Source organism: Stenella coeruleoalba (assembly GCF_951394435.1).
Source record: "Stenella coeruleoalba genome assembly, chromosome: 7".
NCBI lineage: Eukaryota > Metazoa > Chordata > Mammalia > Artiodactyla > Delphinidae > Stenella > Stenella coeruleoalba.
Genome location: NC_137153.1, coordinates 86,635,280 through 86,758,041, shown reverse-complemented (window position 1 = coordinate 86,758,041; position 122,762 = coordinate 86,635,280). Strand labels below are relative to the sequence as shown.

Here is a 122,762-nt window from a genome sequence, read left to right as displayed (position 1 = left end):
TACACAAGTTTTTATTAAGCACCAGCTTAGGCCAGGCAGCTTCAGAATCAGGAGGTCTTAATGTTTTAGTTTTCTGTGACTGCCGTAACAAATTTCCACAAATTTGGTGACTTAGAACAAATTGAATCTCTCAGCTTTTGGGCCAGAAATTCAAAATCGGTGTTGGCAGCCTTGTTTTACCCTGGAGGCTCCGAGTGAGAATCTTCCGTGCTTCTTTCTCCTTGGAGTTCTTCGGCCTGTAGGCACGAAACTCCAGTCTCTGCCTGTCTATACATGGGTCTTCACGTCTCCCCTGCATCTCTGTGTGTCTTCAACTGAATGGAAGTCCCCACACCTCTACATAGAAGTCAGCTATAGGGGTACCTCCAAGGGAAAGCCAGGTTTGTCCAATCTCAGTAAATTTTTTGAATCTGTTTCAATGAACTCAAAATTCCAGAATTTCTTTTTTTTTTTTTACAATTTATTATTTTATTTTTGGCTGTATTGGGTCTTCGTTGCTGCGCACGGGCTTTCTCTAGTTGCGGTAGGCAGGGACTACTCTTCGTTGGTGGTGCGTGGGCTTCTCACTGTGGTGGCTTCTCTTGTTGCAGAGCACGGGCTCTAGGCGCGTGGGCTTCAATAGTTGTGGCAGGTGGGCTCAGTAGTTGTGGCTCGAGGGCTCTAGAGCACAGGCTCAGTAGTTGTGGTGCACGGGCTTAGTTGCTCCGCGGCATGTGGGATTTTCCCAGACCAGGGCTCGAACCTGTGTCCCCTGCATTGGCAGGCGGATTCTTAACCACTGCACCACAAGGGAAGTCCCCCAGAATTTCTTGTAAAGCATGACCAAAATAATTTTGACTTGGAAAGTGTTGAAGGGGCTCCTTCCTTTATCTTCAGTTCATTCTTGCAGCCAAAGATAAACCTCAGTCATGCTCTCACAGATTGATTCAGAGTAGCACAGCTTCCTAGTATATCCATGAAATTGACTGTGAGAGTTCAATATGAAATGTACCGTCAGGTAAGTGAACAATTAGCAATTTTTTTTAAAGGGGGAGTGAATAAATAGGAACAAGCCTGCATTCTATGTCCCAGGTGTACGATTTGATCCATGAGGGTTCCTTTGTTGAATCAAAATCTGTTGAACCTTGAAAACATTATGGTAAGTGAAAGAAGCCAGATGAAAGGCCACATATGGTATGATTCCATTTATGTGAAATGTTAAAGGCAGATCTGTAGACACAGAAAGTAGATTAGCAGTTGACTAGGCTGACTTAGGAGGGCTGGGGGTGACAGCCAAGGAGTATGGGTTCCTTCTTGGGGTAATGAAAGTATTCTGAAATTGTGATGGGTGCACAATTCTGTGAATATATTGAAAGCCATTGAATTGTACACTTTAAATGGGTGAACTGTATGTGAATTATATCTCAATAAAGCTGTTTTTCAAAAACACAACACAATACCCACCAGAATGTCTATAATTAAGAAGATTAACAATACCATGTGTTGGTGAGGGCATGAAGCAAAGGGAATTCTCATACACTGTTGATGAGAATATAAGTTGGGACAACCGAGTTAGAAAACTGCTTGATAGTATCTACTAAAGCTAAGCATATCCTATAACCCAGTAATTTCTCTCCTAGGTATACGCCAAACAGAAATGCATACACAAAAAGTACGTACAAGAATGTTCACAGCAGACTCTAATAGCCCCAAACTGGAAACAACCCAAATTTTTACCAACTACTGAATTGATAAATTATGGTTGATTTTTGCAGTGGTTTTTAAAACAGCAGAGAGAATAAAGTACAAATACACAGAGCAACATGGATGAATCTCAACGAATATATTGAATAAGACACAAAAGAATACATACTGATCATTCCAATTATTGAAATTTCAAAGTCAAGCAAAATGGGTCTATGCCATGAGAAGGCCTGACAGTGGTTATCCTTGGCAGCAGTGGTAGTGACTGAAAGGAGCAGAGGGCACAAGGGGCATCTGGGCTGTTAGGAATTTTCTGTTTGTTAATCTATGTGCTTCTTTGCACAGTGGTTCTATTTGAGAAATTAATTGTAATCTGTGCTTACGATTTGTTCAGTTTTCTGTATATATCATTTTATGAACTTTATTTTAAAAATAAATGGTAGGTCCCACTCTGTGACCCTTTGGTAGAAGCACAGGTATACAATGCACGTGGACAAATGAATTTTTATCTTTTTTTTTTTTTTTTTTTTTTTTTGCCACATGGCTTGCAGGATCTTAGTTCCTCGACCAGGGATTGAACCAGGGCCCACCTAACTGCTGGACCACCGCCAGGGAACTCCAAATTTTTGTCATATTAAATGAACCATACCAGGTACATCAATACCCCCAATGTTGCATCACATAAAACTTAAGCTCCCCAAATTAAACACTTCCCCATCCCAAAACATCTGTGTTTTGAATTTGCTTTTTAAGTTAAACAGAAAGTGTGAGAGCAGCAACAATATTTCCAGAATATTGCCTCCATGCTAATAAAAGGTAAGTATTTAAGCATGACATCTACACCAGGGGGCACTGTTGTACAAAACCAGGTTCCAAATAAAAGCCTTTTAATGTACAGGTCAGGACTGATGTGGTTATAAACATCCAAAATCTGTTTTAATGTTGCTTTTATTTACAGAAAGCATACATTAAAAAAATCTGTTTCCCCGAATAGTACAGGATCACTACAGCTAAAAGACTCCTTTCTTCAAGTGCCTTTGGCTGTTACAGTCCTCTTCTCACTCCCATCTTCCCGTTTCTCTCTTGAGTTTCTTCTCTCTCCTGTCTCTCTGAGTTTCTTTGGCCTGCAGCTTTAATATCAGGGCTCCCTAGGACACGTCCCTCACCCTCTGGTTTTCTCATTCCGCACCCTTTCTCTTGAGTGACCGCATCCTGTCCTACTGATTCAACTGATCAGTCCTCATGACCCAGAGATTCACATCTCCGGTCCCAGCTTCTCTCCAGAGTTTCTGCCTACTGAACATTCCCTCCTGAACTTCCGCCTCCCCGTTCCGAACAGCCCACAGGCACTCAAACTCAGTGCATCCAAATGTGAACTTATCAGATTTCCCCCAAACTTGTTTCTCCTCCTGCATTCTCTGTTTCCATTGCTGACCCCACCACCCACCCAAATAACGCAGCCAGAAACAGGGAAGTCGTCCCTGACTCATCCATCTTGTGCCTCTGTGATATCTAATCAGTCTCCCCTTTGTCTCCTCCCCTTCCTCCACATCCCCCTAGTTCAGGTTCCATCATCTGCCTTTACAAGCTCTTGCTTCCAGCTATGCACCCCACCCCCTCATATTCAGACCTCTCCACAGCCTCCAAAACGAGTCCTTCAAAGTATTAATCTGGCTCCCTTCACCCCCATCCCCACCCATAGCCTCAAACCCTTAAAAGGCTCTCATTGCCTGCAGGACACAGTCCAAGCTTACAGCAGGAGCCCCTCTCCAACAAAAGCCCCATTTCGGTCTGCTGCTGACTGTGGTCCCAGCCTCAATGCTCAAGACCCCTTTGCCTTGTAACTTACCCTCTAACAGTATCAGTCTGCTGAAGGTTCCCCAGACACGTCGTATTCTTTCTTTCTTTATATTTTCTCAAGCATACCCCTCTGCCCGGAAGGCCTCTTCCTCCCTTGCTCTCTACTCGAATGACTCAACTCAGGTATCACCAGAAGAACTTTCCTGGTACTGTAAGTCAGGTCAGGTGCTTTAACTCCTTCTGTAACAGCCTGGGATGAGCCATTTCTCTTCCCCAGGGTGTTGTCAGCACTTGTGGGGTTTGTTCGCTAGCCTCTGAGCATCTTGAGTCTGCACTGAGGCATGTCTTTACCTCTAGGGCCTAGCACAGAATCTGGCGCAGGGTAAAGGTTCAAGAAATGTTTCCTGAGTGAAGGAATGGAGAATGGCTCCCCAGCTTGAATGGTTAGGTAGGTGGCTGGTGGGAACAATCACCCAAGGGATGAATCTGCACGAGGAGCAGTTGTGACAAAAGTGAGGACGGGAGACGAGAGCGTGAAGGATGGGGGCCTGGCCTTTTAGACTCCCGGTGAAGTGCACACGCAAGGGCAGATGTCCAATGGGCAACTGGATGACCAGGTTTGGAGCTCTGGAGAGAAGCCTGGGCCATTGGGTTTTGGAAGCGTTCAATTGTGTCAGCTAAGAAGACAAGGCTGACTTCAGAGGCCTCAGGAGGGAGTCTCCTCAGGGCTGGCCGAGAGGTGGGGGGCCAACCCTCCCTTCCTCATGAGCTAGAGCATGCTGACCTGGGCCAGGCTCCTGGTGGCTCTGAATAGTGGAAGATAAACAGACACTCCTTTACTCAAACATGCTAGGGAGAGGCTGCCCCAGCTGTCAGTGACTCTCCCAGTTCTGAGAGAACTGCACTTCCTGGATTCGCATGTGGGGTGAATTGGTTCAGGTCAACATTGACTCAGGCAGGTGAGAGCCTCGCCCCTCATACTGGCCTCACTCACTAGTAGACCCCGATCAGGAGCAAGCCCTGGCCTGGGCACCGAACACAGATGCCATCGGTTCTTTGACCACCTAGGGTCCAGCAGGGCCGATTCTCCAGAGAGGGCCTTGCTTGCCCCCCAGGGGATGGAGTGTTATGATCCTTCCCGGGAATCCACCACCCAATCTCAACCTGGATCCAAAGGCCATGCTGGAGGAAATGCCCCAGAATTTCTTCACGACACAACGTGGCAGAGAACTCTGAGGTCCCAAGTGACTATTTCATCACGGGCTCTCATCCACTTTGTGAATTGCATAATAAACAGCCACAGGGGCTGCTTGGACCAAATGCCCACAGAGTGAAAAAGTAGGCAACCAGCAGAAGTTGTGGGTTCCAAGCTCCTTTCTCAGCAACCCGCTAGCCGAAAGGTGTGATCCCTTTTGCTGGTCTGCAGAGAAAATACTGCTTCTGGGGTATCTGCTCAGGTCACCATGGCCTTACTTAGCTGACACCCATCCAAAGGGAGGCCAGGGGAGCGGCCATTTCGGATAACGTCATTCACCCCCTGTGTCGGGGTGTGCCTTCCCAGGATTTGGGGAGGAAGAAAAGGACAGTGACTTACTGGCCTCTTCTCCTGCCTCAAGGCCTGGAGAAGCAGAGAACAGGTCTGCCGGAGGAGAGAAGAATGAAGCAGAAACACAGAAATGAGCGGAGACAAAAGAGAGTCTTGATGGCTTTTCAGTCCCTGGTTCTTTTCCCACCTGTGTCTCAGCCCTCAGGCTCCACGAGATAACCCTTGCATCCTTACGACAAATGTCCAGGGTTTTGACTCGGCTAAGTCCACTCCAACTCACTGAGAATCCTAATCAGTCCTGGAAATGTGCCACTAATTAGCTCTGTGCCCATGGGTAATTTGCTTAACCTCTTTGGGCATCATTTCCTCGTCTGTCAACCGAGGATAATAAGGTTCTTCACAGGATCAAAGGAACTAAATCAGATAATGTAGTGCAAGGGAAAGTGCTGACGATAGTACCACCCACACAGCAGGCTCATGACTGATGACTTTCCCATCGACTCCTTCCCTAAGAGATCAAAGGCCCCACAAAGATCTGGAGAGAAGACTCCAGAGTCATTCACATATTGGTGATGGGTGGTTGAAACCCAGAATTGGATAAAAAATCAGTTCTTTTTCCCCCTAAAAGAGGACTAGAGCATTGAGTGTCTTCTGAAACTGAAGAGGCAGCATCTTTCTCTGTACTATGTTCTTAGGATGGCAGATCTAGATGCTTGCCTAAAGGATATTTTTCATTACCTACCATTCCCTCATTTTTCCTTAAAGTCTCCACCAACCTCCCCATGCAGCACGTTCTCAGGAGGAAATGGACTTCAGTCCTGGCTCCAGGTGGGCCCTGGGTAGTTAAAGCCAGTGAGGACATTCCATTCCTCTGGGCACAGTCAGGGCTTTGAGGGGCAAGTTATGGTGAATCTCCAGCTCTTCTTTGGAATGTTGGTTCAGAAATGCCCTCTGTCCCCCTGGATGTAAACATGGATGTATGTGTCCCTTCTGGCTACCCAGAGTCATCCTACAGGGATTAGCCTCAGGATGAAGCTGACCCCGTGAAGGCAAAGGAGATTTGTAAAGAAATGGGACCAAAGTTCACTTTCATCTGACTTCTGGCCATGTGAGCCAGCAAAGCCCCTGTTCAATTTGGCTTTTCTGTAACTGGCAAAATAGGATCATAACTGATAGAACCGTGAAAACATCTTCTGGGGTTCATGATTTCAAAAAGATAACCATAAACAGTGCCAGTGTTTAAACAGAAGCAGCACTAGTATTTGAGATGAAGGACAATTTATGCAAATTTCTCCCCAAACATCAGAGTTCTCAACCAAAGTTTTTACCCCAAGGAAATTCCTCTAATCACCTGGATTTAGCTATTACTCATATGTCAATAATGATCAGATTTGTGTCTCTCCTGAGCCTCAGATTGGATGTCCCCTTGGCAGCTCAGAAAGAAGAGAGGTGCTGAAGTTGAAAGGCCTGGGCTGTTGATCAGGTCATCCTTCCAGAAGTTAGCCCTCTCAAATTGCAGTTGTCAGCAGCAGTAATCCTGAATTTCTGACCTTGTGTTAAGACCACATAGGGGTACAGAAATAGTTGCATATGGAGGCCCATGCCTGCCACGGTTACTTCAGCATAAATATTTAATAAGCAGAAAGGCTAAGCGTGAGAGAGGTCAAGAGAAAGACAACCTGTAGTCAAGCTGTTTTATAAAAGAAACTGTGTTACAAGGCAGAGCATTAGTTTTTTGCTGCATAACAAAATATTCCAAAACTTAACAGGTTAAAATAATAAACATGTATTATGTCACACAGTTTCTGAGGCTCAGGAATCTAGCAGCGGCTTAGCTGGTTCTGGCTCAAGGTGTGATTTAAGTGATTCACACTTCAAGGTGTGAATGAAGATGTGATTAATCTGTCAGCAGGGGCTGCAGTCTCTGGAGACTCGACTGGGGCTGAAAGGTCTGCATCCAAGCTCATTTATGTGGTTGTTGGCAGCCCTCAGTCCCTCACTTATGGCCTCTCCATAGGGCTGCTTCACATGGTAGCTTGCTTCCCACAAAGCAAATGATCCAAGAAAGAGAACTCAGGTCTTTCATAACCTGGTAAGCTTATAACCTCATCTTGGAAGTGACATGACATCTCTTTTGCCATATTCTGTTGGTCACACAGACCAGCCCTGGCACAGTGTGGGAGGGGACTACTCAAAGGTGTGGCTACTGGGAGGCAGGGATCAGCAGGGGCCTTCTTGGAGGCAGCACATTTCAAGATGTCCCGAGAGGCATAGGAGAACATCTCTAGGGGCACAGGAGAATAATTGTGCATCTCCTGGAGGTCTGGCACCAAAGCCCTAAGCAGCTAACTGCAAAGGAGAAATGTTCTTGATGTCTCCCAATTTATCCCTCTTGAATTAAATACTGAATAATTATGTTACATCACCTTTTCCACCAAAACTTTTACATAAATGAGATGCTCTCATAAACCCCGTGGCATACATTGGGTATGTCCAGTGCTAAGCTTCTCCCAGTTTGAGAAGCAGGGCAGGGGGACCTCTTCCAGGGCTGGTGGGATGGTCTGGGGAAGCCAAAATGACAACTGTTTAGAAGAATCAGCAGCTAAATTAAAAGCCTGCCTGTGGTAGCTCGTAAGCATATGTACACATACACACACATACCCTCTTTCCGTCTCTGTTTCAGCTGAGACCCCAAAGGCTGAGAGTACATGATAGAGGCTTAATTCTCCTGCATCCCAAGAGAGGAGCCAGACCACATATGCAGGACATGCTAAGATGTCCTGAAACCAGCCTTGCTGACATTAATGCTCACCCCATCCAGCCCACAAGGGACAGAGGGCTGGAGAGTTACTGGAGTGCTGAGGCTTCCTGTCCCCTCTCCCCACACTCCCCACAGGGAGGGAGAGATGCTTCCCCTTTACCTAAAGTAATGTGAGAGGAACCTTCAGGGAACAACTAGAGGGCTTACATGTGCCCTCTGGACTTTGGGGGACAGAGGGGACAGGGTCTGATGCCTGGCTGAGAAGTGTAGCAGGGCTGCGTGGAGAGGCTGGGCAGGGCTGCACTGGCAGGAGCTGCCTTACCACTGACAGTGCTGGACAGCAAGCTTGAGAGTGAGCTCCCTGCATTTGAATTTCTAGAAGGATAGAACCCTGAACATTAGCAGCGACTCTCTCTGCAGAGCGGAGTGGAATTAGGGGTCAAAAGGTGTGGAAAGAAACTCTGATGTTTTAATCCAAATACTTCTACATTGCCCAAAATAAACATGTTTATATGTTACCATAAAAGGAGAAAATAAAGGAATTTTTAAAAAGTACATACAGGGCTTCCCTGGTGGCGCAGTGGTTGAGAATCTGCCTGCCAATGCAGGGAACACGGGTTCGAGCCCTGGTCTGGGAAGATCCCACATGCCGCGGAGCAACTGGGCCCGTGGGCCACGACTACTGAGCCTGCGCGGCTGGAGCCTGTGCTCTGCAACAAGAGAGGCCGCGACAGTGAGAGGCCCGCGCACCGCGATGAAGAGTGGCCCCCACTTGCCGCAACTAGAGAAAGCCCTCACACAGAAACAAAGACCCAACACAGCCATAAATTAATTAATTAATTTTTTTAAAAAAGTGACTGATTCACTTAGGATTAGACCAAAAAAAGTACATACAATGAACACATAACAATAAATGGTTTGCTCAAGGGGTAGTACTGAGAAACATTATTTCCAGTGATTTCAGATTTTCATTATGTTGAATTGTTTTACAATAAACACGTTTTATTTTTAGAAGCAGAAAAATATCCAGAGATAGCACTGAATGAATGAATGAAAGCTACCAGAAAGACCAGCTTTGCATCCCTCTTCTCTCTCATTTAAATGCAGAACTCTGACTAGTTGAGTAGGACGGCAGCTGGCCAGTCCCGATCTCTGCTGTGGGGCAGCAGGTGTCAGGCCCAGAGAACTCCTCTTTTCTCTGGCTGCCCACACCGAGGAGGGGGCTTTCAGCCAGCACTGGGAACGGGTCTGTGCTCCTGACCAGCCACCGTGGGGACACCAGCACCTTGAGAGTCCTGGCTGTCTCTGGCTGGGACTCTGCCACCTGCCAGACCTCGCTGCTCCCTCAGTTCTCCCCGTGTGAGCCTGGCTCCCCAGAACCGCACCCACCTGCCCCCTTGCCCCTCCTCCCTCTTCCTCTTCCACTGATCTTCAACCATGGTTAACCTTCTGACAGGGAAGCCGAGGCACCCTGGGACGAGAGTCACCCAAGGTTCAAGCAGGGAGTGAGAGGCAGGGCTGCCAGCTGCCAGCAGAGCCTCTCCATCTGGTCCGCATCCCTCCCTGTTGGCTCATGGCCACACCCTTCCCTCCTCCAGGACTGACTTGGGTTAATGGGGTGGCCCCAGAGTCAACGTGTCCTTGACAAATGGCCAGACTCCTCAATAGCCTTCTTAATGAAACGTGGAAGCTGCAAAGTTCAAGTGGGTGTTTAGTATTGAGCTTTGGCTCATACACTCAGTGATCAAATAGCAATAGACTCATCGAACAAAGACCATAAAGTTCATCTCAGCCTTCTTAAGGAAAAGATGTTTGGAGTCTGGAAGTTTTTCAGTAGGCTGGGCAGGTGTTAGAAGCAGCCTGGGAGTTTTGAGCAGACAGCTGCTGAGTCTGTGAGGGGTACCCAAAGGCTATGGGCTCTGAGCCTCTGCTGGTTCAGCTCTAACTTATGAGCTTGGATTCGGCTATACAGCGTGTTGGGGGACGGCAGCGGGGAGTATGGGCCATGATCTTCCCTTTCTGCATGTCTCCGGGGACCTCCACCCATTCTGCTCCCGACATCTCCATCCTGTTCTCAGGCCTTCAATCAACTTTTGAGGGCAAAAGACATGAGCAGCAAAGGGCTTTGTGTCTTCTGAAAAGGATGTTGAAACGGAACTCAACATATATCTTGTGTTTTCAGAACCTCCCTTTGCTGGCTGCTGTTCTGAGCTCTTGACCTTTCCGTGTGCTCTGACTCACCCCTCTGGCAGGCCGGCGAAGCCTATGGACCTCGTCTCACATTGCTGATTCTAATGTAAAATAACCACAAAGGGCTATAGAGGGAACCGAGCATATGAGAATATAGTTATTAGAATATAAACAAATTTGTGATGTGGAAAAAATGCTAGTTTACTAATGCATTAAATGACACGATCTAGCAATAGGTCTAATTACGGCTGTGCTTTTGAAAAAGTGATGGATGTAAGTGATATTTCAGGGTCTCTGGGACAACCAGAGTATGATGATGAAAGCATCTGTGATTCTAGTTGTGACAAAGTCACAGGTTCTCTGAAGCATGTGGTTTGTTACCCACATGCTTAACTGAAGGGCAATGTAAATTGCAGTTAGAAGTTAATGAAAATCAGGGTGTAATTTTTTCCTTGCTAAGGAAAAACAGACCCTCTCGGTTCTATCTGTGGGCATCTGACTGTGAGCCCCTGAGTCAAGGCTTGTGCAGTGGGCTCTTTGCCTGGTAGTGCTGGCCTGGGTCTTGCAGCCTGGCTCCCCCTTTATTTTCACCTCTCTCTCTCTCTCTCTCTCTCTCTCTCTCTCACCCTCTCACCTCCTTTGGCCTCTTCTAAGTGCTATTCATGCAGGGCTAAATGTTACATTTTCCGATTAAGATTGACTTGGCAAGAGGCAGGAATTATGTGTAACTTCCCCGAGCTTTCCATGAGTGTCAGACTCCAAACCCAGGTCTGTCAGTGTCCAAAATAATGTTCTTCCCACTAGGCCTGGGGCTCTTCCCCCCAGAAGAGCAATGCCTGTCCCTGCCTCCCTCTGGCTGTAGAAAGTGTTCATCTAAACAAAGAGTGGGGCCTGTGATAGGGGGATTTTCAAGCTGCCAGTGCACCTTGGGCAGCCGAGCGCTCCCTTGGCCTTGCCTGTCTGTTCTTCAAGCGCTCTGGCCTGGCACACCCCAACATGTGCGGGTTTCAAAATGTCATTTGGCAAAGATTTAAAAATAATGCTCCCCCCATCGTCGGCACTGCCAAAACTGGAGAAAAGGATCCAACCCCAAACCTCTCCCTCCAGAGGCCAGACTTGCCTATGTTTATTGTCTCCGTGTACTGCAAACATTAATCAGACAGCCTCTTTGACCAGACACAGGGAAAATAAAGGTCACACTATCTCCTGCACACAGAGCTCTGAGGCTGAACAAAGGCAGACCCACAAAGGCAGACGTCTGCTTCTGCTCTCTTTGCCTCAGATTTAAAAACCTGTTCATTAGACCTCTTTCTGGATGGTTCACCTGGCCCCCATCAACACCCTTGTCACCCTGCTCTAGTCCACTGAGGGATCCAGACGGCCACCTCAGGTCCATTCGTGCATCTATTCACCCATTCACCAAATGCTCCTTGAATATGAAGGTATGTGTGTATCCTGGCACTATGGGGATGAAACCAATCTCAGCTCACAATCATTGGATTAAATTCTCTTTTAAGAAGGTCTTAAAGCCATGTTCTTGTGGTGCATTTTTATTTTTTCTAGAAACACTTTTAAAAGGAAGGTAGCTTGTATCAGAAAGCAATTTATACATAACCTATACATTATGGGTGATTGTTATTTTATTTTTTTTTAACTTATTTTATTTATTTTTATTTTTGGCTGCATTGGGTCTTTGTTGCTGCGCGCGAGCTTTCTCTAGTTGTGGTGAGTGGGGGCTACTCTTCGTTGCAGGGCGCGGGCTTCTCATTGCGGTGGCTTCTCTTGTTTCGGGGGCTCTAGGCGTGCGGGCTTCAGTAGTTGTGGCACACGGTCTCAGTAGTTGTGGCTCACGGGCTCTAGAGCGCAGGCTCAGTAGTTGTGGCACACAGGCTTTGTTGCTCCGTGGCATGAGGGATCTTCCCAGACCAGGGCTCAAACCCGTGTTCCCTGCATTGGCAGGCGGATTCTTAACCACGGCGCCACCAGGGAAGCCCTGGCTGGTTGTTATAAATACAAAACAGACAGAGCTTTAGTTCTGATCTGAAGGACTAGAGGGTAGAAATCTGGCCTCCCTCCCCTGGCAGCCAGTGCTCTCTAGGCCACCACAGGGACAGTCCCATGTAAACCCTTGGCTCCAGGAGTTTGTGTCTGGCTTAGCCTTATACCACCACCCTCACAGGAAGCATGCCCCTGCTTCAGCCATCCTTTGAGGCCCAGTGGAGCCTTTCCTGTCCACACTGAAGTGATGCCCTCTCCTCTGCATGGACATACTGTTGCCTATGCTTTTTATTGGATGATGGTCTTGTGATTTTTATGACATTTCTTGCATTCTTGCCTTGCATGCATTTAACGTTGCTAAGTTATTTAATTCAGCTGTGCCTAGGTCTTCTCTCCAGGTTCTGAAGGTGCTTCTTTATAATATTTTTTACATCTGAACCCTTTTTTCAGTTAGCCCAAGCCCTTGTCACTTCATCCCTGAGTATAACCATTTATTTAGCATCAAGTGCCTACTTGATGCCAGGCCTTGTTCTTTTTTCTCTGCTTTATTGAGGTATTATTAACAAATAAAATTGTAAGGTATTTAAAATGTGCACATGATGATTTGTATATGTCTACATTGTGAAAGTACTCCTACCATTGAACTAATAAACACATCCATCACCTCATGTATTTACCAGTTTGTTTGTTTTTCTTGGTGAGAACACAAGTTCTTACTGTTTCAGCAAATTGCAGTTATACGAAACAGTATTATCAGTATAGTCCCCACGTCACATATTAGATCCTCAGGGCTTATTCATCTTATCTCTGACAGTTTGTATACCAGCCTCCATACTGTTTTCCATAATGGATGTAACAATTTTCATTCCCACTAATAGTGCAAAAGGGTTCCCTTTTCTACACATCCTCACCAGCATTTATTTCTTGTCATTTTCATAAGAGCCATTCCAACAGGTGTGAGGTGATATCTCACTGTGGTTTTGATTTGCATTTCCCTGATGATTAGTGATGTTGTGCACCTTCTCATATATTTGTTGGCCATTTGTATGTCTTCTTTGGAGAAATGTCTATTCAAGTCCTTTGCCCATTTAAAAAAAAATATTTATTTATTTGGCTGCGCTGGGTCTTAGCTGCGTCATGCAGGATCTTCGTTGCCGTACACGGGATCTTTAGTTGCAGCATGCGAACTCTTAGTTGTGGCATGTGGGATCTAACTCCCTGATCGGGGATCGAACCCAGGCCCCCTGCACTGGGAGCGTGGAGTCTTAGCTACTGGAGCACCAGGGAAGTCCCCCCTTTTGCCCATTTTTAAATGGGGTTATTTGGGAGTTTTTTGCTATTGAATTGTATAACTTTCTTGTATATTTGAGGTATTACCACAGATATGTGGTTTGCAAATATTTTCTCTCATTCCATAGGTTGCCTTTTCATTTTGTTTTTTTAACTTTTTTTTTTTTAATTTATTATTTTTTGGCTGCGTTTGGTCTTCATTGCTGTGCGCGAGCTTTCTCTAGTTGCGATGAGCGGGGGCTACTCTTTGTTGCAGTGTGTGGGCTTCTCATTGTGGTGGCTTCTCTTTGTTGTGGAGCACAGGCTCCAGGCACATGGGCTGCAGTAGTTGTGGCCCGTGGACTCAGTAGTTGTGGCTTGCGGGCTCTAGAGTGCAGGCTCAGTAGTTGTGGCGCACAGGCTTAGTGGGGACACAGGGCTCGAACCTGTGTCCCCTGCACTGGCAGGCAGATTCTTTTTTTGTTGTTTTTTGTTTTGCGGTACGCGGGCCTCTCACTGTTGTGTCCTCTCCTGTTGCGGAGCACAGGCTCCGAACATGCAGGCTCAGCAGCCATGGCTCACGGGCCCAGCCGCTCTGCGGCATGTGGGATCCTCCTGGACTGGGGCACGAACCCATGTCCCCTGCATCGGCAGGCAGACTCTCAACCACTGTGCCACCAGGGAACCCCTGGCAGGCAGATTCTTAACCACTGCACCACCAGGGAAGTCCCTACCTTTTCATTTTGTTGATGGTTTCCTTTCCTTTGCAGAAGCTTCTCAGCTTGATGTAGTGCTGCTTGTTTATTTTTGCTTTTGTTGCCTTTTCTTTTGGTGTCAACTCCCAAAAATATCATCTCAAGACCAGTGTTAAGGAGCTTAGTCCCTATGTTTTCTTCCAGAGGTTTTACAGTTTCAGGTCAAGTCTTTAACCCATTTTGAGTTATTTTTTGTGTATTTTGTAAGACAGTGGTCCAATTTCATTCTTTTGCATGTGGCAGGCTAGTTTTCCCAACACCCTTTATTGAAGAAACTATCCTTTCCCCATTATATGTTCTTGGCTCCTTTGTCAAAAAGTAATTGACCATATATGCATGGGTTTATTTCTGGCCTCTCTAGTTTGTTCCATTGGTCTATGTCCATTTTCATGTCAATACCATACTGTTTTGATTACTATAGCTTTGTAATATAGTTTGAAATCAGGGTGCAGGATGCCTCCAGCTTTGTTCTTCCTCAAGATTGCTTTGGTTATTTGGAGTCTTTTCTTGTTCCATACAAATTTTAGAATTTTTTTTTCTGTGAAAATTCCATTGGAATCTCTAGAGGGATTACATTGAACCTATAGATAGTTTGGGGTAGCCCACTTAAAAACTGCTTCTTTGGGCTTCCCTGGTGGCACAGTGGTTAAGAGTCCACCTGCCGATGCAGGGGACATGGGTTCGTGCCCCGGTCTGGGAAGATCCCACATGCCGCGGAGCGGCTGGGCCTGTGAGCCATGGCCACTGAGCCTGCGGGTCCGGAGCCTGTGCTCCGCAATGGGAGAGGCCACCACAGTGAGAGGCCTGTGTACCACAAAAAAAAAAAACAAAAAAACAAAAAAACCTGCTTCTTTGTTTGCTATTGTCCTGGGGGCCTCGTGGATGCAAGCCCTCTTGGCTCTCAGAGCTGGGTGATCTGGGGGACTGTCCTTCGGGTGGCAGCCCTAAAAATTGGGGTGTGGACAAACTCCTTCTAGGGAGGTACTGATGACAATGTTATTGTTGGAGCAACTGGTTGGAGAAGGCAGGGGAAGCGCCCACCAGCTTTCCTAAACTCCAGACTCTGGACTCTAGGAAGGATCGTAGCCAGCCCCTCGTTGTGGGCTAAATTAGAACCCAGACCCTCAGGCAGCAGCTTGTAAAGTAAGCAATCAAACCTCTTTCATGGAAAGCCTAGGAGGTGGGCGTTTTTTTGAGCTCCCTCTGTGCTGAGCCCTGTGCAGGGATAGCTGCGGGGAACGCTCAGGCACGGATAAGGAATGGTTCGTTTGTTTGCTATAGTACTGTGGGTCTTGTGGACACCGGCCCCATTGTCTTTCAGAGCTAGGTGTTTTGCGGGCCTGTCCCTCAGGTGGGAGTCTTAAAAGTTGGGGGGCTAGACACCTTGTTTTTAACCCAGTGAGACCCATTTTGGACTTCTGACTTCCAGAACTCTGAAGTATGTGAGTTAAATAATAAGTATGTGTTGTTTTAAGCCACTAAGTTGGTGGTAATTTGTTGCAGCAGCCATAGGAAAATAACATAGAGAAGTGAAGGGGTGTCATGGAGACAACTTGGAGTGGTGGCATGGTGACAGTCTGGAGAGTGCCTACCCAACTCACAACTCCTGTTCAGTGCCAGCCAATATTTCTTAGAGGGAATAAAGGTTCAGAGTTGTCAAATTTTTCAATTTTCCAAATAAGGTGAAAATACAGATTTCTATGTGGAAAAAAAAAGTTGGGCGGCTAGATGTGTGGTGCAAACCATTCACTCCTCATAAGCAGTGAAATCACCTCCTTTCAAAACTAAGGAAATAGAAAGGTTGTGGAAGTGAATTGCTCAAGGTAACAAAACTTGCCATCAGTAATATTCCTTCCTTCCAACCTAGGGCTTGCAATAGGAAAAAATTAACTATATGTGTGAATTTTATAAGGCGAGACAAATTGACTGTCAAGTTACTACTCTGAATTACACCCAGAAAACAAATATGCCCAGTATGGTTTATGCCGGAAAGATCCTGGTGCTGTAGGAGGTGTCACATCTATGCAAACATTACACTTCAGAGCAAACAGAGGCCTGAAATTGCAAAAAAGAAGCTCAAAAGTTTTGGTGGTTTAAAAGAAAAGTCCCACATACCATGAGGAAAAAATCTGCTTTTTGATGAGGAGTTATTTACTGAAAGCCAGGGCAGGATTTAACCATTCATTTATTCTTTAATTTGTTCATTCATTCAGCAAATGTTCCCTAAACATCCCTTGAGGAGCTTACTTCAGCCATGGGTCAGAAGAGTAACCAGTAAATAAAATCTATGTGAGACAGAATGAACTAACTGGACGAGGCTCCAGTATAGAATTAGGAGAGCATCCAAAAGGAATAATAATAACTAATCTTCCTGGGCACTGACTACGTTCCAGGCGTCTTCTTATTTTCTTTTTTTTTTAAATTGTAAATCGTATTTTTAAAATTTATTTATTTACTTAATTTATTTTTGGCTGCGTCAGGTCTTAGTTGAGGCATGCTGGATCTTCGTTGAGGCATGTGGGATCTTTTGTTGCGACGTGTAGGCTCTTCGTTGTGGTGTGCGGGCTTATCTCTAGTTGTGGCGTGCAGGTTTTCTCTTCTCTAGTTGTGGCGCGCAGGCTCCAGAGTGTGTGGCCTCTGTAGTTTGCAGCACGCAGCCTCTCTAGTTGAGGCACGCAAGCTCAGTATTTGTGGTGTGCGGGCTTATTTGTCCCGCGACATGTGGGATCTTAATTCCCTGACAAGGGATCGAACCTGCGTCCCCTGCATTGTAAGGTGGATCCTTTACCACTGGACCACAAGGGAAGTCCCCAGGTGTCTTCTAAGTGTATTCGTTTATTTAATCTTCACAAAAACCCTGAGGTGAGCAGTAGTATTCTCCCCAAATTTACCTTAGAAAATTCAAGCACAGAATAGTTTTGTCACTCACCAAAGGTCACAAAACTAAGTGGATTCAGGCCACCTGGCTCCACAGCTTTCATCGTTCATGGTCTCACTCCAGCTGCTGAGAGGACAAGGCAAGTGATGAGGTCACATCTAGGGGATCAGGGAAGGCTTCGTGGAAGAGACGGTATTTTAGTTAAGCCCTGAAGGTGAAGGGAAAGAGCATTCCAGGTTGAGAGAGGAGATACAGAGATGCTAAAAAAAAAAAAAAAGAAATGTATTGGGAGTAAGCATCCGGCTGGCAGGAGTAGGTAGACAACGTGGATGGGGAAGGTAAGGTCTCTGATAAGTTTGCATGTTATTCTGAAGGCGCTGGGAAGTCAGAGTTTTTCTGAGCAGGGAAGTTCTCTATTCTAACACCTTCTGTCTATCCCTTCAATCAATATTTGTTTAACATCTAATTAAACACCTGTTTGGACACCTAATATTGGGTGCTGGTAGAGGGGGATCGTTTCTGCTATCAAATAAGTATACCTTAATTGATGACAGAAGAAATCACTTTTAAAAATTGTATACAAAGCTGGGACGAAGTGAGAGAGTTGCATTGACATATATACACTACCAAATGGAAAATAGCTAGTGGGAAGCAGCCGCATAGCACAGGGAGGTCAGCTCGGTGCTTTGTGACCACCTAGAGGGGTGGGATAGGGAGGGTGGGAGGGAGACGCAAGAGGGAAGAGATATGGGGATGTATGTATATGTATAGCTGACTCACTTTGTTATACAGCAGAAACTAACACACCATTTTAAAGCAATTATACTCCAATAAAGATGTTAAAAAAAATTGTAGACAAGTTAAAAAATATGACACAAAAGGTGTTCCAAGGCAGTACATGCTGAATTGTTCAACAAACCATTTTGTGAAATTTGGCAAATTTCAGGGTCTGTTATTTTGTGTGTGTGTGTGTTTTTGAGAAGCATTTCTTCCTTTTTTTTAGTATTTATTTATTTACTTGGCTGCATTGGGTCTTAGTTGTGGCACATGGAATCTTTCGTTGCAGCACGCAGGCTTCTCTTTAGTTGTGGCACGCAGGGTCTAGAATTTACAGGCTCAGTAGTTGCCACACATAGGCGCTCTCGTCGTGGCGCGCACGGGCTCTAGAGTGCATGGGCTCCAGAGCTTGTGGGCTCAGTAGTTGTGGCGCTCAGGCTCAGTTGCCCCATGGCCTGTGGGATCTTAGTTCCCTGACCTGGGATTGAACCCGTGTCCCCTGCATTGGAGGGCAGATGCTTTTTTTAAAATTTTATTTATGTATTTTAATTTTGGCTGCGTTGGGTCTTCGTTGCATGCAGGCTTTCTCTAGTTCTGGTGAGCGGGGGCTACCTTCATTGCGGTGCGCAGGCTTCTCATTGCAGTGGCTTCTCTTGTTGCTGAGCACGGGCTCTAGACATGTGGGCTTCAGTAGTTGTGGTGTGTGGGCTCAGTAGTTGTGGCTCACAGGCTCTAGAGCACAGGCTCAGTAGTTGTGGCGCACTGGCTTAGTTGCTCCGCGGCATGTGGGATCTTCCCAGACCAGGGCTCGAACCCGTGTCCCCTGCATTGGCAGGTGGATTCTTAACCACTGAGCCACCAGGGAAGTCCCTCAGGGTCTGTTAATTATCTCTCGGGCTTGGGTTGAGGGTTTGCAAGGGTAAAGTTGGAGAGCAGTCTGGGAAGCCAGTTGGAGCAGTTTGTGGTGCTACATATATAGCTAGCCCTTGAGCTACAGAACACAGGAACAAAATGGTTAATGTCGGAACCGGCTGCCTCAGCACCCTCACCCTAATCCACATCATGGCTCAGGGAGAGGAGAATTCCTGTAATCAGAGACTGAGAGGGAGGCACTGGCTGTAACAGGGGCCTGGTCCCACGATTCAGGGTGAGAAAATTCCAAAGCCTCCCTCCTAGATCAGTCTAATTGTACAGGTATCACTGGGGAAAACTGTCCAAGATTTGGAAATGGACAAGAGAGATTACTAGGTTTCCTTTCAGTGGAATGCTTATTGTTGCCTGCTGGAATCTCTTGTCATTTTCTGATTCTACAGGTTTATGCAAATTGATTTCTTATTGGCCAGGCTATTTTCCATCTCTGGAGGAGTTGAAGTAAATTTGTAAAAAAGTTTATAGTAATGCAAAAGGTTCTTGTCCTTAGCAATGCAAGTGAATTTTGTCTGGTGAAGATACAATTGATTTCTCCTCTGTAGAAAAGGTAACCCCAAACATATTTTATTGCATGAGAATATTAACCAGTTTTGCGTGTATTAGCAAAACCATTTTATCTTTTGTCATTGCCTCTCTGTTTCTCAAATTCTCCTTTGAAACAGTCTTAACATCTTACTGGTGTCTTCATTAATTAATGGGTACCAGTGTGATACCCACTAACTAATCTTTGACTCATTCATTTTATAACTGTGTAACCGTTATATTTTTACATTTTAAAAAATCATACTTTAACACTGTTAACTCCTGCAGGTTTTCCAGCATCTAGGTTAATCAGAAGAAAGGAATTGCCACAATTTCCATTACTGAGCCAAAAGTAGTTTCCAGAAATTCTAACTGTGGTGCTCGTTGGCAATTCTTTGAGAATCCTAAATGGAGTTCTCAAACAGATACTTTATGAGAATTTAGAAAGAAAAAGGAAAAAAACACATTTACTATTATATTGCCAGTTACTGTGCTAGGTGATTTACATATATTATCTCAACCCTTGGGAAATTTTTGAAATAGGTATTATTGTCCTAATTTTTTTTTTTTTTTTTTTTGTGGTACGCGAGCCTCTCACTGTTGTGGCCTCTCCCGTCGCAGAGCACAGGCTCTGGACGCGCAGGCTCAGCGGCCATGGCTCACGGGCCTAGCCGCTCTGCGGCATGTGGGATCTTCCCGGACCAGGGCACGAACCCGTGTCCCCTGTATCAGCAGGCGGACTCTCAACCACTGTGCCACCAGGGAAGCCCTATTGTCCTAATTTTGCAGGTGAGTAAACAGGAAATATTTGATTAAGTATGGTAGCACCCATCTGCAGATCAAGTCACGTAAGTGGAAAATTACAGTAATGGTTCATGAACCCTGGCAGTTAAAAGGGCACATGGTAAATAAGGGTATAAAATTCAATAAAGATGTGAGTGAAAGGATAACCAGCAAGACTAAAGTCCTAAACAAGAAAAACTGGTGCCAGTGCTTGGGCCGGAGCTCTTAATTACATGGGTACAGCTTGAAGCCTTCTTCAGATATCCTGTTTCTTTAGACCTCATTTAACAACAGACCTGCCCACACACCCACCCTCTGCCATCTGCCCTCCTTCCTGAGAAGAGAGAGTGAATTTAGGGACCACTTCAGCTCCTGCCTTCCTACATCACTCTCAAAGGGATGTGTTGTCCACTCCCACAAGGCAGCCCCACTGACCATGGGGCTGATGGCAATGAAGCAGCTTCTTAGAAAGATTGGATCCACAGATCCACTGCGTCTGTGATACTTTCTCTCTGAATAAGATCTGATGCAAAATGGCATAATGCTAAAATTTTAAACCTGGGTTGTTATATTCTTCTCTAATTGCCTCTTATATTTCATACAAAATAAGTTTATCATTAAGAAGAAAAGGAGAATCTGGAGGGAAAGAGGTTTAACTTATTTGTTTTGATTTTGAGCCATGCTCTAACAGCAGAAACAGAGGCAGAGGGAGAGCAGGGACGGTGCCAGGTGCGCTTAACAAGCCCTGGGGATCTGGTGCTGCCCCCGCTGCTCCCAGACCACTGGCTCTTCTCATCCGTGTCTGGCCTGCTGGTCAACAGCCCTTTTTGTCTTCTACTTGACAGATGCCTCCTGCTTTTGGACACCGTCTCTTAGGAAGTACAGGACAGCTCCTGGAGATCCTTCAAGAATAAGATCTGCTGCTTTAGGCCACAAGAGTCTCTTCAGGCCTCATCTCCTCCTCTGGCTCTCGGGTCCTGACTGCAGGTCTCCCTCCACTCTACCATCCGTCTCTTCTATTCCTCCCCTCTGTGTCTGCATGCTTTATTTTATATTCTCATAAATGTGTCCCCCATCTCACACACACAGACACACACACACGCACAGATACACAGCCCAGACCAGTGTGTTAGGGGTTCTGCAACTTATTTACAAGTATTTGTTGGTAAAAACCACAGCCTGGGGCTTCCTGCCCAGTTATGCCTGGTGCTAACTCATCCCCTCTGCCTCTGGAAGCTGCTGCTGTAATCGTAAACGGGTAGGTGGGAGCCACCTGTTTCTACTTCCTCATCACATTCCGGTGCGTCTGCCCAAGGAGTTTGAATGAGCTTGGGCTTCTCCAGCAGCACTTGAGCGCAGTTCTGGGAAAGCAGCCTTCGTTCCTGCCCGGGGCGCCTATTTCCTGAACAGTGGAGAGCTCTCTGCCGGCTGCATTCAGAACCCGCTGATGTTTAAAACAGGTATCGCCATTGCCTGATAAAAGGAGCATCTATCTGTAAGGGCCTCCAGGTCTGTGCAGCGTGGGTGGTTGAGGGAGCCTGAAGCAGCAGCAGGGAGGGGGCCCTGCTCACCCGCCGTCCCTGGAGCACTTCCCGGGGCCTCTATTTTCCCGTCACCATTACCGGAGGAGGCTTAGGTCACCCTGACACAGTGTGGTGCCTCAGGAGCCCTGCTTCTCCCTGGGCTCCATCCACAGGTGTTAAAGGTGAGAGGTTGACTTCACCCTCACCTGGCGCCCATGTTGCCTTCTCGTCCATAGTCTATGATGATAAGCTGTGACTGATGCCCCTCTGACCCAGGCGCCCAGGTCTGCACTCGGCCCTGGCAACTCACCAGTTGGCTCCCTGTTAACAGAGGGCAGGACGGCAGGCCTGTCGTGCCCCGTTCTTTAGGAATCTCCTCGTTCTTCTGGGCCTCCTGACTCCCGGGCTCACGTCACGCTTCCTTTCTGAAACCCTGAGCTGTTCCCACCGGACTTCCCAGAAGCCTGGTCATGAGGCTTTGGCCATTTCTATTTTTAGTTCTGGGCTCCAAGAAGGAAGGAGGACAGCCAAGCACGGCAGCCTTTCTCTCGTGGAGGCCGAGGGCCTGACGCAGGGCAGAAGGGCAGGGGGCACAGACGGGGCTGCTGCAGGGGAGGACGAGGGTGGGGAGACAGGAGGGCCCTTATCCTGTGGGGAGGAGGAGATGGGTCCGGGAGCCTTGAGATGAGGCAGCACGTGCTGGCGGCCAGGGAGGGTCCACGTGCCCCAGCCTGCTGGGGTCCATGAGGAGCCTGGGAAGGTCACTGCCAACTCTTAGGAGAGCCATTTCAGGAGGGTGGTGGGGCCTGAGGACAGACCGGGGAAAGTCAGGAACGAGCAGGTGGCTGGCAGACAGAGACCCTAAGTGTACCCCCTTCTCCCAGCATGCTGTCGTGAGGAAGGAGAGGCACAGCACTGACATGCGAGGGGCACATAACAGGGAGAACTGGTCTGCACGGGTTGTGTTTGGTTTTGCCATAGAGAAACATTCTGGTACTCAGAGAGGAAGCCCTTGGAGAAAGGTACAGACTGAAAAGGTATTGGCAAAGCCGAGTCCCCAGATCACGCTGGAGGTGGGAGCCACTGTGAGAGGGCAGGCAGCGTGTGGAACCCTGGGTGCGTCTCTGATGGGCACAGGTAAAGCTGGGCTGGGGCTCTTGGCTCAGCCGAAAGGTGGCCTCTCCTACGCTATCCCCAAATCTGAGTCTTGCCATCTTAAGGGGGCCTGGTCCTGCAGCCCAGGGCAGCCTTGTGAGAAGAATGTGGACCCCTGAGGAAAAGGAAGAGAGGGAGTGTGGCTGGCTGGCCAGTCACTGTGAGGTCCTGAGCCCATTTACTCATGCAGCTGCCCTGAAAGGGGAAACAAAGGGAGAGAAAACACACACACACACACACACACACACACACACACACACACGATGGACAAACCCACAGAGCAGGCATGAGTCAGTTTTTCTTTCAGTCACCTATAAGGAAGAATCAGATGGAAGGCAAGAAGACACCCAGGGTCTAAAATAGATCCACCGCCCTTTCTTACCTCCCTCCCATTGCATGGGGGCAAATGCAGAACAGAAGAAAGCCTCTGACTCGAGGCCTGGGATTTAGTACACCCCAACTAGGTACCTTGGTAAACGCTTGACAGAGCGCACTGACAGACAGTGCGACTGACCCTCTCAGCCCTGGGAATGAGTGGCGTCTGGAGTCAACTGCCTTGCCTGGGTGCTCAGAGCCTAGAGCTGTGCCAGGCTGTTGGCACAAAAAAAGACGCTCTAATACCTGCTGAATGAATGACTACCTGAACGTATTCATCTATTGCATATTAGAAGAAAGATTTATAACTAGCCTGTTAACCCTACTGAGATCATAAAAGGCACTCTTGAATGAGTGACTAAGTGTATTTACTGTGCCTTGGAAAAAATATATATAGGGCTTCCCTGGTGGCGCAGGGGTTAAGCATCCGCCTGCCAATGCAGGGGACACGGGTTCAAGCCCTGGTCCAGGAAGATCCCACATGCCGCAGAGCAACTAAGCCCGTGCACCACAACTACTGAAGCCCGTGCACCTAGTGCTCGTGCTCTGCAACAAGAGAAGCCACTGCAATGAGAAGCCCACACACCACAATGAAGAGTAGCCCCTGCTTACCGCAACTAGAGAAAGCCCACGCACAGCAACAAAGACCCAACACAGCCAAAAATAAATAAATTAATTAATTAATTAATTTAAAAAATATATATATAATTAGCAAGTTAAACCCATGATTTCACAAGTGTCTAGGACAAGGCTAATTAAAAAAAAGAATTGATTTAATTTCAGGATAAAATATAAGTAAAATAACATTACAAGCAGATAGGGCAGTCATCAGACCAAGATGCACTGTTTCCCTCATTGCCTGCATTGCTCATGAGGGCCTTGTCACCATTCTGTCCTGGTTGGGGGAAAGGAAAGAAATTCACTGAGTGTCAGGTACTGGGTATACATTTGCATCAGTGTCTCCTTCAACCTGGTACCAGCCCTCTGAGTATTATCTCTTCAAAAGTACTGTCAGCCTTAGAAAAGTTAAGTAACTTGTCCAAGATCAATCAACTGTAAATGGCAGAGCAGAATTCAAGCACAGCTCTGGCTGACTTCACAGCCCTGCTCCTTTCATTATCTGCCAAGCAGGGAGAAGGGTGAGTCAGTCTATAGCAAATGTTCAGCTTAGGGTAGGAAGCAGGAGGGAGTTTCCTTGGAAGGTTCACTGTCTCCATGAAGTCAGTGGTGAGTCCATCTGCTGAGCCACTGTGCGGAATTTGATAAGAAATCACCCTGACTTATAGAAAATTAAAAGAACTGGGAAAGGAAGACACTTAGAGAGTGTGTAACACCCATGGCACCCCACGTCAGGGACTAATAATGGATTTGTCCACTGCAAGATACCTTTACACTTATCCCCACATTCAAGGGAAGTCTCAAGTTTTCACAAATCCTCCCCTCCCCTTGGGTAGATGCTCGTGTAGTGGGTTGAATGGTGGTCCGCTGTGTTAGTTAGGGTTCACCAGAGAAACGGAACCAATAGGATGTAAATATATATAGAGAGAAAGAGGTTTATTTTAAGGAATCGGATCACATGATTATGGGGGCTTGGCAAGTCCAAAATCTGATGGGGGAGGCAGCAGGCTGGAGACTCAGGAAAGAGTTGTAGTTTGAGTCGAAAGGCAGTTAGGCTGGAGACCCAGGAAGAACAAATATTGCAGATGACGTCCAAAGGCTGTCTGCTGGCAGAATTCCCTCGTGCTCTGGGGAGGTCAGCCTTTGTTTTATTCAGGCCTTCAACTGATTGGGTGAGGCCCACCCTCAATATGGAGGACAATCCGTGAATAATGTTTGAGCACATATCTGGGCACCATGGCCCAGCAAAACTGACACATAAAATTCACCATCATATCCCCCTGTCAAATTCCTGGGACCAGTGAATGTTACCTTATCTGGAAAAAGAGTTTCTGGAATTAGGTATCTTGAGATGGAGAGATCATCCTGGATCATCCAGGTAAGCCCTTAATCCAATGACAAGCGTCCTTACAAGAGACACACAGAGGGGAGATGCACAGGACGGAGAAAGGCCACGTGGAGACAGACAGGAGACGAGAGTGATGTAGCCACAGCCAAATAAGCCACTAGGAGTGAGAAGAGGCAAAAAAACGATCCTTCCCTAGAGCCTCCAGAGGGGTTGCAACCCTGCCACCACCTAGATTTTGGACTTCGGGCCTCTAGACTGTGAGGGGAAACATTCCTGTTGTTTGAAGCCACCCAGCTTGCAGTGACTTGTTACGGCTGCCATGGGAAACTAATTCAGCTGGACAATGGTGAGAGGCTCCTCTCCCTCACTTCTGTGCTGTGGTTCCTCACCCTTGCACCTGCACACACAAGAAGGAGTTTCTAGCAATTGCCACCAGTTTCTAGCAATCTGCTTAGTGCCTGCCCCTCCTCTACTTTCTGGGTGCAAGGGTCCCATTGTGCGGGATATTAGAACCAGAATTTAACTGTGGACCCTCTTAAAAATGTACACGGTGTCATTTTTTGGTCTTTGCTGTGGAAGAAGCCATAGGCCAAATGGAAGTAAGGCAGAGGCTGAATTTGACACATGGAGTTACCAGTCATTATTTCATCAAAGCCATGGACCCAATGCTTAGTTGTGTTTGTATAAGAAAAGATGAGGAACAGGGCTTCCCTGGTGGCACAGTGGTTGAGAGTCCGCCTGCCGATGCAGGGGATGCGGGTTTGTGCCCCGGTCCGGGAGGATCCCACATGCCGCAGAACGGCTGGGCCCGTGAGCCATGGCCGCTGAACCTGCGTGTCTGGAGCCTGTGCTCCGCAACGGGAGAGGCCACAATAGTGAGAGGCCCGCGTACCGCAAAAAAAAAAAAAAAGACTGAGCTGACCTTCAGCACCAAAGAGACCATTCTGCCTTTCTCAGGTTTCTTCAGCCTTCTCATAAATACCTCATCCCAACCCATTTTAATTTAATTCACATATTGAGTGCCTACTATGTGCTTGGCACTATGCAAGATTCTGGAAATACAAAGATGAACAAAATAGCTGTGGTGACCCTAATGGAGTTTACAGTGTACTCCCAGTGCCAGCCTGTTGAACTGTCGTGCACTGGAGCAGCGGTTCTCAAAGTGTGGTCTGGGGTCCGCCGGGAAGGGAGGAGGGGTCCCTGAGATGGGCTGTGTGTGAAGCCCAAACATACTGCTGTGTTCATCATAATACAGCCTATTCTCATTTTTTTGCAGTACGTAGGGTCTCTACGGTTGCTGTGAAATGGCGAGTTAGTGAATACCGAACTGTTTATCACCCCTAAGAGAAACATGAACTTAGGTTCCTGTGAGCCCCTGGTCACAACATTTTTGTCCACTGGTCAATATATAACCTTGTTTGGTGTGTGTTTCTGTTTAAAAGACACCTTAACGTGAGAGAATGGGAGACTTGTAACCCGTCTCCCACCTACCTCCCTACCTTCCCCGGGAGGATATCATGGCATGATTTCTTAGGCCCTCCAGGTTCTGAGGAGGAAGGGGCTTCCTGCTCCAATCCCCTCAAAATAGGGCTGCAGAATGTGAAACTCCTTGCTGTAGCCTAGAATAGGCTCCACAGCAATGGGGTGTCCCACATCTCACACTGCAGTCAATGGGCCCTTTTCGTCTCTGTGTTGTCCTGTTTGGTGTGTGTGACAAGGCCCAAGGGAGTTGGCACCATAAAAGTGGCTTGTTGTATCTTTACTCTTCATCTGGTCAGGCCCCGTCTTCGGCCTGCTGTGTGCTTGACAACTATGAGCAACCAATGGGCAGCTGTCACCTGGGTGCCCTGCACAGGGACTCTGCTCATGGCTGAGCCGTCCGGCCCCCAGATACCCAGAACATTCTCCGAGTCAGCCCTCAGAGCTGAGCTTTAGTGACAGAGACTAGAAAAGGAGGGAGAGTGCTTTTTAAAATAGAGTTTTTAGTTAAGTGAGGAAAAGCAAACTGGATGTGAGGAAATGGATGGGAATGAAGAGTGGACAGTTAACAAAAAAAATGGTGCTGAGGGTTATGTATACCCTTCATCGTATTTGGGAAATGTAAGAAAAATTTTGAGTTATTTAAAAATTACTCTTTTGTGGCCCAGCTGATTTCTCCAATTGCAACACTGCTACAAGTTCAGACCATGGCTTGCTTCATAGTCTGTAAATATATAATGACTAACTAGGAATTTCTGTGCCTGGAGGGAGATCCACGATGCCTAACCCTCTTGAACTTCCCAACCAAACTGCAGAAGACAATTCTATTATTTTTTATGGAACTGCAAATTCCTTAAGCTTTCTACATATGGTGAAAGGAGAGTGGGCATAATACTTTAGCAGAATTCTCAGTGGAAATATTCCTGCCATTTGGGGCAGAATTTTTTAGTGTGCAGGACAGTTTCTGGCATTGCAAGAAAGTTCTTTTTACCCAGTGAAACCAAAAGCACCTGTTCTTCATTGTGACGGCTAAAGATTACCTGCCCCCGTACACATTTTGGAATATACCCCTTTTGTGTATGGAATTGCCTCCCTTGAGAATGACTGCCATCCAGGAGAAGATGGAGAATATCTGGGAAATTCAGCCCAAGCCTCCCTCTGCCTAACCTTATACTGTTTACTTCACTCCTGCAGCCACCCCATGTTGATGGGGCCTGGTGAAGGGGGCCCATACTGAGAGGCAATGTTATGAACTAAACGTTTGTGTCCCCCCCAAATTCATATGTTGGAAACCCCCCCCCAAATATGATGTATTAGGAAGTGGGACCTTCAGGACATAACTAGGATTGGTTGAGACCGTGAGAGTGGAGCCCCTCATGAATGGAACTAGTGCCCCTATAACAGTGAGGGGAGGACTTCCCTGGTGGCGCAGTGGTTGAGAATCCGCCTGCCAATGCAGGGGACACAGGTTCAATCCCTGGTCCGGGAAGATCCTACATGCTGCGGAGCAGCTAAACCCGTGTGCCACAACTACTGAGCCTGCGCTCTAGAGCCCGCGAGCCACAACTGAGCCCATGCACAACTACTGGAGCTCGTGTGCCGCAAGTACTGAGCCCACGTGCTGCAACTACTGAAGCCCGCACACTCTAGGGCCCAAGTGTCACAACTGCTGAGCCCCCGTGCTGCAACTACGGAAGCCCACGCACATAGAGCCTGTGCTCTGCAACAAGAGAAGCCACCACAGTGAGATGCCCGCGCACCGCAACAAAGAGCAGCCCCTGCTCGCCACAACTAGAGAAAGCCTGAGAGCAACAACGAAGACCCAATACAGCCAAAAAAAAAAAAAAAGTGAGCGGAGCACTGGCTTTCCTTCTGCTCTCCGCCACGTGAAGGTACCACAAGAAGTGGAGATGTCCATAGTCTGCACCTCGAAAGAGAGCCCTCATCAGGTCTTCAGCACGCTGCCACCCTGATCTTGGACATTCAGTCTCCAGAACTGTGAGAAATAAATTTCTGTTGTTTATGAACCACTATGTGTTATGGTAGTGCTCTGGTAGTTTGTTACAGCAGCTCAAACAGACTAAGGCATCCCAGGTCCCAAATGGCAAGTTGGGTCAAATCTCCTCTATTTTTGTCATCCCTTTTAACCTGTCAACACCCCAGAGCACATTCCAGATTTCAGCCTAGAGAGGGGGAATGCAAGTCAGGCTCCCCTGAACACTGTCTCCCCGCCCCACTCCCACCTTCCTCCCGCCATCCAATGGGGCTGCAAGAAGTGGACTTTTCCTCTCTCGCATGAATTTCCCCTGCCTCATCTCCTTGCTGTGGTGGCGTTTGACCTCTCCCCATCCCTGGGGTCACAATGGCAGATGCAGTGGAGGAAGACAGGAGAGAGTGAGTCTGGAGGCATTTAAAATTTTTATTTTAGGTGTTGTTGCATTCTACCTTTCGAAAATCTTGGTATCACACTTTGGCAGTGGCCAGGGGCTCCCAGTTTGGGAGGGAGGCTGGGGTGGTGGTAAGGTTCTTCCCCTTGCCCAGAGGTATTTCTACCCACTTCCCCAGTGGACCTCCCTGAATTTGCCTGGCAACCTGAGCCTGGAGGTCCTGCAAAACCCAGTGAGCAGCTTCTATGGAGGAGGGAGGAAGCAGTGCTTGGAAAGGGGCTTCGGGATGCTGCTAACAGTCCATTTTCACCTGGGCAATGGTGACACAGTGTGTTCACCTTGTAACGATTCATGAGCTGTACACCTTATGATTTCTGCCCCTTTTTTGTATATGTGTTCTACTCCAAGTGAAAAAAAAAAGTTTAAAATTTTCCTTTGGTCCACTAACAAAACTCCAGCCTTAACTAGAATACAGTAACTCAACCTAATCACCTGAACTTATCAAATTAGCACTTCCCTCTCATACTATCCCAGAAACTTTAAATATTGTGATATTTTCTTTTGTTAATCATTTTAAATTATGTCTATTATTCTATTGTAAAAGTACTGTATGCTAATTATAGAAAATTTAGAAAAGTATAAATAAGAAAATTACAATCTGCAATTTTACCACCCAACCAGTGTTATTTTCTATTTCCTTCTTAGTTTTTTTAATGCATACATAAACTTTATGTATAGTATATATAAACAGATAGATCTTTTTTTACAATATTAGGATCATTTTATTTAAAAATTTTTGAAGCCTACTTTTTTCACTTAATACATTGTGAACATTTTCCCATAATTTACTATAGTTTGAAAATAAAATTTTTTAAAACAATGCATGCGCATACCTTCTTTTTAAAAAAAATTTTAATTTTTAAAATTTTTGGCTGCCGTGGGTCTTCGTTGCTGCACGCGGGCTTTCTCTAGCTGTGGCGAGCGGGGGCTACTCTTCGTTGTGGTGCGTGGGCTTATTATGGTGGCTTGTCTTGTTGCAGAGCACTGGCTCTAGGTGCGTGGGCTTCAGTAGTTGGGGCACGTGGTCTCAGTAGTTGTGGCTCACAGGCTCTAGAGCACAGGCTCAGTAGTTGTGGTTCACGGTCTTAGTTGCTCCGTGGCATGTGGGATCTTCCCGGACCAGGGCTCGAACCCGTGTCGCCTGCATTGGCAGGAGGATTCTTAACCACTGCGCCACCAGTGGTGGGAAGCCCCAAAATAAAATTTTAACGCCTATAAAACATTTTATACTATCATTATGCTATTGTAGGTCATTTATTCATTCATCCAACCATTCTAGAATGAGTTTATTGAGTACTTACTATCCTCTAGGCACTGGCTAGGTGCTGTGAACACAGTAAGAACAAGACAGGTGTGGTCTCTTGTCATCAAGCAGTTTTCAGTCTACAGGGACAGAGAAATTTTAAAAATTAATTAAACCAATAAAAATCCCAAATGGAGTTTCTCATGGAACTTGGCAAGTTGATCCTAAAATTTATATGGAAAAGCAAAGAATAGAGAGAATACTAAAGGGTGTCATAATAGTAAAATAGTTAAAATAGTAAAGACTATATATCTGAATTCTCTAAGTTTTTAAGAGGCATAAATGAAGATTGGAAATCCTGTTTGAATTGTGCTTTTTTGAATGTTGAATTGCTTTAGGAATAAAACATGTGGTTTAATGACTACAATATGGTTAGTTACATATCCATACTTGTCTATAAAATGCATAGAATATAGATTAGATAATTTTTTACATACGTGGGATCACACTTCATATAGCTTTTTAAAAGATTTATTTATTATTTATTTATTTATTTATTTATTTATTTTTGGCTTCATCGGGTCTTGGCTGTGGCACACGGGATCTTTGTTGAGGCATGCGGGATCTTTCGTTGTGGCGTGCGGGCTCTTCGTTGTGGTGCGCAGGCTTCTCTCTAGTTGTGGGGCGTGTTTTCTCTTCTCTAGTTGTGGTGCACAGGCTCCAGGGTGCGTGGGCTCTGTAGTTGTGGTGCACAGGCTCCAGGGCGTGTGGGCTCTGTAGTTTGCAGCATGCGGGCTCTGTAGTTGAGGCGTGGGCTCAGTATTTGTGGCACTTGGGCTTAGTTGCCCTGCGGCATGTGGGATCTTAGTTCACTGACCAGGGGTCGAACCCACGTCTCCTGCATTGCAAGGTGGATTCTTTACCACTGGAGCATCAGGGAAGTCCCTTCACATCGTTTTTTGTTTTTTTTTTTACGGTACGCAGGCCTCTCACTGTTGTGGCCTCTCCCGTTGCGGAGCACAGGCTCCGGACGCGCAGGCTCAGCGGCCATGGCTCACGGGCCCAGCCGCTCCGCGGCATGTGGGATCTCTCCGGACCGGGTCACGAACTCGTGTCCCCTGCATCGGCAGGCGGACTCTCAACCACTGTGCCACGAGGGAAGCCCATTCATATAGTTTTGATGCTGCTTTTTCATTTAGTAATATGCCTTAGGAAGTATTCCATACTGATACATTCCATACTGATAAAAAGGAATACTTAGGTATTCCTTTTAACAAGTACATGGTATTTTACAGTATGGATATTCTATATTTATTTAACCAGTCTCCTAGTGAGAGTTATTTAGGTTATCTCCAATTTTTTAAAGGTGCAATGATCGTAATCGTATATATATCTTTGTACACAGGTGTACATGTATGATAGATGACTTGAAGTGGAAGTGAGTCAAAGAGTATGTACATTACAAATTCTGATAGATGTTGCCAAATTGTTCCTCCAACCATTTATACTCTCATCAACAGAGTATGAAAGTTTTCTTCCCCAACACCATCACCATTATTATACATTATCAGTCCTTTTAGCTTTGTAAGGTTTGATGGACAAAAAATAATTCCTCTTTGTTTGTTTTCATGTATATTTCCCTAAGTGCTAGTGAGGTTGAGCATCTTTTCAAATATTTATAGAAATATTTCTATTTCCTCTTCTAAGAATTATGTTTTTCTCCCCTGCCTTTTTTCTCCATTAGCTTGCTTATGTTTTGTCACATCTCTGTAGGAATTCTAGATATATATTACAGTTATTAAGCATTTGTCTGTGGTATATGTTGCAAATATTTTTCCCAGTCTTTTGCTCTGAGGAGTTTTAAATTTCTGTTTAATAAAATTTGTCTGGTTTTTCTTGACGACTGAGTCTTTCCCACCCCATGATTATAAACGTATTGTCTGGTGTTTTCTTCTATACTTTTGTAAATGCAGATCTTGAGTCAATCTGGATTTTTTTCTGAGTATGGGATGAGGAAGTGATTCACTTTATTTTTTTTTCCTTATGGCTCCCACTGTCCTAGTACTATTTTTAGAGTAATCTTTCATTTTCCCACTGTTTGGAAATTCCACCTTTATCATACACTAAATTCCTTTGAATACATGGGTCAATTTCTGGACTCTATTCTCTTTCATTAATCCATATGTTTATTTGTTCTCTGACACTCCGTTGTTTTAATTACTGTAGTTTTATAGATTGTTTTCATATCTGGTAGGGCAAATTCTCCACCTCATTTTTTTCCTCAATTTCTGTTTTTTGGTTATTTTTGTTTATTTTCTATTCTAGAAGAACTTGATAAGCAGCTTTTCATGTTCAATTAAAAATCTTGTGAAAATTTTCATTGGGCTCCCCACTGAATGTGTAGATTATTGGGGAAGAATCAACATTCTTTCTGTAAGTTTTCCTCATATAAGTCTTGCACAATTTTTATTAGGTTAGTTCCAAGTACTCAGTTGTCTTTGTGGTCCTCGTGAATGGGATTTCTTTTTCCAGTTACATTTTCTTATTCGTTATTACTAGGGATTTTGTATCTAGTCACCTCAGTAACCTCTCATTCATTATAAGAGTTATTTTATTTGATCCTCTTGGGATAGCTAGGTAGACAACCACATAATCTACAAATAATAATAGCTTTAATTCTTACTTTCCAATATTTATATGTCATATTTTTCTTGTTGCACTGGTTACAACCTTCAATGCAATGTGAATAGTGGTGGCAATAGCATGAGAGGTTTTTGTTTCACCATCACATGTGAGGCTTGCTACAGATTTTGGTAGTTGTACTTTAATGAGTTAAGGAAGTTTCCAGATATCCTACATGACAAAAAGAGCTTTTGTCTTGTTTTTTTTTTCAATTAGAAATGGGTGAAGCAAACTCTTTTTCAAAGTCTAATTTATTTAGTTTTTCTTTTTTGTTAATATAACATATTATATCAAAAGACTTCTAAAGCTGGATCATCCTCACAGTCCAGAGACAAACATTATTAGGTCATTTAGGTATTATTCTTTTCATACATAGTTAGATTTTATTTACTAATATTTTATTTAGGATTCTTTAAGTCAATTTCATATTTTGGTTTGTGCCAGCCTGTGCTAGTTCAGTAAATGTGTTAGGCTGTGCTAGGCTATATGCTCCCCATTCTGTTCATTAGTTTTTAAAAACGGCAGTATAGCATGTTCTCTTCCTAAAAATGGGTAACTTTTTTTTTTTTTTTTTTTTGTCCAAGAGGCTTGTGGGATCTAAGTTCCCCCATCAGGGATTGAACCCCAGCCCCCGCAGTGAAAGCACCGAGTCCTAACAACTGGACCACCAGGGAATTCCCAAAAATGGATTACTCTTATTTTTTTAACTTTTTTTTTATATTGGGGTATACTTGATTAACAATGTTGTGACAGTTTCAGGTATACAGCAAAGTGATTCAGTTATACACATTACATGTATCTATTCTTTTTCAAATTCTTTTCCCATTTAGGTTGTTACATAATATTGAGCAGAGTTCCCTGTGCTATACAGTAGAAAATGGATCACTTTTAATTTTAGCTTTCCTTAAGTAGAATGTAACGTTATGTGGTAGAAAAGGCTAGGATGGTGATGTGTTCAAATGAACATATATCAATGAAATCAAAATAAGCAGATTATCAGCTATATCCCTTGCCACCAGTCTGGCTGTGGGGTCCCTGAGCACCAAAAGTATAAGGTTCCTCCTTTATAAAATGTAGCAACAGTTTTCTATCCTAATGTAGCTTAGATAAAGTGCAACAATATTGATTATTCCTTCAATCTCAAGAAACTAAGGGTTCTAAGTATGTTGAGGCCTGTGACTATTAAAGAACCTTAAATCCTCTAGTTTAATCTCTTTTAGTTCTTTCCTCTAAGTAGCATATCAATAAATGTTTTAAATGAACCTGTGTGAAAACAACGTGAAAAGGACTATTGAGATTTTGATTGTAGATTTTTGTTTCTACCTTCAAGAAACTCGGAAGAAAATAATTTTTCTGGTGGAAAATAAAATTATCAGGTAGAATTGTGTATCAAAGACCGGAAAGTAACACTCAGACACTGACTGTCCTACTTTCAAGCTACTGTCCAGAAATACAGGAAGAGTTTAGAGTCATTTTTTTTTTTTCTTCCTTTTCAGAGAGCCAGGGCTGAAGATTTAGTCTGGAAATCAGATGCCTATTTATCACTGCTCTGTGGCAATTAAACCAAGAGAACAAATAGCTGCCCTCCTCATTGATTCGAACAACACGAGGTACGGAGCTTGTGCCACAGGATGGAAATCAATGTGTCTCCTCACCGAGTATTGTGCTTTCCAGGCCCTCATGTAAGTAACTTAGCAATCAATAGACCTTTATCATTGAAATTGCAATCAGGAAAAAAGGAGAAAATGACAAGGAGTAAGAGGAAAGCTTTGGTTTTAAATCTGTCACATCTGCCATTTTTTTCTAATGTCATTTTTTTTACTGCTAACTACTGGTAGTCACTCTCTGGGTGCTATTTGTTTCTCAGTGATGCTTTCACCACATAAAGAGGGTTAGCTTTTACTTTTTGAATCTTCTGCTTCATAAATGTAGTTTATTTCCAGAAATGCAGTGTTTACTGTGACTGTTTTTATTTTTTCCTTTGCTTCTGAAACATACAGAGCTGCCTGGCTTGGAGTACTTTTTCTCCCAGCTATTTACCTATTGACTTACTACATTGGTGAGGGGAGTGCATTTATTTTGAGTTAATTAGTATCTAAGCCAAATTAACTGGAAATTACCATGTTTATCAATATATAAATATGTCATATAGTGTATTATATTATAAGAGTTTATTTAGCCTAAAATTTTTATTGAGGCATATGGAAATCCAGATGTTTTAGGAAATCATCATTACATTTCAATTTGGTGAGTTTTTAAAAATTTATTTATTTTATGTATTTATTTTTGGCTGCATTGGGTCTTCGTTGCTGCGCATGGGCTTTCTCTAGTTGCGGTGAGCAGGGGCTACTCTTCGTTGCAGTGTGCAGGCTTCTCATTGCGGTGGCTTCTCTTGTTGTTGAGCTCGGGCTCTAGGCACACAGGCTTCAGTAATTGTGGCATGTAGGCTCAGTAGTTGTGGCTCGCCAGCTCTAGAGCACAGGATCAGGAGTTGTGGCGCACGGGCTTAGTTGCTCCGTGGCATGTGGGATCTTCCTGGACAAGGGCTCGAACCCGTGTCCCCTGCACTGGCAGGTGGATTCTTAACCACTGCGCCATCAAGGAAGCCTGGTGATTTTTTTAAAAGATGTCTATATGTATTCGATTTTAAAATTATTTACAGTTAAGGAATTGGCTTATAAGCACTTTTCAATCAAATGATGTCATTCTTGCACTTATTTTCAACACAGTCTACTTCTAGTTATATCACTAATGAGTAATTTCAATTTGTCTTCTTCAAAGAGAACTTATTATTTTTATTTTTTAGTAGCACTTGTACTTCATTTAAATTCAGGGTCAGATTTTCTGAGCTTCTAGTTGTAACTTCTTTGGGTTTTTTTCCTCATGTCGTCAATGAAGTGTAAGAAATGGTTGTCTCCCAGTTACAAAGGTAATAGTTGCTCTGACTCCCTTTTTTCAAGTGACTGACTTTTTAAAAAATGCACCTTGAAATTACCATTTCATCCATCTGCCTAATGTTTGGTGGTTCTCCAACCACATCAACTCTGAAATATTCTGTGCGGCCTTACTGTTACCTTCCAAGGTACTCTCCCACTTAATAATCCAACCATTTTCCCCAATGTTTCTCAACAAAACTTCTCCCACGTGGCTAGTCTCACTCCCTTTTTGTTATCTTCAACCACACTGTGTTCTCATCTAGGAAAATGCTCATTTAAAATGTAAAATAGGCAGATTTCCTGGCAGACTGAGTTTGAAAGAGAAAGGAGGAGAAGTCAGGGATGGCTCACAGGTTACTGGGAGGGTGACAATACCATCACCGATACAGAAGAGGAAGAAGAGGAAAATTCACTGTGGCAAGTTGATTTGAAATGTCTGTGGAACACATCCGAATAAAGGTGTCCTAAAAAGAGCTGGATATTTGGGTTTGGACTGAGAAGACTGGGCTAGACATTCAGATTTAGAAATAATATTAGTGGTTGTTTGTTAAGCCATGCAAGTGGATGAGGTCACACTAAGTGTGTACTAAAATGAGATGAAGGGAAGGCTTAATAGGGAATCCTAGGAAACATTAACTTTTAAGTGGGCATTTGGGGAAGTATAGCAGCCAGAGAGGTTGGAGGTAGGCGGGAAATCGGGAGATGTCATGAAGCCCGGGAAAAAGAAAGTTTTGGGCTTCCCTGGTGGCGCAGTGGTTAAGAATCCTCCTGCCAATGCAGGGGACACGGGTTCGAGCCCTGGTCCAGGACGATCCCACATGCCGCGGAGCAGCTAAGCCCATGCGCCACAACTACTGAAGCCTGCACACCTAGAGCCCGTGCTCTGCAACAAGAGAAGCCACCGCAATGAGAAGCCCGCGCACCGCAGCAGAGTAGCCCCCGCTCACTGCAACTAGAGAAAGCCTGCGCATGGCAATGAAGACCCAACGCAGCAAAAAATAAATTAATTAATTAAAAAGAAAGTTTTAAGAATAAAGCAGTGGCCAAAAGTGTAAAGAAGGGGTTGAGAGCATAGAAGCTGGAGGGCAGAAAAGATTATGTGCATGAGCAGTTGGATGAAGTGAGCTGGAAAAGGGGGAACATGGCCAGGAAACACCATGGAGTGTTTAACATAAAGTGCAGTAAACTGAAGTCCCTGAGCTTCCACAGAACTTCACTCTCTATGAAATTAAATTAAGTGATGTCTAAGAGTCCGATTGTCTAAGACTTAGATAACTACTATACGTAAAATATTATAAAAAGAGTTCTGAACTGGCCAAGAGTAAAAGTATAACAAACTGGGAGCCAGGAACATTATAAAAATCTGGTGAAACAGGTAGGACAAGAAGTGTAGTTGGATGCCTCGGGCTAAGAGTGAGCAGGGTATTTCAAGACAGATATACATTTTATTGAGTGAGTTGTGCCTATCACAAGTCCGTCTCTCCAACCCATAACTCCATGTCCCCAATCTCATGCAAATGTCCTTTAGAGGCTACAAATTCAACATATGCAAATCAGGTCTCACTGTCTTCTCACCTACTCCAGCCCCTCCCCAACCTGCTTCTCCTCTATTTCAGGGAATAGCACTGGAGCCACGCTGTAGACTGAAGTGGAAACCTCTGTCACTCATTCTCTTCCATCGTTATCCCTCCGGTCTCATCTCTGTCATCAAGTTCTGTCCATTCTTTCTCCACCTTCTTTTGATTCCATCCTCTTGCTTTTCATTCCCACCACCACAGCTGCCACTGTATCCAGGTCCTGAAATAGGATTCCTAACTGGCCTACCTTCTTCTAGTCTCTCCTCCTCTTCCCAGTCCACCTCCACAACTCTAAGAAAGCAAATCTGCTCACGTCCCTCCACTGGTTAAAAAAATCTCCCAATTCCAGTGAGGAGAAAGAAGGTCTGACCTCCTTAGCATGACATCATGCGAGGCCCCTGCCAACCTGGCCTTGCCCCCTCACCTTCGCTGCATCGCAGTGACCTTCTGCCTCCACACATCTGTCTTAGAACACCGCGAAGTTTCTCCTTGTTCTTCAACCCACCCACTCCTTGACGCTTGATTCACTCTAAAGCCTGAGCAAGTCTTGTGCTACTACGATCATAAGCTTGGGTGCTGGAGGAGGGCAGACGGGAGAAGTTGAATATAAGTGATTTGGACCAGCCATAGAGAAAAGAATAGGGGTAGCGGTGCCTCTCTGATGAGAGGTGTGATCCCCCCATTGAACTCAGTGCTTAGTAGACTATATTTCTTTTTTTTTTTCTTTTTTTGTGGTACCTGGGCCTCTCACTGTCGTGGCCTCTCCCGTTGCGGTGCACAGCCTCCGGACGCACAGGCTCAGCGGCCATGGCTCACGGGCCCAGCCGCTCCGCAGCATGTGGGATCCTCCCGGACTGGGGCACGAACCCGTGTACCCTGCATCAGTAGGCGGACTCTCACCACTGCGCCACCAGGGAAGCCCTATATTTCTTAAATAAATCACAATTCAAGGGAGACAAGTATACCTAATAGAGCTAACTGCAAGGAATTTATGATCTGATGAGAGAAATAAGACATATAGAATGTGAACTAATGTGATTGACTTTTTCCCATTCATTATAAAACATCGGATTCATTGCTTTACACTCATAAACATATACAGACATTCAAAGATACCAGATAATTAATAATAAGTGTGAAATAAGTAGTCAAGACAAGTCCTACAGGAATTTAGAGGAGGAAGAGATTACTTCGGGATGGGGTGTTCAGATAACGTTTCACAACAGACATAGGACTTGAAGCCTGAGTAGGGTGTACGTAGCAGGAGGAATAGCCTTCTAATTGTGGGGAATGACACAAACAGAGGCAGAGGAGGATGTGTTCACGGCAGAAAGATCTGGGTAGGGAAATAATGTTGGTAAGGACAGGAAGACATCAGGGTGTGATTGTGGTGTCCCTTCGATGCCCAGCTTGATTCCCTAGGCATACTTGCATACTTTACCTATCAGGGAATGGGAACCACTGAAGTTGTTTGTTCTTGTTTTTGTTTTTGCTGCATCGCACGTCATGCGGGATCTTAGTTCTCCACCAGGGATGAACCCGTGCCCTTGCAGCGGAAGCGTGGAGTCTTAACCACTGGACACAATGAATGCAGTCTTTTAAGGAGATTAATCAGGCAATAGTGTGCAGGACAGATTAGAAAAGCAAGGGAATGCAGGCCAGAAGAACAAGTAGAAGCAGTTATCTGGGTCTGAGATGCCATAGATTTTGATTCTAAGACTATTGACATGATAGATTTTTTTTTTGAAGATTTTGGGGGTAGGAGTTTATTAATTAATTAATTTATTTTTGCTGTGTTGGGTCTTCGTTTCTGTGCGAGGGCTTTCTCTAGTTGTGGCAAGCTGGGTTCACTCTTCATCGCGGTGCGCAGGCCTCTCACTATCGCGGCCTCTCTTGTTGCGGAGCACAGGCTCCAGACGCGCAGGCTCAGTAGTTGTGGCTCATGGGCCTAGTTGCTCCGCGGCATGTGGGATCCTCCCAGACCAAGGCTCGAACCCGTGTCCCCTGCATTAGCAGGCAGATTCTCAACCACTGCGCCACGAGGGAAGCCCAACATGATAGATTTTTGTAATAAAAAACTCACATTAAACGTATACACTGATTATAAAACAAATCTTTATTTTTAAGTATGTAAAATTACAAAAATGTAGGCATCTTAGAATTAAGGAAATAAGATGAAGATCTGAACTAAGGTGGTGATGGTGGGAATGAGAAGGGAAGAGTAGATGCAACAAGAAAAAACAAATCTTGAAGAATTTGAGAATTTGGATGTTAAAAGTCAGAGAGAGAAGATTAAAATATGACTCCATGGTTTTGAGTCTGAATGAAAGTGCCAAGTTGGTACCATTAAAAGAAATGGGGAAGTCAAGAGGTAAAAGAACCAAACTAAATTTTATGTATTGAGTTGGAGGTGAGGAAATATCTAATAGACAGTTGAAGATATGGCCTTAGAACTAGGAAGAAAGATCAGGCTAGATCTTTCTAGATAATAGATCTTGGATCTATTATCCAAGGAATTAGCTACACACAAGTCGGAATGGAAGGTCTGAGAGTGAATGACATTCTGAAAGGTCAAGCACGTAGAGAACCGGGGCAGAGGTGTAATCGCAAGGGAGTACCCACGTTTCGGGACAGGAAGCAGGGTAAGGAAGAAAAACAGAAATGTTCTGAAAGGTTGAATTAGATTCACTCCATAGTAGGGGCATGAAAGCCACGAGAAGAGGGAGGTTGAAGCCTTATATTCATGCTTAGGATTTACGGGTGCTCATCACGTGCATTTGGGTGTGCCTTAAGCCTTCACACTGGTGTGAAGAAGCCCACTGCAGTATTCCAAAGCAATGCTCGCTTGGGCCCCCACCTTCAGCCTTAGGTGGATGCTGACTACTAACTGTGGGCTATTCCTCAGCTCCAGGAGTTCTGGACGAGTACCTTGGCTGGTTCCTCAGCCTTTGTCGAGCAATCATAAAATTTCTCCAAAGGCTTGTTGCTAGTATCATGTGCAGTTAATCTTAGCCAGATCCTATAAAGTCCCAAAGAACGTACTTCCCACCTAGCTCTTTAATGAGCAGTTATTTAAGAATGTAGTTTTGTTGACCCAACTGGTTTTTGTTTTTGTTTTTGTTTTTGTTTTTTTTTGCGGTACGCAGGCCTCTCACTGTTGTGGCCTCTCCCGTTGCGGAGCACAGGCTCCGGACACGCAGGTTCAGCGGCCATGGCTCACGGGCCCAGCCACTCCACGGCATGTGGGATCTTCCCGGACCGGGGCAAGAACCTATGTCCCCTGCATCGGCAGGCAGACTCTCAACCACTGCGCCACCAGGGAAGCCCCGACCCAACTTTTTATAACAGAGTCAAAGTTAAAGGCAAACTAGTTTTTAGCACTTTACCAGTTCAGCTGGAATAGCTGTGCCAGTTAAACTTTCTGAACCCCTATTAGTCAGGGATGACTTAGTTCTCTCTGTCTTACCTTATTTCCCTAGCAGACAGATAAGAAATAAAATTATTTATTGGTTTAAAATGTGATTCTTTCATAGCCCATAAAAATACATTTAAAAATTGTCCAATGAAGGGCAGTATTTCACAGAAAAAAACACATAGTCATTGAATTTTTTTGTAGTTTTCTTCTATAATTGGGAGAGCTAGCACAGGCATGTCTCACCATCACAGGAGCTCTAAAAAGCTGATTGGCTGACATGATTAGTAATTGGGAATATGAATTGTGATATATGATCCCGAAATACAAATTTCAAAAAGGCTTCTCTTCTTGTCATGAGTATCTTAATCAGGACGTTTGTAAGCATATCTTTCAATCTCATGCTCTTACAAACCTGAAGTTGACCCATACAGTTTAGATTGTTACTGAATTATTTTCACTTAGTGTAAACTTAATCCTCACATGCCTTTCCCAAGAGGAACAGAAGTGCTTTCCCCTCTGTGTAGTGAAGCCTCATCAGTTTAACAGGAGCAATTCTCTCTCTTGTGGGGAAGTGCCCATATGACTTGGCTAGGCTGTAAAACGTCTGGCTTATGCAGTCATATCTGGTGTGTAAGATGTGCCTTACCTCTTTATATGCTCAAGAGACTGGCCGTTAAACATGTTGTGGCTGGAGAGTCCGAACCGACAGCCAGGAGCCCGCACGCACCTCGCACCCTGAGACGGCGACGCGCCTCGCACCCTGAGACGGCGACGCGCCCCGCACCGCTCCGGGACGACCGGTCACTGGGTCACGCGCCCCGGCCCCGCCTCTGCCGCTGCTGTGGACCGCGGCCGTGGCGCCAGGGGGAGGCCGCCGGCGAGGAGGCGGCTCCCGCTGGGGCCTCAGTGTGCTAGGCGTCCCCGCCCAGCGTGGGCTCGGTGCAGGAGCTGGCTCAGCGCGCCGCGGTGGTGATGGAGGGAAATGCGCACCCGCCGCGGCGGCAGCAGGGGGGCACTCGACAGGAAGGGGGCGGCGGGCGAGGCAGGGGCGCGGGGAGGCGAGCGGCAGCCGCCAGCCGTGGGCCCGGGACCGTGCCCTCCTTGCCCACGGGCCCCGCGCCCAGCGCCGCCGAGGCCGGAGATGAGGCGCCCTATCTGGTGAAGGTGCACCAGGAGTGGGCGGTGAAAGCCGGGAGCTTGAAGAAGAACTCGCTGCTCAGCGTGCGCCTGGGTCCACCCCGGGTTCCCCTCCTGCGGGCGGCTCAAGGAGGACCGCAGGTATATCTTCTTCATGGAGCCCGATGCCAACAGCAGCGGCCGCCTTCCGAGCATCCTTCCCCCCTCTCGAGACGGGCCGGAACCTCAAGAAGGAGGTCTGCCAGGTGCTGTGCAAGCGGTGCGCCTTGCCTCCCCGTTTGGAAGAGATGAAAAGTCAGGAGTCTGCAGCAGATTCGAAACTAGTGTTTCGGTGAGAGACCAGTTCTGAATACTCCTCTCTCAAATTCAAATGGTTCAAGAATGGGAATGAATTAAACCCAAAGAACGAACCACAAAACATCAAGATACAAAAAAGGCCAGAGAAGTGAGAACTTCGCATTAACAAAGCATCACTGGCTGATTCTGGAGAATGTATGTGCAAAGTGATCAGCAAATTAGGAAATGACAGTGCCTCTGCCAATATCACCATTGTGGACTCAAATGAGATCATCGCTGGCATGTCTCAGCTTCAACTGAGACAACGTGTGTGTCCTCAGAGTCTCCCATTAGAATATCAGTATCAACAGAAGGAGCAAATACTTCTTCATCCACATCTACATCTACCACTGGGACAAGCCATCTTGTCAAGCGTGCCAGAAGGAGAAAACTTTCTGTGTGAATTTAGGCAAGTGCTTCATGGTGAAAGACATTTCAAACCCCTCAAGATACTTGTGCAAGTGCCCAAATGAGTTTACTGGTGATCCCTGCCAAAACTACGTAATGGCCAGCTTCTACAGTACGTCCACTCCCTTCCTGTCTCTGCCTGAATAGGAGCATGCCCAGTCGGTGCTGCTTTCTTGTTGCTGCATCTTCTCTCAGATTTCACCTAGAGCTAGATGTGTTTTACCAGGTCTAACATTGACCTCCTCCGCCTGTTGCATGAGAACATTAACAAAAGCAATTGTATTACTTCCTCTGTTCATGCCTAGTTGGCTCTGAGATACTCATAGGTGTGCGAGGCTCCGATGTTCCTGAAATTTATCTTGAATAATGTGATACAAAATGATCGTCTATATCATACAGTACAATGATAATAAAGGCATTTAAAAGTCTCACTTTTATTGATAAAATAAAATCATTCCACTGGACAGTCCATCTTCTTTATAAAATGACCCCATCCTGAAAAGGATGTTTGCTAAGTTGTAACCAGTACACACTTGAAATGATGGTAAGTTCATTTCAGTTCATTTCAGTGTTATTTCTAACAAATAAGCAGAATAAAAAGAAAAAAATAAAAATGTTGTGGCTGAGATATAGAGTGGGCGAGGGGAACAGCTAAGGGAAGGATATTTATTAAACTGAAATATCCAGCTTAATATGGTGATTAATTACTCAGTTTTTTCCATCTATTGATTTCTTCATCATATGGGCTAAGAACAGGAATAGCAAGTTCATGGCACCATCCCTGCCTCTCTTCCACACACACCCCCGCCCCCACCAAAAAAAAAAAAAAAAAAAAGCCCGCATGGCAGACACCACAATACTCTTTTCCATTGAACTCAGCCTCAGAGTCATTTTCCATGGTTCTCCAGGCAGCCACTACCAGTTGGTTCCAGTGGGGAACTGAAATTATGAGGTTGGGGATTCTTTGTGGCTTACAGTTTTGGTGTTAGTATCTTCTGATTACAAGGAACAGGGAACCTTAAGAAAAAGAGGATTTATTTTAAGGATACACATAGTTTGGAGTCAGAGAGTTGTTCAGGATCCAAGGCAAGTCAGAGACTGGATTCTCACCCTATGGTCCACCTGCTCAACCTCTCATAACGTATCTGTGTCTCTGTTTTTAATGTGCCCTCATTTCCCAACTGGCCAATCCTCTTTGTATTCCACAGTCTAAATGCTTCAGAGAGCTAATTTAACATGCTTGGTTAATTACCATTGTGTCTATTACTAAGCGTAGCCTTGGTGCCAGGTTTTGTCATGGGTCATGAATAGGCAGCCCTTGGGTAGGCAGCCCATGGATACTGGTAATGCTTTCTTTATCTTAGTGGTAGTTATCCAGGTGTGTTCACTTCATGAAAATTCAAAATTCAACACATGCTTCTTATGTGCAAGTTTCTTTGCTATATTTTAATAAGTTTATTTTTCTAAAAATAGTTGTGGCAAACTGATCTCATTTTCTTTTTTGAAGGCTTTATCAAACTAGTACATCAGGAGGATGTCATAGACATATATGTTCATCTTAAAGAAGACATCTTTTAAAATTTCCTAAGACCGTATGTGCAGTTCAGAGAGATGTGGGCTGGATAGTAGAAGAGTTATGTGAATTCTTAACTAGTGGAACAACTTATCCAAAAATTGACAATCAAGATCAACCTGAAGATAGGTTTCTGTCATAATGTGTGAGGGTTCTGTTTAGTATAGAGAGGAAATACAGGCTAAGCATGTGGGATCAAGGGCTGGGCTCTTCTGCTTAATAGCTGTTTGACCTTAGGGAATTTTCTTTCCGTGCCTCAGTTTTTCTATCAATAAAATGGGAGTGATAGAGTCTGCATCTTAAGATGGCTTAGAGTACTGAGTGAACACAGTGTTCAGAAAAGTAGGCCACTAATATGCAGGGAGAATTTGTAGAGTGGCAGAGTACTTTATAATTAAATCACCAAGTTAAAGAGCAAGACAAGTCCCTGTTAGAAGAAATGTCCCCAGAGTGGCCAGATGAACATCTATCAGGGATGCTGTAAGGAGGTCCCTTCCTTTAATGAGAAGGTTGGATTAGATGATCTCTCAAGGTCTAGGATTCTTTGTCAGTTTAATTGTTCCCTAAATACTTGAAGTTATAATTCTGCTTATGGAGTAATTCTATAGAATTACTTGCCAAGAGGAGATGGGGTCACCCATAACAAAATGGGCATGCTTTGGAAACATCTGAGGACTTGGAAAGCCAGTAGCTCATCTTTCCAATGTTGGGTGAAAACATGAGAAAGATACATAGCCACAACCTAGAGAAAAACACCGACCTGTAAAACTGAAGAAAGAAGAAAGAAACAGAGATTTGGCTGCTTCGTTTGGTCTTTAAAACGAACACCTGCCTTTACACATCATCTGAAATATACATTAGGCCCAATAGGAATATACACCTTCAGTAATCTGCCAACAATATCAAGGTAACTTCCTTGCTTTGTTTGCAAGAAGTTGTTTGCTAATTTTTTTAAAATCTGATTTTATTATACTACAAAGCCATCAGTACTTTTTTTGCAGCCTGTACAGCCCTCAGATTAAAGCCAAAGGCAATCAAACCAAATGAACAAAACTTAATGACTTGAGGAGTGGCCAAGATGGTGGAGCAGAAAGACCGTGAGCTCACCTCCTCCCAGAGGCACACCAAAATTGTAACTATTTATAGACAAAGTATCCATGAGAGCAACCTGAAGACTAGCAAAAAAGGTCTTTTAAGAGCTGACAGTTACAAAGAAGGAACCACAATGAGAAGGGGAGAAGGGACAGAGATGCAATTAGTCAAGACTCATGCCCACCAGGTAGGTGACACGTGAATGGGAGGATAATTACAATTGCAGAAGTTCTCCCGCAAAAGCAAGGGGTCCAAGCCCCACACTGGGCTTCCCATCCCAGGGATCCTGCACTGGGGAGACAAGCCCCTGGAACATTTGGCTTTGAAGGCCAGTGTAGGGAGACCCAGAGGTCTGTGGGAAATAGAGACCCCACTCTTAAATGGCACACACAAAATTTCACACACTCCAAGACCCAGGGAAGAAGCGGTAATTTGAAAGGAGGCTGGATCAAACCCACTTGCTGACCTTGGAGAGCCTCCTGAAGAGGCAGGAGGCAACTGAAATTCACCCTGGGGACATAGATGCCAGCAGCCGCCATTTTTGGGAGTTCAACCCACCATGAGGACACTGGCACTGGTAAGCACCACTGGAATCCTCCCTCTAGCTTATTAGTGCTGGAACCTACCTGCCTACCAGCCAGTCAGCATCCTCCTAGGAGGCCCCAGGCCAGGTGTCCCAAATGGGCAGGGACACGACCTCACCCACCAGCAGAAAGGACCCCCTGAGGCCCCAGCCCTGCCCCAGGACACACCCTCACCTACCAGATGGCCCAGGACCCAGCCCCACCCAACTAGTGGGCCTACACCAGCTCTGGAACCTCCAGCCCCTCAGTCAGAGACCCCAGGACCCAGGTCCACCAGTGGGCTGACACTAGCCTTGGGAAGAGGCCTCACCCACCAGTGGGGGGACACCAACCCCATGAACACCAAGACCCTCCAGCCAGCTGTGTCAGGACCCGGTGCATTCACCAGCAAGCTAACACCAACTCCAGGAGCACCAGGGCCCTGGCCCTGCTCACCTGCGGGCCAGCACCAAATCTGCAACCCCTGGCCCCCACAGCCAGAGACCCCAGGACCCATCTCCACCCATTAGTGGGCTAGCAGTAGCCCCAGGACCTGGCCTTGCCCACTAGTGGATGGGCATCAGCCCTGGGACCCCCCTGGGCCCAAACCCCACCCACCAGTGGGCTGACCAAACCCCAGGACCACACAGACCCACTGCCAGCCATGTCAAGACCACACCCACCCATTAGCAGGCCAGCGTCACTCCAGGATGCCCTGGGTCCTGGCCCTGACCAATGGGAGGACAAAAGCAGCTCCAGGACACTTTGGGCCCCTCAGCCATCCATGTTAGGATCCGGCCCCACCAAACAGTGAGCCATCACCAGCGCTGGGTCACCTGGGACCCTCAGCCAGCCATATCAAGAAGCAGCCCCACCCACCAGCGTCCCACACCAGCCCCAGGACACTTCTGGGCCATGGCCCCGCCCATCAGTAGGCCAACACTAGCTCCGGGACCCCCAGCCCAGCATTCAGCCACTCTGGGACCGAGCTCCACCCACCAATGGGCTAGCACTATCCCTGGGACCCCCAGGCGGGATCTGTAGACAGTTGCCTCGTGACCTGGGCCTGCCCACTGGTGAGCTGGCACCAGGACCAGGACACCCCTCGCTGTGCAGTCAGCCATGCCAAGACCCAGACTGAACAAAACAGAGCCTTACAACCAACTGGAATGACAACCAGCAACACCTACCAGCATGTCCACAGTAGTCAGCCAACCACAACAGAAGGTCCTAAGCAGCCCACATAAGAGGGCACCCCTAAAGCAAGTAGCTCTGGTAACCACAGGAGAGTGTGCTGCCAGGCCCCATAGGACGTGTCCTGCATAAGGTCACTTCTCCAAGATTGGGAAACATAACCAACCAACTAAATACATAGAAATAAAAACAGGAAATTAGACAAAATGAGGCAACAGAGAAATATATTCCAAATAAAGGAAAAGAAAAAACCTCCAAAGAACTAAGTGAAGTGCAGATAAGCAAATCTACTTGATAGAGAGTTCAAGGCAATGATCATAAAGATGCTCAAAGAAGAGCCTCCTTCTGTCTCTCTCATCCTGTAAGACCCTTGAAACATCCTGCAGGTGGCTCCTATCTTGTGGGAAAGTTATTCACAGAAAATCATATCACCTTGTAAGGCCCTCCTCTGGTCTCAGGGAAGGTATAAAGGAAAGCAGGAGGGGCCGGACAGAGGGGTCAATGGTTGCCTGGAGAGGTGGCTCTTGACAGAACCACAGGTGGGGAGGAAGCTGTGCTAATTAACTGGATCTGGCTCTACAGCTTCCTTGGTCTCCTAAGCCCAGGATGATACCTGCCTCCCTCAGTGTGCTCTGGCTAAGCTTAGAAATGCTTCCTTAGGAGGAGACTGAATAAATTTGAGTTTTGAAGTCAGAGGCCCCAGATCTGAATACCAGTTAAGCCACTTCCTGGCTGGGTGATTCTACCAAGTTAACTTATCCTCTCTGAGTTTCAGTTTTCCCATCTGAAAATGTGTGTAAAATCAGAACCTCTCTCTGTGGATTTTTGGTGAGGATTAAATGAAAAAGTTCTGAGAACTGTGAAAATATAAAATGAGTACTAAATAAATATCATTAGTTGCTGTGGGGGAAAAAAAGATGCTCGAAGAACTTGGGAGAAGAATGAATGAAAAGAGAGAGAAGTTAGAAGTTTTTAACAAAGAGTTAAAAAATATAAAGAAGAACCAAACAGAAGTGAATAATTCAATAACTGAAATTAAAAATATACTAGAAGGAATCAACAGTAGATTAGATAATATAGAGGAACAGATCAGTGATTTGGAAGATAGAGTAATTACTGTCTGAAATTACTGAAACTGAACTGAAAAAAATAATAAAAAGAAATGAGGACAGTTTAAGAAACCTCTGGGACAACATCAAGCATACTAACATTCACATAATAGGGGTTCCAGAAGGAGAAGAGAGAGAGAAGGGGGCAGAGAAATATTTGAAGACATAATAGCTGAAAACGTCCCTTCCTGGGAAAGGGAAAAAGACATCCAGATCCAGGAAGCACAGTGAGTCTCAACATGATCGACTGAAAGAGAACCACACCAAGACACATTGTAATTAAAATGGTGAAAATTAAAGATAAATAGAAAATATTAAAAGCAGCAAGGGAAAAGCAGCAAGTTACATACAAAGGAACTCCTGTAAGGCTATCAGCTGGCTTTTCAGCAGAAACTCTGCAGGCCAGAAGGGAGTGACACAATATATTTAAAATGATGAAAAGGAAAAACCTACAACCAAGAATACTCCACCCAGCAAGACTCTCATTCAGATTTGATGGAGAGATCAAAAGTTTTACGGATAAGCAAAAGTTAAAAGAGTTTGGCATCACCAAACCAGTGTTACAAGAAATGTTAAAGGGACTTCTCTGAGCAAAAAAAGAGAAGGCCACAACTAGGAACATGAAAATTACAAAATGAAAAAGCTCATCAGTAAAGGCAAATAACTACTTTAAATATAATTGGACTAAATGCTCCAATCAAAGACATAGAACGGCTACAAAAACAAGACCCACATATATGCTGCCTACAAAAGACTCAGTTAAGATCTAAAGACACACACAGACTGAAAGTGAGGGGATGGAAAAAGGTATTTTATACAAATAGAAACAAAAATAAAGCCGAGGTAGCAATGTTTATATCAGACCAAATAGACCTTAAAACAAATATCGTAACAAGAGACAAAGAAAGACATTATATAATGATCAAGAGATCAATCCAACGAGAAGATATAACAATTGGAAATATATATGGACTCAGCACAGGAGCATGTATTTACTTATTTTAAAATTTATTTATTTATTATTTTATTTATTTTTGGCTGTGTTGGGTCTTCATTGCTGCACATGGGCTTTCTCTAGTTGCAGTGAGTGGGGGCTACTCTTCATTGCTGTGCACAGGCTTCTCATTGTGGGGGCTTCTCTTGTTGCAGAGCATGGGCTGTAGGCGCGTGGGCTTCAGTTGTTGTGGCACATGGGCTCAGTAGTTGTGGCTAGTCGGCTCTAGAGCACAGGCTCAGGAGTTGTGGCACATGGGCTTAGTTGCTCCGTGGCATGTGGGATCTTCCCAGACCAGGGCTTGAACCCATGTCCCCTGCACTGGTAGGCAGATTCTTAACCACTGTGCCAACAGGGAAGTCCCAGCAGAGGAGAATTTAAATACAAAGAGCAAATATTAATAGACATAAAGGGAGAAATTGACAGTAAAACAATAATAGGGGACTTTAACAACCCACAGATAGCAATGGACAGCTCTTCCAGGGAGAAAATCAATAAGGAAACACTGGCCTTAAACAACACATTAGATTAGGTGGACTTAATAGATATACATAGAACATTTCATCCAAAAGCTGCAGAATACATATTCTTTTCAAGTGCACATGTAATGTTCTCCAGGGTAGATCATATGCTAGGCCACAAAACAAGTCTCAGTAAGTTTAAGAAGATTGAAGTTATATCAAGCCTCTTTCTGATCACAAACCTATGAGACTAGAAATCAACTGTAAGAAAATAAGTACAAAAAACACAAACACATGGAGGCTAAACAAATACTACTAAACAACGAATGGCTCACTGAAGAAATTGAAGAAATAACAAAAAAAATCTGGAGAAAAATGAAAAGACAATGACCCAAAATCTACAAGATGCAGCAAAAGCATTTCTAAGAGGGAAGGTTATGCTGATAAAAGCTTACCTCAGGAAACAAGAAAAATCTCAAATAAACAACCTAAACTTAGACCTAAATGAACTAAAGATCAAACAACACCCAAAGTTAGTAGAAGGAAAGAGATCATAAGGATTTAAGCAGAAATAAATGAAATACAGACTAAAAAACAATAGAAAATATTAATAAAAACTAAGAGCTCATTCTTTGAAAAGAAACAAAATCAATAAACTGTTAGCTGTTTCATCAAGAAAAAAAAAAAAAAGAACCCAAGTCAATAGAATCAGAAATGAAAACAGAGAATTTACAATCAACACCATAGAAATACAAAGGATCATAAGAGATTACTATGAACAATTATATGCCAATAAAATGGACAACCTAGAAGTGTACAGTCTCCCAAGATTGAATCGGGAAGAAATAGAAAATATGAACAGACCAATTACCAGAAATGAAATTGAATCAGCAATTTAAAAAAATTCCAACAAACAAAAGTCCAGGGCCAGATGTTTTCACAGCTGAATTCTACCAAACATTTAGAGAAGAGTTAACATCTGTCCTCCCAAGCTATTTCAAAAAATTGAAGAGGAAGCAACACTCCTGAACTCATTCTGTGAGGCCAGCGTCACCCTGATACCAATACCAGACAAAGATATCACAAAAAAGAAAATTACAGGCCAATATCACTGATAAACATAGATGCAAAAATCCTCAACAAAATATCAGCAAGCCAAATATTAGCAAACCAAACCAAATTCAACAATATATTAGAAGGATTATACACCATGATCAAGTGGGATTTATCCCAGGATGGTTCAAGATCTGCAAATCAATCAATATGATACACTACATTAACAAACTGAAGAATAAAAATCATATGATTATCTCAATAGATGCAGAAAAAGCTTTTGACAAAATTCAACATCCATTTATGATAAAAAAAACTCTCCAGAAAGTGGATATAAAGGGAATCTACCTCAACATAATAAAGGCCATATATAACAAACCCACAGCTAACATCATACACGTGGTGAAAAGCTGAAAGCATTTCCTCTAAGATTGGGAACAAGAGAAGGATGCCCATTCTCACCACGTTTATTTAACATAGTATTGGAAGTTCTAGCCACATAAATCAGATAGGAAAAAGAAATAAAAGGAAGCCAAATTGGAAAGGAAGAAGTAAAACTGTCACTATTTTCAGACGACATGGTACTATACATAGAAAATCCTAAAGGCACCACCAGAAAACTACTAAAGCTCATCAATTTGAATTTGGTAAAGTTTCAGGATACAAGATTAATATACAGAAATCTGTTGCCATTCTATATGTGAACAGCAAACTATCAGAAAGAGAAATTAAGGAAAACAATCCCATTTACCATCACATCAAAAAGAATAAAATACCTAGGAATAAATCTACCTAAGTAGGTAAAAGACCTGTACTTGATAAGACACTGATGAAAGAAATTGAAGACGACACAGATGGAAAGACACACTGTGTTCATGGATTTGATTTTTTTTTTTTGGCTGTGCCACACAGCATGCAGGATCTTAGTTGCCCGACCAGGAATCGAACCTGTGCCCTCTGCAGTGGAAGCGCAGAGTCCTAACCACTGGATTGCCAGGGAATTCCCTGGAAGAATACTGTTAAAAGGACCATACTACCCAAGGCAATATATAAATTCAGTGCAAGCCCTATCAAAATACCAATGGTACTTGTCACACAACTAGAACAAAAACTTTTAAAATTTGTATGAAAACACAAAAATACAAACACAAAATAGCCAAAATAATCTTGAGAAAGAACAAAGCTGGAGGAATCATGCTCCCTGACTTCAGACTATACTACAAAGCTACAGTAATCAAAACAGTATGGTACTGGCATAAAAAAACAGACATACAGATCAATGGAACCAAAAAGACAGCCCAGAAATGAACTCATTCTTTTTTTTTAAGATTAAAAAAAAAATTATTTATTTATTTATGGCTGTGTTGGGTCTTCGTTGCTGTGCGTGGGCTCTCTCTAGTTGCAGTGAGCAGGGGCTACTCTTCATTGCAGTGTGCAGGCTTCTCATTGCGGTGGCTTCTCTTGTTGCTTCTCTTGTTGCAGAGCATGGGCTCTAGGTGCATGGGCTTCAGTAGTTGTGGCATGCAGGCTCAGTAGTTGTGGCACACAGGCTTAGCTGCTCCACGGCATGTGGGATCTTCCTGGACCAGGGCTCGAACCCACGTCCCCTGCATTGGCAGGCGGATTCTTTTTTTGTTGTTTTTTTGGTTTTTTTTGCGTTACGCGGGCCTCTCACTGTTGTGGCCTCTCCCGTTGCAGAGCACAGGCTCCGGACCCGCAGGCCCAGTGGCCATGGCTCACGGTGCCAGCTGCTCCGCGGCACGTGGGATCCTCCCGGACCGGGGCACGAACCCGTGTCCCAAACCCGTGTCCCCTGCATTGGCAGGCGGACTCTCAACCACTGTGCCACCAGGGATCCCGGCAGGCAGATTCTTAACCACTGCGCTACCAGGGAAGTCCTCAAGATTTTTTTTGATGTGGACCATTTTTAAAGTCTTTATTGAATTTGTTACAATATTGCTTCTGTTTTATGTTTTGGGTTTTTGGCCGCTAGGCATGTGAGATTTTAGCTCCCCTACCAGGATCAAACCCACATCCCCTGCACTGGAAGACAAAGACCTAACCACTGGACCGCCAGGGAAGTCCATGAACCTCTTATATGGGCAATTAGTCTATGACAAAGGAGACAAGAATATATGATGGAGAAAAACAATGTCTTCAATAAATGCTGTTGAGAAAATTGGGCAACTACATGCAGAAGAATCAAATGGGACTACTTTCTCATACCATATAAAAAATAAACTCAAAATGGATTAAAGACTTAAATGTAAGGCCTGAAACCATAAACTCCTGAAAGAAAAATAGGCAGTACTCTCTTTGACATTGGTCTTAGCAATACATTTTTTTTTCATATATCTCCAGGCAAGGGCAACAAAAGCAAAAATTTAAAAATGGAACTACATCAAACTATAAAGTTTTGCACAGTGAAGGAAACTATCAGCAAAATTAAAAGGCCATCTACTGAATGGGAGAACCTACTTGCAAATGATATATTCAATAAGGGATTAATATCCAAAATACACAAAGAACTCATACAACTCAACATCGAAGAACAAACAACCCAATTTTAAAATGGCCAGAGATCCTGGATGGACATTTTTCCAAAGAAAACATACAGATGGCCAACAGGCATGTGAAAAGGATCCTGAACTTCACTTGTCATCAGGGAAATGCAAATCAAGACCACAATGAGATATCACATCACATCTGTCAGAATGGTTATTATATAAAAGATAACAAATAACAACTGTTGGCCAGGATGTGGAGAAAAGGGAACCCTCATGCACTTTTGGTGGGAATGTAAATTGGTGCAGCCACTATGGAAAACAGTAAGGAGGTTTCTCAAAAAATTAAAAATAGAGCTACCATATGATCCAGAAATTCTACTTCTGTATATTTATCTGAAGAAAATGAAAACACTAGTTAGAAAAGCTATATGCACCCCTATATTCATTGCAACATTATTTACAATAGCCAAGATATGGAAACAACCTAAGTGCCCATCAAAAGATGAATGATTAAGAAGATGTGATACACACACACACACACACACACACACACACACACACACAGGACTATTACTCAGCCACAAAAAAAAAGAATAACATTTTACCATTTGTGACAACATGAATGGATCAGAGGGTGTTATGCTAAGTGATATAAGTCAGACAGACAAAGACAAATATTGCATAATTTCACTTATTGTAGAATCTAAAAAACAAATGAAAGTGAGCCCATGCACTCTGGAACCCATGTACCACAACTAGAGAGAAGCCTGTGTCGCAACAAAGAGCCCACCTGCCGCAACTAAAATAAAAATAAATAAATAAATAATAAAAATAAATAAATATTTTTTAAAATTTAAAAAATAAAAAACAACATTTTTCCATTTTGAAACAGCGGACTGAACATCTTTTCACACCCCAGAATCTCACTGAAAAGGCAGAAGAAGAAAAAGAAAAATACAATAGAAGATTATCCAGGAATCTAAATACCAAAAACATCCAAATAAAGGAATTTCTCTAAAAAAAACAAAAAAACAAATGAACAAACGTAACAAAACAGAAACAGAGTCATAGATACAGAGAACAAACAGGTGTTGCCAGAGCGAAGGGGGCTGGGGGAGGAGAGAAATAAGTGAGGGAAGATTAAGAGGTACAAACTTTCAGTTACAAAATAAATGAGTCATAGGTATGAAATATACAGCATGAGGAATATAGTCAATAATTAGGTAATATCTTTGTATGGTGACAGATGACAACTAGACTTATCATGGTGATCGTTTTGAAAGAAATGTATAGCAATATTGAATCACTATGTTGTATATCAGGAACTAACATAGTGTTATAATTCAATTATCCTTCAAAAACCAACCAACCAACAAACAAACTCATAGAAAAAGAGATCAAATTTATGACTACCGGTGGTGAGGGGAGGGGAAATTAAATGAAGACAGTCAAAAGGTATAAACTTCTAGTTACAGGATAAATAAGTACTAGAGATGTAATGTACAACATGATAAATAATTAACACTGTTGTATGTTATAAATGAAAGTTGTTAGAAGAGTAAGTCCTAAGAGTTCTCATCACAAGGAAAAATGTATTTTTTTCTATTTCTTTAGTTTTGCATCTATATGAGATGATGGATGTTCACTAAACCTATTGTGGTCATCATTTCATGATGTATGTAAATCAAATCATTGTATTGTACACCTTAAACTTATACAGTGCTGTATGTCAATTATAACTCAGTAAAACTCGGAAAAAGTCAGCAAATTATTATTTAAAGTAAAAATAATTAAAACTTAATGGCTTGAGATTTTTGATATGTATTCATACTGTTAACTAGCAAAGTAACAGAGATCCAGAAATGTAATATTTACCCATAGAAAAGTGATCTTAAAAAGTCAGGAGGGGGCTTCCCTGGTGGCGCAGTGGTTGAGAGTCCGCCTGCCGATGCAGGGGACACGGGCTCGTGCCCCGGTCCGGGAAAATCCCACGTTCCGCGGAGCGGCTGGGCCCGTGAGCCATGGCCGCTGAGCCTGCGCGTCCGGAGCCTGTGCTCCGCAATGGGAGAAGCCACAACAGTGAGAGGCCCGCGTACCGAAAAAAAAAAAAAAGAAGTCAGGAGAAAATGCCCCCTACAGCTCCTTGCTACAACTTCATCTCAAGAGAACATAGGAGAAAATCCTAAAAAGGGGTCACTTTATTTAGAGTTAAATGATTCTATGAACACAACCATTCAACTATATATGGAAATATAAAATTCTCAATATTGGTCAAACAAACACAAAATCTCCAAGTGGCTTAATAAGTGTACAAATTCTCAAAATTGTATTTCCTATTATTACCAGTATTTATATTTCTAGTTATTATTTTCCAACTATAATCTTAAGCATTAAATATTTTAGTTTTTTTTTTTGTTTTTTTGTTTTTTTTTCATTACGCGGGCCTCTCACTGTTGTAGCCTCTCTCATTGCGGAGCACAGGCTCCAGATGCACAGGCTCAGCGGCCATGGCTCACAGGCCCAGCCGCTCCGCCGCATGCGGGATCTTCCTGGACCGGGGCACGAACCCGTATGCCCTGCATCGGCAGGCAGACTCTCAACCACTGCGCCACCAGGGAAGCCCAAGCATTAAGTATTTTAGAAACATATTATACTTACAATATACATACAAAAAAGTGCACATATCTTAGGTGGACAATATGAATTTTTACAAACTACACATACCCATGTAATAAGCCCCTAGATAAAAACTGAACATTAACACTGTTTTGAAATTTTTTATTCACTTTCAAGAGGAAAAAATTAATGTTCTATTCTGGATACTTGGTGGCATGCCATGTAACTTTAAAAGCAACATTCCCATCTTGAACATCTTCTGGGACTTTCTATTTTTTTTTTGTTTGTTTTCACATTTATTTATTTATTTCTTCGTTTTGGTGCACAGGCGTCTCTCTAGTTGTGGCTCGCGGGCTCCAGAGCACGCGGGCTAGGTAGTAGTAGCATTTGTGCTCTCTAAATGTGTTGCGTGGGCTCTAGAGTGCGCAGGCTTAGTTGCCCCACAGCATGTGGGATCTTAGTTCCCAGACCAGGGATCAAACTCACGTCCCCTGCATTGTAAGGCGGATGCTTAACAACTGGACCACCAGGGAAGTCCCCCGTCTGGGACTTTCAGTATCACTTGTGGTAGACAAAATAATAGCTTTCTAACGATATCCGTGTCCTAATCCCCAGAACCTGTGAATATGTTTCCTTACATACCAAAAGAGTCTTTGCAGGTGTGATTGAATTAAGGATTCTGGGATGGGAAGATTATCTTGAACTATCTGAGTGGATCCAATGTAATAAATTATAAGGGTCTTTTTAAGTAAAAGAGGCAGGCAGGAGAGTCAGAGAAGGAGATGTGACAAGGGAAGCAGATGCCAGAAAGAGCATAAGGCAAGGAATGTGGGTAGCCTCTAGAAAATGGAAAAGGCAAGGAAGCAGATTCTCCCCTGCAGCCTAAGGAAGACAAAACTACTGATACCTTTGTTTTTTTTAATTGAGAAATAATTGACATATAACATTATATTAGGTTCAGGTGTACAACACAAGGGTTTGACATATGTATATCTTATGAAATGATCACCACAATAAATCTAGTTAACATTGATCACCACACATAGTTATAAAATTTTTTTCTTGCGATGATATCTACACTGCTTCTTTGATTTTAGCCCCTCAAAACCCATTTCAGACTCCTAACCTCCAGAACTGGAAGATAATACAATTGTATTTTTAAGCCACTAAGTTTTATGTAACTTGTTACAGCAGCAGTAAGAAACTAATACACCATCTGGAGTATGGTGAATCTGTGTCCAGAATCATATATCTTATTGCCTATCTAATAGCTTCATGTGGCTATCTCATAGGCATCTCAAACCTAACATCACAAATTAAACCTTTATTTTTTAACTCCCCAAACCTGATCACTCCTTCAGCTTTTCTCATCTTGGTAAATGGCACCAATCACCCAACTACTAATGCCAGACATCTGGAAGTCAACCTTGTTTCCTTCGTTTTCTGTCATCGTCTCATACCCAATCTATAATGAAGTTGCAACAATTCTACTTCCAAACTAAATATCATATCGATCCACTTCAAATGAGTTTCACTGCCACCATTTTTTTTACAATTACTTTTATTTTATTCTCTTTAATATGGAATGTGTGCATATACTACAAAATACAAAAGATATAAGTAGGAATTCAGTGAAAAGTCTATCTCCTCCCAACCCTTCCAGATGCAATCAGTGGTACCAGGTTGTTTGTATGTGTATGTTTGTGTGTGTGTGTGTGTGTGTGTGTGTTATCTTTCAGAGGCTTTTTTTTTTTTTTCCACTGCTACCATTCTTGACTCTCACCCAATCCCTTCTCCACAGAACAGCCAAAGTGATATTTAAAAAAAGAAATCTCCTGGCACTTCCTTGCACGAAACCCCTTAATGTCTGTCCTTTTGTGGCTGATATGATCTTTTGGTGGCTCCAAGCTAGCTGCAGGGGAACTAACAGTTCACAACTATTCTGCAAATTAAAGCATCATTAACTGAAATACATCAAGTGCAAAAGTTTGATTGGACTTGAAGTTCACTTTATAGCAAGAACCGTCAGTGAATTGTTAGGCTGTTTAAATAGTTTCGCCTGCGATAAATTCTTTAATGGTTGTAAAAAAAATATTTTAATGTTCTGTATCACCAATTCAAAGCTTCTTGTCAATGGTGACTAGGAATTCGAAACGATCATTAGAAAGTCTTCATCAGGAGCTGTGTGAGGCCTTTCCCGACAGTTTCTTGGCCACCTCTGTGCTCCTCCCTGGAGCAGGAAGGCCTGGGTGTTCCCTGCAGGGGAGGCCGAGGCTGAGCTCATTATAAGGATCAGCTGGTCTCTGCCTTGCCTGGGTCATCATCAGCACTCCACTGAGCCCTCTAGCAGACACGGTTCTGGAGTGGCACAGCTTCACTCAGGACAGGGCTCTGGGTCGACCCCGAGACGACCGTATTGTTTTGGTCATGCCTATGAAATGACTGCGTGCCTGGAAGGCGTTAAGAAATTGCATCTCGGGCCCAAGGCCAAAACAATTGCCTCGTGCGGCGCTCGGCTTCCGAACTTTCGCGTGGCACGCAAACGAGCCCCTCAGGGGCGGGACACTGGCCGGCCGCCCGGGGCTGTGCCACGACCACGGAAGGCGCCACCCCGCCCCGGCCTCCTCGCACAGCCAATCGCAGAATTCGTCCCCGCTTACGTAAGGCACGTCGGCAGATTCGGGTGGGAACGCAGGGCGCGCGGGGTGTGCGGGGTTGGGGTCGAGGCGCGTCATCGCCCGCGGGGCCGAGTGGCGGAAGCCAAGGGGGCGGTCTCACGCCAGCCTGCTTTACGGCGTGGCGCTCAGCTCTTGTCCACGAGGCCCGGCGGCGGCAGCGGCAACGCGGGAGGAACGGCGGATCGGCGCCTGGTGAGAACCGCGCGCCCGCCGGGGACTCGGGGGAGGCGGACTCGGGGGAGGCGGGCTCGGGGAGCGCAGCCTCCGGGCCCGCACCCTGAGGCCTCAGCTCCCCGGCCAGAGGCTCCGCACCCGGCCCGAGGCTCCGCACCCGGCCCGGGCCTGGCTCTGTCTCCCGCGGGCCTGCACGCCAGGGCCGCTCTTTAGTTCCTATGTGGGCTCAGCCTTTGGCCCGTGGAGCAGACGGGTTGAGTGCGGGCTCCGGGCGAATAACCGGGAGTGGGGCGCGGGGTGTTAGAGGGAGGCCAGCTGCACTCCATCCCACCGGCTGTCCTGAAAGATAGCAAGCATCCAGTCACGGAGGTGTGCAGGAGAGGGCGGAGAGCTCCGTGACGGACAAGTGGCCCCGGGGTGTAAAGGGTTGGACTGAAAGATCATCTTGAGGGTCTGCGCCCCACCCTGACTGTATTCTGAGTCTGGGCTTTCTTGGAAGCTTGATATGCGTTTATTTTCCCTCCAAGCCGGAGCACACTTGTAAAAAAGCACGAAAAAGTTTTTTTTTTTTTTTGGAATTCTAATGGAGAAGAGGGGTGGGGTACAGCTTGGCATTTAGAGATAACTGGTTAACCCGGTTGTGGGAGCTCAGGAAGAAGTCACACCAGAGTATAGCTCAGGATAGAGTTGTGAATTTCAGACCCTCCTGATTCCTGTGTCATCCCGTCTGCACTGAGGGAAGAGAGTGATACATCATATGTTCCCTTCATTTCCATGGTGCCTGGCAGGACCAGGCATAAGGAAGGTTCTCACTCATGGGTGTTTATGAAATGAACAGACACAGGCAAACACTGGATATGGGCACTATCTTGAATGCTGATTTGGTGTTTGGTTCTGGTAATTGTTAACTGTGATTTGGGGCAAGTAAATTGGTTTTCACTGTACCTCATTGTGCCCATTTGTGAAATGGGGCTAATAAGATAGGGCTGTGAGGATGAAGTGAGTTAATGCTTGTGAAGCTCTTAACACAGTGCCTGGCAATTGTTTACTTTGATGGTTTCCTCTGCTCAGAGACTGCTTGAGCCAAGTGTTTGTCTTTTTCTATAGTTGAGTGGGACAACAGTATTTATTTTTCTGGACGGGGTCACTCACCTTTTGTCAGTATTAATAATGGTCAGTCTTGAGTTGAGAGAATGCAGGTTCTCAGAGATTGCCAGTGAGATCAAGGTGAAGTTGTATTTTTCGGGTATTTTTCTGGTTTTAGTGGCTCTGGTTACTAACTATTAGGGAATTGAGTGAAATGGATGTAAATATCCAATCCATCTGCTTTCTGAGCTTTAGGCTTTAAGGACTGTGGACAGTGCAGCTTCAGTGTCCATTTAAAAGATTTCTTGTTTTTAATAAAATATTTCAAATATGCTGAAAAGGGGGCTTCCCTGGTGGCACAGTGGTTGAGAGTCCGCCTGCCGTTGCAGGGGACCACGGGTTCATGCCCCGGTCCAAGAAGATCCCACATGCCGCAGAGCGGCTGGGCCCGTGAGCCATGGCTGCTGAGCCTGCGCGTCCGGAGCCTGTGCTCCGCAACGGGAGAGGCCACAACAGTGAGAGGCCCGCGTACCGCAAAAAAAAAAAAAAAAAAAAAAAAAAAAATGCCGAAAAGGACAGAACAATACGACACTCTACCAATCATCAAGATTGAAGACATATTAACATGTTACCATGTTAGTTTCAGACCTCTACTTATGTTATTTTAAAAATGTTTACATAGACAACAAAAACCCTTTAGGCCCTCTTTTCCTTTCCCTTCCCTCCTCCTTCAGACGTAACTACTTTCCTTAGTTGCTGTGTAATTTTATTACAGATCAATAAACAACATACAGTAATGTTTTACATATTTTAAAAAATGGCCCTTTTTTATCTAACTTTTTAGAATTTTCTGTTTTCCTCTAATGTTATGTTTTTGAGGTTTATCAGTATTGACACATTTAGACATAGTCCATTTGTTTTCATTGCTGCCTAGGATTCCAGTGTGTAAAGAAGCTAGTTTTATCTTGTTTTACATTGCACTTTATGCAACTTAAATCCTCCTATCATAGTTTAAGTCCATTATGTCACATTTATTCATTCCATACTGATCATGGAGACTTTGGTTACAGTTCTTAGTATAAAAGTAGATCCTTGGGGGGCTCCCCTGGTGGCGCAGTGGTTGAGAGTCCGCCTGCCAATGCAGGGGACACGGGTTCGTGCCCCGGTCCGGGAGGATCCCACATGCCGCGGAGCGGCTGGGCCCGTGAGCCATGGCCGCTGAGCCTGCGCGTCCCGAGCCTGTGCTCCGCAACGGGAGAGGCCACAGCGGTGAGAGGCCCGCGTACCGCAAAAAAAAAACAAAAATGGATCCTTGGGCATGACATTTTAATGGGTTTTTTTTTGTTTTTTGGGGGGGGATCTTCCCAGACCGGGGCACGAACGCGCGTCCCCTGCATCGGCAGGCGGACTCTCAACCACTGCGCCACCAGGGAAGCCCAGGCATGACATTTTATACAGAACAAATAATAATGTATACTAGGCGGAGAAAGAAAATTTGTTAATTTTGTTCCTGGTGCTTCTGTTTGGGAAAGTGAACTGGTAAAGATCTATTATGTGGCCAGGTGTCATGTACTAGATTGTAAGTTCCTAAAAATCAGAGGTGAGGTCTTTCTCAGCTCTCTCAGTTTTTGTTTTGTTTTGTTTTGTTTTTTGGCCATGCCACGTGGCATGTGGGATCTTGGTTCCCCAAGCAGGGATCAAACCCCCGCCCCCTGCATTGGAAGCGTGGAGTCTTAACCACTGGACTGCCAGGGAAGTCCCTCTCAGTTTTCTTTACAGTGCTCTGCACAGAGTCAGTTCTCAATAAGTGTTTGTGACATTGGTCATTTTTACTTCCAGGGCTCTCATAACCCTACATATATTTGAAAAGTTGATGGCCAGCAATTTTCAAAATTGCACTTTTAGGTTTGATATTTCTAATGCCTTTTAACTTTCCCATTTTACCACTTAATTCAGAAACATAATTAAGAGCAGTTAAAAAACAAGGTATGCAACAACAGTGTAGTATAAGTTACTAATTGCATGATACACACTCTATGTATTTATAAAATATATTTGTATTTATATGTGTGAAGAACTGTGTATTTATTTGTATACGCATAGTTTATCTGCAGAAGGATAGATAAGAAACTAGTAATTCTAAGCATTCAGGGAGAAGAACTACATGTCTGGGAACACAGATGAGAAGACGTTTTGCTCTATAGCCTCCTGTGCCTTTTCAGTTTTAAACCATGTGAATGTACTACCTAATAAAAAAAAAGTTAAATAAAATTTTTTTTTTTTCTTTTTGCTGTACGCGGGCCTCTCACTGTTGTGGCCTCTCCCGTTATGGAGCACAGGCTCCGGACGTGCAGGCCCAGTGGCCATGGCTCATGGGCCCAGCCGCTCCGTGGCACGTGGGATCCTCTCGGACTGGGGCACGAACGCGCGTCCCCTGCATCGGCAGGCGGACTCTCAACCACTGCACCCCCAGGGAAGCCCAAGCATTCTCCTCTTAACAAAGGATTTTTACCATTATTATTTTTTTTCCTAAGATTTAACTTTATTCCTTAAAAAAGTTTTGGCCTTAGTAACATTGTTTTATTTTTCATAGTTTGTGTATATGGCTACCTTACTTTCAGTTTTGGTATAATAACCTTTGAGTTACTTGGTAAATACTAAACATTTTAGAATTGCCCAATGGAAAGTTTACTATTCTCTTAAAATAAATACAAATTTATCAACCATGAATGATTTGCTTTGCCTCACCCAGCAAATTAAATATCACCAACAATTTATTCAGATGACATTTAATGATGAGTGGGAAAAGATTTATGTACAAGAACACTTAGGACAACTGTTTTTGGAAAAATATTTTTGTCTCTTTGGTTAGGTAGTGCTTAGATCTCACAAATACAACTCACTTGACAGAATGCTCGCTTCACTATCTTACAAATGCTTTCCATTGGGTGGAATTAGCTCTTACTGGAGATTATAAATTCTGAATGGGCCTAATGATGGGCAATTTGTGTGATTATAGAAGTTCTAGCCTACGAGAGATGAGATATCAACAGCAGAAGGCTACTGACGAGATTTCCACTGAGTTTCAGAGTCTGCCCTGATTGAAAAGGCAGCTTCCCTTTTATTGGCATCCTTACTCAAGCTTCTCTGGATTCCTGATTGCAAATTCTAAATATTGATACACTTCCAGAGACATAAGCATTGAGATCAGTCCGTGAAGTGAAATTTTACATTGATATAAGGAAGTTTTAAAAGCTCCTTGAAACATAGCTCTTATCCCTTGCCCCTGGTTTTTACTTTTTGAAAGGAGGGTATAGAATTGTGGGGGGATGGGTGGGCAAAGGAGTTGAGCAATAGTATATGTGTATATTATGGGACCACAGTGCTCAGAGGGAGGCAGCCACGAAGAGGGGTGGAGTAAGGAGGAACTGAGGTTTACGCGAAGGCTTTCCAGAAGAGATGACACTTAGCCTGAGTTTTAAAGGATGAGGAAGAATCCAGGCAAGAGGGAAAGGAAGTTTTAGGTAGAGGAGCTTGCATCTACAAAGGCACAGAGATATGGAGACCCACTGGTTGAACTGCAGGCACTTTGGCATGGCTTTGGTTCAGAGTGAGGATAGTTGTAAGGGGACAAATGGTTGGAAGGATAAACTAGGTCCAGATCAGCAATTTGCAATTTATCCATAGGTGGTATATCCTGTTTAGCAATGTAATCAGATTTATAAACTTTGGAAAGATCACCCTGGAAGTTTTTGGGAGGCAGGGCAAGACTAGAGACAGGCAAACCACTTTGACAGCTGTTAGAATAGCTCTGACCTAAGATCAGGGATTGGACTAGGGGATGTTCTGGTGGGTGGGGATGGAGAGGAGATTGATTTGAAAGATATTCATTCCGGAGGTTGAACTGACAGGACTGAGGAGGTACAGGGTGAGGAGCAGAGAAGACAAGGAATGCAAGGCATTTGGATGAATGGAAGTTCATAACAGAGTTAGAGAATAAGGAAGGAGGAACAGATTTGGAAAAGAAAGTGAGTTCAGTTTGGGACAGTGACTTTGACGTGCCTATGGGACCGGAGATAGCTGGTAGGTATTTGGAGTTGTCAAGTGTGTAGGTACTGGCTATGGATGCTAATGAGGCCTTGAAGGTAGGGGTTTTTGTTTCATCTTACTCATCTTTTCCTTAGCACTAATCACAGTGCTTTGTATATAGTGTGTAGCATGAGGGTGAATAGCTCACATTGCTTATAGGATGTGATCTTGAATGTTGGGGAAGTAATTTCCTCTCTTAAGACTTGTGTTTTTCTCTTTCTGTAAGTGGGGGAGTTGAACTAGATCAGTGGTTCTCAACCAAACTTTCGCTCTAATCTTGTATGTTGGGATCAATTGTGAGGAATGGCAAGTAATTTTTAGTTAATAATAAAGAGCTGATGTTTGCTTGCCTTTTAAATGAGAGTTGATTTATATTAAACTGTTTTTAAATTGCATTCCAGCATGCTTTCTTAAGAGAAAAGGGTGGAGTCATAGTTGGTCTGCTGGAATTTCATAACTTGATATACCAGTGGGTGTGTCACACAGAAGCGGGGTGGAAAAGTTAAGAATCACTATACTAAATGGTGCTTAAGGACTTAAGACGGCAAAATTTTACGTTTATATCTAGGACCTATCATTCTGATTATAAAGAATTTTTATTTTTTGTGTCTATAATGTCTTTTAAATTTATTTTTTACTGAAGTATAGTTGAACTACAATGTTGTATTAATTACTGCTGTACAGCAAAGTGACTCATTTATACATATATATACATTCTTTTTCATATTCTTTTGCATTATGGTTTATCATAGGATATTAATTTTTATTTTTGCAACTTCAGGAACTCTATTTTAAGAACCTCTCAAAAAGAAAACAAGTCATGGAGAAGAAGGAGAATAACCGAAAGCTTCGGGTTTGTGTTGCTACTTGCAACCGTGCTGATTATTCTAAACTCGCCCCAATCATGTTTGGCATTAAAATGGAACCTGAGTTCTTTGAACTTGACGTGGTGGTACTTGGCTCTCACCTGATAGATGACTATGGGTAAGATGAAAGCATTTTCTTACGATATTCTTCATTGCAACACGATGTACCGGTGAGAACTTTGGTCTTGGAGCTGTATGGACCCGGCTTCAAATCCCAATTCTACCACTTAGTTTTTAGGTAGCCTTGGAGAAGTTGCCTAGCATCTCTGAGCCTCAGGTTCCTCAGTTATAAAATGGAGTGAAAACTTGTGTTGTAGGTTATTGTGAAGAATGGAGATAGTGACATAAAGTATCTATACAGGGATGCTGCCTGTTAGATGGTTGGTAAATTATAGCTATTATTATTATTACTTTTATTTGGTATTACATCCGGAAATGCCATTTATAAATATATGTTGTGTGACTATAATGTGATTCTATGTAATCTGTTTTGTGAGTTCTAATGCTAATCCTATATTAAAAATGCATATAAAGTAGTAGATATGGAACAAGATTTTAAAAATCTAATTGATCCACAAGATAAAGTAGAATTTTATAATACCGTTACCATTAATTCTTACTTTGGTGACATTAGGTTTGTTATTGATCACACTCTAAATATGAAAAACGAAACTTGGGAAATCTTTGAGGGAGCAGGTGTATAAACCAAAGGTGAACATTTTGTTACATGTAATAAAGTGGCATTTAGTACACCCTTGTGGCATGAAAACATTAATGCAGCCTCCAAAGTATTAAATATGAAAGAAGCTTGTGTTAAGGTAAAATTGTCTTTTTAAATGTCCTTTAACAATAAGATAATAACAGCAAAAACAAATAAAAACCTGCCCCCCAAAACCAGTTTAGCAATTTGCTCTAAGAAAATACTTTTAAAGACAAGAGAAGAAACTTATGGAGAGCTCAAAAGTTCACAGATTTTTAAAATGTGAAATGAATTCTGGCTGTCTAAGAAAATCCACTTGGGTTTTCTTACATTATTGAACAGAGATAGGACAAAGTAAAGGAGAAATTTTAGCTAGAGCCTGAGGGGAAAGTCTAAGTGTGTTCTTTTACTTCTGTGAGAAAAGTTTGGCAGAAGACTAGTCGGGGAGAGGCTTTCAAGGAGATTGTGGTAGGTTTCTTATCTGCCTACCACAGTAATTAAGCGGGGAAGGTAGTATTTGTCAGGTGAGACTGCTGAAATGGAAACTTGACTAGTACTTAATGGAAATGTATGTCTACAGTGCATTCTAGCACAAGAAATTGGTTGCTTCTGGGGAGAAGAACTGGATAACTGGTAAAACAGAAGTGAGAAGTAGCCTTTTCACTGTACAAGCTTTTGTATCTTGAGTTTTGTTTTATTTATCTATTTATTTGTTTATTTATGGCTGTGTTGGGTCTTCGTTGCTGCATGCGGGGCTTCTCTAGTTGCAGCGAGCAGGGGCTACTCTTTGTTGTGGTGTGCGGGCTTCTCATTGCGGTGGTTTCTCTTGTTCCGGAGCACGGGCTCTAGGCGCGCAGGCTTCAGTAGTTGTGGCACGCGAGCTCAGTAGTTGTGGCTCATGGGCTCTAGAGCACAGGCTCAGTAGTTGTGGTGCACGGGCTTAGTTGCTGTGGCATGTCCATTCTAAATGTCATAGTTTGCATCTACTAACCCCAAACTCCCAGTTCATCCCTCTCCCTCCCCCCCCACCCCCTAGGCAACCACAAATCTGTTCTCTATGTTTGTGAGTCTGTTTTTGTCTTGTAGATAGATTCATTTGTGCCATATTTAATTTAATTTAATTTAATTTATTTGGCCACACCATGCGGCTTGTGGGATCTTAGTTCCCCGACCAGAGATTGAACCTGGGCCGTGGCAGTGAAAGTGCCAAGTCCTAACCACTGGACCACCCGGGAGTTCCCTGAATTATCTACTTTTTCTTGATTCAGTTTTGGTGGGCTGTATGTTTCTAGAAAGTTGTCCATTTCTTCTAGGTGGTCAAATTTGTTGGCAAATAATTTTTCATAGTGTTCTCTTATGGTTTTTTGTATTTCTGTGGTATCATTTGAGATTTCTCCTTTTTCCTTTCTTATTTTGTTTATTTGGGTTCTCTCTCTTTTTTTCTTGGTGAGCCTGGCCAGAGGTTTGTCAATGTTGTTTACCCTTTCAAAGAACCAACTCTTGGTTGTATTGATTTTTTTCTATTTTTTAATCTCTATTTTATTTATTTCCTCTCTGATCTTTATTATTTCCTTCCTTCTGCTGACTTTAGGTTTTGTTTGTTCTTCTTTTTCTAATACTTTTAGGTGGTAGGTTAGGTTGTTTATTTGAGGTTTTTCTTGTTTTTTTGAAGAAGGCCTGTATTGCTATAAACTTCCCTCTAAGAACTGCTTTTGCTGCATCCCGTAGATTTTGTATGGTTGTGTATTCATTGTCATTTGTCTCACGGTATTTTTAAATTTCCGTTTTGATTTCCTTATTGACTCATTGGTTTTTTAGTAGCATGTTGTTTAGTCTCCATGTAATTGTTTTTTTCTCATTTCTTTTCCTGTGGTTGATTTCTAGTTTCATGCCTTTGTAGTCAGAGAAGATGCTTGAAGTAACTTCTATACTTTTAAATTTGTTGAGGTGAGTTGTTTTTTGTTTTTTTAAAATATTTATTTATTTATTTTTGACTGTGTTGGGTCTTTGCGGCCGCACCAAGGCTTTCTCCACTTGCAGTGAGCGGCGGCTACTCTTTGCTGTGGTGCGCGGGCTTCTCATTGCAGTGGCTTCTCTTGTTGTGGAGCACAGGCTCTAGGGGTGTGGGCTGCAGTAGCTGTGGCATGCGGGCTCAGTAGTTGTGGCTCATGGGCTCTAGAGTGCAGGCTCAGTAGCTGTGGCACATGGGCTTAGTTGCTCCACGGCATGTGGGAATCTTCCTGGACTAGGGCTTGAACCCGTGTCCCTTGCATTGACAGGCGGATTCTTAACCACTGCGCCACCAGGGAAGTCCCGAGGTGAGTTTTGTGCCCTAGTATGTGGTCAATCCTAGAGAGTGTTCCATGTGCACTTGAAAAGAATGTGTATTCTGGGTTTTTTGGATGTAAAAACTGTCCTGAAAATATCAGTTAAGTCAAACTTGTTCTATTGTATCATTTAGGATCTCTGTTGCCTTATTGATTTTCTGTGTAGAAGATCTGTGCATTGATGTGAGTGGGGTGTTAAAGGCTCCTACTATAGGGCTTCCCTGGTGGTGCAGTGGTTGAGAGTCCGCCTGTCGATGCAGGGGACACGGGTTCATGCCCCGGTCCGGGAAGATCCCACGTGCCGCGGAGTGGCTGGGCCCATGAGCCATGGCCGCTGAGCCTGCGTGTCTGGAGCCTGTGCTCCGCAACGGGAGGGGCCACAACAGTGAGAGGCCCACGTATCGCAAAAAAAAAACCCAAAAGTCTCCTACTATTATTGTATTCCCATCAATGTCTTCCTTTATGTCTGTTAATATTTGTTTTAAGTATTTGGGTGCTCCTATGTTAGGTACACATATGTTGACAAGTGTAAAATCCTCTTCTTGTATTGATCCTTTTATCATTATATAGTGTCCTTCTTTATCTTTCTTGATGGCCTTTGTTTTAAAGTCTGTTTTGTCTGATATGAGTATTGCAACTCCTGTTTTCTTGTCATTTCTGTTTGCATGAAACATCTTTTTCCATCCCCTCACTTTCAATCGATGTGTGTCCTTTGCCCTAAGGTGGGTCTCTTGTAGGCAGTGTATTGTTGGCCCTTGATTTTTAATCCAGTCTGCCACTCTGTGTCTTTCAATTGGAGCAGTCAGCCCATTGACATTTAAGGTAATTATTCATACATATGTATTTATTGCCATTTTAAACCTTGTTTTCCAGTTGATTCTATGTTTCTTCTTTGTTCCTTTCTTTTTCCTTTAATGGTTTGATGATTTCCTTTTCTTTTATGCTTGTGTTTTCTTCTTTTTGGTTTTGTGAATCTGTTTTATGTTTGTGATCTGTGGTTGCCCTGTTTTTCAAGTATGTTAACCCCTTCCTATATTTGCTTGCTTTAGACTGATAGTCATATAGGATCAGACACATTCTTAAAAAAAAAAAGCAATCTACATTTTCTTACTCTCCTTCCCCACATTTTGTGATTTTGATTTCCTTTTTTACAACTTCACGTTTATCCTTTTGCCGTTCCTTGTGTTTATCGTCACTTTCACAAATAGGCTTTTTAAAAAAAATCTGTATATTGGCTTAAGTGATTTACTTTCCTACTGTGATTTCCTCCTTCCTATATCTTCTTGCTTCTTTTCTATTTAGAGAAGACCTTTCAATATTCCTTTTAGGATAGGTTTAGTATTGCTGTATTCTTTTAGTTTTTGCTTGTCTGAGAAATTCTTTATTTCTTCTCCCAAATGATAATCTTGCTGGGTAGAGTATTCTAGGTTGCAGATTTTTCCCTTTCAAGACTTTGAATGTACTTTGCCACTCCCTACTGGCCTGCAGTGTTTCTGTAGATAAACTAGCTGATAGCTTTATGAGGGTTCCCTTGTAATTAACTCTTTGTTTTTCTCTTGCTGCCTTTAGAATCCTCTCTCTAACTTTTGCCATTTTGTTTTGTTTTGTTTTGTTTTTTGTTTTGCGGTACGGGCCTCTCACTGTTGTGGCCTCTCCCGTCGTGGAGCACAGGTTCCGGACGCACAGGCTCAGCGGCCATGGCTCACGGGCCCAGCCACTCCGCGGCATGTGGGATCCTCCCGGACCAGGGCACGAACCCGTGTCCCCTGCATCGGCAGGCGGACTCTCAACCACTGCGCCACCAGGGAAGCCCCAACTTTTGCCATTTTTATTATGATATGTCTTGGTGTAGCTCTGTTTGGGTTCATCTTGTTTGGGACCCTCTGTGCTTCCTATATCTGGATATCTGTTTCCTTCTTTAGGTTTGGGAAGTTTTCAGCCATAATTTCTTCAAATACATTTTCAATCCCCTTTTCTCTTTCTTCTTCTTCTGGAATTCCTATTATACATAGATTGGCATGCTGTATATTATCCCATAGGTCTCTTATATTGCTTTCTTCGTTTTTTTGTTGTTGTTGGCTTTCTGTCTGCTGTTTTGATTGGGTAATTTCCATTATTCTATCTTCCAAATCACTTACTCTTTCTTCTGCATTATTCATCCTGCTATTCTTTGCTTTTAGCTTAGCTTTCATCTCGGCAAATGAACTTTCTAATTTTTCTGGGCTCCACCTTATAGTTTTTAGTTCCTTTTTACAGTACTCTGCATTTCTGTGATAGCCTTTCTTAATTCCTTCAGTATTTTCATTACCTCCTTTTTGAACTTGGTGTCTGTTAGACTGAAGAGGTCTGTTTCATTGTTTGTTCTTTCAGGGGAATACTCTTGGTCTTTTAACTGGGAGTGCTTTCTCTCCTTCTTCATTTTGCTTATATTTCTTTTACTCTGTGAGTTTAGGTGGAAAATTATCTACCCTGGTCTTGGAGGGCTATTTATATGTGGCAGCGTCCCTGCATAGCTTGTGTGGATTTAATTTTTTTTGGTGTGAGGGCTGTTTTTAGTTTGGATGCTTGCCATCTCTTTCTTCAGCATGTGCTCACTGTTATCCCCTTGATAGGGGGTGTGCAGGTGTACGGCCCGTGTGCGCTCCTGGGAAGGTGGGGGCAGCGGGTGGCACCTGGTCGAGGGATTCTTGGCAGCAGTGGCAGCAGGCCACGCACGCTCCCAGGAAGGTGGGGGCAGTGACCAGCGCCTGCTCACAGGACCCTCAGCGGCAGCAGCGGTCTGTGCCTGCTTCTAGAGTCCGAGATGGTAGTGGAGGCTCTCGCCTACCCCTGGGGCTCATGTAGGCAGTGCCCTGCTGCTGGCTAGTGTGTGAGCAGAGAAAGAAGCTCCTATGGTGGTCCCGCCCGTCTCCTTGTGTGCCACCCAGCAATGGCACCCTGCCTCTCTGGCGGGCCCAGGCCTTCTCCCATACGACACCCTAGTCCCCTCAGGCTGTCTCCACGCAGCCAACCCCAGTCCTCTCCCCGGGGAGTGACCTCTGAATCCTGAGCCTCAGATCCCAGCCCCCACCTGGCCCAGCAGACCAGCGTCTCAGGCTGGGGAGTGTCGGGCAGCAGCACTGACATTTGGTGCAGGTCTCTCTCCCTTCTACCCTCCACAGGCCGGTTGCTGCGCTCTCTTCTGAGGCTCTGAAGTTCCCCCTCCCATCCCGGCTGATCTCCCCACCAGTGAGGGGACTTCCCAGTGTGTGGAAACCTTTCCTTTTTTTACTGGTCCTTCCCAGCGGCGCAGGTCCCATCCTGATTCCTTTCTCTCTTTATTTTTCTTTTTTCTTTTGTCCTCCCCAATTACATGATTTTCTTGCCCTTTTGGAAGTCTGAGGTCTTCTGCCAGCATTCAGTAGATGTTTTGTGAGAATCGTTCCACATGTAGATATATTTTGATTTAAACATTTTGATATGTATTTTCTGTAATATCTTCCATAAGATGTTACGGAAAAACCCAAATGAACTTTTTGGCCAATCCCATATTTGTGGAGAAGGTGAACTCCACATCCTACTCCTCCAGTTTGATCCGATCTCAGCACATTTTTTTAAGAGGCTAGGGATGTTTCTAAACATCCTACAGTTCATGGGTCAGCCCTCCACGACAAAGAATCTGTCTGGCCTAAAATGTCAATACTGCTGACATTGAGAGACCTTGCTCTATGGTATTTCCCCCACAGAAACATGAAGAAAATGATGGGAACAATGTTGTATTTTGGTCTGAAAGGTTGGCTTAATCATTAGCTAAGTGACTTGCTCTCCTAGTAAGGTTAATGTCAAATAGGTGGGATTCAAATTCATGCTTAGCAAAATTGCACATGACTTCATGACTCCATGACTTGGTATTTCAGGAATGCTTGAGAATTTTAAAGTCATGCATGCAAAAATCTGCTGTACTTTCTTTTCTGTGTGTGTAAGTAAATAACCTTCTTTCTCTCTCTTCTTTCTCTCTCTCAACACACAGTATTTAACACAGATAGAGTGCCCTGCACTGTGTGCTCAACTTGTGCTCATTGCATTGTGAAGACTTTCCCAGACCAACTAGTTTCTCATTTAGAGAGGGTTAAAAATGACTGTCGTAGACTCAGAAGGATTAATATTCTAATAACTAAAGGAAGTTGTGCTGGATAGAAAGTGAAAATAAAAACAAATTAAGGTGAAAAACTTAGAATAAGACTGTCAAACATGCTAATTAATTGTGGAGGTGGGAGTATCTTCTCTGGAGGAATTGAGTAATTTTTAAGTCTAGTTGACTCTAACAGAATAAGTATCTTCAGCACAATTATGCATAACTTTGGTATCTCAAGACAGCAGATAGTTGGCACTCTTTATGCAGCTGTCTGAGCATTTTTCTGCAGGAAGAGACATGGTAGGGGGACCATCCCAAATGTAAAAGCTGAGGAGAAAACTTAAATCCCTCAAGGATCAGATTCCTTCTGCTATTGGAGAGGTGAAGTTTGAGAACTGCTAATCATATTTCTTTATACTTTTAATATGCAACAGCACAAAGAAAAATAATCAGAAAACAACAACCGATAGATCATTCAACTGATTTTCATCTAAGAATGATGCTTCCAAATTAGAGACAAGGTTATTTAAGAGGAGGAGGAGAGATACTATCAGTAAAGATTAATGAGAAGATTGGTTGTGGTGGTGTGGGTACCATGACAGCCCCTACTGCTGTGAAGAGGTTCAGTTTGGGGACTTAAGACAAATGCACTGGATCAAGTCTAATTTCATTTAGAGATTATATCGGTGGCCTAGTTTTGTTACAGTCCCATAGTTTTTGAAAATGTTCAAGTTTGGCAGCAGTTCAGACTAAATACTTAAAACATGTTTGTTTAATACATGTTTAATACAGAACTTAGTTTAAAAATAAACTCAATATTTCAGTTTAATTCAGGGCTTAGCAAATTCTTCAAGTATATTTGGTGTTATGGGACATAGTGTTTTGTTTTTTGAGATGCTATTTCAAGGGAATTCTGATTCTGGTTCCTGATTCAAACAGTTAGGTATGAACATTCTGTAGGCGGGACAGTCTCAGAATTAAAGCTATGTTGCAATCTTAGAAGAAATACTGGCCAGAGGTTTCCAAATTTGGTAAAAAAACAAACGAAAAAACATCGATGTACAGATCCAGAAAGGTCAACAACCCCTAACAGATAAATACTAAGAAAACTACCTGTAGACAAAATCATAGTCAATTTGCTGAAAACAAGAAAATCTTGAAAGCAACAAGACAAAAATTACATTTCTTACAGGGGAACAATGATATGAATGATAACTAACTAACTCACTGTCTGACAGTGGAGGCCAGAAGACAGTGGAGCATCTTTAATGTGCTCAAAGGGGGAAAAATAACTCCTGTTAACCCAGAATTTTTTATCTGTGAAAATATCTTTCAAAAATAAAGTTGAAGAGAAAAGCTAAGCAAATTATCACCATCAGGTATATACTACAAAAAAATGCTACGGCAGATTCTTCAAACTGAAGAGAAATGATACCTGTTGGGAACTTAGATCTACAGAAAGGAGTGACTAGAAATGGTAAAGTACATGCATATATATAAAAGAAAGAATGTCTTTAAAAAATAGACCTAATTTTTTAGAACAGTTTTAGCTCTAACAGCAAAATTGAGCAGAAGGTACAGAAGTTTCCTGTATACCTCTCTTCCCCTATACATGCATAGCATCCCCATTATCAACATCCCCTACCACACTTCAGTGGTACGTTTTTTACAATTGATGAACTTCCACTGACACACTGTTATCACCCAAAGTCCATAGTTTACATTAGGATTCAGCTTGGTGGTGTAAGTTCTCTGGGTTTGGACAAATGTATAATGGCATGTATCTACCATTATAGTATCACACAGAGTCATTTCACTGCCCCCCAAGTCTTCTCCTCTACCTATTCATCCCTTCCCCCCAACAGTCTCCTGGCAATCAGTGATGTTTTCACCATTTCCATAGATTTTTGCCTTTTCCAGAATGTCATATAGTTGGAATCACATATTATGTAGCCTCTTCAGATTTGCTTCTTTCATTTAGTAATACGCATTGAAGTTTCCTTCATGTATTTTCATAGCTTGATAGTCATTTCTTTTTTCACTGAATGATATTCCATTGTGTGGATGTATGATAGTTTATTTCTCCATTCCCTTACTGAAGGATATTTTGGTTGCTTCCAAGTTTTGGCAATTATGAATAAAGCTGCTATAAACATTCATTTTGCAGATTTTTGTGTGACATAAGTTTTCCGCTCGTTTAGGTAAACGAAGGAGCATGATTGCTAGATCGTATGGTAAGAGCGTGTTTACTTTTGCAATAAACTGCCAAACTGTCTTCCAAAGTGGCTGTATCATTTTGTATTCCCCGCAACAGTGAATGAGAGTTCCTGTTGCTCCACATCCTTGCCAGCATTTAGTGTTGTCAGTGTTCTGGATTTTGGCCATTCTAATAGGTGTGTAGCAGTATCTCGTTTTAATTTGCATTTCCTTGATGACATATAATGTGGAGTATCTTTTCATATGCTTATTTGCTATCCTTATATCATCTTTGGTGAGGTGTATGTTAAGGTCTTAGGCCATTTTTATTTATTTTTAAGTAAATTTATTTTTTTTCATTTTTGGCTGTGTTGGGTCTTCTTCGCTGTGCGCGGGCTTTCTCTAGTTGCGGCGAGCGGGAGCTACTCTTCATTGTGGTGCGCGGGCTTCTCATAGCAGTGGCTTCTCTTGTTACAGAGCATGGGCTCTAGTATGGGCTTCAGTAGTTGTGGCACTCAGGCTCAGTAGTTGTGGCGCGCAGGCTCTAGAGCGCAGGCTCAGTAGTTGTGGCGCACAGGCTTCATTGCTCCGCAGCACATGGGATCTCCCCGGACCAGGGCTCGAACCCATGTCCCCTGCATTGGCAGGCGGATTCTTTTTTTTAAAGTGAAATGTGATTTATTTCAATGTTTTTTTAAATTTATTTTTTAATTTTTGGCTGTGTTGGGTCTTCGTTTCTGTGTGAGGGCTTTCTCTAGTTGTGGTGAGCGGGGGCCAGTCTTCATTGCGGTGCGTGGGCCTCTCACTATCGTGGCCACTTTTGTTGCGGAGCACAGGCTCCAGACGCGCAGGCTCAGTAGTTGTGGCTCACGAGCCTAGTTGCTCTGTGGCATGTGGGATCTTCCCAGACCGGGGCTCGAACCCATGTCCCCTGCATTGCCAGGCAGATTCTCAACCACTGCGCCACCAGGGAAGCCCGGCAGGCGGATTCTTAACCGCTGTGCCACCGGGGAAGCCCTTTAGCCCATTTTTATTTTTATTTTTATTTATTTATTTATTTTTGCAATACGCGGGCCTCTCCCTGCTGTGGCCTCTCCCGTTGCGGAGCACAGGCTCCGGACGTGCAGGCTCAGTGGCCCTGGCTCATGGGCCCAGCCACTCCGCGGCATGTGGGATCTTCCTGGACCGGAGCACGAACCCGCGTCCCCTGCAACAGCAGGCGGACTCTTAACCACTGTGCCACCAGGGAAGCCCCTTTAGCCCATTTTTAAATCGGGTTTTTTATTGTTGAGTTTTAAGCTTAGGGGTCAAACAAGAAATCCTAAGGGAAATTAGAAAATGTTTTGAATTGGATAATAAATATTGCAGTATATCAGACTTCCCTGGTGGTGCAGTGGTTAAGAATCCACCTGCCAATGCAGGGGACATGGGTTCGAGCCCTGGTCGGGGAAGATCCCATGTGCCACAGAGCAACTAAGCCTGTGTGTCACAACTACTGATCCTGCGCTCTAGAGCCCATGAGCCACAACTACTGAAGTCCGTGCACTGAGAGCCCATGCTCCGCGACAAGAGAAGCCACTGCAGTGAGAAGCCTGCGCACTGCAATGAAGAGTAGCCCCTGCTCACTGCAACTAGAGAAAGCCCGTGCACAGCAACGAAGACCCAATGCAGTCAAAAATAAATAAATAAATTTAAATTAAAAACAAATATTACAGTATTTCAAAATTTGTGGGTATAGATTAAGCAGTGCTTATGGGGAAATTTATAGCTTTAAATACTTACGTGAAAAAAGAGAAATTTAGAGTCAAGGATCCATTTCCACTTTAACAAACAGGAAAAAGAAAATTAAGCCCAAAGTAAGTAGAAGGGAGGAACGGTAGAGTGGAAATCAATGAAATGTAAGAGTAGATTAAACAGTAGAGAAAATTAATCAAGGCAAAAGTTATTTCTTTAAAATAATAAAATTGACAAGCTCCTGCAGAACAAGAAAAAGGGAACACAGTATTTACCAATATAGGATAACAAAGAGGATATCATCTTGATGTTACAGCCATTAAAAGAATAAAAGGAGAATATTAGGCCAGTAAATTTGACAGTCAATTTAGATGAAATGGACAAACTCCTTGAAAAACACCACTTACCAAAATTGACAGAAAAAAACAGAAAATCTCGATAGCTCTATATTAAAGAAATTGAATTCATTATCAAACACTTCCTATAAAAATAACTTCCTACCAAGTTGGCTGCACTTTTGAATTCTATCAAACTTTTAAGATCCTATATAAACTTTTTCAGAAAATAGAGGAGCCATGGGACTTCCTAGATTATTTAATAAGGTCAGCATAATCCTGATATCAAAACCTGAGAAAGACATTATAAGAAAATTCAGATCAGTATCCCTCATGAATTAGACATAAAAATTTTAAACAAAAAATTAGCAAATCATATCCAGCAATATACAAAAACAGATAATACGTCATGACCAAGTGGGTTTATCTCAGGAATTCAAGATTGATTTAACATTTGAAAATCAATTAGTGTGATTCACGTATTAACAGAGTAAAGTGGGAAATCAAATGGTACAGATGAACCAGTTTGCAAGGCAGAAATAGAGACACAGATGTAGAGAACAAACTTATGGACACCAAGGGGGGAAAGTGGGGGTGGGATGAATTGGGATATTGGGATTGACATATATACACTAATATGTATAAAATAGATAACTAATGAGAACCTGCTCTATAGCACAGGAAACTCCACTTCACTGTACAGTAGAAACTAACACAACATTGTAAAACAACTATACCCCAATTAAGAAAAAAGGCGGTGGGTGGGGGGACCAACACATTCATCTCAATAGATATTAAAAAAGCATTTGACAAAATTCAACAACTAGTTATGGTAAAACCTTTAGCAAACTTGGAATAGAAAGGAAATTCCTCAGTCTGATAAAGACCACCTGTGAAAAACCTATAGCTAACATAAAATTTGTGCTTTTCTCCAAAGATTGGTAACAAGGTAAGGACATCCACTTTCACCCTTCTCTGTGTACTGCATGTAACAGCCAGTGCAATGAAACGAGATATAAATAAAGGCACAAGATTGTCTTTATTTACAGATGACATCATAGCTTTTGTAGGAAAATCCAAAGGAATCTATAAAATGACTACTAAGGCATCAGTATGATGTATGTAAAGAATCCTTCATGATCTGAGAAAATATAGTGTTAAATGGATTAACTAGATTACAGAATTGTACTATGATGTGTTCTCAACCATGTTGAAATACTATGCATAAAATGGCTAGAAAGAAATCAAAATGGTAATACTGATATTGCCGAGTGGTAGGTTTATGCATGATAATTTTCTGTGTTTTCCAATTTTTAAACAATAAATGTATATTTAGAAAAAAAAAGTCGGATCTTTTAAAATCTAGTCATAACAGGCAGGAAACTTTAAGGCATTGAGAATTGCTGTTGTTACTGAAGCATGAAACAGACCTGAAACTGCATTTCACAGCCAATTTAAAAACCTACATTTTCACCCCAGTCAGAATTATGCTGCATTAATGGTAACATACAAAGAGAATTCAGGAGATAATTTCCATCATTCAGAAATTTATATTATAGTGACATGTCAGGTATCCTGGTTCCATACTACTTTTTTTAATGAGCTCTGCTTTTATAAGTAATTTTTTTCTATTAAGTAGCATATTTCTTTTTAAAAATTTATATATATTTTAAAAAAGAAAGAAATAGTTGTGACCACTGTAAAATTTACTCTCTCTTTTCCTGATAAAAACATTCTCCCTCCAATATTTCTCCCTCCAGGTGCTCACTGAAGGGGGCACAAGTGAGACCTCCCAGGTGCGGGATATGTTGATCTGGGTGGTGGCTAGAGGGGTGTTTGTGTAGAAAAATTAATTAAGTGATCTGTATATTTATGGTCTGTGCTTTTATTTTTGTGTGTAAGTTACACTTCAGTTCATTTATTTTAACAAGGAAATTTTGTGAAATATTTCTCCCTTCAGGGTTAATGTTGATGTTTTTATAGCCCTATACTTAAGAACATGCTCTCACATTGTTATTTCTCTCCTGCTTTAGAAACACATATCGCATGATTGAACAAGATGACTTTGACATTAACACCAGACTACACACAATTGTCAGAGGGGAAGATGAGGCAGCCATGGTGGAGTCAGTGGGCCTGGCCCTTGTGAAGCTACCAGATGTTCTTAACCGCCTGAAGCCTGATATCATGATTGTTCATGGAGACAGGTTTGATGCCCTGGCTCTGGCTACGTCTGCTGCCTTGATGAACATCCGAATCCTTCACATTGAAGGGGGGGAAGTCAGTGGGACCATTGACGACTCTATCAGACACGCTATAACGAAACTGGCTCATTATCATGTGTGCTGCACCCGAAGTGCAGAGCAACACCTGATATCCATGTGTGAGGACCATGATCGCATCTTGTTGGCAGGCTGCCCTTCCTATGACAAACTTCTCTCCGCCAAGAACAAAGACTACATGAGCATCATTCGGATGTGGTTAGGTATGTATCAGACTTCATTCAGTCTAATGGTTGCTTTTGTCCGAAAGTTCGGGTATGCTTCTGTCCTTTGGAAACTACTGTGGGTAGAATGTTCCATTAGCAATCAGAAGGCCAAGGTTTTTAGTTCATAGATCTCGCCCAATGGTATGACTTCACCTCTCTGAGACTCACCTTTTCTATAAAATAGACTTAATGGATTGAATTTTTTAAATGGAATGCTTTTAATCCATTAAATATAATGTTATAGGTGAATATTAGTTACAGGGACCGATCCTGATATATCAAAAAGGAAAAAAAAGGAAGCTATAAAATTATACGTATAATGATACATTTTTATAAAAACAGTAACGTAGAAAGGTCGGTAAGTATGTGCACCAAGTCATTTATAATATTCACTTCTGGTTAGTAGAATTAAGGTTTTTTTTTCCTTTATTTTGCTTTTTAGCTCAATGAAACAAATTGTTATTTTTAATTTTAATGCCTTTCTTATGGGCTTGTTGGAATACTCAGATGAGATAATGGATGTTGAAAGCAGTTATAAGGGATTATGATTATTATTAAAAAGCAGAAGTCATAGTTGTACCATTAGAGATTGTTACCTCTGTAAGTAAGCCTTAAGGTCTGAAATCTTCAATGATCAATGATCTAGATTCCTGGAAATTATTTTTGCTACTCAGAGGCAAAGAAAATAGGTTTACACACAATGTCTATTAGTTAATTTATAGTGAGAGTACTATTTAGAAGGCCAATCAGGACTAATCGTCTATTTAGGTATTTAGGACTTTCCTCTGTGAAGAGGTAGATCTGTTGAATAATGAAGTTAATAGTAAATTAATTTGGTGATTGTGTAATCAAAGTGATTGTGTATATTTTAAATCCAGATCACATTAGAACAGGAAATAAATTGGGTTTTTCTACTATATAAGTTAATCCATTCTATATATTTCTTATCCTTGGACAGATTCATAGCTATCAGGGAACCTGTCAAGATAATGCTGATGGAACAGGCTTCTGTCTCTTCAGTCTCCCCTTTCTGCATGCTTCTAAGTAAACATTCTTGCATTCTGTTCTGATTATAGTGTTAGCTCACTATGTCTTCTGAAAAACTTTGTATTTCTGAAAAACTTGTAATGAATAGAAAATAACCCTTATAAAGCAGAATACAGCAAAATTGTACTTGCAGGGCTTAAGGTTCTCCTTGGAACCTTTTAAGCAGTTTGTGAAAAGAAGAATGACGAAATAGCAAAAACTAGATTTTTTTTTAAACCAGTGGGGGGGAAAAAGACATTGAGCCAAAGCCACCTGTCCCTGGCAATAATACCTTTTGTGCAAAGCCTGTACCTGCTTCTCAACCTGCAATTTCTGACGTTATCCTTCTGCTTATAAGAAAAATAGTATTGAGTAAGCCACTCAGAACATGCAGCTTTGTAACCAGAACATTAATAAATAACAGTCCTAATAAAAATATTAGCAAAGTTAAAAAGACATGTTACATTCCTAATATTGAAAGAAATACCACAGTAAATATAGAACTTTTTGACCCAAAACCAAGTAATGGTACCGTAATGGAAACGGTTGTGTGGAAGGGCTGAAGCTGCTGAGTTCTGGAGACAAAGGCAGATAAATGTCAGAAGTCATACATCGAGGACCAGGTGCAGGCTTTGCACAAAATGTATTATTGCCAGGGATGGGTAGCTCCAGCTCATCGCTCTGTGTTTTCTTTTTCACTGTTCTTTTTACTACTTTGAACAAAAATTTAGTAATTATATCCCCACCCCACCCCCAGTTTAGAACATGATATGGGACCAGTCATTTTTTAAAATAAAATTTTGGAGCCTGTAGTCTTTTAAATCAAATACTACTGAAGATTCTTAGTAAAAAATTTCTGTTACCATTAAATCATAAAAAGTAACTGCTGGGCTTCCCTGGTGGCACAGTGGTTGAGAGTCCGCCTGCCGATGCAGGGGACACGGGTTTGTGCCCCGGTCCGGGAAGATCCCACATGCCGCGGAGCAGCTGGGCCCGTGAGCCATGGCCGCTGAGCCTGCACGTCTGGAGCCTGTGCTCCGCAGCGAGAGAGGCCACAACAGTGAGAGGCCCATGTACCACACACAAAAAAAATTAATAAATTTAAAAAAGTAACTGCTACTGATTGAATTTGGATTAATGATAAACATAATTCATGATAAAGTTGATCATTAAAATTAATATCACAAATAAATATATTCTTTCATTAAAAATAAGTGAGTAGGGGGCTTCCCTGGTGGCGCAGTGGTTGAGAGTCCGCCTGCCGATGCAGGGGACACAGGTTCGTGCCCCGGTCCGGGAAGGTCCCACATGCCGCGGAGCGGCTGGGCCCGTGAGCCATGGCCGCTGAGCCTGTGCGTCCGGAGCCTGTGCTCCGCAACGGGAGAGGCCACAACAGTGAGAGGCCCATGTACCGCAACAAAAAAAAAAAAAAAAAAAAAGAGTAGAAGAAAACAACAAAACAAACAAACAAAATAAGTGAGTAGAGCTCATCTTCAGTTTTATAGGATAATATAGGCCCTGTTGCAGAATTCTTTGTGTTATTTGGCATGGCACTGTCCATCCAAATCTTTTACACTTTACATTTTTGCTGAGGAACTGTCCTTGGGATCCCAGCCTGGGGATGAGTGAAGCCTTTCTAGGCCTTTGAACAGAGTTAGAAACACTGGTGGTTTGTTGAATCTGGTGGGCGATAGTGGGGAAATGCCTATGCATTATACGAAATTTATTTCATGCTCAATCAATCTCTAAATGCCCTGATTTGCAACACATTATTACTCATTAATATTGCTGATAATTCATTAGAAACACTAGTTAGAAATTGGGAAGAGTCACATTTTTCTAACGCTTTGAAATATTGTGAACTTTAAGACAATGAAGTCTAGTGTCTACTATTTAAAATTATGTATTTTGTTTGTGGTAGCAAGCACCTTTGTAAAACGTTAAGTTCCCTGAAGAATCCTTGGACTTGTTGCTGTAAGTTCTTATCCTTTGATCCGAATTTGGATGCCCTGATTAGAATGTGACAAATTGTTTTTTCCTCAGAATTTTAAAACATAGACTTTGGGGTCTTGCTTTTTAGAATTTGCTTCTTCCTCCTTTAAGATTCTTAACTAATGAAGCAATGTGGTTTGATTTTTCTTTAAACAGGTGATGATGTAAAATCTAAAGATTACATTGTTGCACTACAGCACCCTGTGACCACGGACATTAAGCATTCCCTAAAAATGTTTGAACTAACATTGGATGCACTTATCTCATTTAACAAGCGGACCCTAGTTCTGTTTCCAAATATTGATGCAGGTAATTTAACTTGAAAATGAAAGTATGCCACCTACCTTTCCAGTTTTATGTTTCTATTATGTCTTCTTTTGACCGACCTTCCTATCTTGCTCATCTTATCATTGAAGGCCATTCTATTCTGAAATGCATTCTGATTTTCAAAGGATCACCGATTTTGCAGTAGATTGAGGAGTTTGTGATATTATTAAGTCTAGTAGAAACTTAATAGGAAAGAAATAAATACTTAAAAAAAAATCTCAAATCTCCATTCTAGTTTCATGTTTAGTCTCTTCCCTCCAGTTTCCATCAACGAGAAAATGCAATAGCCAAAACTATTTTTTTTTTTTTTAGATTCCATATATATGTGTTAGCATATGGTATTTGTTTTTCTCTTTCTGACTCATTTCACTCTGTATGACAGACTCTAGGGAGGGAGACACAAGAGGGAGGAGATAATGGGGATATATGTATATGTATAGCTGATTTGTTATAAAGCAGAAACTAACACACCATTGTAAAGCAATTATACTCCAATAAAGATGTTAAAAAAAATGCAATAGCCAAGAGATATAAACCTTAGAAGCTGAAAGAGTGTCTCTAGGAAAGTAATGATCCTACTGACTGCAGTAAAATAGCCATTATTTTTATTTCGTGTTCTCTTATTTATGTTAGCTATACCTTAATTTAATCTTGAGCTTAAGCAATTTCGATCTCTAGCTCCCAACCAGTTGATCCTTAAGCCTAACCTGATTGATCACCTACTGGTGGATGGAACCAGTGCTAGTAAGACCTTAGGTTAATGGTAGGGATATATAAATGGGGCCTGATACTGAGGGATTTTCAGATACTGGTTATTATTAGCTGATACCACTCATTGCTGAGCTCTTAGGCATTTTTTGGTAAAGGAGGCAGGATCCCTTCTCTGCAGTGCCAAGATGTCACCATCTTACACTGAAAGAATCCTTCCCTTAGTGTGTCTTGAATAATCTTTTCCGTTAGGGGGAACAAAGTAGGGTGTTAGTAGGAAAAAAACTTTAAGACCCCCAACCCAGATTTCATCCAGGTTATGTATCAATATTTCAAAAACCTTAATATTTATTCTTTTCTAATCCCTTAAATTTTTGCATAAATATTTATAATGTAATTATATCTCTTCTTCAGTATTGTCAGTGATATTGTTTGTAATATACCTTCCTTATTGTATATACTTTAGAATTTGAGATTTTTTACCCCTATGAAAGGAAAGGGTCCCAGGAATGCCTAAATCATGTCTGCCACTCGCCTCTCCTTTTCACAGGGTTTTTGATAAAATATACACAAGGAACAAGAGGGAAATAAGAATCAAGGCATCACTTTCTCATTATCTGACTTAGTGCCCCATTCCCTAATGTAGGCTTTTCTGGAAAACAGGTTTAGTGCCTGTCGTATAGGGCCAAAGAGAAGCCTTCAGTTGAACCCAAATCTGAACCTTGGAATAGTAGCAGCTTCTGGCGTGCCCTGCACTACACGAGTTCTAGGTAATGACTAGCATGTTCTGGCAGGAGAGAAGTGGCCGGGCCTGCTCTAAGGAGTTAGCCCCTGAGTCTGTTGCCTGCCTTGCCATGGAGAAAGTTAAAAGGAGAACACATGCATGCCCAGCTTCTGTTAAATTCGTGGCTCCTGCACACCAGTGGACACAGTGTGGTCGTCGTCCTGCCTTGTAACTGATCAGATTAGCCTCCTTGCCCACCTTGGTCACAGCCACTAGGAAAGGGTGAGTAGAGAGGCAAGCAGAGGGACACTGAATATCGTCTCCCCCTCATACATCTGTAACTTTTCAAAACAAAGTCATGCATGTAAAGTAAAATATCAGCCACAGTTTCAGAATCTGTATTTGCTTAGAGCTTGTTTAGTCCACGTAAGTGGGAGCGCTTGCTGTCCCATCGAGCTGTCGTTACTGTAGATGTGAGCATAGCTGAGGCAGAGGCCCTCTGGTCGGCTTGGTACGTGGAGCCCGAGACCTTTCCATTTAGGAACTCCTGGCTTAAGAGACAGAGACTGTTGACCTGTCTTGAGCCTCTTAATTGGTAAGGTAAGAGCTTTTACTGGGGTGTTAGTATTTGCTTTGTGGAGTGCTGTTTGAAGAGACCCACTGCTGCTGTTTAAAGTTTCTAGACGAGTTGAAACACAGGGCTGACCAGATGTTTTGGATGTTCATCATTCATGAAAAGATCAGTAATTAAAAGGACTGTTTCCCTAATAACTGTTATGAGTTTTTATGAGGGATATTTCTTTAAGTGGGGCTATACTTGCCGATGAAAATTGTTCCTTTATCTCGTAAACCATTTAACAGTTGGTTCTTTTCATTTTCACAGGGAGCAAAGAAATGGTTCGAGTGATGCGGAAGAAGGGCATTGAGCATCATCCCAATTTTCGTGCAGTTAAACATGTCCCATTTGACCAGTTTATACAGCTGGTTGCCCATGCTGGTTGTATGATTGGGAACAGCAGCTGTGGGGTACGAGAGGTTGGAGCTTTTGGAACACCTGTGATCAACCTAGGAACACGTCAGATTGGAAGAGAAACAGGTATTTACCTTTGCTTATATTTCAACTGACTAAGCTTAATACATTTGTATGAGTTATTATAAAGTATGCACGTATCAGTGCTGGCATGTGTGTTTATCAGTAAGTGAGTGAATGAGGTTAATGACCAATTGTAGCTGAAACCTATAGGTAGCACACATTGATTACCATATTTTTTATTGTCTTTGTAATATCAGAGCTAAGAGTTTCTTAGTTAATTATGGTCTTTGATGGCTGTGTTTAAGAGAGAATGTGGTTGAATGTGTTATATGAATGCCAGTCTTTCGTTTTCCTGTGCCCAGTAAAATGAAGAAGGGAATCAACAATAATTCTTACACTTTTGGTTTGAGTAGTGGGGGTGTTCTTTCCTGATACGGAGTACCCTGAGGACGGAATAATTTGGGAGTGCGTAGAATTAAGAGTTCTCTAATGGCCATGTTAAGTTTGAGATGCCTATTAGATATGAGTGGAGATGGCAGGTTGGCAGCTATGTTGTTCCAGGGAGAGTTGAAGTTGAAGATACAAATTTGAGAGTGATGGCGTATAGATGGTGTTTAGTTAGGATATCAGTTCAGCTGCTGTAACAGAGAGACCCAAAATAAGAGTGCCTCAAATAAGTTAGATTTTCTTTGTTTCTCACTGTAAGTCATCAGAGACTTAGCCTCCATCTATCTTCTTGATGGTTGCTCCATCTCTTGCTGTCAAGTGCACATTTTAGCCACTGGGAAAGGAGGAGAGGGGAAGATGTCCTTCCCTCTAAAAGCACAACTTGGAAGTTGCAAGTATTTCTTCATACATCCTATCAGAATGTCGTCACATGGCCACATCCAGCTGCAAGGGTAGCTGAAGAATACATATAGCCTTTAGCTGGGTGATTAGATGCCAAGCTAAAAATTCTGCCACTGTACAAAGGATATTGAGGATAATGACACACTGTGCCAGAAATGGTATTTAAAACCAAGGGATGAAATGAGATTACCCAGGGGGAACATGTAAATAGGGAAGAGAATGGAGCCTAGGACCAAACTCTGGAGCCCTTCTGATGAGGAGGGAAGGGCCAGGAGGGAAGACTGAAAAGGAACTGCCAGAAAACCGGGAGTGTGATATTATTAAAGCCCAGAAAAGAAAGGGTTTCAAGGAGATGGTGTTGAATGATGCTGAGAGTTCAAATAAGATGTGAACATTGGATTTGGTACCAGGGTCTTCTAGCAAAAGCAGTCTGTCCTGGGACTTCCCTGGTGGCGCAGTGGTTAAGAATCTACCTGCCAAGGCAGGGGACACGGGTTCGATCCCTGGTCCAGGAAGATCCCACATGCCGCAGAGCAACTAAGCCCGTGCACCACAACTACTGAGCCTGTGCTCTAGAGCCCGCGAGCCACAACTACTGAGCCTGCATGCAACAACTGCTGAAGTCTGCACGCCTAGAGCCTGTGCTCCACAACAAGAGAAGCCACCGCAATGAGAAGCCTGCGCACCGCAACGAAGAGCAGCCCCCGCTCACCTCAACTAGAGAAAGCCTGCCTGCAGCAACAAAGACCCAATGCAGCCAAAAATAAATAAATTTATTTAAAAAAAAGATTTCTCTTAAAAAAAAAAGGCAGTCCTTTCTGCCACCACACTTACACAAACACATGCCCCTCTATCCTTTCCTTCTTACCTTCTTTACATTGGAGGGTGTGGGGTCACCCCTGCCTGTCCACTGCTCTGCCTTCTACCTGTGTTCTAAATCCCCACCCCTCTTGGCTTCTCAAGGACGTTTCTCTTCCATGTATCTTTAGCCTCCTCGGCATTTAAACATGCCTAAGTCTCTGGTATCTTCAAAACAAAACAGTACAAAACAACCTCTCCCCAGCCACCACCCTTATTCTTTTCTCCTCTTCATAGCCAAGTCTATTGAAAAAACATGTCATTGTCACTGTATTTACTCCCTCAAATTGGTCAGAAAATGTATGGAAAGGAAGTGACTGCATCAACAGCTGACTGGCCAGTTGACTAACTGGCAACCTGGCCTGACCAGTTGATCCCACAACTGGCTGAGTAGATGGAAGGTAGGACAGATGGAAAGAGTGGACACGCTGGATGAACAGATGAGTGGCAAGTGGATACTGGATTAATTACCTTATTTATTCCAGTAAACAAACAGCTTGATTTATTCTCTTTGGGAATAAAGGAACCTACGGCCCCTTACTTATCTGATATATGGAGATCTTGCTGAGAGTGCTTTAAAAGGTATAAAGTAGAAAAGTTCGTCTCTCTAATAGAAGACTTGTTTGAAGCCTTCTGGGTTATAGGGCTACTTATGAGCACGACACACTGCTCATTTCTATATTCTTTGGTTTCTCCCACTTCCGAATCACTATACGGCACTGGATTTACCTAGGGGAGAATGTCCTTCATGTCCGGGATGCTGATACCCAAGACAAAATATTGCAAGCGCTGCACCTTCAGTTTGGTAAACAGTACCCTTGGTGAGTGTATACTTTTAAAGTGATTTAAAACAGGAGCTGTTTTGGGCACCATTTTCAAGCTGTGTAGTCGCCCTAATGGCGCTCTCATTCTGCACCCTTAGAGGTCCCTATCTGCTGGTGAGACAGGGCTTGCTAATCTACCCCCTGTTACTCTACCAAGGGTTCCAGTGGAGAATAATTTGTCTCAGTTAATACAGCACTTCTGCTAGGAACTACTGCTTTAGCCTATTTTGAATTTCTGTAAGTATTAGAAAGTAATGTAACGATTTTCTTTAAAAATAGTATAGTTCAGCATTTTAATTTAGACTATCCTTTCTGTTTCAAATTAATCAGATTTTCCTTTATTTGATTCTTTTTTTCTGAAAATAATTTTTTCCTTACAAAAGTAAAGATGAAAACCAAAAAAGCAAAAAAAATTTTTTTACTGTCCCAAACTATGATATATTCTGAAATTGGCTTAACAAAGATAATTTTTCTTTGATCTTACAGGCAATTTGTTAATGATATCTCAGGAGGAAATAGTTGTATTGCAATCAACAATGGTTTTAGATATTCTATTGATAATATGAAGGTATTTAGTTAGAGTGTGGCTGAAGAGATCCAGATGTTGTTATTTTAAAAGAAGAAGCCCAAACTATTTATTACCCGAAATTTCAGATTCCAATAATACTGTGTCCTCAATATAATTTAATATGTACAAGAGAAACAATTTAATTGACTTTTTGGACATTGCAGTTCAAAGATATATGGGGATGGAAATGCTGTTCCGAGGATTTTGAAGTTTCTCAAATCTATTGATCTTCAAGAGCCACTACAAAAGAAATTCTGTTTTCCTCCTGTGAAGGATAACATCTCCCAAGATATTGACCATATTCTTGAAACTCTAAGTGCCTTGGCTGTTGATCTTGGTGGGACGAACCTCCGAGTTGCAATAGTCAGCATGAAGGTAAAATAACTCCTAAGGTTTTAACTTTATATCCCATACGAGTAGTTGATTTTTAAAAAGTGTGGTTGGAAGGTAGGACTAGAAACATACACAAGAGCTTGTAATCATTTGCCCACAGTATTGACTTTTGGTTCCATTACAATGTGTGTCTCACTATTTTACTAATCACTAACATTTTTTTTTTTTTTTCCTGGTACGCGGGCCTCTCACTGTTGTGGCCTCTCCCGTTGCGGAGCACAGGCTCCGGACGCGCAGACTCAGCGGCCATGGCTCACGGGCCCAGCCGCTCTGCGGCATGTGGGATCTTCCTGGACTGGGGCACGAACCCATGTCCCCTGCATCGGCAGGCGGACTCTCAACCACTGCGCCACCAGGGAAGCCCTCACTAACATTTTAAAGAAGTAAAGTTCTCAGGGAATCCAAGTTAGTAGACTTGAGTTGACAATGGGAGACCCATTAGGCATCAGAGAGAGCATCTGCCACCCAGGAGACCTGATATTCTATACTTGGTAACAGCTTGGAGCATGGAGTATGTTGATTACTCTCACTACCCAGGGGAGGGCGTCTGCAAATGGTGAGGGGAATTGCTTCTCCTCTAGATCATGATTTCAGTTGCATACAGCATACCTTCAATCTCTTAACCAAACCATCACCACAGTGTTGACAGAACCTTTATAAAACACCAAACTGTCCATGTTAAAATGATCTCTGGGGCTTCCCTGGTGGCGCAGTGGTTGAGAGTCCGCCTGCCGATGCAGGGGACACAGGTTTGTGCCCCGGTCCGGGAAGATCCCACATGCCGCAGAGCAGCTGTGAGCCATGGCCGCTGAGCCTGCGCGTCCGGAGCCTGTGCTCCGCAACGGGAGAGGCCACAACAGTGAGAGGTCCGTGTACCGCAAAAAAAAAAAAAAAAAAAAAAGATCTCTGATGACTTAACAAGGAAGAATAAACCTAACAGAAAAATCTTTGTTTGAAGCATTGTAGATGTGTGAAGTTTCAGGAATCCATGAGAAATACAGAGGATTTTAAACACAAAGTTGTTTAGATCAAATAAAAGCAAAACAAAACATAATTTTAGTGAAGACAAAGACCTCCTTTATAAATACTCTTTAAAAAGTATTAATAGAAAAATATTTTCTTAACATAAAGATATATTCCATATCAATGGTGAACACCCTCTGTAGCGGCATTTCTAGAGGTATTCCTATTAAAATCAAGTGGAAAAGAAGGATGTTTTCTGCACCATTTAACATAATTCTCAAAGTTAGGAAGGGAATAAAGCAAGGAACGAATAGCAAAAATGGCGATTGTGGACAGGGTAAAACAAAAAATGTTATTTATAGACAATATGAATAAACCAACAAGCTTGTAGAATAACACAATTGAGTAAAATGGCTAGATATGATAAATATATAAATATCAATACCTTTTTACTTATATGAAATTGTAGGTAAAGATTTGAATTTTTCTGTAGGTGAGTATTTGTCAACCCTGATTGCACATTGGTGTTACCTGGAAGCTTTAGAAAATATATGGATGCCTGGCTCCCACCCCAGACTAGTTAGATGCCAGTCTCTGGGGGTAGGGACTAGGCATCAATATTTGTTCAAAGCTGCCCAGGTGATTCTGATGCACAGTGAAGGCGGAGAAGCACAACTAGGTTTATTTTTAATGACAGTCATTAGTGACAGCTTTAACCCTTGTAAATGGACAAAAATCCATTAATAACAGAAGAATGGAAAAAGTGATCCTATTTAGAACAACAGAACTTATAAAATAAAGTTTTCTGGTTTCCTAAACCAGAAAACTATATGATCTATAAAAAGAAAATCTAAAAACTTTAAAATATAAAGGCTTGAAAATTATCCTGGTTAGGAGTGCTGAGTATTTTTTAAATGTCAGCACTTTCCAAATTGAATTATGAGTTTAACATAATTCTAGTCAATTTCAGTGAGGCTTTTTAAAGTTTAACCACATTATTCTGAAATTTACTTAAAATAATACACAAGTGAGAAGAGCAAAGAAATTTAAAAACAAGAATAATTAGGAGGGACTGTCCCTGATTGGTATTAAAACATATCACTAAGCACAGTAATTTAAACATCATGGTTCCATACCATTATTGACTTCAGTTATGGCAGATGATTAAAGCTTAATGACTTAGGATATTTATTTAGTTGCTTCAGTATTTAAACAAGGAAATTTTGTCAACCTGAAAGAGTTAAAAATGACCTTCTAATGACGATTCAGATTAGCCAACATTCACCTTATGTTTAAGAGAGGGCCCATCTGGTTGGCTGTGGAGTTGTCATTGCTTCAACGGCCATATGCTAGGTTGTCTTCCCAGGAAACTACCTGAGTGTATCCCAGGGCTGGCCCAAGCCAGACAGTGGATCCCTTCCCCAGCAGTCATCTGACTCTGCAGTACTGTCCTAGAGTAATGTCTGATTTATTGTGAAAAAGGTCAAAGATTCAGTGTATGCTCCTTAGCTGAGACCCATGAGACAGATCTGTTTTTTCTCTTTCAGGGTGAAATAGTTAAGAAGTATACTCAGTTCAATCCTAAAACCTATGAAGAGAGGATTAATTTAATCCTACAGATGTGTGTAGAAGCTGCAGCAGAAGCTGTAAAACTGAACTGCAGAATTTTGGGAGTAGGTGAGATTGTAAATTACATACCTAAGCAATGTTCATTTTAATGTACAGTTTGCTGAGTTCTGATGCATGATGGAACATCAGGTCACTGTCTGCCCTGTGTGTAGATGGTTCCAGGTCCTGTCTGTGGGCCCCAAGCATGGGGCCTTCCTGGGACCCCAACAAACATTGTGAGAGAAGCATTGATGGAACTGTCAACCTATGGGGAGCCACAGATTTAGCTCAGAACTGCCTTACATTTCCTTGCAGTCCTTGGTAATGTTTGTTTTAGGAGATCTTGGGTGAATTAGTGTTCCAAGCCCAGAAAGTCAGCACACTTTTCTGAGATTGCTCATTAGAATCATTTTCCTTGTGTTTGTGGTGGAGCCCAGGCATTTCCACAGGTGGCCGTGTAAATCCTCGGGAAGGAATTGTGCTGCATTCAACCAAACTGATTCAAGAGTGGAACTCTGTGGATCTCAGGACCCCCCTGTCTGACACTTTGCATCTCCCCGTATGGGTAGACAATGATGGCAACTGTGCTGCCCTTGCAGAAAGGAAATTTGGCCAAGGAAAGGGCCTTGAAAACTTTGTGACACTTATCACAGGCACAGGTAAGAGGAGTAGAGACGGCTGCTTCAGGAGCTAGGGTGTGTGTTGGGGCACGTGCCTTTACCACTCAGCCAGGCAGTTTACAAGTCAGCTTTCACCTTCACTTCCTGCTTGAGTAGAGCCTGAAGGTGAGAGTGAGGGCCCGCCCAGGTCTTTTCTGAGCATGTGCCCCGCCCTGTGCATGCATTGGCCTTCTAACTTCCCAGGAATCGTCTGAGCTATTCAAAGCCCTTATTCCCCAAAGCTTCTCATTGCTCATTCTCCAGGATTTCCTCCTACTCTCTTTGGTTAGTATATTGTTTGTCACAACTGTTGTCCATTGCCCTAGGCAGTAGAGACTAATAACTATATTTTGCCTTTAAATGTTTTTGGTGAGTGCCCCCTGGATAGCCCCCTCAGCCCTGGGAAAGTTCTGGGGTAGGTGAGATAAAGGCAAGCCCTTTGAGCTGGTCCTCTGGGAGCCACCAAGCAGGTCAAAACAAACACCACAATTCTTTGAGAAGAAGGTTCATTCTGCTCTCTCCATATTGCCATCTGTACTGGCAATGTAGGCTATTATTCTAGGCCATCGCCAAGCTGGGGGGTGAGGGGTGGGTGTGATGGGACCAGAAAATGCCAGAAATCTCTTACTAAGATTCAGCCGGTTTTTTCTTGATTAATTGTTCCCCTGGTTGTTGTAAGGTTTTGGTTAGTTTCCAGAATTCCAAAAAACTCGATTCTGACAGTTTTTGCCAGTTTGTTCATTGCTTTAGTGAAGGGATGGGCTTTTGGAGTTCCCTACTCTGCCACTTTTGCTGATGTCTCAATTTGTTTTTTTTTGTTTTGTTTTGTTTTATTTTGTGGTACGCGGGCCTCTCACTGTTGTGGCCTCTCCCGTTGCGGAGCACAGGCTCTGGACGCGCAGGCTCAGCGGCCATGGCTCACGGGCCCAGCTGCTCCGCGGCATGTGGGATCTTCCCAGAACTGGGGCACGAACCCGTGTCCCCTGCATCGGCAGGCGGACTCTCAACCACTGCGCCACCAGGGAAGCCCCCAATTTTTTTTTTAAATGAGAAGACGGGCTCAGGTAGTCAGTGTTCGAGGCAGCACTTGGTCCCACATATGCCTAACTTCAAACCGTGCGTGCTCTTTTTTTTGTTTTTAATTAGGGTATAGCTGTTTTACAATGTTGTGTTAGTTTCTACTGTACAGTGGAGTTCCCTGCGCTATCCTAATATGTATAAAACCGTGTGTGCTCTTAAACTCCACGTTATACTACCTCCCTAATGCTGAGCTCATGCACTTCTCTTAGTCTCGGACACAGTTTTAGCAAGCTTGGATATCATTTCCTAGTTCAGAGCAGTAATAACCTGCAAATTAGAGGAGTGAGGGTTGATGAGTAGGTGCCACAAGAAGTAAGAGATGGCAGGACAACTCTAAAATGCAGACCCTATTAAAGCAAAACGCCCTTTACCCCTTACTAGCTCCTCAACTCCATAACAAAAAGTACTCGATATTCAAAATTATTGAATCATAGATTTTTAGACATGGTGGCATTATGAAGAGGCAAAACCATGTTTCATATTCTCTGTTTAAGAAAGCAGGTGGGGGCTTCCCTGGTGGCACAGTGGTTGAGAGTCTGCCTGCCGATGCAGGGGACGCGGGTTCGTGCCCCGGTCCGGGAAGATCCCACATGCCGTGGAGCGGCTGGGCCCATGAGCCATGGCCGCTGGGCCTGTGCGTCCGGAGCCTGTGCTCCGCAACGGGAGAGGCCACAACAGTGAGAGAGGCCCGCGTACTGCAAAAAAAAAAAAAAAAAAAAAAAAAGCAGGTAGTGTATGAAACCTTTCAGAAAGATTGTCTTATCTTGGGTTTCTCCCACAGCAGAGCCTGAGACAAGGAGTTCAGTGTGGGTATTTTATTTTGGAGGTGATTCTGAGAAGCAGGAGTGAGGGAGTGGGAAGAGTGGGACAGAGCAGGGGAGCCATTAGAGGATGTATTATCAAAGTTGCCTTGAGGACAGTGGGGGTTGAAATCTACCCAGAGTTGTCCACTTAATCTGCTGGCTCCTGTCTCTCCTTGGTTGACAGCTGCTTCTGGGCAACTGTGTGTGCATGGCTACTAGGCTCTTACTTGAGTGTTGGAGAAGGCCTTGGTGAGAACCAAGTTGAAATCATAGTGAGCCAAGCAAATGCAACACAGGGCATTGGAGGATCAGCTAAAAATATTTCCATACAAAATGATTCCAGGTAAAGCTTTGGTACTTAGTAAATTTCAGCTATCTAGGAAAGTAGGCACCATATAGAACCTCACATTCCAAAGCTTTGCTAAACAGAGGAGGCGTTGCCATAGCAGTTTTCTGTTTCAGGTGCAGAGCCACTTCAGTGATTGTCATCTCTCACTATAGGAATTGGCGGGGGGATCATCCATCAGCATGAACTGATCCATGGCAGCTCCTTCTGCGCTGCAGAGCTTGGCCACATTGTGGTGTCCCTGGATGGGCCTGACTGTTCCTGTGGAAGCCATGGGTGTATTGAAGCATATGCCTCTGGAATGGCCTTGCAGAGGGAAGCAAAAAAGCTACATGATGGTCGGTTTCTTTCACCTGAGGAATTAAATAGCCAAATGGTAGACAAGTACTTCAAAGTAGATATTCCAAAGAGAGCTGAACGCTGACACCAGAACTTTTAACCTTTTCACTCCCTAGAGGAAAATCAGGGCTCCACATACTGCAGCTCAAAGTCTTCTTGGTCCTGACCCGTATTAATACCTTTCCTCTCCAGCACTGGGAGGGCCGGGGTCTTGAGCTCCAGGATAGCAGGGGAGATGTCTTTCATTTTTGCCTTCTCAGCCCCTAGCACAGGTTGGGTACTTAATAGAGATTTTAATGGAGAATTAAATGGATGAACATATTAGTTTTTCAACTGAGAGGTTTATTTGAATTACACCTATTTCTGGACATGTTATTAATGTCAGGATGGTTTCTAGTCTAATTCAAGAGGGAGTCATTTAATATCATTACAACATGGTGTGTCAAGTGGAATGAGAACGATGGCCAAGGAACACAGATGCATATAGGAAGGACACCAGTGTTCCCTCCCCGCCCTCTCCATACAGGGAAGGGAGCGTTAGGGTGCTGTCCTGGGAGTTGAGAGTCAAGAGGGTAAACAGAATTATTGAGGCAAGTTTGGATGAGCCAGGGAGCATTTCCAAGCATAGGAAACAGTGGTGTTGGTGCATAAGGGCAAGGCAGGGTATAGTGTAGCAAGAGGTAAGCCAGGACCAGCAGCTAATGGAAAAACCACTGAAAAATTTTAGGGTAAAGACATAGATCCAAATTTTAGATTCTTCACCACACTTTTTTTTTCTAGCGGGAAAATGGTAGTTGAATGGAGGTTGGCTTTAAGGGGGACAGTTCTAGAGTGACTTCCAGTTTTCTGGGTGGACACCTTTGGGGGTGGGGACATGAGAGGAGGAACAGGGCTTGGCAGAAGCTGACGGTTGGGAACCAGTGGGACATGCAGGTGGGAGCGTGCAGGAGGCAGCTGGCTGCAGGGGTCTGATGCTCAGGAGAGGGGACAGGACTGAAGTCAGGATTTGGAATCATGGGCACTGAGGTGGCCATTAAACCTGTGAATGAGACTTGCAGTGAGATGAAAGTCCAGGGTGGAATCCTGTGAAATGTCAGCACTTGAGGGCAGGGAGGAAAACCAGGAAAGGGTAAAGTCACAGGAACCAAAAAGGGAGTGTTTCAGGGAGGGTAGTGGGTAGTGTCAAGTGCTGAGTAAGAGGAAACCAGAAAGTTAATTGGCTTTGACCCTGAGGAAGGACATCATTTGAAGCCCTGAAAACAGTGTTTATTTTTCAGTCTCATTTTTATCAACACCCCCCCCCACTAAGGAGCCTAAATGTTTAGACAATTTTTCCTAATCATTCAACCCCATGAAACTTTAATACCACAGATACATTGTTTATCTGTTGTTACTGTCTGTATAAAAAGAGTAAGAATTTTTTTGCCCACAAGAACCAGTTTTCGCCCCCATGGGGGTAAATGCATATCTTAAAGAAGTTCAGTCAAGTGGGAGCAGAAGCCTAACTACCCTGAGTAGGAGCAGAAGTGAGGGTTGAGAACGCAGGAGGGGAAGGGTGGAGGAGCCCTTACAAAAAGGCCCCTGGGGAGAGAGGGAGAGATGAGCTGTGAAGCCCTGGTGGAGGGGCTAGAGAGGGAGAGCAGCGGGATTTGCGAACACAGACCTGTTTATAAGCCGGGGCAGAGGAGTAAGGGAGTTCTACCTGGAGGCATCCTTTATCTGAGAGGTCAGAAATGGGGAAATCTCTTGGTAGCGGGAGCTGGGATGGACGGTCTGAGGAGATGAAGGCTGAGAAGGGCAATGAACGGGAATGGGAGAGAGTGGCCAGAGCAGCTGTGAGGGCCCCTGGAAGACAGGAGACCACCACTTGGTGTCTAGGTAACCGTCTGCTTGGTTGGGATTTTCTCCCATCAGAGCCCAAGTAGTAGCAGATGAGGAAGGAGTTTGAATCTGGGTTGGTGGCTGGCAGTGTGAGGGGCAGAAAGTCAAGGACTACAGGTAACTACAGAAATATCTACCATTCATTTAGCATTTACTCTGGCCAGCACTTAACTTGAGTACTTAAGTCCATTTTCTCATTTAATCCCTAAAGGGATCCTGCTAGGGTAGGTATCATTACCCCAGTCTTAGAAGAGAAACACGTGGAGGTGACATGGGCAGGGTAGTGCAGCCCGTGGTGGTAGAGCTGACAGCTGAACCCAGGTCTGTCCGTTTCTGAGGTGCTGTGCCTTCCTGCCACTGTGGGTCACTGGCAAATAATGCAGCCTTGCATCTGGCATAGATAAGGGAGGAGATGAATGCAGAGGAGTTCTGGTAATTTTGGGGGAAAAAAACACTTCAAGATTGTTTAATATGGAAGGGGGAAGTGAAGGAGGCTCTGGTCAGAGTTGAGGATTTCCAGTTAGAGAAGTTCTGGATGATGTATAAACAGGCAGCAAAGCCCTCTGGCAAATGTATATGGATATTTACGAATGATAAAAAGCTTTGCAAATGTGAAAAGAGATTATCATCCTCCCACTTGGAGGCTTGCCGCCCACAGGCATAATTATGAGCTTGGCCTTCCGAAGCTCATGAATGACTGCTTCTCCTTCTCACCTCTGCTCAAACAGAAGACCAGCTCTTGGTGGAAGGGATGTCAGTGCCAAAAGACGAAGCTGTGGGCGCACTCCATCTCATCCAAGCTGCGAAACTTGGCAATGCAAAGGCCCAGAGCATCTTGAGAACAGGTGAGCACGCGGGTCTGGGCAGCTCTGACAGCCCAGGGCTCCAACAAATGCCCAGCCCTCAGGACCAGTGCAGAGGTAATTTTCCTACTTACTGTTCAAGGTATTTGGCAGTGTTGCCTTTTTAAACAGGTTTTTGTTTTGTTTTACAACTATGAAAAAACTACTTGTTCATTTTCTGGAAATTTAGAGAAATACAGGAGAGTAAGAAAAAGTATCTTTTAGTTTTACTGTTCAGAGATATCAACTATTAACATTTCCTTCCAGTCTATTTTTTTTTTACATAGTTGAGATCATATAGTATAGTATATGTACAGTTTTATACCCAGCTCTTTTCATTTCAAAGTATCACATAATCATTTTTTCATATTAAGGATAAATCATATAAACAGCTTTAAAAGTACTGCTTCCATGAGGTAGTGTGAACGAACTATTCCTGGCTGGTGCTCTTTTCCACCTTCCTCTTTGACTTTGGATTTGGCTCTCTCCCCGAAAACTTGTTTTTAATTTTTGTTTTCCTGTAGCTGGAACAGCGTTGGGTCTTGCGGTTGTGAACATCCTCCACACTATGAATCCTTCCCTTGTGATCCTCTCTGGAGTCCTAGCCAGTCACTATATCCACACTGTCAAAGACGTCATCCGCCAGCAAGCCTTGTCCTCGGTTCAGGACGTGGACGTGGTGGTTTCGGATTTGGTGGAACCCGCCCTGCTCGGCGCGGCCAGCATGGTTCTGGACTACACAACTCGCAGGATCTACTAGTCCTCCGAAGAGTGGACGTGGACCGAGATTCAAGAGCTCCTTGGCAGAATCAGGTTGTCTTCTAGATGAGCATTTCTTAAAAGGCAAATTTGGTATTTCAATTTATTTGGCAGGCGACTTTGGCAGAGTTTTTGCTTTTAGTCTCTTCCAGAGTCACTTTTCCCAACCCGTTTTTGTAGATGCTGCTCCTTGTGCGGTCATTTCAGCTCAAACCTTGTCACAATCTTCTGTGCCAAAAGGAGCTACAGTAGTAGCCGAGGAAGCCTTAGGACTCTGCTTACTAGATGTACCACTTAGACCTGCAGGCCTTGCTTGGGGTGTGACCTTGATACTGGAGTTTGGATTATTAATCCTTCCTCCTCTGACCCTAAGTTCAGAACACAGAAAGGGATCCAGTCAGGGAACAGAAGGAAATCTCACCATGAAGGGCTTAAGTAAAACCTTTTTAAAGCAGTTTTATTGAGGTATTTTTTAAAGTGCACAACTTGGTTGAGTTTTGACATATATATACCTATGAAACCATGGCCACGATCAGGACATCAGGTGTATGTATCTCTCACCCCCAAACATTACTTGTTGAAAGATGTTATTTGCTATTACTCTCTCAGAATCTTGAGCAACTTTAGATCAGGGATCTGAATTACAGTGGCCTTAGTGACCTTGTCCTTATCTTCTTAAGGCCAGCTGAGAAGCCACTAGGACTTACAGCCTCTGAAAGATTAACCATCCCAGAAGGATCCTTGCTACTGACAAGCAGACACCTCTCCCTTCAATAGCTTTTCATACTATGTTGAATATGACGCTGGAGTGTTGATTAAGGCAGTGTTTGTTGTGTGTCATACCTAGAGCCCACATCTGTGAAATCTGGATTCTGGCTAAATAAGATTCCACGCTCGAATTGGTGTCAAGATAACAAAGGCCAAGTTTCTTGCTATTAATTTCAACCTGGAAGAAATACTGATAGCCACCATTTATTAAGTGCCTACTGTGTGCCAGGCTCTGAACTTGGTGCTTCATATGCATTATTCTAAATTCTCACAACCAGTAAGGTAGGTGTTTTAATTCCCATTTTATAGAACCCCAAACTAAGTCAAGTGGTGTGCCTAAAGCCGCGTGGCTAATGAGTCTTAAAGACAGGGTTTGACCCGGGTCCCTCTGTGTTTTTTCTGCTAAGCCACACAAACCTCTCTTCATATCAAAAACTTCCAAAGTGCAAATATATTCTAATTTATTCCAGGCTACCAAGAGCTTTCACAAGAATATCTTATTAGCAAATGAATCGATTCATCCTTGACACTATCTCTCAGTGGTGAATTTAATAAAATATTCCTGTATGCTGTGGTAATTTTGCCAGTACAGTATTTGGTCTAGTGACAGGTTTTTATGGGTACTTTTAGATGACCTTAAAAAGGACATGCATATGTTTTTCAGATTGTTTATTATTTTAGGAAAACCTGAAGGTTTCTACAGCATTATTTCTGTGTTCACATATAAAATGAAGGAATCAAGTTTGCATTTGAATTACTTCCTTCCTGGTGGGTTAATGTGAAAAGCTAGGTTGGCTGATTCTTAGAACTCTGTCAGCTCTGAAATAATCTCCAGGTCCTGGTTGATTCCTGGGAAGGAAGCTAGTTGGCTTGGCCATCAGTGTCTGGGGCGGGTCGGTATACCGTGAAGGGGCATCAGCTGTTCTTTGATAAAACCTACAACCACTGCATACACCAGACAGTTGCACTGCTACCAAGTTTCATACCAAATATTTGGAAGGATGGTATTGAATCTAAAACCAAATCTTAGTTTTTATTAAATTCATGGAAAGGCTAATATATTCCAACATAATTATTACATATAGTTAAATGATCACATCTTAATTTATTTTAATGTAAATATTTTTATTTTACTGTTCTGAGCCAAATTCTAAAAAAATAAATGTATTTCCTTGTGGAAATCCTGCCATTTCTGTATTTTGTTTTGTTCTTAATTAGCTCATTAGCTAAAAGCATTCCCCTTCCCAAAAGAGATTTGTTGTGCTCCTTACTTTCTGAAGGTCATATAACTTCTTTAAGGCATTTAATATTGATTTAACAACCACCCCACCAAAAAACTTTGTTAATAGAAAGCATTGTTATATAACTTTAAAATATATATTGCAAAATGATCACCACACTGTCTAGCTAATATCGTCACAATACATAGTTAAGAGTTTTTTTCCCTTGTTAAGATCTACTTTCATAGCAACTTTCAAATATGCCATATAGTATTATCAACTATAGTCGCCATGCTGTACATTACATCCCCATGACTTATAACTGGAAGTTTGTACCTTTTGACCCTCTTCACCCACTCCCCACCTCCCAACCCCCCACCTGCGGCAACCACCAATCTGTTCTCTCTGAGCTTGGTTTTGTTTTTTTAACATTCTACATATAAGTGAGATCATACGGTATTTGTCTTTCTCAGTCTGATTTATTTCACTTAGCATAATGCCCTCAAGGTCTAGCCATGTTTCACAAATGGCAAGATTTCATTTTTTTTCTAATGGCTGAATACTATTCTGTCATATATATTTACACATTTTATTTATCCATTCATCCACTGATGGACACTTAGGTTGTTTCCATTACCTTGGCTATGTAAATAATGCTGCATGTAAGAGTGCATACATCTTTTTGAGTTAATGTTTGTGTTTTCTTCAGATAAATACCCAGAACTGGAATTGCTGGATCATATGGGAATTTCATTATAATTTTTTGAGGAACCTCCATTCTGTTTTCCATAGTGGCTGCACCAGTTTACATTCCCACCAGCAGTGCACAAGGGTTCCCTTTCTCCACCTCCTCTCCAACACTTATTTGTCTTTTTGATAACAGCTATTCTAAGAAATGTGAGGTGGTATCTCATTGTGGTTTTGATTTTCATTTTCCCTGGTGATTAGTGATGTTGAGCACCTTTTCATTTACCCATTGGCCAGCTGTTTGGCTTCTTTGGATAAATGTCTATTCAAATCCTCTTATTTTTAAATTGGATTGTTTTTATGCTATTGAGTTGTATGAATTCTTCACATATTTTGGATATGAACCCTTCACTGTATGTATGATTTGCAAATATTTTCTCCCTTTTAGTAGGCTGTCTTTTCGTTTTGTCGATGGTTTCTTTTGCTGTGCAGAAGCTTTTTAGTTTGATGTAGTCCCAGTTATTTTTGCTCTTGTTGCCTTTGCTTTTGGCATCAAATCCAAAAAAATCATCACAAGACTGATGTCAGGGAGCTTATACTGCCTGTGTCTTCTAGGATTTTTATGGTTTCAGGCCTTATAGTCAAGTCTTTAATCCATTTTGAGTTTATTAATTTTTCCAACCCATGAGCTTGGGGTCTGTCTTTAGTTTCTTTCATCGGTGTCTGATACTTTTCAGTGTACAGTTTTTTCACCTCCTTGGTTATACTTATTCCTAGGTGTTCTATTCTTTTTGATGTAATTGTAAACGGGACTGTTTTCTTCTCTTTCTGATAGTTCGTTATTAGTGTACAGAAATGCAACAAATTTCTGTATACTAATTTTGTATCTTACAACGTAATTCATTTATTAGTAGTTATTAGTAACAGGTTTTTGGTGGAGTCTTTAGGGTTTTTTATATATAAAATCATGTAATCTGCAAATAGTGACAGTTTTATTTCTTCCTTTCCAACGTGGATGCCTTTTATTTTCTTGCCTAAGCGCTCTGGCTAGTACTTCCAATAATACTATGTTGAATCCATTTAAAATTTGACATAAAAATCAAAGTGGTCCCAAGAAAGAGGTTTGAAACTAAATACTGAGCACTCACTGAGTTTCTGAACCAACTCCTTCCTTTTTATGAAGCCCCATGTGAGTAATGTAGGCATTAGAAACAATCCAAAGCTACTACTGCCACCTCAAAACTTAAGAGGCTTACACGGTAATCATTTTCTCTCATGGTTTCTGTGGGTCAGGAATTTTGGAAAGGCTTTACCTGGCAATTCCGACTCAGGGCATCAGATGCACGTGCAGTTAGACAGTGGCTGGAGCTGGAATAGGAGGTTGGAATAGGGCTGGCCATGCATCTCTCTTTGCTTGTAGTTTCCAGGTCTCTCCACGTTGGTTGATTTGGGCTTCCTCATAGCATGGTGGCTTCAGGATTGTAGAACTTTTTACATGGTGGCTCAAGGACTACCAGCTTGTGTGTTCCAACAAACCAGCCGTAAGCTGTGTTGCCTTTTACAACCTAGCCTTGGATGCATATAGCATTACTTTTGTCATATTATCCAGTCACCTCTTGATTTCGAGAAAGTCAGACTTTACTGACATCTGATTAACGGCCACATCCACCCTCAAGAAGCCCATCCTGTGTGGGAGGCAAGACAAGTCCAAATGACACCAAGACAATATCAAAAGGTAAGCTGTTGCACGTAGAGGGCCATGGGAGCTCAGGGGAAAGGAAAGGCATTACGGAGGTGGCCTTTCAGCTAGTTCTTAAACCAGATTTCAACATTTTCAAGGGCATTAAGCAAGGCCCAGGAGCAACTAATGGTTGGTGAACAACAGCAAGTGATTGCTTGATTGCAAGCAGAGGTGGCTGAAGGGGAGGAATAGCAAAGAGGCCAGAAATGCGGGCCAGATCAAGGAATGCCCGACTAAGACGCTTGGAGAGGGGAAGGTAGGCAGAAAAGTAAATGTTCCTCTCCCTTCCAGACATAATTACCATAGGAGAGATGGTGGACTTTCCTTCTCGGCAATGGCAAGACCTACCCCTGCTCCACCTCCTGAATGTGGCATTACATCAATCTCCAACTTGGACTAGTATCAGGTAACCATTAGTAGCAGATTTCTGAAATACAGCTTTATCAGTCACTCGAACCATCACCTAAAATGTGACAGGTTCTGAGAGCAAATAATGAATGTGTTGATGCCTGAATGGAACACAGTCTCCTACAGGCACCTATTGTGTGGATCAGTGTGGTCCAGAACATTCTATGATGATGTAAATGTTCTATAATCTGCCCTGTGCAGTCCGAATGCTACCTAACTACATGTGGCCACAGAGCATATGAAATGGAGCTAGGGGCTAGAATTGTATTTTTAATTCTGATTGACTTAAATAGCCACCTGTGGCTACTGTACTGGCCAGCAGTGTGTGCTACAGGGATTCCGAGTTAATGGGGCCAGCCACATTCATGCCATCCTGACTCAGGTTTACTGGCTGAATCCAGAGGAGTAAGGGTCTCACTAGCTTTATTTCCCAGAGAGACCCCTGCTGAAATATACTATCCAAGATCCTACGGTAAGGGACCGTGACAAACAAGAGCCACCTGGGAGAAAATGTCTAGGGTGGTGTGGGGATTCAAAGCCCTATCTTTGGTGGGCAATAAGGGGTTAACTTTTAGCCAAGGAACTCCCTTTTCAATGGAAACTTCCACAGACTCCTACTATAGACAATAGAAACTCAGAGCTATTTTAGTTCAAGGCAGGGGTTGGCACCCAGTGGCTGTGCCTCAGCCCTAGAAAGGATAAAAGGAAATTCCTCACCAACCTCACTCCCAACTGCAGCATATCTTGTGGTCAATAATGAAGCTTCATGTTTGTTTATTGTCTGAAACAGAAATTTATTCTCAGAGTAACGCATGAAAGCATAGGTTGAGGCTGCCATTGGGAGGCTTCCCCTCCCTTCCTCCGCCACCTCCCCTCCTCTTTGAATGCCAGGGACAACACAGTTGAAGGAAACATGCAATCACAAACAATGATCAACTCTAAAGACAAAAGGTTTGGTCCAAAAGAACTCAACATAATTAATCCAATTACCGTGAAGAGCTTCACTGAGTAGGATTAAGATATTGCAGATGTAGTGTTTCCACAGGGCGGCTCTTCAGTGCACCAGGGGGGCCTGCTTGAGGGAGATGAGGACAGAACGCATGCGGGAGACATCTTTGGCCTGCTTGCTGGACTTGGGGTTAAAGTCACACAGCCGGGCCACCCGCTCCCACTCAGTGCCTGGGGACGACTCTTCAATGTCATTTACAAAGGCTTCTTCTGCTGCCCTGGAAGCAACAAAAGATGTTGGTTTAATGTAGAATCCTTGGTAGCTACCTGGCAGCTGCCCTGTTATGAAAGCAACTGCCTCTTTATGCCTGACTTGATGGCATTCTGGTTTTCCAAAGAGTAACAGCCCCTGGCCCAGGTCAGACTCGGGAGCATACACATGGCCAGCTTTCCTAGGCACAGGGGGCCCGGACTGCTGTGTAAAATGTTGGAATACAGGTGTTTGGTTCAGGACTCACTCTCTCTGTTGATACAGAGAATTTAAAAAGCCAGTCCTTAGCCAGCTACTCACCGCCTTCATTAGCAAGGGCAAAGCAGCAGGCTGGCCAAGAACTTGAACAGCAGTTTATGTTGGGCTGTACTGAGTTTCAAGTAAATTTAGAGACCTCCAAAGAAGCCCACAGGTCACTGCACAATAGCCTCTGGATTTATTCCTAAGGCTGGAGAGAAATAGGGCAGCTCAAAAGGAATTCAAGACAAAGCTCCCATGCTAGCAGGCACTAGAGACTAAAGCCATTCTGGAAGGGGTTTGTTAGGACATTCTCCTCAGCCAAAAGTTTGCCATTTTCCCTCCAGCCGGGTACCATGGGCCTCTTGGGGCACTCTGGCAGGGGTGGGCGCCCAATGGCTGAGAGCCAAGCAGTGTGAACTGCTTTTTGGTAGGATGCTGCTCCAACATTTTTTCACACCAAGGTCAGCCCATCCCCAGCTGGGAGCTAACTTGTAGGAGCTACAGCCTAAAAGGACAATGCTAAGAGGAGGGAAGACACACTACTTCATCTACTCCAACAGGCATCACAGGCAAAGCGAAAGCAATGGAGATGACTGGTCTGTGGGGACAGAGGGGTGGCACTCTCACAGGGATGGCCGTGGCAAACACCGCTGAAGCCCAGAGCCACTACAACACTGCGACTTCATGGCACACACAGGGGCAGTGAGAAAGGTTTACTTAACTGTTCTAGGCTGTAGCAAGGATGGTTTATGTTTGTGCTTAAAGGTGAAGAGAAGAAAAGAAATAAGAAAAACTTTAGGTCAGATACAGAAAATGAGAATGAGCTCAATGCAGATGGTCAGTAAGCTAGACATGCCCTTGCCACTCTGTACTCTTGGGGACGTGCGGCTGGCTTTGCTGGGCCACCCTGCTGCCCAGCAAACCCAGACTTGACTTTTCCAGTCTCCATTTCTACTCCAGAGAGAATGTGCAAAAAGTAAATCCAACACCACCTGTAAGTCCAGCATTTCACAAGTCTCATTGCAAATGCACCCACGGGCCCAGGAAACCCAGCTCTATCTCCTAACGGGATGAAGGGCTCAAGGTCATGCACCGTAAGAGGCTCTACAGACCTGAGCCTGTTGTCTAGTCTTCCCACAAGTTCCTCACTTCCTTCATTCCACCCTCATCTCCCTTACATCAAAAGGCTAGTCCTAATTTTCAAGGAGGAAACAAGCAATTCAGCAATACTGCTTTGACAACAGAAATCCTTAAACCAAAACAAAACACTTTTCCAGAGAGGTTGCAGTTTTCTTTAGGAGGAAAAGCCACAGTGGCCTGTGTCATACAGCTCTGGCTATCTCGACCTCAAAGCTGGGGGTCTCTTTATGCCAGAGTGGGGGACAGGGCATCAGAAGCTGGCCACTAAACAACAATTTCTGGTAGGAGACCACAGAGGAACAATTACAGACCCCACGGGAGACTGCCCCCTCTGCTGACTCTTCTGCCCCAACCCCACATTCTTCAAAGGAACCCAGTGTAGAAAATGCTGCTTGCACTGGTTCCTAACCCAGGGCTTCTTCCCCCTCCCCAGGTGGGGACACTCCCCCTTCCCACCTGGGGCAGGGAGGCAGCAGTGGCAGCAGCAACAAGAGGTCAGAGCCCTCCCCAGTCCCAAAGCCTTCCCAGACGAGATCACGAATGACTCACATTTTGAAAGTGAGTTAGCTTCCTTCCCTCCAAACCCCAAAATGAAAAATGGCAACCAGAGTTGCAGGGAGTCGTGGTTCTGTGAGACAATCAATGGAACATTCCCGCAGCTTATCAACTCTTAGGCAGCCCCCACAGTGCCAGTTTGAAATAATTTTAAAAGCAAAGCAACTTGTGACATAAAAGGAGCATTAACTATAAACAAAAAGTAGGAACAATCAAGACAAGAAAAGGAATTAGTTTTGCAACATACACATAACCAATCACGTCAGCGAAGGGTTGTTTGTAGAAAGCTTCATCTGCCACCCTAGACAGCAAGAGGTCCAAAAGGCAGGCAAGCAGGCAGGAAAAAAGAGAGAATATTGAGAAGCAGAAACATCTCAAATCCACAATAGAGGCACGACTGTGCTCTGGGGAGCTGCTCCCAAGGCTCCATCCTAACTGAGTGAGGCTTCCAGCACCAGACACTCCAGCAGGTGAGGCTTCCTACTGGCCTTCCCCGCGGGATTCTCCAGGGTAAGTGCTGCCAGCTTCATCCCCAGGCCTTACCCCAGCAACCACCAGCATTTCCTAGGTACCCACTTATGGGCTGAGCCCTCTGATAGACATTGTGTCCATTTCATCCTCAACCCCAAACAACCCAGGACGCTGAGTGTTCTCCCCGCACTTTACAGATGACGTGATAGGGAAGGGAGGCCTCGAGGTGAAGCAACCTGTTTGGCAACAAGTAGCAACAGGGGTGGCAGAACTCACAACCAAGGCGGTCTGGCTCTTTTCACTGTAAGTTACTGCTGCTCCCCAGCTGGTGTGCGCTCGGGAGGCCACGCCTCCTTCCCGCCAGCCTCAGTAAACACCACGGGGCACAAACGCTGCCAGACGCCAGGAACGCTAGGGCCCAAAGCCAGCTTAATCTTGGATTATCCGACTACTGCTTCCCCACACTGACTAGCTGGGACCAACTGCCAGTATCCTGGGAACATAGATGGTCATTTCAAAATGCCCACCTTTGAAAAAAGAGGAGCTGGAGGCAAGCAGTGAGAAGACCTGCAGACAAGGGTCCTGGCTCTGGCGTACTGTGTGTCCCTGAACACAACCGTCAGTCCGCTCAGTCCCTGCCAGACTCGACTGCTTTGACAACGTACAGCCCAGAAGCCAGAACTTCATCCCCCCTTCACTCTCACATGGGAATGGACCAAAATGGCAACTCTGGGACAAGAAGGAAAGGGGGGCAAGCTGGGTGGACAAGTTCACAAAGCAGGGGACAGGCTGAATCCCTGGGCCCAGCCAGCCCCCCTCATCCAGCATGGGTGGGCAGGGAACCTCCCTCAATGAGTCTTACCCTCTCCTTTGCCCAGTGGGTTTGGGGCACAGGAGTGGGAGGAACCCTTTAAGGACAGTCATGCCTGGTCATTAACCTAAGCTCCCATATTTATTTGAAGGGAAATCCTAGTAATTTTATTTTTAAACTCACATACCCTTGCTTCTCTCCCATTCTGGTTTATACATAGGAGGTGTTTTGTGGGAATTTAAAGAAAGCAAAAAGAACAGCCTGATTGTAACTCCAAATAAGTCAGCAGGAAAACAGAGTAGTTTGTGGGCACAATGAGTGGGAGGGAAAGGAAAGGCAGGCCAGCTTGTAAACCCATAATCCTTTTAGTTTACACACAGGGCTAAACCTAGTCAATTTCAACTTGTGCTTGCCTCTGCTGGGAGAGAATAAAGGTTTAATGACTCCTGTTCAAAGCATTACTGAGACAACAAAAGCTTGCTGTCAGGCTTTTGCTCCTTTGCAGCTAGCCCGAGAGGAAGGAGCTGTTGGTGACAGGACAGCACAGCTCCATCGAGGCTACAGCCCCAGAACAAAAGGGAAACCACACACGAAAACTCAGCTGGCCCTTCCACCTACTTAGAGCAGACTGAAAGCAGCAATCCTCAGGCAAGGCAGGAAGGGGACTCCACACCTGGAGGGTCAGCCTGGTTTTACCAAGTACTTCGGAGCAGATGCACGGCCTGAGGCAACTCGCCAAGGTAAATAGGGCCTCACAGGGTTCCTGCACCAAGCACCCATCCATCCTTCTTTAGAAATCTGAACTTGCATCTGGGGGAAATCATCCTGAATGAGCACAGGATTAAGGAACCTGGACCTGTCAGCACTTCAAACTGACCACAATCTCACAGCAGAAGCCCCGGCAGCTAACGCTACTACCCTCAGCAACTCAACCCCGACCAGAGGGCCGCCCCACCATACTTGTCACAAAACTTCAAATGGAACCTGACAGGCACGCATGCCCCATAGGAAGGTGGCCAGGACAGAGGCTCGAGGCAGTGACAGAACCAAGAATGGGCAACGGGAGACAGGTAGTCGAAGGCTGCTGCACAAACAGTCCATCTGTTCTGCCGTAGCCGCCCCACGACAGCAGAAACTGTCTGGCAAAGAGGTTAGCTCCCTCTCTTCTGGCAGATTTCCACTTAAGAGCTGCCAGAGACAAGGGTACTTAAACCCACTCCTGCCTCTGAGAACAAGGACCCAAGGCTCTTTACCATGAAAATTACAAACAGCCCCAGGCCGAGTCTAACCTATCTTTTACACTTAAGTGGGTGGAGTGACTATGAAGTGAAAGCCAGTTCCCAGTCTCCAGTCTCACAGGGGAAGCAAGCCCATCGGCCTGTGCCCAGGTGAGCAGTGCTGCCCCCATCTCTCTTTCTGAGCTGCTTCCAAGTGGACTCTGAGCACGGAGCATTTAAAGACCACAGCTGCTGGTCGGTGGTGAAGGAGAATGACTGTTTACTCCCTACAACTACTTAACCTTCAGTAAGTGAGTAAATTCTGAAAAGAGCATTTTTAAAAAGTCAACTCAAGATTTTCTTAGACACAGATAATAAGCACCCAGAGAACCCTTAATTCTGAAGTCACTGTGTTGGAAAATCTTGGCTACCTAATGACGAAACACACATCCCTACTACTGGACCCTTTGGGGAGCAGCCCTCAGAGGCAGGGGATGCGACATGACTGAGTCTATAATCACCTCCAAAGTACTGAGATCCTGGAATAGTCCTGAAAGTGGCCTTTCATTCCAGGGTTACATTTTTTACACGTGGACTTGATCCCGTGAGATGACACTTCCTTCTGCAGAATCATACCATTACAGGCAGTGCATACTAACCAAACTCTCAGCTGCAGAGCTAGACTCACTACAACTAGTGTGGCAAAAAAACAGGCTGAATTACTCACAAGATCCAAGAGACTTGTAACCCTTACGTTTCAAGTATATTTTTGAAAACCTGCAAAGACATTTCACACTAAAAGACGCGGCAGCTGAAAACCTACACTGGCTGGTGGAAACGGACCTGATTTTGTCTTGGCAAACGAGCTGTTCTAGAAGCAGTACGGACTGACCTGTTATTCGCTTTCGTCTTCTGTAGCTGCTCGTCCTGCCTCGCATACCACTCATCCAGCTCCTTTATTGCTTTTTCTTTCCACTCTGCTTCCTGCTTCCGAGAATTGGCATCTTTGAAGGGAAGGAAAAGAAAGACGATACAAATGAGGCGAAATGCAAATTGAAGTCCGCTTCACCGTGTATTTGGGCTTATTAATCTCATGCTGTGTGCAGGCGCATGTGTGTGTTGGAGGGAGAACACTCGGGAGGGAAGATAAAATTCTCTTTTCCCTGATTGTATGTCCAGCTCTCGATCTCAGCAATTCTATCCAAAGTGTTTCACCACCATTTATCCCAGTCCACCTACACGTTAGTGGATCACTAGTTTGGGGTTTTTTTTTTGCGGTGGGGGAGAGGTGGAAATACTGACTTTTAATTTTAAAAAAGGCTTTTGGGACACCAACTGGGGAAAAAGTAATTACAGGTGATTCTTTAATGATGCTGCCAGTTCAGGGTGGACTATTCATATTAAATAATCTTTTAATAAAATCTCCTCACAAACTATATTCCACACAGGTTGGACAATTAATGGTAGATGCACATCTATGAAGCAAGGAGCTATGAGAAAAATTATCAGAGGTAGAGATGATTCCAGAAGCAGGAAACAGTAGGGTATCGATGGAATTGAGGGGAGCACAAAATATCTACTCCCACTTAGGCCACAGAGCGAGTCTGTGGCAGAGCTAGGGCAGAACTAAAGGAGAAACTCCAATGCGGAGAACTGTGGGGGGAGAGGTGAGGGTCGTCATTAACAGCTATCCAAAAGGTTCTAGGTGAGAGAGAAAAAGCACACCTAGCAGGTGTGCCAGATTGGGTTCTCACCCACAAAGTTTCTCAGGACTAAATACGAGTTTCCCTAAGATACTAAAAGAAACTTGTCAGTAAATGGTAGAGAGAAGGAAATACAGGTCATACTTTTGCCACAGTTGACACCGGAAGTCACCCTAATACCTAAACTTTAAGCACATTCTTAAGGATGTCCTCTCTGGCAGGTGTTTTACAGACATCTCATGTAATCTTTACAACAATCCCAAGAAGGTAAACTAGTCCCATATTCAGCAGTGAGAAAAGCTACAGCTCCGCAAGTTTGAGTAACGTTCCCAAAGGTTATAATAAGTGGCAGAGCCAAGATTCACACCCAGGTCTGACTCTAAAGCTCACACATTCTTACTTCACTGTGCTGCCTCCAAAGAGAGGGACGAGGGACGGAAAGGGAGGCAGGCCCAGCAACAGTCACAGATGTGACCAGCAGATGGGCATCAGTGATCCAGAGCCCAACCTGTAATGAGTGTCCTTGAGGAGCAAAGTACAAAGCAAACAACTTCTTGAAGGGAAGAAAGTAAGCATTCAGGGGCAATTTTAGGGCCTTTGCAAGAAAGGTCTTGTAGTAACAACCTGCAGAAGACTTTGTAACTACTAGAAATAACCTAGTAGCAGCTAGAAACTCCCGCAAACTTTCAGATTATAAAGAACTTTTTACCCTGTTATCTAACTTATCAGAAGGTGACATACTGGCTCAGGAGGAGAATTATTTCACTCAAATTTTCCACTGATGACTCAAGTATACACAGTAAACTTGTGATGTGTGTCTGTCCATGGCATTAAGTGTATGTGGAATGGAGGGTGCTGTGATGCAGGGAGAGATGCTGTGGGCCGATGGTGCCCAGTGGACAAGAAACTGAAAAAACTTTAAAGAATAAGGTCTCCTTTTCAGGAGTTGTGAAATTACTTCCAAAGAATTACTTTTTGATTGGAGAGTATTTTCTTTCTGTATAGTCTAATGATCATTTTACTGCATAAAATAGTTCCTTTAAATCGTCTTCTTTTATAAATTTATGAAGTGACACTGGCAATAAGAATTTAGAATTCTTAAACACTTAGCTTGATGGAACAAAGATCCAAGCTGTAATACAGCGTCTCTGAATCTGGGAGGGAGAAGGGAGAGGAGAGGGTGAAAAATCCTCTTAGAGAGCAGGGTACACTGACAGCTGTCTTCTCTGGCCATACGCATTAATGTTCACAGAAAATTATTGGAAAACGTAGCACACAGCTAAGCTTAAGACCATGAACATTGCTTCTCTATTTTTAGCATCTTGCACTTTCTCACAGTTCTTGCAACAGAAAAATGTGAAACTGCAGAAACACCTAATTCACGGACCAGTTTAATTCGATTCTACTGGAATGCGAGGCCAAATGTTTGACTTCCCTCAGGAAGGCAACATGAGTTAAGAAAATAGCACTTCATGGAATATTCCCAAAGGGCCCAATTTGATAACTGAAAAAGAAAATGATATTTTTCCAGACACCAAAGTGTATGCTCCTCCATGGAGAAGACAACTTTGCTAAACTTTGGGGAAAGAGAAAAGATAAAGCTGGGTTCTGCATCATGAAAAAGACTCCAGTAGTACTAATACCTGCTAAGTCTTGCCTCTAAGTCTACTCAGAAGAGATGCTCAAAGAAGAACAAGCAAGGACCAAGGCTGTCTGCACCATGAATACCTATCTTCATCTTTCTAAAGCTGCACTATCCAGTACAGTGGCTACTAGCCTCATGTGGCCATTTAAATTTATTAAAATTAAATAAAATTTAAAACTCAGTTTCTCAGACATAATAGCCACATACAGTTAGTGGCTACCATACAGAACAGCACAGATATAGAACATTTCCATCATCAAAGAAACTACTATTGGATACTGCTGTAAAGGTTAAACGTAAGTGTGCCCTCTGTTCTGAAAGCCACAGAAACTGGGCTGGAGAGACACTAATTGGCTGTATTATCTGGGTCAATTCCTTTCCTATTTCTAGGTGTCCTTTCCTATTTCTACACCATCTAAGTCATGTTTTCACTAGTTCAGCGATTCTCAAGAAGGAATAATAATGCTGACACTGTGGTAACACAGAAGCATGTTGCTATTTCTAGTTGTACAATAAAATATTTAGGCATGATGTATGTGGTGGTGTCTATATCTTAAAGTGAATCAGGAAAAAAATTATGTGTATATTCACAATACACATATAAATGTATGCACATGTTGAGTGTATAAAACATACACATACATGCCTCATTTATACAAAGACAACCCAATATGGCAAAATGTTCATTACTGAATCTGGAGGAAGGGGCACACATGTTTGTTTTACTCTATTCTGTGTCTGAAATTTTAATAAAAAATTGAGAAAAGAATACCCTCTGGATAACACCCCCCCCACACCTCTGCCACACCTTTCCAACCCACGTGTACAGATACCAAGTCTCTCCCAATCTTGACCAATAGCTGACACTCCATGGAGAAGGCTCTTCAGCAAAGGCCAGGCTGGCTAGCACTGATTCTCAGGCTCAGCCTGCCCCTCAAGATGGCGTACACTAAATGCAATGCGGCTGAAGGGATGGGTATGGATTCTGAAGCAGAGCAGACTTAAGCTGAAATTCTGACTCCACCACTTATAGCCGTGGTGATCCAAAAACTTACTCTTCCTCTGATCCTCACTTTCCTCACCCATAAAAAGTAAAAACTTACAGGAATATTAGGGTAAGAAAACCAAATTGTACATATTACCTAACATCTTTCACATTTTCCTCTCAAGCATTACTTTAAATCCAGCCTTCAAATGGTAAATGGACTGTGCAGTCCCTCACATGGATATGATACCTTCAGGTTTACAAAGCACTCTCATAAATACCATCTCAGACTACCCTTGGGGTTAATAACACTGATCTTACTTCACAGATGAAACAGATTCTGTAAGGTTTGAGCAACCAAGTGCCCACAGCTGATAAGTTACCGCTGGGCCTGGAGCCCAGTCTTTCACTCCAAGTCCAAGGCTCTTTCCACAGCACCACTCTGCCCTTCCTGAGAGGAGAGATGCACTGTGGCTCTCCGGGCTGCCCGAATCCCCACACAGCGGCCTGTGATTAAGCATCTCCATGTGGTGGCCTTGTAACCTTGTTGGGAAAGATACCTTCCCCAAAACTGTACAAGAACATTATGGCTAATTCATGTTAAAAAGGGATAAAAGTAGAGTCAAGGTCAACTATTCCACTGAAAACAGATACCCAAAGACAGAAAGGGATTCCTTACCAAGGGCTTCCAAGCGTTCCGTTTGCTCTTCTCTCCATTTACGGATACTTTCAGGCTCTGACTGCAATCGATCCACTTGTGAAATAGCTGCATAACTGTCTGTTGGCCCATTACTCTCCTTAACACAAAACACAGTTGTGCTCTATCAGTACCAAAACCTCCTCCCAGAAATGCGCTTCACCCAAGTTAGAACCGCTGTTTATGTGCAACACTGATGGCTGTGGTAAATGTAAAGGATTACCTTACGAGCACCACCACCACCTTACGTGCCAATAGGGAGCTTTCAACATTATGCACTCAATCCTTGCAATCCACAAGGGAGCCTGAGTAGTTCTTATCCTGTTAATAAATGGGACTTGAGTGGGAGATGGGAAAGCTGGGGAAGTGAGTAATGGACTTACTAGGAAACAGTGTGATCAGTTTTATTTTCCTTACTTGACACAGAGATTGTGATATCTTCAAAGTAACAAAGGTAAATACACAGCACGGCAAGGCCTAGAATCTGACACTTCTAAATGTTATTATACAATACAGGGAAAAGTACACTTCATACCACCTAATCAAAATATAGTGAATTCTAGGAAAAAGAGAGTCCAAAAGAAAATGTATAGTTACTACAGTCACACCAAAGAAAATAAAAAGGCAGGCCAATGTGAGTCACAGCGTATGGGGAGGGGAGGGAGACACACAGGTTCTTTATAGTGGTTAAGATTTGGAAGCTAATAAATAAATTGATAAAGATTCAAAAAGAATCTAATCTTTATAGAATTATCTCACCTACTGAACTAGGGAATATTACCAGCTTAACCAGACTATAAACAAAGATGGAAAGAAAATTATTTACAGTAGTATTAGTAACTAACTTATTGTTAGTACTTTCCGTGTTTCAGCCACATAAAAGCTTTATCTCCCAAACACCTTACAAGTCAAATTTTTATTCCCATGTCAGCAGTTGGGGGATTAAACTGAGGCGCAGAGAAATGACATGTCCAAATTCACAGCTAGTAAGGGATAAAGCCAGGACTGAACCCCATTCCATCTCACTCTAAAGACCAAGCTCTAAACCAGGGACTGGAAACTATAGCCAGCTCAGCCACCTGTTTTTGTAATTAAATTTTACTGAAACAGAGCTATGCCCATTCGTTTACATACTGTCTACAGATGCCTTCATGTTACAGCAACAGAATAGGTTGACAGAGACCTTATGACCCACAAAGCTTAAAATGTTTACTATCTGGTCCTTTACAGCAAAAGTTAGTCCACCTTTGGCTTAAACCAATTAGACTAATCTCATCCTTCCTGACAGTTAACTGGTTGAAGGGTGAGCAGAAACCCAGGCAGAAGCAAAGCACCACGCTATTTCCCCAGGCTACAGTGATTACTTCCATCTGGTCAAGAGGGAAACACAGGACTTTTGTTGAGTGGTTGGGAGAAACCTCCATGTTGTTCTAGATAGTATGACATGCACATGTGAGACCCGGAAGTGCTGTAGCCATTCTGCCACCGTGAAAGAGTAAAAACTGCACACTCAGCTGGCAGAACCAGAGTCCTAGAGGAACTGAGTCGGAATCCAGGTCCGAGGACCCCTAGCCTATCTCAGAGTTCTTTCAATTATATGAGCTAGTGAATTCTCTCTATTTAAGCCAATGCAAGTTGGGCTGGTGACCAAAAACTCAGTGATACAGAGGGAAAATAATGGTAGTTGTCACAAATACCAGCCACCCCCCACCCTCAAGACAATCTAAAAGCTGAAAAGTTCCAATGCTGCCCCACCACATACTACCTTTGTTACTTTTAGACTCCTGGTTTAACCTCTGTATGCCTCAGTTTATTCATCTGTAAATGGGAATAACAATAGTTCAGGTCCCTCAGATTGTTGTGAGAATTAAAGAAAATTCAATATAAACAGTGCTTGACACTACATGGCACAGTGTTTAAATCAGCCACCGGGGCTTCCCTAATGGCACAGTGGTTGAGAGTCTGCCTGCCGATGCAGGGGACACGGGTTCGTGCCCCGGTCCGGGAAGATCCCACATGCCGTGGAGAGGCTAGGCCCGTGAGCCATGGCCGCTGAGCCTGCGCGTCCGGAGCCTGTGCTCTGCTGCGGGAGAGGCCACAACAGTGAGAGGCCCGTGTACCGCAAAAAAAAAAAAAAAAAAAATCAGCCACCACTGCCACTGCCACCACCACTGCCATCATCATGAAGGGTCATTTCTTGAGAATAAAGTTGGTAACACTAGGGTCAGGTCAATCACATTTTAAAAGACTACTCTATCAATGTTACCTCTCTTCAAATCCTTCCACTTTGGCAGGTAACATACCAGTAACTAATACATCCAGGAAAGTCAAAGGAGTGGGATCCTTTCCAGGTCAGTCAATTCAAATCACAGGAAAGGAAGACTCTCAACACTATCATGCATCATAATCAGAGTACTCTGTACCTGGTAGTATTCGCCATTCATGATTCCTTCAACAGCATCTGCAAGACATAAGATTTCAATCTGTCAATCAGGGCTGGTCATATGCTGGGCCAAAGGGTTACAGAGTATGACACAGTGCTGTAAGTACTCTAAGTTACTATCCCTGTGCTAGATAAACAATGGACAACTTTCTATTTAATGAAATCAAGATGTGCTTACACAAATGACTTCACCAAAATGTGGACAAATCTGTCCAAAAGCTTTTGATAATTGTCTTCTGGCTTAGAGATAACACTTAGAAGCCCGGCAGAAGAGCCTCACAGAGCAACAGTTTCTCTATCAAAGTTCTAAAGAAGGCAAAGGATAAGGGTGGCCCGGAATCCTTCACAGTGAGCAGAGATATGCAGCTTCATATTTAAACCAAGGTGCTTTCTTGGGGTCAGGACTCTCCATCCTTTGGCTAGAACAGGTTTGGCACCTGAGGGTCTACACTTGCGACTTCTTACTAATTCCTCTAGTCTACTTGGAATTAGTCCAGAACAGTAAGCTTTGGGCATACCAAATTAAATTAGTGTTTTCAAGGATGCAAGTTACAAAAACTCAAATTGTATACAATCTGATCTTATTGGCACAATTAATTGTTCATGAGCTAAATGAGAAAGTCCATCTCAGAAATATGAAAAATGTCTAAGACTCAGAGATTATCAATCCATACAGTTCAAAATGGTGGTCCACAGGCTGAACATATTTTATTTAAAATACAAAGCACTAAATCAGGAAATTTCACAAAATCAGGATTCCCAGTGTGTGTGTGTGGGTGTGCAGACAGAAGATCTGGCAACACTGGGCCTGCATTCCTAAATGAAGGCAGGCTTTACGTGCAGCATGCTCTGGACAATTTGCCAGTCCCCACTAGCCCCATTTTTTTTTTTTTTAACCCATTCTGTGTGTCACTAATTCAGTTACCTGACTGGCCCAATAAGCATGTGTTTCTAACCCACGCCCTGACCCAACAGCCGCCACTGATACAGCCTGTACCAGGCTGCACACCAGCCCTTTGGAGTGGCTGCTCTGCCTCCCCTTGAAAGCTTCAATACAGGCACCATAAAAATGCAGCGTCCACCTACATATTCTATGTATTCTCTATCTGTTGGCTGACCCGTATTTACTGCCTACTATGTAGGACTTACAGTATTTTGTCCAATTGTTTTCAAACTATGATGACCATGTTATTGCATGGGATGGGAGAGGGAAGAGGAGAAAAGAGATGAACCTAAAAGATATAAGAACCCAAGTAGTAAAAGGAATGCAGAGCAGCTAGTGTGGGCCACCATCACAAGGCCCTCAGAAACATCAGAGGTTTTCCTAGAAGCCAGAGGCAGGGTGCTCTCAGTCGCATTCTTTCCTTTGAACAGGCAAAGATTTCATCAAACCACTCCAGTTTTCTTGGTTCCTAACTAATTAAACCCAACTTGAACCGCCTATTTTCCAAATCAACCTCGTTCTCTTGCTTCTCCCAACACCCTCCTCTTAGCTTTGGGAGTACTGAAAACTTTCATTTCCCCAGCATGCCTCCCTGATACCAAAACATTGTTTTAAAAAAAAAGGAAAATGGAGACAGAAGAAAATGCCATATAATTTCATTACTCAGCCTATTGGTTTCTATTTTTTTACTTTATCTAATGCATACACATAAAATTTCTTCCCGCAAAATGACTCCTATAACAGATGCTTTTTAGTAATCCATTCATCTATATCATTAAATTCTCAACTTTTTTAGTATGAAAACACCTACTACTTACTGCTTCCAATGTGCCAGGCACAATGTTAAACACTTTCTATACATTAAGTTTAATCCTCACAACAAATCTGTATGTATCAGCACTTCACAAACGACCTTAAAATACATGTAGGGTTGGTTCCTTGAGAGGTTAAGTAAGGTGTTCTTGAAGGGGCAGATAACTAATGACAGTATTTTCACTCTTAAATTTATTTTTTATGTTTAAGATATATAAGAAAAACATTAAATGCATGTATCATGAGATAATCAGCATTTAAAAAGTGGTGCAATACCTGGGCAAGCAAGAAGTCAGAGGAAGGATCATCAGATAACCTGAGGCATGAAGACAAACCACAGGATCTAAGCACTTACCAACCCATCACAGCTCTGATCCATGTTTCACTTGCTGGTTATCTATCAATCATTTCAACATATTTCTCGTACTTTTCTTAATTTCCTTACTTGTTTTACTCCTATGCTTTATTTATAAAAGTACAAAAATGAGTTTCTTGTAGTTTTTGTTAGTGGCTTTTTTCTACTTTAAGCTGTTTCTGTGCCACCTATCCCTATCATTTTTAAAATATTCTATCAAGTTTTGAAAATGTAAATTTAGCAAAAAACTAATAAAAGTATTTGCAGGGGGCATATTCAATCCTTCCTCAGCAATAAATTTCTTGACATAGAACTGATGGATCACAGAATATATATTCTAAAGACCTCTAAACACCAGACATTTGCTCCCTTTGGTCCACCATTTGTATTTCCAGCATCGCCACGAGTGCCCCATTTTTCAGACCTTCATTGCTACTAGAGACTGAGTTTTAGCGTGTTTTAAAATTTTTGCTAATCTGATAGCAGGAAAAAAAACCTTCAGGTGGCTTTGTTGTGCCAGTCTTCTGTGAGGTGATCACCTGACATTTGATTTTCTTCTTTACTAAACTGCCTGAGTTTTGCCCATTTTTCTGCAATCTTTTGATTTCTAAGTATTCTTTCTGTATTATTTGTTTTCTCACATTGCAAATATTTTCCCCATTATCTTTTTGTATGGTTTACAATAGTTAATGCCTAGAACTACTTAACTTGTATGAGACACTATCAGGTTTTTTTTCCTTTATGATTTCTCTGTCTGCATTTATGATGAAGGCCTTTCCTACTCTAAGATAAACATTCACTTTTCTTCTGGTACTTAAAAAAGAAAAAAAAAGCCTCTCTTTAATCCACCTGGAATTTATTTTTTTTGAGTAAAATTTAAAAAGTGAGATACGGGACACGGGTTCGAGCCCTGGTCCGGGAAGATCCCACATGCTGCGGAGCAACTAAGCCCATGTGCCACAACTACTGAGCCTGCGCTCTAGAGCCCGAGAGCCACAACTGCTGAAGCCCGCATGCCTAGAGCCCATGCTCCACAACAAGAGAAGCCACCACAATAAGAAGCCTGTGCACCGCAACAAAGAGTAGCCCCTGCTCACCACAACTAGAGAAAGCCCATGTGCAGCAACGAAGACCCAACGCAGCCATAAATAAGTAAGTAAATACTATTTTAAAAAGTGAGATAATTTTAAATCTTCGGGCCTACAATGGCTAGTCTGGCCAGGCCTACGTTTTGGTTAATATATTACAACTAACACACCAACTATCCAGTTAATATTTATTTCAACCCAGGGCCACTGTCAGTAGGAGAGACCTTGGTCACTACCCCAGACACAACATCAGAAGCAATTCTCATCCCATAGCTCTTTCTAAGTCGCATGTTGCCTGTCCTTTAGGTCTGAAGACTCATCCAGACTCACTGGCAAGTGCTTTGAGCTTTTATTAGTTACTGTACTACTGTACTGACATTCAACTGGCTCAAATCAAAGGATCATCTGTTGCTATAGAAACATGTAGAAGAAAGGCCACGCAGGGCCTTGATTTATTAGGACAACTAAGCTAACCAACTTGATGCCCCAGAAGGAAACTTTCTAGGGCATCTCTAGAACTCCAGACACAAACAAGGGCCAGAATAAGTTTCCAGAGATGAAAGACTCTTTATCCCAAACCCACCTTCAACTTCCCATGTTCCCCAACCAATGGAAGTCAAGCAGACCTGGGTCTGAATTCCTGTGGAGTCATGCATTAGCTTGCCACTTTAGGAACCTGGCTTAACTTCCACAACCATCAGTTCTCACCTGAAACAGGATGACACTACCACTCTGCCTGCAGTTACTGCATGGATCTGAAAGTACACAGAGAACCTGGGGCACAGCAAATGTGCAGTATCACTAAGGATCATGCATGCAATTTCCCCGAACTTCCCTCTGCTACCAAGAAAATTACTCTCCACCTCCAGAAAGCTTTCCTTTATGTACCTCTCTTCCTTTGATAAGTGCCTCACTGCCATACTCTCTCAGTAGCTCCTTAATCACCTCTCTTAGCCTCCTCCATCCTCAGCCCTCATGATTGAGGGCTTTTCCTCGGCTCTAGACTCGAGCTGCCTCTTTCCTGACCGTTTGTTCTTACTCAGTATCCCCAAGCCACTTCACTCAGCTGGTTACCTCCCACCTCTAAACTAATGTTCTTCTCCGGATGTCCTAACAACTGAGGGCACCATCCAAGGCTCAGGCCTAGCCCCTCCTCCATGGGAGTCTTCCCCAAGGCTGGGAGAGTTTAGGTATGTTCCTCTCTCCTCTCTCCTGCCTATATATCTCTGTACGGTAACACATCAGATACAGAGCTCCCTCGTAAAAGCTGTGTCTTCAGCACACCCCAAAGCCTATAGGCTTTGTAACACCTTTCTCACCTCACTCCCAAGTAATAATAGGCAGGGACTGTGTGTAGTCATAACATACTAGGTTCTGTGTGTAAGCACTTTATGGGTGCTCTCCAATATAATCCTAGCAATCCTGTGTGGTGAGTATTCGCACCTTTTACAGAGAAGAAAACTGAGGCAGGGCAGTGGCAGCGATGGTTATGTAAGTTGTCTGAGACCACAAAGCTAAACTCACATTCAAGCAGTCTAGGACAGCACAGAATCTTAACCCCTAGAGAGAGAGAAGAAAAGAGAAAAAGAATGAAGATAAAGTGTCCAACTAGTGCTCTAATCCTCAAAGGAAGTGCTGAGCATTGCACTATTTTTTTTCTGACCACTGCACTATTACCAACCTCAACTACACTGTCAGAGATCTAGCTTTAAGTCACTAAATGCTTAGTTCACTAAGAAAGTCCTTCCTAGGAACTAAGTCAGCAATTATCCCTTCCTTCCCTTTGCTGAAAGCTTGATGCAGAAGGGATCTGTGTGTCCAGCTCTATTCTTTCCCTTTTACCCCTCCCATCACCAAGATCTGCTGGTTCTATACAGGACCCCTGTACCTGACATTTTTGCACATTCCTTTGTACCTACTGTGTGCCGGACACCCTGCTAGGCACCAGGGATACAACAGTGAGCAAGAGTCAACACTGTCCTTCAATCAGGACAGTCTTCTATGAGTCCTGATACCCCCAACTGTCCTCCCCAGGGCAACCACAACTGCCTTTCAGAAATGACAATCTCTTATTCCACGCCACCCCTGCTTAAACAACTGCAACAGACTATGGCACAGTCTAAGGTGGGGGGACTTGGCGCTCAGCTATTAACTTGCCCTTTTTTCTTAAGCAAGTCGTTTCTCTGCAGGACTCAGTTTTCTCCTTCTATTCAATGAGTGAGATAAACGAAGGATCTAAAAATATTACCATTCTCAGGCAAATGCTGAAGACCTCCCGACAACAACAAAGAAACCCTAATCACCTAAAGCCAAATTCATTTTCCGGCCACAGCCTAGTTCAGCCCAACCTGCTTGCTATAAATTGCATTTTCAGGTATACTACCCATTCTCCTGTAGATTCTTATTGGGCAACTGATTTGCTCAGGAGGCAGCATGATGTAGTATAAAAATTCAGGCTGCAAACTAGCGGTCTCCCCACCCCCACTCCCCAAATAGGTTCTGCTTGGCTGAAGACTTGAGATTTCGGAGTCCGAACGGTTTTACGAAGACCACTCACTACTCTAGTGCACCAAAGCCGCAGTCTCCAATACTCCTTATTACCTCACAGCCCGCATGTTTCTCATTTATGTTACCTGCCTGGCCCCTTAAGGTCTGAGTTTAGGGTAGCATAAACACCTCTATCTGTCCCACCTGTACCTTGTTCTCCCTTAGCTGGAAAGTTTTTTAAAGAAATGAAAAGCCGCGTCCCGTTTCTTCTAGCTCATTTCCTACTTCCCTATACGATTAAAAAGGTCTCTTAGACTCATCCTTTCCTCCTACCGCCACAATCCAAAGCACTGCACACAGGTAAGGCATTCAGAAGTCAGACTGGCAGCCTGCCACGTGCTCGCTTTCTCTTTTTTGCTGGAGCTTGGCTGGGGAAAGGCCACACTACTTTTTCCCTTCACCTCATGGAAGACCGATCCAGGCTAATCTCAGGTTCTGCTTAGGCAACACTGCCTACCAAAGCTCTTCCCAGAGGAAGGAGAGCTCCAGAAGTCCTAGCAGTGATACCTTCCACAAGCGGTAAAACTCTTGCCCTCTTTGGCCACAGTTTCTCCAGGGCTAGACCATCTTTCTCGCGTTCCCTATTCATTCCTCCTTCCCCCACCCCAACATTCTGTACACCTTAAGTGCTGAAACACTGAACTGCATTGCCATTTTCGTTTCTGTCTCGAAAACGATACCACGATTCTTTTTTTTTTTTTTCCCGGCCTTCCTTCCTACTAACTGGTCTGTGTTAGGCTCAGACTGGCCTGTAAGTCTGGCCAAAGTGCGCCAATGCGGCTGTGCCTCTGAGGCCAGGCTCAAGGCACAGCAAATGCTCAACGAAAGATACCTGCATTGAACGGGCTTCTTCGGGCTCCTCAGCTTATCCTATTTTCTTGACTTTTTCCCCCGCCCGTGCCCGGGAGCGCTCAAACACATTCACAGAACGGACCAGGCTTGCCGAGCCTGCGTTTCTGCATGACTGAGCCGGGGTCCCGTTTCCTTTTTGCTTCACCTCTCGCTCAGCGAGGTACAAGACTTACACGGAGCTTCTCAGACCCGCTCCGGGCCGAGTTTCCAGACAAGTGCTCCCGCCCCAAACGCGCCCGCACTCACCCGGACCCCCCGGCGGCTCGCCGTGCGGCTGGGGCCCGTGGGCGCCGCCGTCCAGGATAGCGAAGGCCTCGTCGTTCTCTATGCCCGCAATCTCGCTCTCCTGCTGCGCCAAAAAGGCCGCGGCAGGGTCCTCTTCGCCGGCCACTCCGTTCCCCAGCGCGGGGCCGCTAGCGTGGGCGCCGAACGGATCTAACTCAGCCATGGCGGGCAGTTCAACAGCACGGTCACCGACGTTGAGAGACACACCAACCGACCAGCCAACTCCGCGCCCGGCAGCGGCCGCTGTGGTGTCGACGGATATCAAGCGGGAGGAGGGAGAAGACGGAAGCGGAAACCCTGCCCCAATATCCGGTCGGTCTGGGCTGTGTTGGAGAGCCGAAAAGGTAATAACCAATCAGAGGACAGAAGTGGTTCAAGAGCTAACCAATCAGCCGGAGGAGGGTTGGGCCGCCGAGTGAAGCTCGTGACTCGGGAAACACCTGCGAGGAGGGTGCCGAGGACGGCCGGCCCCCGGCAGGCGGAAGTGCTGCGTGACTTAAAGCAGCTTTGCCTGACCCGCCTTTGTGGCTGGACCGACCCGGGACCGCCACCTCACAGAGGACTCTGAACCGGGAAGTGAGGTGAAGTTAGGGCGGCGATGATTGGCCGATTGCAGAAGAGTCAAGCCACTTAGGCTTTCTGAATCTCAGTTTCCTCATTTGTAAAATGGGAACAAGAATACTGCACTATCTCCCTCCCAGGATTACTGGGAAAACTGACTCCTTTTACGGCTGTGTACTGGCTTTCTAAAAAAATTTTTGTTAACCCATTGACCCAGTCTGGGTTGTTTTCTCCCCTAGAGCCGCCTGACTTAAATGTAATCAATT

General features: G+C 43.6%; 2 protein-coding genes and 1 pseudogene across 6 annotated transcripts; 2 read left to right on the top strand and 1 right to left on the bottom strand.

Annotated features, from left to right (window-relative positions):
• Nucleotides 1-39,811: 39,811 nt before the first annotated feature.
• LOC307188909 (pro-neuregulin-2, membrane-bound isoform-like) lies at nt 39,812-42,892 on the top strand (annotated as a pseudogene). Its single transcript has 2 exons — nt 39,812-39,917; nt 41,456-42,892. The product of its transcript is annotated as a pro-neuregulin-2, membrane-bound isoform-like (transcript).
• A 15,406-nt stretch (nt 42,893-58,298) lies between these two features.
• On the top strand, nt 58,299-97,105 carry GNE (glucosamine (UDP-N-acetyl)-2-epimerase/N-acetylmannosamine kinase). Of its 4 annotated transcripts, none has more exons than XM_079926394.1 (12): nt 58,299-58,393; nt 64,542-64,744; nt 78,066-78,517; nt 81,695-81,847; nt 84,181-84,393; nt 86,771-86,858; nt 87,594-87,804; nt 90,333-90,462; nt 90,831-91,052; nt 93,437-93,619; nt 96,230-96,346; nt 96,868-97,105. In XM_079926394.1, the coding sequence occupies exons 2-12, from the start codon at nt 64,581-64,583 to the stop codon at nt 97,101-97,103; spliced, it is 2,169 nt and encodes a 722-aa protein (XP_079782520.1). In that variant the 5' UTR covers nt 58,299-58,393; nt 64,542-64,580; the 3' UTR covers nt 97,104-97,105. The 4 variants fall into 4 exon arrangements, with proteins under 4 accessions (XP_079782520.1, XP_079782523.1, XP_079782522.1 ...); XM_079926397.1 differs by lacking the exon at nt 58,299-58,393 and adding an exon at nt 58,444-58,603; XM_079926396.1 differs by lacking the exons at nt 58,299-58,393; nt 90,831-91,052 and adding an exon at nt 58,484-58,603.
• Nucleotides 97,106-102,710: 5,605 nt separating this feature from the next.
• On the bottom strand, nt 102,711-122,209 carry CLTA (clathrin light chain A). The gene is made up of 5 exons (XM_079926398.1): nt 121,897-122,209; nt 115,033-115,070; nt 112,592-112,709; nt 108,472-108,583; nt 102,711-103,152 (listed from the first exon to the last, which is right to left on the bottom strand). The coding sequence occupies exons 1-5, from the start codon at nt 122,096-122,098 to the stop codon at nt 102,981-102,983; spliced, it is 642 nt and encodes a 213-aa protein (XP_079782524.1). The 5' UTR covers nt 122,099-122,209; the 3' UTR covers nt 102,711-102,980.
• Between the last annotated feature and the right edge of the window lie 553 nt (nt 122,210-122,762).

Bases quoted from the DNA above. Each gene is read 5' to 3' on its own strand.
- GNE (XM_079926394.1), top strand. From the start codon at position 64,581: ATGGAGAAGAAGGAGAATAACCGAAAGCTTCGGGTTTGTGTTGCTACT. The intron at 81,848-84,180 runs GTAATTTAACTT...TCATTTTCACAG, and splicing joins GTTTCCAAATATTGATGCAG to GGAGCAAAGAAATGGTTCGA. The intron at 87,805-90,332 runs GTAAAATAACTC...TTTCTCTTTCAG, and splicing joins TTGCAATAGTCAGCATGAAG to GGTGAAATAGTTAAGAAGTA.
- CLTA (XM_079926398.1), bottom strand. From the start codon at position 122,098: ATGGCTGAGTTAGATCCGTTCGGCGCCCACGCTAGCGGCCCCGCGCTG. The intron at 115,071-121,896 runs GTGAGTGCGGGC...TATGTCTTGCAG, and splicing joins CGAGCCGCCGGGGGGTCCGG to ATGCTGTTGAAGGAATCATG. The intron at 112,710-115,032 runs GTACAGAGTACT...TTTTGTGTTAAG, and splicing joins TGAATGGCGAATACTACCAG to GAGAGTAATGGGCCAACAGA.